Below are 139,303 nucleotides of genomic sequence, written 5' to 3' on the forward strand. Positions count from 1 at the left end.
AGTTTGCCCTTTATTTATAAAAGGAATAAGACCGGACCGAGAATAGTTCCCTGTGGGACTCCCGACTTCACCATTTCACAGGATGACATTACCTGGTCTATAGATCTATAGATACAGTTGATATCTATCATGCAGGTAAGATTCAAACCATAGCAGTGTATGATATGAGAAATGGTATCTACTTAATTTCTTTAACAAGATATCAAAATCAACCATATCAAAGGCTTACTGAAATCAATAAATAAAACCCTTACGTGATTACCGGAGTCTATAGACGTGATTACCGGAGTCTACAGCAAATATCCACCGATTAATCAACACGGTTAAAGCTGTCTGACAGGAATGTTTTTGTCTAAATCCGGATTGAAATTCGAACAGATTATTATATTTAATGATATATTTATTGGGTGTATACGGATGCTTTTCTAACATCTTTAACAGGATTTAGTAAGATATTAGTGGACGCAGGCATTGCTGCCTCTATATTAGTCCGAATTATTCTGACGTTTTATCGACTTTTTTCATATTGGTCTGTCGATAATCGACGACAGACCGATATGAAAAAAGTCGATAAAACGTCAGAATATTTCGGACTACCTCTATATCCACATCAATATATAATTTGAAATACATTGTGGTAAACATAAAATAAGCCTATACATAAGACGCTGTATGCTTATACATCAACCTAAGATCTTTCCATAAGTTTTTCTCAGAGTCAAATACTTTACAAGATGAAATAACATCTTGTGGGAGACTATTCCAGCTATCAATTATTCTTTGAGTAAAGTAGTGTTTTCTAATATTTTAATGTCAATGTTGTTTGTGTATTTTTTTACGGTGTCCACGAGTTTTCCTTGAGAAATATACAACACCATTTTACTTCGTAGTGATCAGTCCATAGTTTTACTAACAACGCTTGTCAGACTTACTGGTATATAGTTTCCCAAGTCTGATCAATCACCTTTTTTAAAAACAATAGAGCGGCTATATTTATCATTTTCCATAATTGAGGGACAGTTCCTTGTTGAACGGCGGTATTGAAAATAGTTGTCAACGGTTTACATATTGAATTAGCTAATTCTCTTAACAATCTATGATGCACCATATCGGGACCCTGAGATTTACTTGGATTTAACTTTAATAGTTCCTTTCGTTCACTTTGTTCTGTTATATCATTATCTTGAAATTCCATATTAAGACGCCTTGGTTCGAGTATAGGTACCTGTCGGATAGGTTCTGCTGTAAATACACTTCAAAACGTCAGCCAGGACCTCCGCTTTATCCTGATCTGTAAAGGATCTTTCTTTAGGGTTTTGTTTAGCATCATTGGAAATGCCTTTGTCGATAGTTTGCCTTGACCTCCTCAACATGATTTTCACTTGATTGCGACATTTAGTATAAGTTCTGTACGTTTCTTCATTTCTGGTTTCCGTAAATCTTTACCAAAATCTGTGTTTTTGTTTGATCTTACCCACTATAGTTATTTTTCCAAGGGGAATACATGTATTTGCCTTGCCACGTTTCGATATTGGAACGTGTTTAATTATACCAGAAACGTGTATATTACAATTTATTGTAATATATTCGTCTCTGGTTATACAAGCCGATAGAATTTCAAGGAATTGCTCATACGTGTGATTAGAATCACCGTTTGGTAAGATGTCGCCCATATCCTTCATCATATTTTTGAAGTCCACCTTTTCATAATTAGGCTTGATTTATTAACGTGACTAATGTTTCCATAGCAGACAAAGCTGTACTCGAGTACCAAGTGATCACTATGACCCAGGGGACTCTTATATCTAATATCCGTGACAATTTCTTCTATGTTAGTTATAATAAGATCTAAAATACTAGGTCCGCTCCCGATCCTCGATCTTGTATTCTTAACTACATGCTGAGATAAAAAAAAAATCTCTTAAATTCTCTTTAAAATTATCACTCTTCTGGTCCGATGTTTTATTCCAAGACTGCCAGGTTATTTTTGGAAAATTAAAGTCTCCCATTATCATGATATGCAAGTAGCCATTGTCTTTAGAGATAACATTATTTAAAAGATTTAGAAGTATTTCATACTTGTCTTTATCACTATTTGGACTCCGGTATACGCACCCGATTAATAGCGAATCTTAGATATTAGGGGAAAGTCGGATAACTTCGATCACGCGGTAAATTCGAGCACTTTATATCTTGCACGCCTTTGTCATTCGCTCATGCCGCTCATGTGAAACACCGAGATTGGTGAATAAATAAAATAGAATTCCCTTTTCTGAAAATATCTTAGTTGCGTTTTAATGTGTGCGGTTAAAAACTGAAGTTGATTATTTGATTTGCTGCGTTGACGTGACACACCCATCTAGAGCGAATTTACCCTCCGTCTTTATTAATGTCGGAGGGTAAATTCGACCGAAAAATCCTTATATACATACAAAAGCTATCAATGTGGAAAATAAGTCCAATAATAATGTGGATCTACAATGAACGTTGAGAAATATAGGGTGCCGTTTAAAAGAGAGAGACATTGGGAGGGAACTAGGAGGACAGAGATTGTCGATTGTCGGAAGGGGCGCCGGGGCCCCCCGGTAAGGGGTTTTCTGAGAGTTCACATTTTACATAAGGCTAAGAGCACAATATCGGCACATCGGAATCTCCAAGATGTAACCACATATTTCGGTTACGAAAATAGAAGTAGAAGAAAAAGACCTAAATATATTCTTTGAATTTTGACTAAATTTCGTAAATGGAAAAAAAAGGAAAACGTTGAAGTGAGAAATAACTTATTAATGTGTAAACCCAATTTTGCACGAAAATATTTAAATGATAGAAAAGACAAAACACTTCGTGGCTTAAAGGTTCTTGTCCAACAATGATCAACACCTTCTTTCTTTCAATATCATTTATTCCCTGGTCGTAAGACCCTCTTCAAATGGAAGAGAGTCTTTGATCCAAGGGAGACAACCCTGTACAGCGTATGTGGAATTTAGGGCTATTCAAATAAATTATTGTGTTCTGTAGTCAAAAAGATCAAAACAGTGCAAGTTTAGAATTCCGTCCACACAGGCTAACAACTTGTACAGGTGTAAATACAACTTAACACAAGCGCGACTCGCTGCGCAGCCGCGCACTGACCACTATATAAATACGATAACCCCTGACACCTGTCGAACAGGTGTACGTCTAAACTAAAAATAGATCACTGTCATATATATATATAAATATGACAAGTGCTCGTATACAAGTTGCACCTATTAAGTTTTGATAAAAACAACTAAATAATATGAACAATACATTGTCAATAATGACACCGTTACACAATAACCGACGCAAACCCCTTTCCCTGTGATTCCTGTACCAACGACCGGTCTACCTGACATGAAATAGAACAGCAATACTCTCTGTATACATGTACATATAGGCTTCTCGGGGACGAGCAACATGTAATGATTTGATTATGGTTCATGTTTAAACTCCGTTAAATTGGGTCGGCTTAATTAAAAGTGGATAGTATTACACAGAACTCGTGACGTCTGTACATGCGCACAAACAATAGTCGACCGTGTTTCGGCTATAAATGATAAAATGAACCTGTAGCCAGACGTAGGAAATATCCTTGACATAGTCGTTTACTTTTTACATATTTTATTGGATATAATAAAAAAAAATGGACACAACTTGTAACATCTTCTTACTTTTAACACGGAAATACATTATTTAACATAAAGTGTTGTTATAATGTCAGCAGATACATAGAGGTCGGTATTTCAAAATTAAATCAGAAACAATCATCTGATTATGTAGCAGTACTCAGAAGTTGAATGAATTATGTCAGTTAACAAAATATAACATTCTTGAGCAATGAGGCAGATATATGCGTTATCATTTTTGACTCAGTATATCAGTATCAAACGAGAATGGTCACAATCCATACAAAATGTCATTGGATAGAAAGAGGTGGCTGTTTTTTATGTTTATCTCACTAGAGTTAGTTTTAAGTTTCCAATGGTATAAAGACACGAGTTTTACTGGCATGTCAGTGTACACGTGTGTCTGAAGTGTTTAACAATATTCTCGACATTGGACATTTCGCTTGTGATGTCGCTGAATAATAGAATCTATCACTCCTGTGTGATGTAGACAGAGATATTTAGTAGCCGAGTGCTAAACCTAGAAAATAGGTGCTATATATGCTAAACCTCATCCCGAGGGTTGAGATATCTCTGTCGTGATTGATTATTTTTCACCCACATTTTCATACCGTAAAAAATACCTTCACTGCGAAGTTGTATTTTTGACCCCAATGCACCGAACTATCATCAATTAAATTCATCAACAATTCTTCTCTTTTCACCATTTTTTCCTTCGGCAACACATTTGCCTATTTTGAACTATCGGAATGCTGAGCTTGCCATTTTTTGTTAATATGTGTATTATACATGTGTGAAAAAAGTGATGATGTAATCGGTTTTGCTAAAAGTGCACAGGGTCACATGTCATGTTGAAAGATGTGCGTTGTCTGTGACGTAATAGCGCGTGTCAGCTGTCTTGATCGAGGTAGATGAAGATAGATTTTTCCCCTACACTTCACAGGTACATTCCCGTTTTTGGTAGGGAAAAGATAAAACTGTCTTGATCTACACACATGTATAATACACATGTTAACAAAACATGTGTTCAGAGATAGTGTTAATGAAGGCACTAGAGATCCAGGAGGAACTGGGGGAAAGACTAGAAGACCTACAGTGTAGATCTATGAAACGGAACTTAATTTTGCATGGCCTAGCAGAGTCATATAGAGGAGACACAGAGGACAAACTGAGAGATTTTCTTCATAACGTTTTGAAAATAAGCAAGTTTGTGGACCTGGCTAATGTACACAGAGTTGGAAAAAGGTTCACAGGAAAACCTAGGCCAATCGTGGTAGTGTTTGTGTACTATAAGGACCTAGAACTGGTCAGAGATAAGGCGGGGTTGCTGCGAGGGTCACATTTTGGAATAAATGAACAATTTCCAAATTAGGTTCAGGTTAGGAGGAAACGCCTGTACCCAGTGGCCAAACATTACAGGAGGGGCAGACATAAACTGAAGTTGGTCAGAGACCGACTTTTCATAGATGGAGAATTGTACATCGAGCCAGCTGGACATAATACGAAAAAGCGAATGTCATTCAGTGAGGTGGTCCAGACTCCTACCTAGTAAACTTGGCTGGAAAAGGACACGTAACCCGTCCACACCCTCGGGCCACATCTCTACTCCATCAGCAACCAGGTAGCGTCGAGGTGATTCATACGGTAACCATGTATACAGTGCCTATCCCAGTACTCCTGGCCATCCAGTTGTGGAACGGGGGCGGTAGGTGGTGCCGTCTGTTGGAGAGGACAGCAAGGTTGTGAGTATTCACTCCCTAACAATTGTGCTGTGACAGAAGGAAGGAACAGTGGCTATTCATGTGTGCCTCCTAGTACTCCTGGCAGTGGTGGTCAGCTATCAGTCGAGGAACGGAGGCCTGTTGATATGGTTCCACTGAGGATTGGCAGTGGCCAGTTAGATAAATGGCTAAATGTGTCTCCTACTACTCCTGGCAGTGGTGGTCAGCTGTCGGTCGAGGAACGGAGTCCCGTCAATATGGTTCCACGGGGGATGGTCAGTGGCCAGTTTGAGAAATGGTTAAGTGTGTCTCCTAGTACTCCTGGCAGTTGTGGTCAGCTGTCAATCGAGGAAAGGAGGCCCACTGGTGCTGTCGCTAAGCAACCACATATAGGTGAGGGGTTAGCTACTTTTTTGGGTAGGGAAAGCGAGCAAGCACCACAGAAGTGCCATTCATTGAGTCAGTTAGCAGCGGAAGCGCACCCTGTAGTACTTCCGTCTGTGATGGGCAGTTGTCGGTCAAGGAACCACAGCCTGTTGAGGTTTCCTCTGGAAAACCTCCATTCAGTAAAGGTAAACCGGGTGAGAGCGGTCAATGTACATAGGACAGGCAGGAGAGTGTGACAATTATGGTAAGGAATATTTGTAGGTCAGTATGTGACAAACTTTAAGATCCGAAATGTGTTGAAAGTGTAAATATCTATGATATAATTTGTCTATATGAGTGCTAGGTTAAACCGGACGAAGATATATCACTGCCTGGTTATTTTATATATTCATTTCCTCGTATCAATGCAAAAGGGGTGGGATTATAATTTGTGTTAAAGATGGATTGAGTGAAAGTTGTACATTTGTTGAAAATGTTTTAGATTGCATTGTAATTTTGAAGTTGAAATGCATTGGCGAAATTGAGACTAAACATGATACTTATATATTTGCATGTTACTTCCCACATAAAAAATGATATAGATCCATTCATATGTCTAGAAGAATGTGTATCTAAATACCATACACATGGTGATATCGTTGTCATGGGTGATTTTAATAGAAGAACTGGTGAGGCTGATGATTTTATTAGATTTGATCGCATAGGAGAATTTTCTGCTGATATGTTATCAAATATTTTTAATTATATATACCAGATGTAAAGATGCCCAAACGGTTTAACGTAGATAAACATGTAAATCAGTCTGGTAGACAGTTATTAGATGTTTGTAAAACAACCTGTCTTAGAATTGTTAATGGTAGACCTCCTGGTATCCTAAGGGAGATATGACAGTCTATAATAGAAACGGAACTAGTCTTATTGATTATGTTTAAGTTCAAGACAATAAGGGTAGATTTTATCAAAACATTGAAGACAGGTGAGTTTAGTCCCTTTTCTGATCACGCACCGGTTACTTTTTCATTGTGTAATAATTGTAAAGGAGTTGAAAATGAAAAACAAAGTCATAATTTAAATGACAAGAGACAAACAAGTATAAGATGGAATGAAGACCGGTTACTTTTTCATTGTGTAATAATTGTAAAGGAGTTGAAAATGAAAAACTAAGTAACAATTCAAATGACAAGAGACAAACAAGTATAAGATGGAATGAAGAAAATAATAATACAATTTGTGAGTTATTGCTAGAAAACATTGATAGGCTAATACAGTCATGTGATACTACTGAATGTGACCAAGAAGGAATTGATGCATGTGTTAACAATTTTACAAGTATTTTAAATCAGTTAATTGTTCCTTATTGTACCCAAACAACCATACATAAAGGCACAGGTAAGCAGACTAATGCTATCAAGGGAGATAAGCCATGGTTTACGGATTCCTGTAAACAACGATATAGAGATTATAAATATGCATTGTATACTTTTAATGTTTGTAAATCTAATGTGAATAGAGAATCACTAGTAAATAAAAAAATGTATAAGAAACTTGAATATAAGTTAAAAAGAGAGTATAAATGTCAGCAATGAGACATGTTAAATTATTTAAGAAAGTACAACCCGCGAACTTTTTACAAAACGTTAAGGAAACGTAAACAAAATTTAAATGTGGATTTAAATGTAGAAGATTTTTACCATCACTTTTATTCATTGGGATCTGGTGAGCACGCGATAGACAGGGATATATCCGACTTTTATAATGATTATGACGTGAAGTCGGAGGATCTACTTCCTCATGAACTAGATATAGAAATAACTGAGATGGAGATTCTGGCTGCTATTAAAAAACTTAAAGCTAACAAAGCTTGTGGACAAGATGGAATTTCTAATGAATATTTTATTATTTGCAAAGATATTTTAATGCCATGTTTATTGTTATTTGGTAATATAGTTCCTGTTTTTAAAAAAGGTGACATTAATATCGGACAACTATAGAGGTATCACCTTGTTAAGTTGTGCTGGTAAACTTTTTACTGCTATCGTTTGAAATGAGATATAATAAAGTAACAGACGCCCAGTTTGGATTAAGAAAAAACGCTTCTACTATAGACGCCATTTTCGCTTTACAATCTTTAATTAATCGTACTTTAAAAAAGAAAAAACGTCTCTAATGTTGTTTTATAGATTATACAAAAGCGTTTGATTTTATTAACAGACAGAATTTATGGTATAAAATGATCAAAGAAGGTGTAGAAGGTAAACTTCTTAAAGTGATCAGATCATTATATAAAAGCGTGAAATGTTGTGTTAAATATAATGGTACTCTCTCCGAATTTTTTATATTGAAAACGGATTATTTCAGGGGGAAATATTATCACCCCTTTTGTTTGCTATATATGTAAATGATTGTGAAAAGCAGTTTTTATCAGATAATTCTCCATCTATTGAAATACAGGATATCAATATGTTTTTACTTATGTATGCAGATGATATGGCGATTATATCTGAAACACCAGAGGGTTTGCAAACAATGTTAGACTCTCTTGCAAATTATACCAAAAAATGGGATTTGACCGTAAATACTGGGAAAACAAAAATTGTCGTGTTAAGAAATGGAGGGATATTAAGGGGAAATGCAATATGGTTTTACGAAGGAAATAAATTGGATGGTGTCGATCAATTCAATAACCTTGGTGTACTATTGAATTTTAACGGAAAATTTAGACAAACTCAAAAGCATGTTGCTGACCAGGGGAGAAAAGCTTTGTTTGCATTTTTAAATGTTTGTAAGGAAAATTATTTTAATATAGAAACTCAATTGTCTGTATTTGATACTTATGTAAATAGTGTTTTCAGTTATGGAGCAGAAGTATGGGATTCCATGCCGCACCAGATGTCGAAAAATTGCATGTGAGATTCTGCAAACAAATATTAGGATTACATAAAAAAAACTAGTAATGTTATGGTGTATTATGAACTTGGAAGATATCCCATGAAAATAGTTAGAAAATTACGAATATTCAAATATTGGATAAAACTATCCAAAAATGTAGGAAATTGTATTCTAAGGTCATGCTATGATGATATGCTTTGTAATAATGACATTTGGTTATTGAGTGTAAAACAAGAATTATACAGGATTGGTCTTGGAAATGTATGGGAATCCTCCAGTTTAAATAATAACACGTTTCATATTATAAAAGAACGTCTTTGTGACATATTCAGACAAGAATGTTTTGAAAAAAATCTATCTTCTTCTAAAGGAGCATTGTATCAATATGTGTGTAATTTTGGTCACCAGTATTATTTTTCAAACCCTGTAAATATAAATCATTTAAAACAAATATGTAAAATTCGAATTTCTGCACATAAGTTAAATATTGAGTGTGGCAGATATAATAGAGCTGAAAGACAAAACGGATTGTGTACAGTATGTGACCCGAATAATGTCGAGGATGAGTTCCATTTCATTTTAAAATGTCCTTGCTATATTGATATAAGGTTGAAACTTATTAAGAAATATTATGTAAGACATACAAGCATGTATAAATCAATTCAACTGTTACTTGTGAGAATTTATCCGACATTTGAAATCTTGGCAAATTTTTAATACAAGCAAACAAAAGGAGATCTGAGCTGATTGCTGGTTAGTGTTCACTCTCCACGGTGTGTGTGTATGTGCGTGTGTATCATATTGTATGTTGTCTCTGTATTGTTTTGTATATATATGTTATATTTGATAAGTCAACCGACTTAAAGCAATAAAGAACTTGAACTTGAACCCTACAGATGTCGTTGGCATCGACAAAAATATTAGCACAAATGAAATGTTTGCTTTTTTAAATAGTTATTTGAAAAATCTGGTAGATTACCAGTAAAAAAAATGTTTAGCTTCGGTACTCTAAGAGTCGGATGTTTCGATTAAAAATAAATCAAGTGGATTTTTTTGGTGTAGGTAAATCTTGTACGCCGCTCCCGGACTAAAACTCTTTACCAGGAATATTAAGATACTTCAATATCTCGTTAACGCGATCGTTTATTTATATTTTTTTATAAAATTATACAATAATTTCAAACATTATTTTCTAAATGTGTAATTTTTATTTTTATTTTTTATTATCTCATTATTTAGAAATTGACGATGATGTGTATTTCAAGGGGGTAAAACTTGTACGCCGCAGTCAACCGTGAAAATCACGGTTTTTCATATATAATTAGATATTTAGAGAAAAATAACTTGTTGTTTTCAGGTAGAACAAAATACCCTACTGTTTATAATTATGTAAGTTTGGTTGCAATAAACGACATATTTCACATGGAATTACAATTTTTTTCTAATGATAACCAATGCAATCATAATGATGTTCATGAATTCTTATTTTGTGTACTATTATTAATCTTATATATACATGTATATAGTTTTTAAAAAATGGGCTCTTATGTAGCGTCGCAGAGCGCTAGCCTGGTAACATTCCAATAGAATGGCTAAGAGTGACATAGCTTGACAGAGTGATGTCCCCTTAGCACGGGTCGGGAGTGAACAAAACACCCGCGATCACAACAAAGTCAGAATTTCATGTGAAATAGGTCGTTTATTTCAACGAAACTTACATAATTATAAACAGTAAGGTATTTCATTCTATATATATGAAAATGACATGTAAATTTTCGCTCAATATCTAATTATATATGAAAAACCGTGATTTTCACGGTTGACTGCGGCGTACAAGTTTTACCCCCTTGAACTACATATTATCGTCAATTTCAAAATTACTAGATAATAAATAGACATTTTTGTAACTGTCACATTTAGAAAATAATGTTTAAAATTATTGTATAATTTTATATAAAAAAATATAAATGATCGCGTAAATGAGATATTAAAATATCTCTATATGCTTGGTACGGGGTTTTGGGACGTGAGCGGGAGCGGCGTACAAGATTTACCTACCACATTTTTTTTCTATGTGGGCTCTCGTGCGTTTGGCGAGAGGCGTAAATTAGTAAGGTCGTCCAAGGAAAAACCCAGTACACATGCGTAAACAAATCCAGGCTTTAAACTTCCTGGTGCTTTACATCCTGCTAGACAGGTGTAACTACAGGTAAATGTTCTCTATTTATCACAACTTGTATGTTTGTTCAGTAAATGTATATGCATTTAAGGTAGGTTAATCATGCTTAGATAGAAATACTGTGTCGAAGACCCGAGACAAAATCTGTGAATTGCAGATATATGAAACGTTCAACAATGTTTTGGTCAGTTGGTTTCAGTTTGATTTGACGCAGTCGCATAAACCATTTTTCATTAGACATGCTAAAATGCCAATTAAACTGTCTGTTTGTAATTATATCCTGATGTTTTACTTATTTGAGAAAGCATTGCCTCTACCTACATTGCTATCTTTATGATTGTTGACACGAGGAAGAAGATTGCCCAGTAGCGCAGGTATACGTATCTGACAAAGTATGTAAATTATTTACAACATGTCTTGAATAAAAAAATGGTTTATTGTAATTTCTCGTGCTGTACATATTAACTATGATATCATAGATTCCCTTGCCTTTGACAACAATATATATAACGGTAAATGTGCATGCCTACCTGTAGTACCAGGGACCAGAATACTGATATCGACACATGATTTCATGTCGTTCAACGACACAGTTGTTGGGTTTTCCATTTTCATTACCTACCCACTGTAGGTTTTGGACATGAGTGCTACCCCACAGACGTATATACTGGCTTTATATGTCTCTGGCTACTCTGACCTCCCCCCCCNTGCAAAGATTTGTTTCCTTGGAGTAAATAACTGAACAATTTTAGGAGAAGGAGGATTGATGGTTCTAGCATGTATCTATTTTATTTAGTCCAGTTTAAACATGATATGAAAAAAATTTATACCAATGGTATGGTATGTGCATTGTAAATTGCAGACGTTCATAATAATGAAATGGGCTACGGAGATGGTGGACGTGACCTCGTCGGTTGATTCGTAGCTTACCCACCTTGTCACAATGCAGCAGGAGGAGGTAATACCCAGCAAGCCTTACTACTTTGCTAACTTCAGGAACACCACTGAGGTAAGGTTAACTCATTCACCACTTAAAGTTCATAATGAACTATTCCAACCATTGTATTGGAAGGGTTCAAATGTGTCTTCAGGGGTAAATGAGTGTTATAGGAAAAAATCATTTGTAAAAGATGCGTCAGCTGTAGGGAATTTCCCTTTAGCTTAGCTGTAGCTGGAGAGCCAAGGGTTGCAGGTTCGAGCCCCAGCGACGGCACTATCTTTATCACTATTACTTGTCCTATTACACATTTATCATGTAAGAAATCAAGTAAATTCCTGATAATTGATTTCCAGAGTAAAACTGCTATTGTAACATGCGAGGTATTTAATACTTTTAGGAAATTTATCCCTTTAAAGTGTGAATGACATACTGGCTATCCAATAAAGTCTGCTGGATAACCAAACTACTCGGTAGTGAAGCGGATGTAAAACCAATCAATCAATCATGATTTACCTTTATTTGAGGTGCACATGTCAGGCAGATGTGAATATCAAGGCTTCTGTAGCTGGTTAAAACATACATGTGCAGCTCTATTTTTGTTTCTATAGGTAGTGTTTGCACTGTCGATGCAACCAACCTCAAGTACTCGACTGAATTTATCGAATATGTAGGTATATTGCATAGGGGTCACAGTTGAGTTTACTCTGTGTAAAAAAAGGAATGGACAAAACATGTTAAACAGCATAATTTTCACCAGGGGTCTGTTCATTTATGCAGAACAACCGGTTTGACAGTAATAAATGTAACAATTTCGGGTATAAATCCTGGCGGACCTGCAAATATTTAGGCAGGCCTTGCAAGGCTTTGTCAAGGCTCGCCTGAAAGCAGCATCAGATTACTAGGTCCGGTCGTAATTAATAAACGAACAACTGTGGTCCGACCGGTTTAACCGTTTAAACAAAAACGGCCCAGTTGACGTAATGAGTGGCAAGGGAGATTACTCTCAGTCACACAAAGGCTGACATAGTCACGATTTTCAAAGTAAGCACGGAGATCCAGTCATTATGAAATATTGACCAGAAGATGGTTAACAATGAACAAAGAGGGAATTCGGGGTGTCACAATACTCCAAGAGTGTATCACAATATATTGCAATACAAAATTAATACCGGTATTCCGTCTTTGCGTATTGCAGAGTTATCCTTTCTTGAGAGCAGGAATTGATTGTAACGTCATTTGTTTGTGAGAGTAACGTCATCAATTTTTGAGAAAACGACGTAATTTTCTCACACAAACCAATGACTTAACAATCAATACCTGCTCCCAAGAGAAGATAACTCTGTACTACGGAAAGACAGAATATTGCGATACGTATCCCGATATATTGTCATAGGAAGGATGTGCACAATTTTATAATAAATTGTTATAATATAGATTACATAGATTTAAGATTTTTGTTAAACTAACCATCGATTACACAATTTGAACTATTAAAAGCCTGTTTTATGCTTATTGGCATATCTTTTAGAATTTGTAGCAAGTTGTAAAGTTAAACCATCAAGCAGATACATAAAAATATGCTTTTGAAAAATATTGCGATACAGCAATATTTCATCTCTGTATTGTGGTACGATATGATATACCCATGTATTGCGATATACCTGTTTTCCAATATATTGTGACAGCCCTACGGGGGAATACACATGTAAAATAAATCATAACTTTACTTAACTGTATAGGAATCACACATGTATAACAATTACATATATATTACGAATGAACTGTATAGGAAGCTGGGTAATTTTTCAATAAATTGTGTAACGTTAATATTTTAATTCAGGTTTTTAGGTTCGGTAGCAATATATTTGAACAGATTGAGTAATGTCACCATATGTTCCATTGTTCTAGGTTGCAGAGTTTCTGAAGCTGAAGTCGAAGGGTATAGCAGGGATGTATCTGGTGCGACCAAGCTTTAAGAACCCTCAGAACCTCACAGTGTCTGTAGTGTAAGCATTTTATTTTCTTATGTCAGTACTGTAAGTCCCAGAACCTCATTGTGTTTTTTTGCTGAACTGTCAGTACTTGTAAATATATTCAGTGATAAATTATTGTAGAATACTTTCAGCCCCAGAACGCCACGGTGTAGTGCTAGACTGCTATCAAGCCTCAACCTCGATGTCTAGGGGTTGCGCTCATTTTCACTCTCTACACCCCTGGAATATGTGGTAGCAAGCTGAGCAAGGTTGATGAGACAAGGTGACTAGTTTGATCCTTTGATGTACATCAAAAGAATCTCATGGTCACGTAATGGTATAAATTGAGAGGCTTTGAAGTCAGGTGCCTCTCCTTTGTTATCTTCAAAGGACAGGTATCAGCCTAGCGATTGGTCAGTTTTTTTGGAACTCGGACCAATCAAACAGCTATCTTCATACCTTCAATTTTGCTATGACATATTCCAGGCATGCAGAGAGCGTAAGTGAACGTAACCCCTGGATATCGAGGACGGTCAAGCTTATGTTAACATATTTATGTATCAACTAGTCACATGAGAGTGAAGGGAATAATAAAGATGTGGTTGTTTGTATTGCAGTGTCAAGGATAGGACAATTCGACATACTAATATTATAGTGGACAAAAGTGGCAGCTGTCGTACCTACTACCTTGTGAAGGAAAAGCAGTTTTGCAATTTGCAAGATCTGCTGGACTATTACAGAACAAACGATGTTAAGAATCTGGAGAAGGTCAATCATGTACGGTTCCTGAACCCTGTGTTGCGTTCCACCAGAGGGAGCATTCCTGACGACAGTTCCTCCAACTCAAGCTGTACATTTCATCCTCCGTTTACTGTTGCACCTCCCCCTCCTGACAGGCCCCCACTCCCAGAACGCCCAACAACTCTTCAACGTCGCCATGGTAGTGGCAGCAGCCAGTCCTCTTTGTTGAGTGCAACTTCCTCAATGCAAGCAATGTCCCCGATAGGATACCATGCAGGCTTTTCACAGGATTCTCCGAAAGGGTTCTTCCCCGACACAGTTTTTCCTTCCTCCCCAGGTACGGCTGATGACCGCCCGCCAGCCCCTCTTCCTGGAGGTCACAGGACAGGGGGTCTGTATTACTCTACACCCAGGAATGTTGAGGAGGATATCAGTGAGAGATTGAAAGAAGTGTTAAAGCAGAATGACCGCTGTGACTGTGGAATTCCTCGCGAAATGGCTGACATGCCTTTAGGTTGGACTGTACACAAAAGTAAAGATCCAGGTACTTATGGTAGACTGTTTTATCAAAATGTCCAAGGTGTCACAACTTGGAAGATCCCTGCTGAGGTTCAGGAAAATATGACAGTGCAGCAAAATTACAATATCAGAACTCTTACTGAAATGTTTTCAAACCAGCGGTCTCGGCCTGGTTTTCAGTCGTACCTTGAGTCGCCTTCCAACTCCACAGCAAGTGACATGAGCGACTTCAGGCCAGACGCAAGTCGCAGAAGCAACATTGCTGTGTTTAATGGTCAGAATCCAAACACAAACTCAACAAAATTCTAATGATACTCCATGTATTTATTTTATGTTTGAAACTTAAGATACGTTAAAAGTGTCCTTAATGTGATGTTTAACCACTTTTGTTTGCCCTTGTTGCCCCTGTACAGAGAATAATGTTACCTTGATAGTGAACAGTAGTACACAGGTTGCTACGTAAGTATTTTTACTGTGACCGATGGTTTAAACACTAGAGGAATAGACTTAACTGGTGAAGGGAAAATATTTTGTGGTGCCAAAATTCCCCGTTATACAATTAAACCAGTAATACTTTAGCATGTTATGTCCTAGAGCTTGTGTTACACGGAAGATAAACCAGTTGTACACAGTCTAGTATTATGAGTTCTGACAAAATGTTCAAGGATATTCATAATCAACTTCTCATTTCTCATTCTCTTTGTCAAGTTGATGATAAGAATTCACGTGAACATCCATCTGTTGGCTGGTTTCTGCTATCTGTTTATAATCGGTTAACAGTCCATTGCAGTATCTATCAGGTATAGACACTGTACATGTAAGTGTATGTCTGATGTCTTCTTGTGTGTCTGATGTCTTTTGGACATCGTAGCAGTGTCATCGTTACCACTACACTTTGATTATATACAGTGTGAGTGTTTGTTAGGCATTTGCTAGAATGTTTTTCAAGCCAATTTTTGGAGACAAATCAAAGATGTTGTTATCAGCCTTGTTGTACTGCCAGCCTATTTTCAGTATCTATAGGAAAATTATGAAGAAAAAGAAGAAAACTGGTACCTTGATAACTGTTGTTGATAAGGGAGGTGGCAAATAAAATGAAGGACAAAGTCAAGGTTTACTTTCTGCCAGTGGATTATATCATACTGATGCAAGTACATATTCAGCGGGTTTTTCGGCCAACCAAAACCTTTAGAAATTTCGTCATAATGTTGATGTAGAAAAAAAATAGCAATTCAAATTTGGGGGTCTACTAGATGCTAGAAATCTTTTTATTTAAGCAGACATATACTTATTATTCTAGCAATATCTAAATACCCACAATTTCACTAGTTCAATCCATAAAGGTTTGTGTTTTATTTAATTATTATTAATGCTTATCATAGCTGCAGTGATCTAGGCCCACCATATCCCTGCCGTTTGCTCATTAGCTCAAATTGTGAATATTAAACATGTATAAAAATAACTCGCTATATGGTAATTTCTTTTGCCAACAAGTGCATTAATGCCAATTAATGTCTCCACAATGAAATATTAAACTCGCCCCTGTAAGTAGGCAGGATAATGTTGTCTCAACTGTATTTGTATTGATTTGTTTTTGTGTGAGGCTTATGACTTTAGAATTCAAGCTGTGTTTTCTTTTAGAAAATAGGAAAGATCATATCAAAGAAAATACATTGCAGGTAGACTCTGGTTCAGATTCTTTATAAGCTGATAGTCATATGAGTCGAAGGTGAAGAACAATTTAGATAAGTCTACCGAGAACATGAAAAAGAACTACAGCAGCAGGGCCAATGTAACTAGAAGCAAGTAGGAGCACACATATCTTGTTTCTTTTGACTCTTATCAAACACAAAAATTGCGTTCTAAACAAAAATTACATTGATTGTAAGGACAATCGTAAGTAAAATACTGATTTTTTGCATACCATGTATTTTTATGTATGTTGAAAAACATATATTTATCATAAATTGTCGCAAAGTACTTATCTCCCACCATACTGACCTATATATGTGTGAACTTGAATATGTATGTGATTGAAGACAATTACAGTTTTTTTTATATATTCTATTGCATTGATTTGCTTGAACTTTTATAAACTTGGCTCAAGTATTTGCTTGGTAGGACCTAATATTCATACATCACAGATTCACAACTATTGGTGAAGAGATGAAATGCATTGCCAGTACTCATAGAACATATGTGCCAATGTGACAGTGATAGTGTCAGATGTGTATATATAATTATCCAACATGCAATGCTTCACATGCAAGTACTAATTATATAAAGTGACATGGTTTGGAGAACCTAGAGATACTAATACATGTATATATAGATGTTTACTGAATCATTTGTAAAGCTGTTTTTCTTACCCTGGACATGGTATCCATGTGTTTTTCCGGTGTGGCCTTTCCTTTTTCAACCCTAGAGACATCCTGCATGTTTTTTATGATGGCATAAGATAAACATTTGAACGACGTCGCGTTTGACAATCACATGACGTCATTTTATAGCTTGGCGCTTGGTGTAAGGCATTACTTTTACTGATTCAAAGGCTTTTTAGTTTTATTAATTCCCCACCTTTGGGTTAGAGAAATAGAATAATTTACTTGATGGGGAGTTAGATGGGCAAACCTCAATCCTCTGTGAAAGATTCTCATCTCATTCACCCCTGAAGACACATTTGAACTCCTCCAATTCAAAGGTTGGAATTGTTCGTTATGAAATTTCAGGGGTGAATCAGTTAAATCATCCAACCTTAGACAATCCTCAGGTTTGACAGTTTAAGAATATAAACCTCCATGTTTAGACTTGCACATCTCATCCTTAGAGACCTGTCTGTTATTTGTGTCCGACATGTCAATGCATCCAGGTGGGGTTATATAACTCACACCTGGATGTACTACTGTCATAAACTTGTTGCTACATGTATAAGGATTTTCATTACATACCTTTTGCACCCTGTTAGTGAGGTGGCATGCAACATGTCAGACAGGAAAAACATTCAGTGTCGTATTTTACTAAACATTTATAATCCCCCTTGAAAAAAGAGAATTATACTCGGAGCTTAACTCTCAGATACAAGATTCAAAGGAACAGTGTTTGCTATGCATACAATGAACTTTTTTTTAAAGCTGGTCTGATATGTCTTGTGATTTTTTACAGTATAAAGTATTAATTGAAAAATATATCCAATCATTTTGTTATCAAGTCTTTAGCTTGGTTAGTTGTCTGTTTCAAAATCAGACTACAGTTTGGGTAAACACATGTATAACCCGGATGCAGTTTACTGTTATACTTTCATTCCTAGTAGTGAATAATCCTGTTTTACATATTTAATTTATCATAAGTGAACCTTGTACATAGACTTATTGTTTTTTTTGCATATTATATATATATATATTATTGACATATACATTAAAGGAAACTGTTCATGTGTGGCTAATAACATGGTCAGTCTACTCTCTGTGATATATAAATATGAGCTGGAAAATATACGTAACCAAATACGATTTCGGGGACATGGGAAATATGTTGTGAAATGATGGTTGTTATATAGCTTGTCACTTACAAGGAACCGTGAGTTTATACGTCAGTGTCAACAGCCCACCATAAATCTTTCGTTTTTTTTGTGGGGAAGATTATGAAATGCTTCCAGACTCGATATGAATGCATCCCACACACTGTCTGTTTTGAAAATGTGTTCATTTGGGGTTTAGTGTAATAAAAAGACAATAATACATGGTAACTTTTGTGAATTGTATCACAAAAGATTTTTGGGAAATCTTTAAAATTCTTCCAGCTACACACTTCCTCTTTGATCTTCCATCTTTTTGGTGTCTAGGTAAGATATGTCAATAAAATGGTGTAATTTTTTGTTTAGAATTTTTTCCAAATTTAATATGTTTTGGACATTTTTGTGCATCCTAACTGACTTTTGAGATTTTTTGATATATTTTAATTGATTCAAACTCGACATTCACCGGAGCATTTTTGTATACGCATTATTATTTTTATTAATAATTCCTATCATGCCGATACATTTATTTTCACAAGAATCATTCCATTTTTTATGCACAGTGAACTAGTATTTTATTTGCTCTGCTTATTTTACTTGCAATTTATATATAGGTTTACTTGTACATTGACTTGACACTACATGTACTTAATATGCAACCTACATTATAATAACAATAATAATGATTTCAGGTTCTTATATACCACTTTATCACAACCTAGTTCGTAGATTGCTGCCCCAACCACTTACTCATTACTTACAGCTGAGTAGACTGGAACAAGCGGAGTAAAGTATCTTGCTCAAAGCGACTTTAGAGTGACTTATGTTAGCTAGATAGGGGGCAATATCAAATGTTGTATATTATTATTTATTTTATTAAGATACAACACAGTGCCGTGCCGTGACTCGAACAAGCAACCCTTCGGTCACGAGCCTGGCATCCTACCACTAGACTGCAGTGCCTCCTCAAAAATGGTTTTGAAACAACGTTTAGCTATGGCCAGTGAGCCATTCAATATTTTATTACCAGTTTGCCAGACAATAAACTGCAAAAAAGAGTTTTATCGTAGACTCACATTTTGCTGTACACTTAGTTGTGTTAAAGGCAAGTTTACAATGGTTGTAAAGATGTATTTGTTTACACATTTATCACATGCCATCCCTGTTATCAATGTCAGAACACCCATCACATAGGTTGTGTTATTTAGACATGTTTGATTTAGAACAACTTGTTAATCTTTATGTGGCAAGAAATTACCATTGTCTTAATTGTGACATCATGACTAGGTCATGACTAGGTCATGACTTTATCTCGACTGAGTTAGAATTGCTTCTAAATGTTTATATATTTAAATTGTAGGTTTTAAGTCAGCTTGAGAAAATGTAGCATTCATGCATATAAAATATAGAGCAATGAACCTTTTTTTATTTGTAATAAACAGAATTAACATACAAATGTAAGTTTCCAATTCCATGTGAGATTTATAAATCTCGTCACGAGTTTTGGTTTTAGCTCGCTAGAGGCTAGCTAAATAAAAAAAACTCTCAAAATCGTTTAATTATTCTCATATGATCCTCTATATATGTGTTTTATCAATTTTCATTGTATGGAATTGTTATTGTATACTGATTATAATACATAAACATATAAATAATTTTAATAAAAAAGTACTCATTGTTTTTTGTGTTAAATTCTGGCCGAACATTTGATCACTGCTAATTTGTTAATAATTATGTTGATTTTATGAACTGTAATTGTGTAATGACATTTAAACAGTGATCTTAAATACATATGGGCTATCCTCATAATTAGTTGTTAATTCATATATGTTTCAATGTCACTGTTATGTTATGAGAATCCATTAGGGCAGGATGGAGAATACTGGAATCGGGTTGTCTGTCTATCCGTCCGTCCGTCTGTCTGTACACACAATGTTGTTTGCCCTATTTCCCCTAAAGGATATCACTGATTTCAATGATACTTGGTACACAGAACCCTTACATAGGGGGATGTGAATAAAGTATTTCCAAAGTAGTAACCTCCCCTATTTATTAAGTTATTTCCCTTTGTTGAAAAACATTGTTTGCACTCCTCCTCCTTAAGTGCTTCACCGATTTGAATGATACTTTGTAAACATAATGCTATTATTAAAGGGCTGTGAATAAATCATAAAGAATAGAGCTATCTCCCCTAATTATGGAGTTATGTCCTTTTGTTATTGTGGTGGTACTACGCCTTCTTAACTACTGATGCAATTTGAATAGTACTTGTAGTAATGCCCCTTTACTTATAGATACTCTGGAAAGAAATTTTGTTAAGTTCTTGGCAAGTTATTATTGTTCTCCTGCCTTAAAATTTGTCCGACACATTTCTCGAAAACTATTGGACAGAAATTAATGAAACTTAACACAAGTGTTCATCATGGTACGGGTGTGTGCAAATGACCTTTCAATTTTCGATCGGTCAACAAAAACTAGTTCTAGACTCTTCAAAAATGTTAAGTTCCTATGAGGATATTAATGTTTCTCATTTCATCGTCGGAGATTAACCATCCTACCTACAAATAAGAAAAAGGGATTGTGATTCAAGGATTTCAACTTAATAATTATGTGGTTTACTTCTGTGTGAAGTGTGCTGTGACCTAACGGTGTTATGTATGTGGCTTGCTATTGACATAGACTTATTAATTAGTGACTAAAGCTACATATATATTCAACACTGCTTACCTGTATATACTCCATTCTACCCAGCACTGCTTTCCTTTATGTCCCACCCTGTAGATATATATGGCATAAGAGTATACCCAGTCTCTACTAATACTGTACAGCTGATCCACTCACACCAACATGCAATATAAGGATAACCTACGTACCCTGGCATTCCAGCTAGGGGTGCTCCTACGTATACTATAGGAGGAAACTTTAAATACAAGACAAGATGGCCGCCACGGTCTCTGTTTGATCGAAAATAGATATTGGTCGATTTTCCTCAAATTTGGAATTTAGGTGTATTTTTTCACTGCAAACATAGCTGCGGGGGTTTGGGAGACTTCTGTTATGGTCCCCCATTACAGTTAGTACTTGTTATCATTATTCTTCCTCTTCTTCTCCCGCCTTGACATTTTCCCGACACACTTCGAAAACTATTGGAACGGAAATTAATGAAACTTTACACAAGTGTTCATCATGGTAAGGGGGTTTGCAATTGACGTTTCATTTTTCCGATCGGTCAACAAAGATGTCCACCACGGCCTCTGCTTGGTCGAAATTAGATATTGGTCGATTTTTGAAAATTTTGAATGTAGGTGTTTTTGTGCACTGTGAATATAGCTGCGCATCTTCGATATCCAGGGATTGCGCTCACTTTCGCTCTCTACACCCATGGAATATGTCATAGCAAAATCAAAGGCTCAGTGTGCAGAACCTTGAAGATGAGACGAGAAGACTACTTCAGTCAAGTTTGTCATTTGACAATAAAAAATATCTTTTTTTCAGACATTTAAAAACGATCCATGAACACTGATCAATGGTCCGTTGTTATCTTCAAGTTGTGTTTTTTGTGTTTTACTTCGTTTTAATCCTTTACGAAAGCCGATCTAAATATTTTAATAGATTGCTTTGTTTCATTCGCGGCTCATTACGAACACTATCGCTAATTGTTTTAATCGCCTATTTTGTATAGCGTTCAATTTGTAAAGCTTAATGATTGAATGTTTCGGAAGGATATAGGTATTGTAGCAGGTGCAGATAGTGTAGGAAGGTTTAGGTGGTATAGGAGGATAAAGTTGTGTATGAGGGGATATTGGTGGTGTATGAGGGTATAGCTGGTGTAAGCTGGGTATAGGTGATGTAAAAGTGTAGATGTGGTAGGAATATGTACAAACTATAAATACACTGTATCTTCCGCAATTCACTGATGTGGTCAACATATATCTACGGATAGAATGAAAGATATGTCTAGCCCTTGTAAGAATGGTGATTGTACAGTTTATCAAATGTAGGTTTGCACCCAAGGAAGATATGTCTAGCCCTTGTGAAATGGGTGACTATATAGTTTATTAAATGTCTAGCCCTTATAAGATTGCTGATTTAACAGTTTATCAAATGTAGGTTTGCACCCAAGGATGGTATGTCTAGCCCTTGTAAGATTGGTGATTTTATAGTTTATCAAATGAAGGTTGCGCCCTAGGAGGATATGTCTAGTCCTTGTAAAATTGGTGTTTTTTACAGTTTGTCAAATGTAGGTTTGCACCCAAGGAAGACATGTCTAGCCCTTGTAAGATTGGTGATTTTACAGTTTATCAAATGTAGGTTTGCACCCAAGGAAGACATGTCTTGCCCTTGTAAGATTGGTGATTTAACAGTTTATCAAATGTAGGTTTGCACCCAAGGAAGACATGTCTAGCTCCATTATTATGATAAACTTGCTAAGCATATTCATGCACATTACTTTTTGATGGGGTATCAATACCGTTTGATCTTTTATTTGAATTAAACAAGTTTGCAAAAAACATCATGTATTAACTCATTGACGTACAAAGATACATCCGTATTAAGAGTTAGTAGAGGGAGAGACTGATTTTGAGAAATCGGACAGCAACTGTCCTGGATGTTTCTAAATGAGAACAGCTAGTTTTAACATTACATGTTTTTAAAGACAATTGTAAGTCTTGTTGGGTTATTAATCTCCATGGAACCGCAATTCGCTATGTCCTTTGCCCATAGCTATGCCAAGATGTCATTCATATAGTGTTGATGTTCTTGCAAAAGTATACGCCTTATGATTGATATTTGCTTCTGAAATCTTGATCGAAATTACTGGTCATGTTTATAGCTTCTAAACAATTGATGATGTCCTTATGAAACAGCTAACTCTTTCACATGTTCAGTTTCGATAGACAGTGGATAAATTTGTTTTTAGAGTTGAAATTGTTTCGAGTGGTACCTTTATGTTTAGTTGTTTATATATTTGTTCTATAAAGGTTTCCTTATATAAACTTGTGTCAGAGACAGAAAGTTCGATATACATAAATATAATCGAAAAAAGTAAAGAATAAGCACACTAATTTATCCAGATGATTGTTTGGGTTTATCAACCGTGTAAAAACGATGATTTCCGGAATTTAAAACTGTTGTGAAAATTGAAGTTTTCATTGTTGATGTTGAAGTTTCCTCTCCTCTCTGATGTGTTTCCCCAAGAAGTTATTCAAACGCGGTTGTTGTAACTTGTAGCTCTTTTTAGGTATTGTTGTTTGACAAAAGGAATTAAAATCATCATACGCAACGATTTTGCCAAAACATTGATGCTTCGCATCAAATATATCTTAAATATATGTGTGATGCAATGCTACATACAAAGGCGATCTCGCTCGCGACATTGAGCGGCTAGCGTATGTACGCTATAGTGGTGTGTGTTTGTTGATATACCGACAACACAAGTGGTCTTCATGTGATAATTGGGCTACTGTTTTATCTGTTGGTTGTGCTTAACAAGGAAATAAAAGGGTTTATGTAAATTATAAAACTGAAGGAGTCGAGTGACACTTATGCTCAGTAGCTGCGCGCACTTAATTAATTTTCTCGTTCCAGACGTTTTGTTCTCCATTAGTTGTGATATGTTTTATAACAACTATACAACAGCAAATTTATTAAAAAATACTTTAATGGAAAACCAATATTAAGTTTGTATTGTTTGCTTGAATGATGGACAGCAATGCCCTCATACTCCACACTAGTCTGCAGCGCAGAATCGGTATTATAAAGGGGATCAATGTTATATTTACATTACCAATTGCAAGCCATGATTTGGTTAAGTTAGAGACATGTCGATAATGATAAAATATTGCTGAGAATACAAATATAATAAAACAAAAAAATCGAGTCAAATAAAAAATAAGTAAATAAATAAAGATAGAAAGATTGTCAAATAGGTTTTTAGATAAAGAGAGACCCAGTTTGATGCATGATGAAATGACTGTAGAGTGTAGGAAGTAAATGTGACTCATCGCCTATTGCATATCATTGGCGGTCTTTTTATTAAGATTTAAGTGTCATATAATGGTTTTTGTTGTATAAAATAGTATTTTAAGTGACTGAAGTCCTCGGTTTTGTGTAAACAATTGATAATGACGAAGACACCGACATTCTCATCCAAAATGTACCATGGTATTTTATATGCTTTAATAGGGGACGCCAAAAAATCCACAAGTAAACTGTTACATTATTTTTGTTGAAAGCTATATATATCATTTTCTAGCAAAAAGAATATGGATAGAGATGTATAAGAAGAGTTTAGAAGGACTGTTACTAACAGTGAACAATAAAAGGGATCGCCTGTGATAGGTTAGCTAACCGACTGATTCAACAAGTTGACATATTCCAAATATTACAAGGTTATCATTCCACATTCAAATAGGCACGAGGAATAGCTAGACAAATATCTGAGGTTTCATTTCAAATAAAGTAATGTTAACGGTAAAACAGATATACCTAATATTAATTGAAAAATAGTGCTACGAGCAACACTGCCATTAGACCACGTAATACTTAATTGATTAGAACAAAAAGATAAGAATGTTTTGGAAATACCAAAACAAAAGAAAATATGGTATTGCATGCAGAGAATATCTGGCGCAAGATCAGCTGATTTCGCTCAAAATTCATTCGGACAACTGTATGAGTGTATTTCCAAGACGATTACCATTATCGCTATAGGTAACGAGATGATCAGTGGTGTGTTAGCTTCCTATAAACGATCAGCCATCTATTTTAAAAGATTCAAACTCAAAACGGTCTGTTGATACATTTTTCATACTGCATAATTGCAGTGATGTGAATTGTTTGTGTGGTGGTTTTTTTGCAGAGACTGGGGAATGGAATCGAAATGAAAGTAACAAAAGCGTTTATCTAGTCATTCAAGGAATATACATCAACATTGAATTACAGAATGGATGGAGAGATATTATAAGCATGCCACTTTTCCAGGTCTTGACTGTAGATGAAATATTTCACCCATAGCCTCTTCAAATGTTTCTAATCTCACAAATGACATCTATTTCACGAACTAGGACGACATTTTCAGACATTGTACAATTACTTTATTTTACACTTCAATTTGGTCATTACATTTTGTCCGTAAAACTAGCTGTTTATCAGAAGCGAAAGACATTTAATCCTAACCACGAATGAGTGTAATTAAGGTTATAAGTGTTACGCTCTGTTAAATTCTATGTGCAACTGGAAAGCATACTGTTTTAGCCAATTACTTCCCAACGTCGTATTCTCGTTTGACTTTACACTGGTTACTGTATTATATCCTACATTTTGCTATCAGTTCACCTATTAGACCTTCAGGTCTGTTTAATTGAAATGATAATAGGAAGTTCAGCATATTTAAAAAATACTTAATATATTGTTTTCTTCAGAAGAAACTATTTAAAGGAATCAATGAATTAGACTGATTATTAGTACCCAGTCAACCATTACCTTACGTGTGTATGGCAGTTACATACTACTTGTTTGAAAGGCAAACACATTTATATCAATCAGAATGGGACGTTATAAGTGTGGCTATCTGCTGGTTGTTCTGATGCTCCTGCTTGTCACAGGTAAGGTTTAGATACACGACTTCTTATTTATCTAACATACATGTATACTACCAACGGTATGTCAAGCACCAATTAAGGAATCCGATCACCGTTTTGTCAAGTCAGAAAAACAACACAACACATTAAACACAATGGCAGATATACTACAGGTATTATATCAGAATCACAACATGCTGCAGCTTGAAACTGAAAACACATCACTTATTATACAAGTCAATAAAACAGGCTACGAAGGAGGAAGTATGACGGAGTGGTCTACCATAAAAAGGCAAAGAGGAAAAAAACGCCACATAGAATTATTCAAAAGAAGGTAAAAGGTAACGCATTAGGGGATTCTGAAGCCTTGACCAAATACATATTGAGTAGGTTTCAGGAGAAAATACACATAGAAGACGGAAAGAACATGTTCGAATAAAGTCACACACAAAGAGTGTTACTGAATATATTGCGCACACCTGCAAGGCTCACTTGTAAAGGGCTTTTCTTTACCTCTGATAAACTCTGACGTTACGGTTGATTACACCGGAGCTATAACTAACTGAACCTGTATTAGTATGGTTTGTGTCACCATGCGGTTGAGATACATAACTTTGGCTGAACAGATATGTGATATTTGTGTAGGAGTATTTAACGTGCACGAAAACGACATAGATATGCCATATCCCAAAAAGTAGTAAATTTTCTTTTAAAAGCCTCGCGCGTTGTGTTCACATTTTCCTTATATACCCCAGGGTTCCCATTCACCCGGTATTGTTACGAATGTATGTTAATATTTCCCCAATATTTCACACTGAAATTTATGTTACACTGATTCCTCCTCTAAATGTATATATTTCCCTGATATCCCCTCCAGAGGTTCTCGACATCCCCTCAAACGCTTAAATTTCTGAATACCCTCATCAGAGGTAACATTCTCCTTATACCCCTCCTTGAGTATCATAGTTCCCACCCCTCCTAGGGCTCACATTTATTGAATCCCCTTCGCAGGGTTTATATCCGTCTGATATTCCTTCCAAGGGTTCACATTCCCCTGATCACATTTTTAGGGTTCATATTCTCTTGATAACTCTATAAGGATTCCAATTATTCTCACCTTTTATTCTTAATTATTCTTAACCCTTATTATTGCCATACGTGTTATAACGACTTTGGATAGGTATGTAGGATAGTGCTCGTAGCGATTTGAGCACTCGAATATTCCATTACTTTTAAGGAACGTTTAAAAAAAATCGAAAAAAACCCACATTTCAATTGTTTGCTAAATATATGAGAAAAGAAAGCAAATTTTCAGGATTTGTTTGTCGATGCACAGTGCCGAAGTAATCCTAGTACTGTACCATATGACCATTCCGTTCATTTACTTTCAAAAGATCAAAAGAATGAAAATGTGTATCTGAAGTTATGCTGAACCTATGAAGAAACACAAGAGGAGGAGGTAATTATCAATATAACCCTTTATAACGTTACAAATATAATTTGAGAATAGTATCTATATATCTGTCGACTTGCTTGGATCGTTGTATATCATATACGGAAAAGTTTCGAAGTTGAATGACATCTCAACTGTCCAGGTCAAGAAAGTCCTGATATATTTAGTAGCCCGAGTTACCTCTGGCCCTGACACCTGACTTAGACATTTTGAAAGATGGATGTCTGGTGTGGCAATGTCTAAGTCCGGTGTCAGGGCCAGAGGAAATTCGGGCTATCCTGATAGTAGTACTCTTTCACAGTATTAATAATGCTTTACCCCATTGACCTCAAAACGAGAACAACAATTATGTGAGCTAATTATGGCGACTAATAAAAGAAAAAAATTCTTTCATGCCCAGACGAACAAGACAAAGATAACAAAATAGAACTACATGGTGTATGTACCTTTCAACCATATCATCCTCTGCTCCATTTATCTGCTGTAGACAAAGCGTTTGTAGCATATACCCGCCAGGATAGGAAACATTTGATTTAACATTTTGGTTGGTCATTTAGTAAGCGATTTACTCGTTTGAGGAGGAAGAAAAGTATAGCGTCTGTTGCACATACCCGCCAGAATAGGGAACATTTGCTTTAACATTTTGCTTGGTCATTTAGTAAGCGATTTACTCGTTTGATGAAGAATACAAATATTTCCCAATCGTCCTAAGTTATTAGTAATAAGCAATAAAATGCTACATCTACGTCACGGAAATTCGAGTACACAACCTACCTATACCTTACTTGTCGATGACGTAATCACGGACACTACCTGTTCAAAGAATTTTAATATCACTCAGGATGGGACGTAGTAAGGTTGGTTACCTGCTGGTTGGTATCATGCTCCTGCTTATCACAGGTATGTTTTAGACACACGAGATCTTCTATATTTAACTTAACATACCATCAATTATTATATAGCGTCAAGTGTAACAGACAACCAGAACACGATTATTTGGATTTTCGATTCTTACCATAGAAACACAATACGTTCAACACAATTGTGGATATCCTACATATGAAAGATCAATAACAAAGTGTCCTTAAGCTTGTTATATACGTAATGAATACAGCGGAGTGGAGAGGATGTCTACAGAACTCTTTATAAGGTTACAAATTGAATTGTTTTGGCGTTAGCAGTGAATTGCTGTTTTAAAAAAGTGTTACGTGCATGCTGAAACGGTTGCATATACAGTTTGTTTTAGAAAAAAGGGATATTTGAATTTCTGTCGGCTCAACTGAACCGTTGAATTCAGTGTCGATTTGAAACTCTCCTATGCGTTACAGATACGTACAGAATGGAGTGTATGATTGAGAGAAATCATATATCTCATTGCAGTTTTGTATATGACTGTCCAGTGCAACAAAAGGGTGTACGAAATTCCTATCATTCACGGGAGTGAAATCACTATGGAGCTTTGGAAATAGTTATTGTTTCCCAGGAAAACAAGATAAAGAAAGAATTGCATAGCAAAATGGGTATTAAACCGTTAAAACAACAAATTGCTCTACTCCTTGTATATTCAGTAAACATATAGCTTTGGTTTAAAAAAACTGATTGATCAAGCTCAAAAATCATTATTTGCACTTTACAAAAAAAAATCGGAATCATGCGCTTCCGATGGACATACAAATTAAGCTTTTTGATTCTGTTGTAGAGCTAATATTACTACACGGCTCAGAAGTGTGGGGTTTTGAAAATTTGAAAACGCTAGAGCAGACGCATCTGAAATTCAGTAAGAGAATTTTAAAAATCAGATCTAGCACTCCTAATAAATATTAAACTTAGAATGGCACGTTTCTGGAATAATTTAATCGATACGCGTAATGAAAGTAAACTCAGCAGTATATTGTTGAGATTGGCACTTAATTTACACGACACTGAATCATATTTTTTTAAATGGGTTAGTAAAGTTAAAGGGTTTTTTGATGAACCTGGTTTTTTTTATACATTTTTGAAAATAAGATATGTATGAATAATATGTTCTTGAAAAATCACCTTAAACAAAGACTTCGAGATCAATTTATACAAAATTGGTTTTCCGAAGTTCATAATTCGTCGAGAGGAGAGTTCTACTCAATGTTCAAATGTGAATTCGGTTTTGAAAAATATTTGATAAAATTGTCAGAAAATAAAATAAAATAAGACTACCTATTACCAAACTACGTACGAGTAATTGGAAATTTCCCATTGAGACTGGGAGGTGGCAGAATATTCCAAAAGTAGATAGGATATGTAACTTTTGCCTTGAAAACATTGGAAATGAATTTCATTATCTTTTTACTTGTAGTAATGTGGAAGTGAAAAATTTACAAAGAAAATACGTTCCAAATTACTATCGTACAAATCCAAATGAAAATAAAATGAAAGGTCTTTTGTCAATATGTCACGAACAAATTCTGAAAGGATTATCAATTTTTCTAAAGAAATGTATTCCTTTACTTTAAGCTAAAGCATAATACTATTACTTGTTGCTTCTATAGGTCCATAATATTGAAATACATTATGGGTCCATATCAATGATATGTACAAATCAATGTGTAAAATAGTTGACTATGTGAGTATTTTGGATACGGAAATGCATGCATATGTGCGTGTGTGTGTATGTATCTGGGATGTAGTCATATGTTTGTGAATATATGTGTGTATGCGCGTATATATGTAGGCGTCTGTTTGTTGGTATGCATTGTATGCGTATGGATGTGCATATATATGTATATGCAAAGGTCTGGTTATATGCGTGGCTATCTAAATATATGTATGCATTGCTGTGTCTAATTACGAAAAAGTTATTTTTACAACATGTTATCATGCATATATATATATATATATCAATATCTTCATATACATGCATGCACCTGTCCATCCTGTCATAATTTAGTATATGAATTCATGTACATATACCTCATGTTACACATTTTCAAGTGTCTGAGTGTTGGAAATAAAATCTGAAAATCTGGATGCCTATACTGTACCTGCCACGACAGGAATAATTAATATCGCATTGTTCAGTTAATTGGAGTAAGCGATTAACTCGTTTTAAGACGGGTATAGACACATGTATTTATCTGAAGTATCAATAATGATGAATAAGCGTAAAATATATAAGTCATATTTAGTTACTTCTTCTGCTTCAAAACCTTTCACTTAAATTCCTTTATCCATTTACAGGGGTTCTTTACAAATGTCTGAATTACACATGCTATACTGATATTGGTCACAGCACACATACACATCTCTGTGTTCTGTGACCCATATTAGCATAGCATGTGTGTATTTCAGACATTTGTAACCTGTAACCCAGCCAACCATTACCTTACGTGTGGGTTATTACGTACAGTAACCACTGAAGCGATTGTACACAACGTAACAACTGAAAACCTATAGATAGGTAGGAGTTCGTTCTACTCTAATCATCCTACTGTGGAAAATCAGGATGGGACGTTATAACGCTGGTTATCTGCTGGTTCTGCTTATGCTTCTGCTTGTTACAGGTATGTCTAACATCATACACCTTATAGTATGATATCACACCAAGTATTACGGACACCAGGGAACTAAATCACTGTTTTGCCAATCCTTGTCCCAGAAACACAATGCGTTAAATACAACTGCAGATATCCCGCATGTATTTTATATGATTCAAAACTTGTTTCAGCTTGAAACTAAAACAATAATGTAACTATTATATATATAAGAAAAAACGGGGCTACAAAAGAGGAAGTGTGAAATATAAGTTGAACAGAGTTATCTACCATGATACAACAACATGACCAACAAACCAGCACATTACATGTAATTCAAAATAGCTAAGTTTAAACGTAGAAACTGAAGTGATCTTGAACCGTTACCTCAATACTTATTAAGTAGATTATTGGAGAAAATGTACAAAGACGACAAAAGGAATATACATGAGAATATAGTGTTGCATAGTGAGTGTCACTGAATATATAAAGCACACCCTCAAATGTTATTTACTTAGGGTTTCAATATAGTTCTGACGATACTGGCGATTAAAATGTTGCTACTACTTATTGAAGTTGTGTTCGTATGATTTATGTCACTTTCCGGTTACGCTTCATAACTTTGTCTGATATGTTGATATTTGTTTTGAAGTACTTCATGGAGCCTATTTGACACATATATTACATTACACACCATTACAGGATGTATTATAATATGCCTGGTAGTTTCAAAGATGGAAGACAGCCGAGTCTACTACATATAGTCTATCCTAGGCGTTACCAATACATAATTATGTTATCTATTGTGATGATGTGTTCCTAAGCTTGTACAGACATTATTTTAAGTAACTATATGGTACGTGCAGAAATAGTATTATTGACATTTTGATATACTTAATCGACATTTATCATTATCTTTATTTTATCATCGATTCTTTGTTGTGGAGTTTGACGATGACAACGTTAACACTACCGTGTGTCTCCCATGTATAACTAGTGTTTATATTTTGTACAATAATGAGGCGAAATGAAGTCATTATAATTATTATAATATTTGTGCTTTTTGTAAACCTACGTTAAAAGGGAGATAACTGACACATAATTTCAAAACAAATTATTGAAATTCACATTGCTTTATGTCCACAACTGAGTCAATTTGCACCAAACATACAGTATAACTACATACAATGTATAATAGCACACATATTGAAGAGCATACTAAGCCATACAGCGGTAAGGTAGGTCAATAGTTAATAAAAACGTCTCGCTGCACTATTTCCTTCTGTTAATCTCGTTTGGACAGTAATTAAAGCTGGATTTAAATTGATCACAACTAATTTTGCCACTTGTCTATATTCAAGACATAAATATGTATAGAATCACGTGGATATATATGTAATGATATTGTAAATGTTCAAACACATCGTGCGTCGATAGATCAGAAGACACTTTATAGGAATAATATAATTTTATTCCACAACAACTCGTTTGATTGGCAGATTTGTTTATCGGTCAGTTTCATACACTGGATAGTCTGTGTGTGGTGGCTCTGAATTCTAACTGTTCTGTTCTGGTTTGCAGATGTTGATGGACGCCGTAGTGGAGGACGTTCAGTCAGATACTACCGCTCTGGCTACTACTATGGCGGTGGCAGTACCGGGGGAGCGTCAACGGGCGGCTTGTAAGTTGCTAGACTCTTCGAACTCGGAAACAATTCAGTGCATTGCTCATTGAAAGAAAATCCTGGTTCGATTGATGTCACATACATATTGAAGGACCCCATTGGAAATGCCCTGCCTTCCATAGCATCGAAGTTAAAAGGTCAAATTTGAAAAACAGTGCACCAGGTTATGTTTATGTAAAACCAAATCTTGATGCAATCCTATCTAGTAAAGTATCTCAGTATTCAAATGTAGTAGTGGTAGCGACCGACACACAAATTACCTCAATTGTATGCATCAGAAATTAGATTTCCTTTCTGCTGATATCAACTATCCACTTAGTCCTTACTCAAAAAGGTTTCATAGGGCAATAGGTGACCACCTGTATTCTTGGAGCCAGTTTTGCCTGCTGTCTCATCCTTTTGGTTGCTTTAAATTAAATGTGGTGAAATGAAATATCGAGCATAGACTTATTCGATAACATTACTTGTTTATTGTAGAAACAGTGGGGCTATCATCGGTATTGTCACAGGAGTCATCGGGATAGGCATTTGTATGCGTTATTTTCCGCTTTGGGGACAAATGTAGCACGTAGGAAACACAAAATGTAAGTTCAGTGTTTTCATATCTTGGAGATCTGGTGCTTTGAAAACGAAATTAAAGTTAATACATTGATATTTCGCGAACAAATTCAAACCACAAGGAAAATATAGAACAGATACAGGCCTATACTTTCTTTTATCACGAATTCGAGCCCAATTTATTTTATTACCGTAACGCGTCATTGCAATGTTTTAATATAATGCTTATGTTTATGTATAACGGCTATTATTGAGCGTTAGTTTTCAACGTAGAATACAAATCATCAACGTCATAAATATTTAGGATTAGGCAATCAAACCATGATAAATGTAGAATTAAAGATAAAACATAGATTTATTGAAAATATTTCATCTTTTTATACGAAAACGACGCAACATGAAAGATCCAGCAATGCGAATAAAAATTGATCCTTTGCAAGTATAACAGTATCACTAGAATTGTTACGCCTATTTTGAATATAAAAGATACGAAACACAAACATATTTTAATAACTCTAAAGAAAACATACATTTCAAATAAAAGTTTACAGTTGATGATGCAAAATCGTATTAACAAAGTATGAAGTTTAGGAAAAGATTTATATTTGTATTTTGGCAGACATCAGGAATATCTTCAGGTTTCAGATGCTAATTTATTGTTATAATTCATCACCTTTTTTCCATTTCAGGGGCAGCACGTATCAGCATAGTTAATGATCCATATCTCGCTTGGATACACATCTTACGTTGTAATATCACACAAAAAAAAGTGATTTCTTAACTTCTTGATAATGTTAACGAGAGATGCATTATTTTGATAACTTTATTGTACTTAATTTAAACACAGATACAAACGGTGATAAATGAATGCATGTACTTTTTATAATGTTGTATTTTTTCTTTGTAATGTAACTATGAATTGGTATTATTCATTTGAATTAAAAGGTTTACTATAAACATACTTTATGCACCTTCAACTCAAAGATAACCCAACAGCAAATTGAAGTTGAAAATGGCCACCGAAGGTGACATTTAATGACAAATTATTACATGACATACATTTTATCACAAGTTAATTTACATAATCTAGATTACAAAATGTACATCAATACACACTGTTTTGCTAATTATCTAATTATGACCTTTAGCCATAGTGGGGTTGTAAAAATCCGCCCAAAATGAAGAAATGAAATTTTTTAGAAGGGTGGAAAGAGGGTGGGTTTAAATTTGATCCCGTAAACTGCTGTATAAGATACTGTTTAACTATTTATAAGATAAATAAAGTTCTCTCGTGGAGGCTGAACGCAAACTTTTTTCTGCTTAAGCTGGAAGTGACGCTACAAAGTGCGCATGCGTGTTAAGATTGTTCCCTAATATGGCTTGACCAATCAAATTAGAGGAAAAGTTTCTAATCCGATTATATAAAATAATTTGAATTTGAAATGCCTACTTTTTAATATAAAATCATACTAACATAATTTAAAAATTAATTCCCTAATGATTTGGGAGTATAATCATGAACTGAGATCAATAGGTTTCTTTGAGTTTTTCAAGGCATAAATTAAGCTAATAAATTAGCTGCCTTTTATGCTCCTTCAACTCAAAGATAACCCAACAGCAAATTGAAGTTGAAAATGGCCACCGAAGGTGACATTTAATGACAAATTATTACATGACATACATTTGATCACAAGTTAATTTACATAATCTAGATTACAAAATGTACATCAATACACACTGTTTTGCTAATTATCTAATTATGACCTTTAGCCATAGTGGGGTTGTAAAAATCCGCCACAAAGGTGTATATATCTCATCCAGAGGTGCAAATGTACTGACCATAGGGAGAAAGGAAAAGGACATGGTATATGATTTCTCAACTCTGAATGTTTTATGTTTTATGGTTTTTTTTATAACGAATCAAGGCAGTTTGTTCATATATCGGCTATACAATTAATGTATAAATCTATTAACTTTTATTGTATATAACGATAGCAAATGTGAACCCTATTTTTCTTCAGCATTATACATGTTATTTTCTATAAAAACAGAACGAATTTGTATACATGTCACTTGTGTCTCCAGCTTTATTGATATGTTGTCAGAATACAGAGAGAAGTAACAAAAGTTTAGCCATATACTTTACTTCAGCTTTAACGGGATTGTTCAGATGTATATCAAGCTTCAAAATACGAATGTCGACTTGATTAGTATTACAATATAAAATCGATATGTTTTCCTCAATATTTATCTCGTATGATTCCGCAGTAATACTCCAGCTATTATTACGGATTGTGTTCAATAAGATTCGTCGATTATTTGGAAGTACTTTCTTTCTTACTTTATTTTCTGTTACTTGACTTTAAATAATAAAGGTGCATTTTGTACTAGAGGCATTACTATTATTTTATTTTTTCAAACTTCTACCACATGACCGGTTTACACATTTTCTTCAGTTCCAGGACTGTTCATAGCTTCATTGACAAAAAGAGAAACACTATGTTTTCTTTAAATTAAGCAAAATTTATTTTTCAGCCAACGTTTCCTATTTGTGTGTATATTCTAGTAGTCACACGTTAGCTGATATCAATGATATATGTATGATATAAGTAAACTGTATAGGTAAATGTAATACACATTGGCAGGATTTGTGCACGTCGAGCCATTTCAACCGGTGGAAGGTGGCATATCAAACCATGGTATATTCTAAGACAAAAAGTAAGTTATTAGAAATATTATATGATGTATATACATTTGTACTTTATCAATTCTTATTCTTAAGCAATTAAGCTAGCGTCGTTAATACAACAGAATATTGACAATGCCGATTACTGAATAGTTTGTTTTTCTGCTCCACATTCATGTGATTTGCTTTTTGCTCTTATCATATATTTCAATTTTCTGTAACGTACAAACACGTAAACACCTCTTTCACTTTAGATGAATCTACCCTGATCTCATTGCATCACTTCTATTTCTCAAATACATTCTTTCTGATAGAATGTTTACTCGTTTATGTGCACATGTCAGTGTGTAACAAGAAAGCACATATACACAAAAAAAACAAAAATGTATTAGTTTACATCAAACACACACTAACTTACAATCCACTCTGTATTTGGCGACAAGTGAAATACTCCCGATACTATTTTAACTTTAATTACTTAAGTCCATCTTAAACAAGCACGTGTAAAAAGGTAGGAACATTATTTCCCGAGGCATTGTTAGTTTGCATAATTAAAAGGTTACAATGGACGTGTTTAAGATACCGACTGGTAATTATATACATGCATAATGTACGGACAGGTAATACAAAGACGTATACAACGTACCGGATAACATACAGACATAATTAAGTTACTGATTGGTATTTATGGACATGTATACTGTTGATAACTACAAAAAAGCGTACAGCATGGATGGCTAATTAAAAACACACATAATGTCTATTAGTACAACTATACGGCTCGGAGGGGTTATTATATACAGGGATAGATTATTATAATCGGGTGTAAAGTTGATAGCTATAGCCAGGTATACGACAAGGAGGGGTTATTACAGAGAGGTAAAGGACACGGATAGGTAATTATTGACATGTTTAATGTTAATAACTACAAAAAAAGTGTACGGCAAGGGTAGTTAATTAAAAACAGACATAATGGTGTTAGCTTTAGTCAGGTATACGACAAGGAGAGGTTATTATAAAGAGGTAAAGGACACGGATTGGTACTTAAAAACAGGTATAATGTTACTATAGAAGAAGTGCTCGGCACGGAGTGGTTATTATAGACAGGTAAATGATAAATATTGATAATTATATACAGGTATCAGGTAGATATATAATCTCAATATATTATAACGTTATGTCCCAATACAGAACCCAATTTCGTTTAGGTAGGTTTTCATATTAGGTTTAATTAAGGTACCACGATATGAGTAAATTAAGTGTCGCGTGAGTTCAAACTTAAAGGATATAGCACCAAGATATTTGTGAGTATCACAAATATAATTACATGTATGATACATACGGATTTTCGTATCACTACGTCAGTGAATCACAATTTTGTTGCACTTCATGTTTTAATTCCCCTACATTTGTACTTACATATGAACACATTTACAAACCTTAAATCTACGGGAATAATGTTGCACATCATTACTATATCATTATTTTAATTTTGTGTTCAAAGCTATCAAAACTTACATGAACGTGTTTTGAAAGATCATTATTGACTACTATCGTGGTTGCGTTTGTTTATGTTCTTGGTACTGAACAGAAAATAGAATGAACGAAAATCTTAATGATGTGACGTCATTGTATGTATAATATTATTACCAAGAAGGCCGTTATTTTAGATTGGCAGAATTTCCAGCTATATGTTTTTTATCTTCTACGGTATTGTCTATATCAACGTATAGGCTAATCAAATTACGTAAAAAAATAGCCAAACCTAAAACTAACTGCAACAAATTAGTTTTATGTATTTTTGGCAATATTGGGGTGTCCTTTATGTCCCCAAAAAAAATCGGACACTGGCAAAATTCGGGAAACTTTTTTCTGGGGGGTCAAAGGTCACTACGGTCTTTCCACTTGTTTGGTTTTCCTAAATTTGGGATTGTGGACAAAATAAGTGACCGATTTTCAAAATTCTAACATCATTTTGTTACACCTGCCGAGACGTAACAGAATATTGCAAAACATTTGTAATGCAAGAAATAACAAAAATATTTTTCTCTTTAAGACTACTAAAAAACACGTCCAAATTTCATTTTCCCGCCACGTTATTATCAATGACGGCGTGCATAGATTTTTGCTAGTCTTAAATAAAATAATGTTTTTAGATGTAAATTATATTAGACATCTTTATACTTTTCTGTTACAACTCCGCAAATGCTACAAAGTGTGTTGGATTTTTTTAATAAGTTAAATATTTCTTCTACAATCTTGTAACCACATCACATTGTTGTGGGATAATTAAAGCAAAAACGGCAAAACGCATAGTACCACAATATATGTATCATTGTTTAATAATTTAATCGTCGAATTAACAAATATAATTTTTAAGAAACATCAAAGAAGTACCGGGACTAGAATGTTTGTTCTCAATAATATGCTAAATTTCACCAACAGGTATGAATGATGTTTGCTATTAAAAAGCACCACTAAGTATCATTTAACAATTCAAGATTGATTAGTATTTATGATTACACATGTAGCTGCACGATTGTTTCTGCTAACCTCGAACAGAATGTGATATGGACGAGTTAACTCAATAAATACTATTTAAATACGTCCATGCAAATTATGATAAGAAGCTAAAACACTTGATAATTCGTATGCCAATCGCGTTACGTCCATGAACTAAAATATGTATTGATACTCAGTACTTTCAACATTATCCACTTTAGTTCAATAGAAGTCGCAAAGTTACGTAATTAGTCAAGGACGTCACAGTTACGTGAATTGGTGCAACTGTTCCCCTTACAGTCACCGCACACTACGGAGCATTCTAAGCCATGTTTCCGGCACGTGCACCTTCGGGTATCGCAATTTGTCTTGCACTTGCAACGGATAATAAGCATGAGTCTTTCAGGAGCCGGAGCTTTATTAGTTGTAATAGGCATAAGTCTACCATTTGAAAGACTCCAACCCCATGCGCATGCGTCAAGTTTCTCAGAATCATCCGCTGCCGTCCATGCTTGAACTTGGAGGTAGGTTCGCATGCTATGAAACGCGGCAGCAGCTGATGTTGGAGGCAAAGTGTGAATTTGAAGAAACGTTTTGTTGGTTAATACGCGACTTGTGAACTTTCTGTATCTTAATGTGTCAAGTCCTTCGAGTTCAGTGCCACCATACAAAGTTGAAATGATATGTTCTCCCGCCGTTGTTACATCTTCAGTCGTGCTGTTTTTGCTAAGGAAGACCATTGCCACCGATACGAGGTGCTCACTACCTGAGATTCTTTTCATTGCCACTCCTTTCCCTAATCCAAACAAACGTGATGTCGTGTCGCAGCCACTTATGGCATGGATAACTGGTAAAACCTTGCACGTGTCCATTCCCAATACACGCCTGGTTTTTTCAATGTCCCACACTTTGACCTTACTGTTTCCCTTGATATCAGACATGAAAAAGATGTTGTTGTTTAGTGGTTCAGCTGACTGCAAAAGAAGCACTAACAGGTCAGTATCTTCTCCGAGCAAGACGGTAGTTTTTGTTCTGGATGAGGCAATAGCGGTGCGTCCAATTAAAACGTCGGCGTCCGCGGCTGCATGTTTTGTTGCTATTCCATGTTCGTTAAGCTTTGAGCTGAGCATATTTAGAAAGTTTTGCTTGTTTTCGTTATTGGCTAGAAACGCATCTTTCTTGGAACGGAAGGGAGTGTTCATGTTGAATGATACTTTTGTACCTACGATGCCTTTGGTTCGTCGAAGATGGATGGCGTCCTTAGTGTCAGGTCCTGCATTATATCCATCGAAGACAACCACAGCATCCTTATAGCGGTATCCAATGTAGTCGACGTACCGTTGGCATATCCCGTCAAATGTTTGCCCAGATACCCAGTGGATACGATGCAGGAGAGACCCTCCGTCAATGACATGCCTGACATTGTCCGTCTCCAACTCAATACCTACGCAATCGCCGAGATTCCAGATGTAATCCCCAAGTGAAGACTTCTGTGACATGCGCATCAGCCACGACGAATCAAACAATGAGCTGGGATAACTGCACAGTTCGTATGTAAATAGATCGCGCTGGTCATCGTACTCGCCATTGGCAGCTGCTATGAACCTCTGAAACAGCAATTGTGGATCAACGGTTATAGAATCACCTTCAATTTTGAGTGAGGACTTCTCGTTAAGTGTGACGGCTTGTTGTTTCTTCTTGAATGAATACTCATCAGCTTTCTGGTTATCCATCGTTTTCAGAATCTTTTGTCCTAACTCTTTCGCCCTGTCTACGTTTACTGTTGTTTCCGCCGTAACTCCTGTTTCAATGTTTCTTAAACTGTTGTCCCCGATAAATGGATTCCTCTCGGACAGAAACTTTGACAGGATCTTGGCATCTTTGGAATCACGTTGTCGTCTTGCCTCGCCGTCTTCTTTGTGTTGTCCACTTGTGTTGAAGTTGACTCCTGTGAGATCCTGCATTGCGTCATTCATTTGCGCACAATCTGGCATGGACAAGATCCATTGGGCGCGCTGCATTTCTGCCATTCCCCTTCCTCTCGTAAGTCCACCGGTTGACTTTATGCTCCTCATCAACACTTGTTCTATAGCAAGATCAGATGATATACCGGACCAGTACTTGTCGCTCCGTCGTATTACGCCGTAACCAGACCGAAGAAAACCATACACTTCTGGGTTTTCTGATTCTAACTGATCCATTTGCTTGAGATAAATCCGGGCCGACTTTACGTACAAATTATGCCCTGAAGCGGCCAAATATGGAAGCATAGCTCTAACAGTTTGCAGATGAAGCAACCAGTCTCCTGTGCGCTCTGCTTTGATGAACTTCTGCAATACGCTGACCATATCATGATACATAAACCACAACTGTGCAGTCCTATGATTTGCATGCTGTTCTCTGAACTCGTCGAGCTTGGCCTGTATTTGATCCAGAACATCGTCGTTGCAGACATCTATAGCGGTAGTAGTTCCTTCTAAAAGTCCATCGAGTAAGTTTGCAGCGTGTTGTATGTCCCTGTTGTGTGATCCATGCAGGTTTTCGAGAGTAGCAGAATGTTCCGATTCCAACGGAAGTTCGTCGATAACTGCTGAAGCTGGAATTGGAACACCATGGACATGCTCAATGACAACCGAGGTAAGTGCCCGATCAACAAGAAGATGTCCTCTTACTGCTCTGGAAATCGCTTTCCCGCTAAGCATGTGAATAACTGAGTTTGCAGCATATATAGTCTCCAACAGCTCCGTTAGTCCCGAACCAGCCATCAGATGACCTATGCTTCCTGTATAACTCATTTCTGTGTGAAATCCGCCAAGTTTCAGTACCAAAGACTTCAACGGACTGCCCTGTGGTTCATTGGCGATTATAGTGGCCGATTTCCAATACAGTGGTTGATCGAACGTAATGATGGGTGTACATTTATGGGATTTGGCTTCCTTGCACACAAAGTGAAGAGTCGAATTGATACATGTCAAGTCACTTGGGTTCATATCTATGATAGGGAGAAACTGTATAGAAGACTTTCCTGGATATGTACCTTCCGTAGCCTTGTGCATCATCGCCGACCAGCTTGGACTAAGACTTCTGAGAGGCCAACTTACAGATGAGAGCAAGTCCATTTTCCATGTTGGATCTTCAATTGCCATTTCCTTTAGAATATCAAAGACGAGGGAACCAGGAAGTTTAGCATAATCAACTATATTGATTCTGGCGATATTGGCTATTTCCTGCAGGGAAGGATTCTGCCGGGGAACGATCCTCTTTCTGATGATACCAGGAGTGATCGCCGCTATGATACCCATACCATGGAAAGTTCCGTGGCCGTCGATGGTACCAACATTGTGATCGACGTTATCAGCAACATATTGGATAAATGTTCCTTCAGGGAGGGTTGTGACATTCTCCTCGACTGTAGCTGCGTTTAGCTCATATTTTTGCACCTCCGAGTAGGATACAGCAAACCCCAAGTTGTTTAGGACATCCAGAAGAAAGCGGGAACCAAAGTGGTGGTGCATCTGGACACCAAGAGCTAACTGAAGGGGAGCTATTACTGTTCTGGGACGCGCTGCCTGGACAATAGCTTGCCCGATTGCCGCAATCTTGTTGTTGGCATCTGTAAGGTTGAAAATTTCTTTCAGTAACATCTTCAAGGTTGTTGGGGGGTAATCTAAGTTTTTGTCTGATGCGGAAATGTCCTCTGGAATAGGATAATGGGTCTTTGTTGTGTCCATTGATCGTATGTCAGCTTTAATGAGCTTTGCCGCCATTTGTACTATCGAATGCTTTTCCTGATCAGGGTCCTGTTGCGGTCGTTCGTAAAAGGTTTGAAGAAGCGTGGACACATTTCTTGTAAAGGTAAGCACGTTGTTCTTGCCGTTGATGTCCGTGACGGTAATATTTGATCCAAAGTTATTTAAAACTCTGTTTTTCATGTGGGCTGTACCGAATGCATCCTCACCACAGAGTTCTTTCATGTTTTTCACCAGATCGGATATAGCAATCTGCTCCACTTCGCTGTCTTCCAGTTGTCTAATCACTTGTAGAAACGCATCTTCAGACCTTGAACTTTTTGGTCTCCCAGTATCGCATGGTACTTTTTTCTTCGGTCGGCCGGGTGTTGCTTTCCCGTCGGATTCCATGTAGACGTCATTTGGCATTTGTCTTCCCGTACGAAAATTGACGCTGCACGTTTGATGATAAACTGCATCCGCTGCGTGTAGATCTGATAATGCAGTTTCCAGTCTGTTTAAGATTTGTTTCGACCATTCATCGTTCCTTTTCTCACAAGCCATTGTCATGGATTTCTTAAATCCCGTTGTTCGTACCCGGATAACATCGTAACCCCTTTTGCGGTCATTAATTTTTGCGATTCGTCCACAAAACAGACAGTTATTTTTGAAATTGAAAGTGTGCGTCCTTGATCTTAATGTTTGTACGTTTGGTTGTGGACATTTGCTTGCTGTTATCGCTTTCGCATTGACATAGTCCCGTCGGCAGCATTGATGCAGTTTCTGACCAGGAGAAGTGATTACATTGTCTCGTTTTAGCAAACTAACTCTGTTTATGGTGTCACTGCCCTTTCCCCTAAGAAGCGTAATGGGCCTGCCATCATCTAGAGAATCCCCACATATTCCGCAGGTTTCCATTGACACCTGCAAAAAATGTAAAAACAAAAGTTGTTTTAAGAAAATTATCTTATAGTCCGGAACACAGTTAAGTTATATCATGTGTACATGGTTATGACGGTTTAATTGCTATTGGAAATTGAAAAGAAAATGACTTAAGAAAGAAATAATACTTAATAGGAAATAAGCAAATTAAAGCAAACAAAACACACTTTAGAAAATAGGTCAAAACACAAGATGTATATATACTCACCACACATGTCTTCACAAATAATCTCCGTGGTAAATCAAGGTCAAAATCATTAAAATGAAGATTCTATAACAAAATTAAATATATAAAATTAAAAATAAATTAACAAAAGATAAATATTTAGGGTAACACACGCATTTTTAAACGTCATATAACAAAAGAAAAATTGCAAAATGTGTACGCAAAATGCCATACTTTGCTATTATTGGCTGTGCTGGGCTTCCATACTTTTAATTTTTTGATAATCTGAATATTAGGATTTACATAAAAAAAATATGGCTAAAAACTCTAATCGTGTAACATAATGTACGAAAACAAACGTATTAACTACTATTTATGTCATTTAGTTAATCTACTTGGGGGTCTTGATAAGTTTTCAACGTCTGAGAAAATGTAAACAAACTGAACAAGACCGGTCTGTTTCCATCACGTAGTTTCAACAAATAACATATCAATTTATGTTGATTCATGTTGAAAACATCAACATATAATCTGTATGTGTCAAACATGTATTACAAGTCATAACAACAGTTACATATACTCACCAATATTAAAATTATCCCAGCGAGAAAATTCGTCTGCATATCGGCATTATCGTCTGCATATCGGCATTATCTCCCTTTGGTAACTCTTCAGTCTACGGCGGCCCGTACATGCCATACAATTTACGATCAAAATTGCAATATTAAATCGGCGAAATAAACAACTTCCCGATTTTTTTCGTCGTCCGATTTTTTGTGGAGGGTTAATAGATGTATATAATTTGTGATTCAAGTGGTTTTGTCTTTGTTGCAGTTAATTATAGGTTAAACCGTAGTTTGATTAGTCTAGTAGTGGGGATCTCTCGTATTACTACGACTGTAACATTCATATCCATATAATGCTGATTGAAATCCGCTAATTCTTAATTTGTAATGCGTCCTGCGTTTTAATGAAAATCTGTCTTGTCCGTTTTGTATTGTGGAAAACATTGACTAAGAATTTTTACGTTCAGACAGGTAGCTGTAGACATATAAAATACAGACAGGCAACTATAGACATATATCAGATGCAGAAAGGAACTATTGACATATTTCAGGTACAGACAGGTAACTATAGACATATAAACTACAGACAGGTAGCTATAGACATATAAAGTACATACAGGTAACTATAGACATATAAAGTACAGACAGGTAACTATAGACATATAAACTACAGACAGGTAACTATAGACATATAAAGTACAGACAAGTAACTATAGACATATAAAGTACAGACAGGTAACTATAGACATATAAAGTACAGACAGTATAAAGTAAAGTACAGACAGGTAACTATAGACATATAAAGTACAGACAGGTAACTATAGACATATAAAGTACAGAAGGTAACTATTGACATATATCAGGTACAGAAAGGAACTATTGACATACAACGTACAGACAGGTAACTATAGACATATAAAGTACAGACAGGTAACTATTGACATATATCAGATACAGAAAGGAACTATCGACATACAACGTACAGACAGGTAACTATAGACATATAAAGTACAGACAGGTAACTATAGACATATAAAGGACAGACCGGTAACTATAGACATATAAAGTACAGACAGGTAACTATAGACATATATTAGATACAGAAAGGAACTATTGACATATATCAGGTACAGACAGGTAACTATAGACATATATTAGATACAGAAAGGAACTATTGACATATATCAGGTACAGACAGGTAACTATAGACATATATTAGATACAGAAAGGAACTATTGACATATATCAGGTACAGACAGGTAACTATAGACATATAACGGACAGACCGGTAACTATAGACATATACAGTAGAGACAGGGAAATATTGACATATAAAGTACAGACATGTAACTATAGACATATAAAGTACAGGCAGGTAACTATAGACATATAAAGTACAGACAAGTAACTATAAACATATAAAGTACAGACCGGTAACTATAGACATATACAGTAGAGACAGGTAAATATAGACATATAAAGTACAGACATGTAACTATAGACATATAAAGTACAGACAGGTAACTATAGACATATAAAGTACAGACAGGTAACTATAGACATATAAAGTACAGACAGGTAACTATAGACATATAAAGTACAGACAGGTAACTATAGACATATAACGTACAGACAGGTAACTATAGACATATAAAGTACAGACAGGTAACTATAGACATATAAAGTACAGACAGGTAACTATAGACATATAAAGTACAGACAGGTAACTATAGACATATAAAGTACAGACAGGTAACTATAGACATATAAAGTACAGACAGGTAACTATAGACATATAAAGTACAGACAGGTAACTATAGACATATAAAGTACAGACAGGTAACTATAGACATATAAAGTACAGACAGGTAACTATAGACATATAAAGTACAGACAGGTAACTATAGACATATAAAGTACAGACAGGTAACTATAGACATATAAAGTACAGACAGGTAACTATAGACATATCAAGTACAGACAGGTAACTATAGACATATAAAGTACAGACAGGTAACTATAGACATATACAGTACAGACAGGTAACTATGTATATATAAAGTACAGACAGGTAACTATAGACATATATTAGATACAGAAAGGAACTATTGACATATATCAGGTACAGACAGGTAACTATAGACATATAAAGTACAGACAGGTAACTAAAGACATATATCAGATACAGACAGGTAACTATTGACATATATACGGTACAGACAGGTAAATATCGTCATATATTCGGTACAGACAGGTACATGTAACTATAGACATACATAAGGTACAGATACCTTACTTTAGACATGTATAAGGTAAAGACACTTAATTATAGACATATCTCAGATACAGACAGGTTATTATTATTCTATTATGGCCCTTTCCCGAGGGAACTGTTCTCTTATAGTGTTGTCTTGGGAGGTATAGTGCCCGAGCCGTTAGGCGAGGGCACTATACATCCCCAGACAACACTATAAGAGAACTGTTCCCGAGGGAAAGGGTCATAATAGATTTAGTACATCACATGACTGTCATTTGACAATAATAAGACAAACATGAGGAACTTCATTGATAACCTATGTAATAATTAACAACAGCTGGACATTTGAACATGGGTTGTTGGTACAATTACTAAAACTGAAAGAAGTAAGGTGCACAAACAATGGAATGTCGAAATCTCTGCCACATGATGGTTCTGTAAAGAAGTAAGGTGCACAAACAATGGAATGTCGAAATCTCTGCCACATGATGGTTCTGTAAAGAAGTAAGGTGCACAAACAATGGAATGTCGAAATCTCTGCCACATGATGGTTCTGTAAAGAAGTAAGGTGCACAAACAATGGAATGTCGAAATCTCTGCCACATGATGGTTCTGTAAAGAAGTAAGGTGCACAAACAATGGAATGTCGAAATCTCTGCCACATGATGGTTCTGTAAAGAAGTAAGGTGCACAAACAATGGAATGTCGAAATCTCTGCCACATGATGGTTCTGTAAAGAAGTAAGGTGCACAAACAATGGAATGTCGAAATCTCTGCCACATGATGGTTCTGTAAAGAAGTAAGGTGCACAAACAATGGAATGTCGAAATCTCTGCCACATGATGGTTCTGTAAAGAAGTAAGGTGCACAAACAATGGAATGTCGAAATCTCTGCCACATGATGGTTCTGTAAAGGCCGCCGCAAACCTTGCCTGATGGCAATAAGAGAAGTTTTTGAGTCGATCTCTCCTTTTTTGTTGCGAACACATTTATATTGGCATAGAAATCTGCCAAAACACCGTTCAATTTACTGGATTGAATCACCGCTAGGTCACATACGGTTCCTCTGTCCAGTGGGAAGTCTTTAAGGACTGCGACGTCAAATTGTGTCGCCTGTATTGTCTTTATGCATTGCTGAGCCTCTGCGAAGCAATCGGCATTCTTGTTCCCGAAATTCGAAGCCATTTTGGCAAACGACAACAATGAAGTGAAAGTAGAATATTAAAACGAAATTTGTCTGTCGTCTCCATTTGAGGGTTACACCCAAGCCTACTGTATGTCGTGGGAAGTGCTGATCACAGATCGTCGTATTAGCCAAGATTGTCAAAGATAACTCAACGCCTCAAATCAAGTGCAATACATATATTCTGATAATATCATAAGATTATTTATTACAGAGGTACAATATGGTATTTTAACTCTCACTCTGTCTACTCTAGTTACAATAAATGATTACAACCAAGAGGATGTCCCAGTATTTGTATTAATTGTCTAAATGATAGCGTCTAAAAGTATCAAAGTACACTGGCCGAATAGAGTATTATTGTATTGCAATGATTAAAAATAGTTTTTATGATAAATATTCAAATAACAATAACACTAAATTATGGCAACTCTGTGCCGAAAGTATTATCTAATAATACCCTCTCTAATGCAGACTAATCTAACACTCACACATTAAATAATCACTTAAATAACTGTCACAGTGAAATCTATAGAAAGTTTCTCATATAATACCTTCTCTAGTACATAAAAACATTAAACTCTGAGATTCTTTAATGTAATTATTTATGTTATGGAAATTGATGAAAGATTACAAACCAAATATCTTGTAATAAATATAAGAGAACATTAGACTTTTATAATTAAGAACAATAATTGTTACAATAACTTGATAATTATGGAAATTGATCAAAGCATCAATTTCTCTATTACAAGATTCCAACCAAAGATCTTGTGTTAAAAGTAAGAGCACAATAGACTCTTATATATATAGTAAATTACTATAATTACTAACAATGAATTGAATAGATTTTAACACTAAAAGTTATGGAAATTGATGAAAGCATCAATTTCTCTATTACAAGATTCCAACTAAAGATCTTGTAATAAATGTAAGAGTACAGTATACTCTTAGTTGAACACTAATGACTAACCTTATACGTTATGCTTATAAGAACAAGGGAGATAACTCCTGATGTCACTAGTTAGAAAGGCGCAAGAATATAATCTGATGCCGGGATGAATGAGCTACTGTGCAGAAGTTTGCACCGCTTTTTATACAATTTAGTGCTTCCCCATTTCCAAATAAGGAATTGTGGAGGCAAGATGGCGGCGTTACTAAGTAAAACAACCGATTTACTTACACAGATGTGTTCCGTCGCCGGAACGACAACATAGTGCCGAGAAGGAAAAATGTACAAATAATTGACCAACATGTCATCGTAACTACTAAATATTGCAGATTTGCTAAATAATGTCGCATTCACTTGTCAGAATAATCAAAACTCGTTTCTAGGCCGTATTTAAGAAATACAAAGAGACCGGCCGAAACGTCAATGTCAACAGTACAAACCATGGAAGCAGCACGATTGAGCAGAGTGAAAATGTATCTAAAGCAGCTGTAAAAAAGTTGTGAGTACTCACTTAATGTATTACTTAAGAAAACTAGAGGTGTAATATACCAATTGGATTATAAATTATGAAACACAATGAGCTAGAACACTTACATCAATGATTTAGTGAATTCAAATCTGCCCGCTCCGCTACGACGTGAAAACAAGAGGGCGGCAATCACGGATAGTGATGCACTGCATTGAAACTATGAAAATTCACATAAAATCAGGAATATGGTTAAATGACTAATTGATGGCATATAATTAAAGAATAATGTCTTATTTAACAATCTGTACTGCTCCCGGACGATGATTCACACAAAGTTCGCTTAAATTAATCTCTCAATCCATAGGGGGTTCGGATGTAAACAAACAACAGTTGATCGAACGACACGCTCTCAGTACAAGCACACTCGACATTGCACATTCATTACAATATATACAGCGCCCCCTAGGAGAAGGGGCGCAACTCTTAACGTCACGCTAATTTTCCATCAGTCTCAACAGTCCAAAAAAAAGGTATAGTGCCCGTCTCCAGGTATAGTTTCCGTCGTCAAGGGCGGATGCTAACTATAACAAGTAGAACAAGGGTAGTTATCCAATAGCTATCCTAGAAATTATCATGTCATGTACTAAATACATATATAGGATACAGACACCTAACTATAGACATATATATATGATACAGACACATAACTATAGACATATATATGATACAGACACCTAACTAAAGACATATATCAGATACAGACACCTAACTATAGACATGTATATGATACAGACACCTAACTATAGACATATATATGATACAGACACCTAACTATAAACATGTATATGATACAGACACCTAACTATAGACATATATATGATACAGACACCTAACTAAAGACATATATCAGATACAGACACCTAACTGTAGACATATATATGATACAGACACCTAACTAAAGACATATATCAGATACAGACACCTAACTAAAGACATATATCAGATACAGACACCTAACTATAGACATATATATGATAAAAACACCTAACTAAAGACATATATCAGATTCAGACACCTAACTATAGACATATATGATACCGACACCTAACTATAGACATATATATGATACAGACACCCAACTATAGACATATATATGATACAGACACCTAACTAAAGACATGTATATAGTACAGACAGATTACTATAGACATGTATCAGAAACAGACACCTAACTAAAGACATGTATATAGTACAGACACCTAACTATAGACACATATATGATACAGACACCCAACTATAGACATATATATGATACAGTCACCTAACTATAGACATATATCAGATACAGACCCCTAACTATAGACATGTATCAGATACAGACACCTAACTATAGTCATTTATTAGATACAGACACCTAACTATATACATATATATGATACAGACCCCCAACTATAGACATATATATGATGCAGACACCTAACTATAGACTAATATATGAGACAGACACCTAACTATAGACTAATATATGAGACAGACACCTAACTATAGACTAATATATGAGACAGACACCTAACTATAGATATATATATGATACAGACACCTAACAATAGACATATATATGATACAGAAACCTAACTAAAGACATATATCAGATTCAGACACCTAACTATAGACATTTATTAGATACAGACACCTAACTATAGCCATATATATGATACAGACACTTAACTATAGACATATATATGATACAGACACCTAACTATAGACATATATATGATACAGACACCTAACTAAAGACTAATATATGATACAGACACCTAACTATAGACATATATATGATACAGACACCTAACTATAGACATGTATAAGATACAGACACCTAACTATAGACATGTATATGATACAGACACCTAACTATAGACATATATATGATACAGACACCTAACTATAGACATATATATGATACAGACACCTAACTATAGACATATATATGATACAGACACCTAACTATAGACATATATATGATACAGACACCTAACTATAGACATATATATGATACAGACACCTAACTATAGACATATATATGATACAGACACCTAACTATAGACATATATATGATACAGACACCTAACTATAGACATATATATGATACAGACACCTAACTATAGACATATATATGATACAGACACCTAACTATAGACATATATATGATACAGACACCTAACTATAGACATATATATGATACAGACACCTAACTATAGACATATATATGATACAGACACCTAACTATAGACATATATATGATACAGACACCTAACTATAGACATATATATGATACAGACACCTAACTATAGACATATATATGATACAGACACCTAACTATAGACATATATATGATACAGACACCTAACTATAGACATATATATGATACAGACACCTAACTATAGACATATATATGATACAGACACCTAACTATAGACATATATATGATACAGACACCTAACTATAGACATATATATGATACAGACACCTAACTATAGACATATATATGATACAGACACCTAACTATAGACATATATATGATACAGACACTTAACTATAGACATATATATGATACAGACACCTAACTATAGACATATATAAGATACAGACACCTAACTATAGACATATATCAGATACAGACACCTAACTATAGACATATATATGATACAGACACCTAACTATAGACATGTATATGATACAGACACCTAACTATCGACACATATATGATACAGACACCTAATTATAGACATGTATAAGGTACAGACAGGTAAATATATACATGTATCAGATACAGACACCTAACTATAAACATGTATATGATACAGACAGATAACTATGGACATATATCAGATACAGACAGGTAAATATATACATGTATCAGATACAGACACCTAACTATAGACATGTATAAAGTACAGACACAGATAACTATAGACATATATAAGGTACAGACAGATAGTTATATATATGTATAAGGTACAGACAGATAACTATATACATGTATTAGGTAGACAGGTAACTATAGACATGTATAAGGTATAGACAGGCAACTATATACACGTAACAGGTACAGACAGATTACTATATACATGTATAAGGTACAGATAGGTAAATATAGACATGGATTACGTACAGACAGGTAACTATAGACATGTTTAGGTACAGACAGATAATTGTATACATGTAAAAGGTAACGACAGGTAAATATATACATGTATAAGGTACAGACAGCTAGCTATAGACATGTTAAGGGTACAGAGAGATAACTATATACATGTATAAGGTACAGACAGGTAAATATATACATGTATAAGGTACAGACAGATAACTGTATACATGTAAAAGATAAAGACAGGTAACTATAGACATGTTTAGGGTACAGACAGATAACTATAGACATGTTTAGGGTACAGACAGGTAAATATATACATGTATAAGGTACAGACAGGTAAATATATACATGTGTAAGGTACAGACAGGTAACTATATACATGGTTAATGTACAGACAGGTAACTATATACATGGTTTATTTGTTGCAAGACTTGTATAAGGTACAGATAGGTTGCTATATACATATTCTTGTAGAAGGTACAGGCAAGTATATGAATATCAAGGAAGCGTAAAGACTGGTAAGTATTGATCGGCATCAGAAGCTTATCATATACACGAAAAATGTTTATACAGGCTACTATAGTCATGTACAGACGAGTATTTACAGACAAGTATAAGATACATATTAGGTGTAAATATATGGTCACGTTAGGTCAAAAAAAATACTCTAATACATGTAAATTTATATAGGCCTAATTAGGGTATCACGCCATGCTTTAATGGGTTATTTCATTAGATTCCTCAAAACTAAGAAAGGCTACATCGCAAATAGATTTGTGATTACCACCAACATGTATATACGTTTATAAACATAGATTAAGTAGCATTATGTCAATGCATTGCAAGGTTATCGTTTTTAGCGTTATAATAAACATTTGCATTTATATTTCAATAATTATATAAATTGCGAATCCACGAGAATATTGTTATGCAGTAACTGTAGTTAATTATGTTTGGAAAAAAGCTTTGAAAACCTATATGCATGCGTTATATATACACATTGGTAATTATCATTCGGTGAACTGTGTATATTTTCTTGAACACGTAATACAGTGGTTCCATGAATCGATTCTCAAATAAACAGAAATCTAAATGACGTCGATGCCTTGATGATAATTACCAAGAACTCTATGTACATGAATAAGTAGAATAGGCAGTCGTGTGTATTTCTCTTCTACTAAGAGTTGTCGTTTGGTTAAGGTACTTGGTAATGTAGACACTTACCGGGACAATAACCAATCAGGATGATAAAAAGAAATATCGCAAAGTTATTTAAAAGACCAACTGGAAATTTCCGATAGACTGATAACCGAAAGAGGGAAAATCTCAACAAAAATGAAACAAATTAATGAAAGAACACTTCATTATAAACGTTTATCAAGTACAGACAGGCAATAACAGTCACGTGTATGGTACCTATTGATAACTAAAGCCATGACGATAAAAACAAAAGCTGCAGCACCCTCTGTACATTTGTGAAAAATCAGTTAATATCAGTCATAATCTAATGTTCAAAAATGGTCTGTCCCGCTAAACAAATTACTATGTGTTTCATCTTTGATTGTTCATCAACATCCTTATCTATAACTAACGTCTTGACTAATGCAACATATTTCCAAGTGAAAAGATTAATCACATACAAAACATGACGAAAACAAATCTACATCTAAAATACTTCAATAGTCAACTTTACTGTCTATTTTCGGTGCTAAATTGGCGTTTATGCTTATCTCGATATTTTTGTATCCTTTTTCCTTTGTTGTACATTTATTCAATTTTTTCCCTGGTATGATCTTTCCAAATTGCCAAGCAATGTTTAAACAATATTGTGTGAAGTTGACGTAATATTATATGCGAATGTAATGCCAATATATAATCATTAGTTGCCTTATATGGTTAGTGGTATGTCCACTATTCTGATTGGATAATGATCTTGGAAACCAGGAAGTTTTAAACATATATATATAGATATATGCTGGCAGTGTTTGCTATAAAAAAGGGTGTTCAACGACAAAATACAACAGTCTAAAGATGGAACGGAATAACATAAGAATGCTCTGCCTTCTAGCTGCATTGATGTTCGTGTTAATCACGGGTACGTACCACTGCTTATTCATCTCTGTTTAATCGATCAAGTGCTTAACAGAAACATTTTTTTACTAAAACTTTATCTATTTTGTGACATTATCTTTGTATATTTACTTGTAGCATTTCCAAATTCAAAATTGTTTTTTTCCTTTGTGCTATGTGTTGTCGAAAGTCCAGAAAAACCTTCAATTACGTTATCTGCAAGTAACCTATGTTATTTCGAAGATTGAAGTTCTGAACAACTTGGATTATGTACATGAAAGGTTTAAATTATATGCGTTTCTTCTCCTTTTCTCTGCTATAGTCATATCCGTAGTTGCTGTTTGTTGTAATAATGCATTGTTCAATCATTAAAGTAGGTCGCGACAGGAAACAGTCGTTCAAGCAAAACTATAATAAATATATGTTGATTTGCAAGAAAAACTGAAGTGTGCTGGTGTTTGAATTGTATAAAAAATAGACATAAAATTAAAAAAAAAAAAGACACATAAATATCTATGTCGCTGGCTTACAATATTATCTGGCCTACAATACAGGAGTCCTGGCTAAGCCGTAGGGATCCAGGGCGTTTGCTACTGGCTATATAACCTAAAAATATATTATTTGAAACACAACAGAAATGTACAGCTTCCCATTTTTGATCTCGAGGCTGATTTAAAGTACATGTATGCCAAGATTAAAAAAGAAATCTGCCTTGCTTAGTTCGGCGATGAACATAGTATAACCCTCACCTCCTGAATGAAATAGATTAATCTGTAGTATCAAATGATAACAGAGTGTCACAGAAAAAAAAGGATAAACGTTATCAAAAACAATTAGGCATGCTGGATATATAAGCATAGACTTATGATACCCCAGCGAACAGACAGTGCTTTATTAAACACTTTCCGAACAGGAGGAACGCCACCAGATACCCTTCAAAACTCACCTCTATTCTGCGCATCCCTCCTCGGCAGAAAGATGACAACCCAGACTCCCCACCTCCATTCCCCTTCCCTACTCTTCCCTACCCTACCTTCACCCCTTCCCCTATTCCTATCTTTAAAAAAACTTTTGGCATTTTTCGTAGCAAACAAAACCGTCTTATATCAAGAATCAGTTCCAAACGTAACGATAGTGGAAAATGTGCTGTGAATCATTTCAGTTTGGCATGCACTTTTTGCAAACTTCTATACCACAATTGAGAAGACGTTATTACAATATTGACAATAATTACCTAAGGATTATCGTATTCGTGGAATATTTTCATTTACGAACAAATAATTAGTCTCTCGCAAAATAAAAGTGATGTACAGTATAATCGATATGTCAATTGTCAAAAAAAGTACTTACTTGCACTGTACATAACATTCAAAATAAAGTCAAACAGTAATTAAAACTAATTTTGAGTCTATACAAGTGATATCGTGAATGTGGATCTTTGTCAATATCAATTTCATAGGAATTGATAATATAAATAAGATACTATAAAAGGCACCTGCTTTTAAACGTGGGGTATAGATATTGTTAGTTGTCTGACGTGCATGCATTATATTAAAATTCATGTATTAAAAGCTCATTTTATTGTATTCCGGTTGTACAGACGTTGAGGGTGGTCAATCGAACAATGGCCCTCCCAAAGGCCACCACAACGGGGGAGCCTCATTGGGAAGTTTGTAAGTAAGACTCTTCTAATTTAGAACAATCGATTAATTTTTCGCTCACATACTGGTGTTCATGGCCGAAAAGTCTCGGTACGACATATGGCAGAGATGATAGAGTATGTGCACATTTAAAGTACTATAGCAATCGGTAGATACGTACGTGATAATCTGACGTAAATATATTTGTTATTGGTATACTAAATGTGTGGTATCAACGTTACGCTTATAGCAATTGGTGTTAAAATGCCTTCGACACGAATTTTAGTTGCGTTATACTTTCTTTTACTTAAAATTGTGTAATAAATTGTCGATTAGTGGATTTGAGAGATTTGTCAGAAATCAGAAAATATTTTTTTTTCAGAATTTCTGATTTAATCGACATAACAGCTCGTGATGGTGATGACATCTTATGTGTAGATATTGGTTGCATTGTAGATTGTCGCACTTTTTTAATTTACATTATTTTAGGAAACAGATGATATTGAGTTTTTGTGGTACAGCAAATCACATATTTCTTGCGCGAAAAGTGGCGGTCTTAAATGATTTTATTTTATGAATACATACTTAAACGATGGATAATTTCGATTAATTAAGTAGGGTACAATATATTTCGTAAATATTGATGCCTCAAATCTACAAACTAATTATAATATGTTCTTCTGATACAAACAGACACACCTTATTGTTTATAATGCAACGCATTGTATACGATAAGCATCGTTCTCACTGTAAATAAAACTGACAAATAGAAAACATATATAACTACACTTAATACCACATTTCGTTCTCTTTGAGTTGTGTGAATATTAAATAACTTTTGATGTTACAATTAAATAGGAATTAACACCCCATTATCTTATGGGTTGCTGCTTTTCTTGACACATTAAAAAACGTCTTTAATAAATGCCGGATTAAAATATAAATCACATGTTACTGTACTTTTCATTAAATATCTACATGTATATAAATGCGTGTACTAAACGTATTATAGGAATATATATCGGCTTTGCCAGTTATTTCATTATTTTGACCAGCATATGTACAATATTACTTGCTGAATTGAAATATACAATATAATAATTACTTTAATTTGCTTATTGTAGACACTTCGGGAGTGTATTCGGGATTGCGATCGGCATTGGAATTTTCATGCGGTATTTTCCGCTTGGAGATAAAATACATCACACCTAAAGATGTCGAGAGGTAAATAGATAAACTCTGTCGAAACTTTGACACACGCCTTGATGATGTTATGCATAGATTATTGTGCGAGTGAGAAATAGGTCCACTGCATTTTCTCTTTCTGTAATCATACTTCAAATCGTAAAAAAAATTGAATTAAAATACATTTACCTACGAGGAACAGAACTCACCGGTGATATGTGCTCTTAAAATGTGTATATTCTGTGTCTCTAGCGTAACTTTCAAATGAAAACCTTAATTTTTTACTATTCTGGTATAATGAAATTCGGAGCCCATTCATGAAAAACATCCTCGTCATCATCCGAAGTATAAATTTATAACGTATATTTACAAGATTTTTAACGGTTCATACGCATATATTCACTCAATATACGTAAACCTAGTGGATTGATAATTTAATGTTTTACCTTAAATCATTGCCGTGGTATCTGTGCAATAACGGGACAGTCAGTCAGTTTGTAATTTGTGTACAAATAGCTCAACTTTTCATAAATAACTGTTGCAAACTTCTCGGAGAGCAACAGGAAAAGTCCGCCCCTTGGAGTTCAAGTTAAGTGATAGTACCTCCGGTTAACGAGTAAAATGATTATAGTTATAAAAAATGTGTAACCAATGAATATTAAATACATGTACGTCATTTTTTCACTTTCAGATACAACACATCATTACAGAGCTCAGAAGATATTCATCGTCTCCCGAATATCAGACTTGTTTGTTTACCATAAAACATACAGAAACGCAGGTCGTTTCTAAACTGACACTAATGCATATGCATTTTCCCAACTTTTTTGGTGTGTTTGTGATTTGGCAAAATATAACTTCTAGTTGATGTCTTTGATAGACTTTATATATAATTTGCTACTGAATATAATGAATTTAATTTAATAATAAGAGGTTGCACCTAATGTTAAATCAACCTGTGTATATTCCGTCTTTTCGTATTGGAGAGTTATCCGCTCTTGTGAGCAGGTATTGATTGTTACATCATTAGTTTGTGTGAGAAAATTCCGTCGTTTTCTATAAAAAAAAATGATGACGTTACTCTCACAAACAAATGACGTAACAATCAATAACGCTATCAAGAGCAGATAACTCTGCAATACGAAAAGACGGAATACTTTACAAGATATTATAGACAATAGCTATTTCCAGGTTCCAAAGCGGAAATATTTAATACTTAGAATGCTGCATTAATTTATATTTAGAAATAATGTCACTTCATTGAGGCTTAAAAAAGCTGATATCGAAACCAAATGAAGCTCTCTCTTCATTATACATTATAGATTGATTATTTATCGAAAATGTCAGGCACGATGAAGTACAATTTCAAAACAATATTTACACAATTTGATTGCAATTATGATATAATATACATGGGAAGGTAGAAAACCCTATACCGATTTAAGACTGACGTTTCCTTAAAACTATACGTAATAGCATAGCATCACATAGACAAAAGTGATATTGGTTAGGAGATATCCTTAACAGAAGTGTAACAAAATGTCTCTCATTTGACGGAAAGGCTAATCACCATATTGTTTCACGACGACGTAAGCATTATGAGTTTTAATGGATTTATCTCTGAAAACAATTTGTGAAAATTTGATATAAATCAATTGCATTGGATATAATTACAGTTTAATCGAAGGGTTATGTAAATATGGAAAGGAAAAAGAATCGAATAATTAACAATTAATTGAAGGAAGTACTTTATCATATTGATACAGCGTTATAACGCCGTTACAAAGATTACAGAAAAGGTCAGGTATTGATACACTTTAGACTAAAGTTATTTATGTTGCCATTGGGACAGACAGAAAACGAGAAAAAAGAACAATCAAACGGCGACTTTGAATAATTATGTTGTTTTCAAATATTGTTTTGTTATACGGAGAAGGAGTATTTGAGAATTTAAGGTCTACAACATATATTCCTAGAAAAATTCATCTAAAAAAATACCTTTTCTGCCGAACAATTGATAAGTTCATGACACAGCAATACTCAACAGACTGCGATGTATTATAGTTTTATTATATATTCACTCATTTGAACCAAGGTGTTTGCGTTGGTCTTTCTGCATTAATCTGCATTCACAATTGACTTTAGTCAGTTAAGATCAAGGGCCCTGTTGGCCTACAACTGGATAAAATACATTATCAAAAATTTGATAATATAAAACAACTGAATGGGTTTTGGATACATGAATGCAACTTTAAACATTTTTGAAAACAAACACATCTTAAATTTCAAAAGGATCTTTTTGCGGTTTTAAATGTCACAAGGTGATATGCAATACTCATTTAAAATGACTGATACAAATTACAAAACCCATCGGGAACCGTAACAAATATTTGCAAAGAAAACAGTAATGTTGGGTCTTATGTCACTTTTAGTACGCATCGGAAACAAAAGTGTACCTTTTATAACTTTTCCTGTTAAAAGGCAATTTAAAATATGTTTCTGTATGTTATCAAACTAATGGTACCATACTATCAGGTAAACTTTACGCTTATATATCTTTTTAAACGGTGATGATTAATTATTTTTCTGTACTGTAGCATGAATGCTGTCATTATATTTTATATTAAACGACATTGTATAACTTGTGTCGCCAGCTTTATAGATGTGTTTCATAAATAAAGAGTAATACGATGAAGCATAACCAAACGTTTTATATCTTCTTTCATTTACTGTTTGAATGAAGCGCAGTTCAGGACGCTTCAAAACACGCATGTTAACATGATTGACGTCCCAACTCAGTCTTTGTATCGCTCCTATTCTTTAAGTACAACATTTCATTATTGTATTGGCCAGTTATACGCATGTTAGTGTGTAACAATATGGCACATATACACAAAGACAAATACAGATATCAGCTTCCATCTGTTAATTTGCATGACCATGCATCGCCTGTCAAAGTACAATATGTTGCGACAAACGTAAACTATATCGATAATATTTCGACGCATTGAATACGCTGTATGTATGGTGTTCCGTTTAGATAATCGCTACATATTTAAGCTCACTTGTCGACAAAATAAAACCTACAGAAGAAACCATGTTTTGCTTCGCACACCTCTATAAGTGCAAATATATTATAACATCGGAAATCATGGATTCTTTCAATAGAACAAAGCATATTTAAGGGCATCAGGGGAAGAGTAAAGACAATAAAATGTTTTCATTAGTTTTTACAGAATGAACCCTGAAGGTTCTAAACATAAAGGAGGCCGGAAAATGGCATGATAGTTCGAATTATCTGGCGCTTTATAAGATAATGACAATAGGATCAGCCTAATAACTGAGGTCATAAAAAGTATTTGCAGTTGTGTTAAATTTATTCATCACCATCATCCGATAGTAATGTCAATATATAGTCAGATCTACTCAAAACAAACGAAGATAACTATTTTTGTTAAAGATGTTAGATTTACTAAATAACCCATAAAGATGAGATTGTTGATGTCAGCTAACGATGATTAAGTTGAGAGTTTACTGAATCAACTATTGCTATATAAACTGCAATCAAAATTTCCTTGTCTATGGTACATAAGTGTAAAAATAATATTCCTCCTGAATTAGGTAAAAATACAACTCATAATAGTGTGAAAATGTATATTTCAAATATGCTAGCTCTGGACATCTTCTACGTAATTGGGACGGAGAGAAAACAATTGTTATCTGAAATTCAACGCTGTATGTGCGATTAAACAATGTATAGATGCCACACCTACAGATTCGTGACAAGCTTACAATTACGCATTATATTGATGTTTTTCACTGCTTAGCAAAATGTTATTTAGCCACCCTGGAGATATAACACAATAAAACGAAGTGTCCTCTAAATAAATCCGTTTTTTACGCCAATGAAAATGCTAGCGCATTATGATTTGTTTGTTTGAAAAGCTGTGTCATTCAAATAGATCATAAATACCATACAAAAACAGTTCAATACTTATATTTACGTTTTCTCTGCCTCTTATGTTCTTTTTTAACTTATAATTTATATTTAAAATTAAAAATGCCCGCCTTATCGACAGTCCACACAATTTCGTTCAATAGTTTGAACAGCGTATTGTCGCGTGCTGATTGGCAAACAAAGTATTCCTTTGAAATTTTAGCAAACGCTTCAATTTTATTCCACAATTCAGTATCAATACAATTGCGTATGATATGTATATAGGGTGTTTTAAGTTTATCAATAGAACTCTGAGCTGAAAGTTGGATTTGAAATTGTTTCGATTTTTCCCCGGAACAAATTTCGCGCATGGACAAATACAGTGAACACCGTAAATCCGACCTTGCCCTCCACGAGGGAGTTATTTTTGGAAGTTAATTCGAAGAATCCAGCCAACCAACTTATTTGTTGATTGTATGGGAACATGCCAACAGTCGGTAGATTATATAACAGCCTCGTTATTTTACATGTCGTCAGAAACTGAGGAACCGTGGATGCGAGACGCGTGAAACTGATAGCGTTTGAAGTGAGTGATCTTGCGACGGAGCACAGGTTCGTTACAAATGTCTGAAATGGTTATGTGTGCTGTGACTCATATCGGTAGGTCTGTAACATATATGTCCGTAGGTCTATAGAATATGTGTATTTCAGACATTTGTAACGAACCCCTGTTGATCAGTGCAGTGTAACAGACGATATTTCTGATAAACTGCATGAGCGTTAAAATTGTTTCCATTGCCGGTATTGGTGATTTCAACCGATGTGCATTTTGTACGATATTGCAGACCTTGGTCTTGTTGTCGTTCTAATAAAAGTGGTTTTTTATTTTATTTTTTATTTTCCACATAAACTTACAATGACATTGTCAAATCTCACAATGCCCAGCGATATTTCATCAGCCGTCATATTTATTTATATTGGATATTGTAGTTCCGGTCAGTGTTGTATTAATACGCTAAGGATTGTGTCTCGTGATGCATGGTAATTAAAGATTAATTTTGTGCAGGGTTCAGAGACCAACTACTGGATCAGGGGCAAAGTTGTCAAATAAACACTAGAATAACGAATTAAGAAACACGAAAAAACACCTACTTGTATTTCTGAAATACGTCAGTAATCACCATATATAGTGAGCATTTAAATATCGGTAACAACTTAAAATCTCCTAAGAGCAAGTCTTTAACACTATTCCATTGCCATTTAATATATCTTTATATGCGTATTCGTTGTAATCTACATATAGCAATTGGTTTGAAGTATCGGATATCAAATCAACAGCAATCTAACTAAAAAATCTTCTAATGACGTCAATGCTTTAAATGTTCTAAATATAGCTTTAGTAACGGTTTTGGTATTATCAACATTATCAAACTTGTCAAAGTCACCAACAGTACACGTAATGATATATACCCAACCATATCACCTTGCTGCTCACGTCACGCATGAATAACTTACATTAAGGATAATAACAACACATCACAATGACCTACACCATTCATACCATTTAAACCACGTAATATATTTTAAGTATCAGCTGTGATATATTTTAAATATCAACTGGTAACTCAAAATAGACGGAGAGTTGTACAGGCATAGAAACACTGTCGATGAAATACATTGAGCTAACCCGAAAGAGAGTTCTTCATATATCATTGAACTGCGGTCTCCTTATCATGTATAACAATTGTCTCCTCATTAACATGTGCATACAAAATGCACAGAAGCAAAAGCTCATATTAAGTATGGCTTTGAGTATAAAAAAGTAATCAAACCTACAGTAATAACAATAAAAGATTACGATGTTACCAGCACAATGTCATAAAAATTAATTCCGATTGAATGTTTTAAATATTGTAGATTTTACTGAAATTTTCTAGAAAGGCTTAGCATTTCTTCAAACCTTTTCATTAAATGGATGATTCACTCAGGAAAGCCGGAGTTCCCGAAGAAAAGCCACCGACCTGCGACCAGTACTTGGCGATTTTCAAATAACATCATCAGGGCGACAATAAAACAATATTACAGCACAGGAATTCTAGAGATGAAGGTTGATACATATTATGGGCGAGCGTTATGGTCGCAATCATTAGGAAATATATATGCTGTTTCTGAGTGTGATATGGAGGCCGATGATTTCAGCTAAGCTCATTGGAGTGCCTGACTGTTTCTTTGTATGATAAAATGGCCGATGATTTTACTTTTGCTCATTGGAGTGCCTGACTGTTTCTTTGTGTGATATGAAGGCCGATGATCTCACTAATGCTCATTGGAGTGTCTGATTGTTTCGTTGTGTGATATAAAGGCCGATGATTTTACTTTTGCTCATTAGAGTGCCTGATTGTTTCTTTGTGTCATATGAAGGCCGATAATTTCACTTATGCTCATTGGAGTGCCTGATTGCTTCTTTGTATGATATAAAGGCCGATGATTTCACTTATACTCACTAGAGTGCCTGATTGTTTCGTTGTGTGATATATAGGCCGATGATTTTTCTTTTGCTCATTAGAGTGCCTGACTGTTTCGTTGTGTGATATAAAGGCCGATGATTTCACTTATACTCACTAGAGTGCCTGATTGTTTCGTTGTGTGATATATAGGCCGATGATTTTTCTTTTGCTCATTAGAGTGCCTGACTGTTTCGTTGTGTGATATAAAGGCCGATGATTTCACTAATTCTCATTGGAGTGCCTGATTGTTTCGTTGTGAGATATAAAGGCCGATGATTTCACTAATGCTCATTGGAGTGCCAGATTGTTTCGTTGTGTGATATAAAGGCCGATGATTTTGCTTTTGCTCATTGGAGTGCCTGACTGTTTCGTTGTGTGATATGAAGGCCGATGATTTTACTAATGCTCATTGGAGTGCCTGATTGTTTCGTTGTGAGATATAAAGGCCGATGATTTCACTAATGCTCATTGGAGTGCCTGATTGTTTCGTTGTGTGATATATAGGCCGATGATTTTACTTTTGCTCATTAGAGTGCCTGATTGTTTCTTTGTGTCATATGAAGGCCGATGATTTCCCTTATGCTCATTGGAGTGCCTGATTGTTTCGTCGTGTGATATAAAGGCCGATGATTTCACTTATACTCAATGGAGTGCCTGACTTGTTTCTTTGTGTCATAGGAAGGCCGATGATTTCACTTATGCTCATTGGAGTGCCTGATTGTTTCGTTGTGTGATATAAAGGCCGATGATTTCACTTATACTCAATGGAGTGCCTGACTTGTTTCTTTGTGTCATATGAAGGCCGATGATTTCACTTATGCTCATTGGAGTGCCTGATTGTTTCTTTGTATGATATAAAGGCCGATGATTTCACTTATACTCATTAGAGTGCCTGATTGTTTCGTTGTGTGATATAAAGGCCGATGATTTTACTTTTGCTCATTAGAGTGCCTGATTGTTTCTTTGTGTCATATGAAGGCCGAATTCACTTATGCTCATTGGAGTGCCTGATTGTTTCTTTGTATGATATGAAGGCCGATGATTTCACTTATACTCATTAGAGTGCCTGACTGTTTCTTTGTGTCATATGAAGGCCGATGATTTCACTTATGCTCATTGGAGTGCCTTATTGTTTCTTTGTATGATATAAAGGCCGATGATTTCACTTATGCTCATTGGAGCGCCTGACTGTTTCTTTGTTACTGTCCATGTTCTCATCCAAATAAGGAGGCATATTTCTTAGTAATGTTAATATTTTGCCTTAAATTTATCGATCTTTTATTTTTAAATGACGTTTTCGTTGACACGAAGGTATTTGTTATGTTGTTAAGTACTGTTTACTTGTAGAGATCCTTACATGGTTGCTGTTGTGACTATTGCGAAATACATGTCTCGTATATGAAAGCGAGCCAAAGCTAAGATTTTAATCAGTCTTAGAGCCTTTAACCTGTGTGCACTGATGCATATACTTAAGAGTATTACGATATATCGGCCTTGATAATAGACCTCAGGAGGACGTTAACATGTATATTCTGGTGCCGGTGGCTACAGTGTAAACACGTTATTTACTGATCAAATACCACCATTGTGAAGGCCGCTTTGCTGGTCTCTGAACCAGGCCTGTATTGCAATCCAAATCTGAGACGCAACAATGCGACCATCGCGTGACCTGCAGGCTAACATCAATCATGTACGATATTTTAATTGTTGTAATTAAAAAAAGAGCAGTTAATGAACCAGTAATATTAGTTTTGTTTACGACTAAAATGTAACAATTGCCTTTGAGAATTCAAAACACTTTGGAAGGCTGCCGATTATTCCTGTACTTGAACAGTATTCCCCCCAGTGTTTAGGTTTTGAATCGATGTTTTTATTTCATATGTATTTACAGCATGCCTGGAAGGAATTTAGACATTTATAATTACTTTCAATAATATTTTTAGCAGATACCAAATATCCACAAGCAGTACAGATTTTGGTAGAGCTTGGTAATAGTAGTTATTAGATTTAAGGTTTTACTTAAATAATTGATGAAATATAATGCATAGACCCTGGTTCCGGTGTAGTTAAGATCATCACACTACGTGAGTCTGCCCGTGCTCTTCATCTGATTTTGCATAATTATCACGATAATTTACTCGTTCATATTTCAAGATGGTATACCAGTCATGCTAGGAATAATGAAGCTTAATTGATCTGCATTATTGTTAATTATAATGCTTTAAATACGATTATAAAACATTCGAATAGTATAGAATAACGAAGAAATCCCAATGTGTATTGAAATGCTTACTGGCGAGAAATTTTAGGACGAGTCCATATTGAAAATAAGGGTTCTTGGACTTGATATTATCTCGACGGTTATGATCTATTATTTAAATTTGCTCTGCATTGCCACTATATACCACTTCCAATGTCAGTTCCGTGTTATGAGACCATAACACAGGCGTAGTGATATCTCAATGGGACCGACTAACTACCGGATAGCTATTCCCCTCCGCACTAGCAAGCGAATAAGCAAAACACCGCACTATGATTTAATAATGATCACCGTTTTATGTAAGACTATAATAAAATGTGAATTGAATATATTGACTAATTAAATTATAGAAACGATATCGATATTTTTGATTTCATATTTCCACGATCTATTTTTTACGGGAAAGTCACGAGACAACATTCCGTGAGGCATTCCATGGGCTGTTCTACCTCTTGAAATTCGAATTTAAAATTGCGTGTTACTTAGAAATGACAATTTAAAAATGAAAAATGTAAATATAAGCATAAAACAGCATTTTGATCCGTGTTATGGTCCTATAACACGGAACAGAATGTTGTTTAATGCTTAAATATATCTATAACCATAGTGGTTGTTTTTTATCTTTTGTTTGTTTGTCAATTGATGACCGGCATAAATAGCATGGAAGTTGATAGTAGGTCGATTTAATAGCATAACATATGGTCCGATAATAAAAAGGGAAAAAAAGAAAGAAAACAACCCGATCGGGCTAAGAAGCTACAATTCTTGCAGCTAGATTTAATACGCCAACTGATTATAGTCACAAAAGAGGTCTGAGACTACTTTTTTTATTCTCGTGTGTCCTTGAAAAGATAATTGTGTAAGTCGAATTGTTTCATCAATCCATACATGATACAGAAAAACAGTACACTAACGTCGCTGACAAATTCTTAAAAAGAAAAAAATTAAGGAGAGAGTCAGGGACAGTAGATAGACCCTGAGAGAGTGTACAACTTTTCAAATATTAAAAAAATACGCTTACATTTTGCGATATGAAGCTTTCCTTATTATTTTCCAAACAACAACAAACAAACAAAACACAAACCACTGCTTACCTATTATTTCACTTACTGGTAAAGGTAATTAATTCTAAGTAACTTTTTATCGACGGGCGACGAATTTGTGATGTTTGTACTTTAATTTTCTGACCACAGATTAACCGAAAATTAACTTCAATGCGAAATATACTTCTGATATTGTCTAGATCACTTCGGGTTCGTGATGTTTCGGGTAGTTGGATATATTAGGTCGGAATTATGCAGTGCATTGGACGATTCCGAGAGTAAACGAAATTCGGAATCGTGGAATACATCGGGTGAATAGGAGGGTTGGGTAGATTGAGGCAAAAATTGTGAAATCCAACTGATAATTCGGAGAGCTAATTATGTGGTAGATATTGTGAAGTACACGAAGTGTTTTGGCACGTTGGGTGCATTCAGATAGAAAGTGAAAAATGCTTGGGATGATTCGTCTAGTTGGCTATATTTAGGTACATGTAGCTACATGTATATGGGGAGGTTCATAAGATGATTCAAGAAGAGTAGGAATTGTGAAAAACATTGGATGATGTGGCGAGCTGAGAATATTGAGGTAGTAAAGCATATTGAACGAGTCGGCGAGTTGAGTATATTGAGACAGGGACGGTGAAGAATAATAGAATCTTTCACTCCCTTGGGGTGAGATAGGAGAATCTCAACCCGAGGGGAGGATTCTTAAGTTGCCAAACACGAGGCTCTGCCGAGTGTTTGGCAACTTAAGAATCTTTCCCCGAGGGTTGAGATTCCCCTATCTCACCCACAAGGGGGTGAATGATTCTATTTCTCTTATCCTGGTCTCCCATTGTGTATCATATACACAATGTAATGATAACGTCACATATGCTAAATTCAGGGTTGACATGACGTTGATGGATTGTTGACGTGACGTCATTTTTTGTTTAAGTGACGTCATGCCATTGTTATGAATAGGGAAATCCCCCCGTCTCAACCCTAGGAAATCTCACATCGGATACACCTGTCCAGGGTAAGAGAACATTGAATCAATCGCCGAGTTGGCCATTTTGAGGCAGGGATAGTAAAGAATTTTGAGTCGGCGAGTTGGGCACATTGTATCCCGAGTTTCCGCTGGCCCTAACACCAGACTTACACATTTTGACATATATATGTCCCACACCAGACATCTATATATCAAAATGTCTAAGTCTGATGTAAGGGCCAGCGGAAACTCGGGCTAGGCATATTGAGACAAGAATGATCAAGGATATCTGCACAATAAAAATCGCAGACGGAAATGAATTAGTGCTATCCGTTCGTGTGTATCTCTCGTCGATATAACGACTTGATGTAATCAAATTTTCTATTTGAAGCTATGTTAATTTTGTTCATGTTAATGTAAATTAGAAATATAAGCAATCACTTTGCGACTTTTCTACATGTACATGTCTATGTATGTATTTCACTGTGTTTTTCTGTTTTGCATTCAAAATGCTTTGTAGTTACAAATGTGCAAATACAATTTTGAATTTGAATTTGAATTTGAATTTGTATAGAACGTTTATCAATACATAGTATGACTCCATACCATATGATGTATTTCTATCGCCAGAAATGTTAAACAAAGCAAGGTACAGGTGGGTACATAGATAACGACTGATACTGCTCGAGTTATCATCGCGTCCTACATTTCTGGTCAACTTCATCATCCTGCATTATAAATTGATAGATTTCACATTTCCATAAATACACGTACAGGTTAAAACTGAATTTTTTATAAGGATTTCTGACAAATGCATATCACAGTGGACTAACTCAAAACATGATTTTGAAACGATGCAATATACTTATACAATAGAAAAATGACGACCAATAGTTCGTGTTAAGCTGTTGTCCCTTATCATGGGGTAGATATAAATATAGATAATGCCCATCCTGATCTATATCTCCTTCATTTGTACACAACCCACATAGAACCAGAATGGCGATCATAACCTATCTACTCCTCTTTGTAAGCGTGCTTGTTGGTAAGTTCTGTCTTATTGGACGAATATTTGTATTAAACAGGCCCCCTGTTACTAGGTCTGAAACCTTATGTAAATATTGTACGTGATATTATTGTACCTGGCACGCTTACTGTCCTGACAGGTGCCCAGGCCGAGGTTTGCTGGTACTGGGATGATATCCTAGATGAAGAGGACAGTATCATATGTTACTCCGGTTGCTGTGGAGATGATTGTTGCGATGACTACTGGTAAGTCTAATTGCAACACTAACGTTAACTGTTCAATTATACAATATTAACGTCAAAGTGATCATATTACGTTCAGTATACGGACATGTCATTAAATTGGATCAACCCCGAAATTACCGTTGCTTAACCATGTCCATAGTTAATGTTTCAGACAGGGTTGATACAATTTCGAATGATACTACATGTACATGTACTATAATAACTTCAGTTCTATAAACAGTCATATATATATAAAATGTATTGTGGTTGTCAGGTCTGTACTCATTCCTATGGCAAAATCCATCCAATGAAAATCAACATCTGCTTCAAACTGTATCTTGTCCTTAAAATGATGCCATTTTGATGTTAGGTCCGACGGCAGTATCGCTGGAGCAACCGTCGGCAGTATCATTGGTTCAATCATCCTCCTCTCTATTTTCATCGCAATTTTAAGAATATGTTGCGCTGCGTCCCGAAGAAGTTCTGGCGGAGTTATCGGTCGCCGTGTACCAGGCGCTACCCAAGTGGTCACTGTGTCCAGTACCAGTAAGTATGATTCATGTCTTGTGGTCACTGTTGTTGGTATTGGTAAGTTGGTCACGTGGGCAGCTGTTGACACCATGTGTTAGTAGACCAGGTTTAGTTGACATTGTGACTGGTTTTATCAGCAAATGTATATGTGCGGTCTTCTCCAAGATGGCCACCGTGAACATAGACTCTGATAGTATAAGATATTTCAGCTGCGATAACGTAGCTTCTGACGACGAGACATTTTTTTTCATATTGCGCCGGTTATTAATATTAGTACTAAAGATATGTGTGTCTTTATGTAATTGTTTTTTTCTTTTTTTCTCAGTCATTTTCAGAGGCAGGGTATCTCAGGCTTAAAAGGTCCACTTAAAGGTACCAATTACGTCCCCAAAAGGGGAACCAAATTGAAATGATGAAAGATATGTCTACTGAAAATATATCTTTAGTACCACGATGTAATGAGGCACGTGAGTTTGACATTTTAAGATTAATAATAAATCATTAAGATTTGTTTTCTCTCCGACAGACACAGCGAATAACCTGGTTGCCACTCCCTACGTAAGGTACCTTCAGGCTACACAGATGACAAATCCAGTGGCACCCCCGGCCTACGAACAGGTCGTTCAGGACGGAGCGCGGAGCGGAGTAGTCAACCCAAACTATGCCTACGGTCCTCCAAAATACTGAGGGAATAAAGGCATTGGCTGTATCACTAGAAAGCTCTACTTTGAAACTGTATTTTATACAAAATCATGCGAACAAATTAACAAACTGTATCCCATTAACAGTGTCGTTGAAACTGACCTTGTCATTATTCTGAGTTTCTTAGAAACCTTATTATATAGATGTTCAGAGGAAATAACAAATGTGGACATAAATCATTTACCTTCTAATTTATTGAGAAATGAGAACTCTTTAATTATATGAAGTTGAAATATACATATTGCAGTAGCTTTGTACGTCATAAATAATCTTGTAAAATCTACCCTCTTGTCTACTTCATTAAATGTTACTAAGATATTTTAAATTGTCGTCTTTCTTCTATCCCCGATACTCCAGGGATTACGGTCACATTCGCTCTCTGCACCCCTGGAATATGTCATAGCAAAACCGTAGGCTAAGTGTGCACCGCCTTGTGGATGAGACGAGAAGGCTAGTTTGATCCTTTGATGCACATCAAAAGAATCTCGCTGTCGCGTGATGGTAAACTTATTAGGTTTGAAGTCGGGCGTCGCTCCTATGTAATCATCAAAGGACAAGTATCAGCCTAGTGATTGATCAGGGTTTTTTTTAATTTTGCTAGGACATATTCCAGGGGTGCAGAGGGCGAAAGTGAGCGTTACCTCGGCCCTGGATATCCAGGATGTCTTTCTTCACGCAAAGGATTAACTGGCCACAGGTACTAGCCTCGTCTGTCAATACACCTATGATAATTTATTTTAGTATAGGTGTATTGACAGACGTGGCTAGTACCTTTACCTATGCACTTTTTCATAGACAGTTGACTACGTACGTGTATGCTTATGCTCTATTCAAAGTTTGGGAATCAGATGGAGCATTTTTGAAGTCATTTGTTCTCCCTATATGGATATAAACTGTGATTAAGCTGTTTCTACTTGAAATACTTAATGAACATGATTCATTGATTATGCTGCCGTATTTTGCATGGATGGAATGGTTTCACACGCGTTATTGGCATAAGATTTTTTTTTATTTTTTTTTAAACGGTGTAACAAACGGACATTACGTTGACTGTAGTAAGTCTGAGGTTATACATTTTTGTCCTCCTAGCCAACATTTGACAAGCCACTTTTGCCATCTTGATAACCAGGAAAGTAATGTTGTGAAAAAATGGAAAAGCATTCCCGTTTGCTTTGATCATACAGCCTCCTATTTTTAAAACAGCGATTTAAGAGTTTATCGAAAACGGCAACCCGTTCACTTACAAGTATATCAACTAAGCTGTATGGTCTATACATGTAATTGATTATAATGCTATCAAATCTTTGACAAGCCTATTCTTTAATAATTAAAAGGCAATGCGATTTGAAGTCAGAAAGAACAAAAAATCGCTAATAACATTAAAACTGTGCAATGAATATGTGTAAGACGAGGTGAAAGGGAAAGGTTGAGTCAGTCTGTTTAAAAATTGTGGTATTAACAGAGACGTATATAACACAATAAGAATGGCTTTATACGTCTCTGGTATAATTACCTATGTCGACGAGAAAAAATATGGAATGCTGAAAACCCACAAAAGCTGATAACCTTAACATTACCACGGAATTAGATTAGAGGGAAAGGCAACTGCCTCTTCGGCATAGGAAATATGTGCCATGCACTTTGATATTGCGAGAAACTGCGAGAAAGCGTGAGAATGTACGTGATTTGGGGAAAAAACGCCGCTTCAATCATCGAAGAAATTGATTGCCGTTCAGAAGTGATACATTTTGGGCTATCTGTACCGTTACATTGTCCCGATTTCAAAGTAAGTGAATTTTGCTATACTTCTGTTTAAATTTAATAATGTTTGTTGTGTCGAATACCAGAGAAATGTCGCAGAATGCGAAAGTTTATAGTAAACATACAGCGTTGCCAACTTGAATTATTTTATGGCTTCACATCCGCCATCGAGATCTACTTATCTTGCTAATAAATAGATTATTTTGACATACGGACTAAACCAAATTGTTCATTTATATGTTTTCTATTGCAACCTGTGATTATAAGTGAACCCATATCTCTGATTTTGTAGTAATTGTGTTCTGAAAACGGTTGTTAATCCGTGTGTTTTTAATAATGGCCACCATTTTGCCTTAGATTACCGATCGCGGGTGGGTTCATGAATGCATGTAATTCTCGGTAATTGATCAAAAAGTTGTAATGATTTGTTTACATTATTACAATCTGGTTTATTATCATGTACACAAAACGGTTTCAATCGCACTGACGATCTAGAAAGTGTATTTTTAAGGCTCTGAATATAGACCAAAATTCATCGTGATGCAATAGCGTGTGATTTCACTTCCTTCGTCGTCTTGCATTTATTTACCCGCCATCGAGATCTACTTATCTTGCTAATAAATAGATTATTTTGACATACGGACTAAACCAAATTGTTCATTTATATGTTTTCTATTGCAACCTGTGGTTATTAGTGAACCCATACCTCTGATTTTGTAGTAATTGTGTTCTGAAAACGGTTGTAAATCAGTGTGTTTTTAATAATGGCCGCCATAATATATATTATGCATATATGCAGGAATGCCTTAAATCAAAGGCCTATCTGCTTGTTGACAAATCCCTATTATTCTCAACGATTAATTGTATATTTTGAATTATTTTTTTCAAATTGTTGAATAACAAGGCCAGTGTTAAATTGTTTTCATAGTTTCCTACGTACTGATACATAGAAAATCAGTTTATTTAGTCTTGTCTGATCTATCATTTTAAATCATGTTGATTCGTTCACTCTCCTCAAGCTTTCTTGGTTTTACACATGTACCATTTTGCCGATCCTTCATCTGTAAGAACGTTTAGTAATGTCACGGACTTAGATAACGCCTATCGTGCAACTGACCAGTGGGGTCATTGCTGGATTTGGGTCAGTCGTGTGATTTAATCAGTGTCGATTTCTTGTGTAAAAAGACCACCTTCAGTACAAATAACAAGGTGATACGGTTCACAGTCTAAGGTGATACGGGTCAAATAAGCTGATACGGCAGGAAGGATTTCAAACTGAAGCTGATACGGAGCCGGATCAGCTAAATGGCCTTGAGAATAATAGGGATTTGTCAACAAGCAGATAGGCCTTTGATTTTAGGCATTCCCGCATATATGCATATGACGGCCATTATTAAAAACACACGGATTTACAACCGTTTTCAGAACACAATTACTACAAAATCAGGGATATGGATTCACTTATAACCACAGGTTGCAATAGAAAACATATAAATGAACAATTCGGTTTAGTCCGTATGTCAAAATAATCTATTTATTATCAAGATAAGTAGATCTCGATGGCGGGTGTGAAGCCATAAAATAATTCAAGTTGGCAACGCTGTATGTTTACTATAAACTTTCGCATTCTGCAACATTTCTCTGGTATTCGACACAACAAACATTATTAAATTTAAACAGAAGTATAGCAAAATTCACTTACTTTGAAATCCGGACAATGTAACGGTACAGATAGCCCAAAATGTATCACTTCTGAACGGCAATCAATTTCTTCGATGATTGAAGCGGCGTTTTTTTCCCCAAATCACGTACATTCTCACGCTTTCTCGCAGTTTCTCGCAACATCAAAGTGCACGGCACATATTTCCTATGCCGAAGAGGCAGTTGCCTTTCAATACTATATTGAAACATGACATGTGGTGTGTACAAGCTCGACAGGTTGGTTTGTTACGAACTTTTTACACAAATTCCCTCTAATCTAGTTCCGTGGTTAAAGGATAAAAATCGGTACATGGGAAAAGAATTAAGATAAGCGACATTATCAATAATAATAATAATTAATTAATAATTGGAGGTTCTTATATACCGCTTTATCACAACCTAGGTCGACATCATAATAAGTAGGTTCCACTCTAGAACAAACATATCCTATAATATAGCAAAGATATATTTTCACAAAATAAAACAGTAAACAGGAACACTGCGTTTTTAAATTGAATAAATGTGTAACAAGTTTGTAACAAACACAAGATAAAACGGTGTGCATAACACTTCGTTATTAATTGGATAAACGTGTAAAAAGTTCGTAACCAACCTGTCGAGCTTGTACACACCACATATCATGTTTCAATATAGTATTGATAAAATAACTCTTGTGATGTACACGTTTGATAGCGAAAACATCGCACTCCATCTTTTGCCGGTCAGAAAACGGTGCGATTCCCTATGACTCACAAATATGGTTCAACCCCACAAATAGACTGACTTCATCGAAATCCGGGTGATCGGGCTAAACCAATGTTCCACTAAGGGAGATAAGGTTTTGCGGAAATTACAGGTAAACCGCGGCGGTGACCTTTGGCCTCACCCAGCCAGCGTTTGACGGGTTGCTAACGTTATCAAAGCTTGGTTAGCTTTACACTTCTTTTCTTTTGTTAATATATTGGTCCTTTTGATATATTTTGTGTTTACAATAGACTCTACTGGAATGGATAAAATGTCAAAACAAGATTTTTATCCTGACGGAAAGAATTAAGAGGTCAGAAGTAAAATGTCAGGCTTTTTTGCAGTGGTAAACAGTGTGACGGGAACTGAACTGTAGTTAGGTAGGAACACTACAGTAAGTAAGTCAGAGGAAACCATCTGCTTCGGGGAAGAGTGCGGGAAGCACAATTTCAGCAAGCACAGCATCGTCAGAAAATTAATCAGAATATTTTTATTAATTGTATACTCATAAAATACATGCATTGTTGTATTTTTCACGTACATATGACTAGTTAAGAAAGTATCGAAGTGAATTTTTATCTTCAAATTGTTGAAGTTGGTCAGTACTATTTAGAATGCTTTCTCTGCCTATAAGTTGGCGAACAACAAAATGGCGTCACTACGGCATGAATGAAAATGCTAGGAGTCGCTGTCAAAAACATTTGCATATGAATGAAATGTGAATGAATGAAATCCATGTAAGGAGAGATCAACTACCATATAAGGACAGAAAGACCATATATAGTCATAGATGGTGTGTGTGTAGAAAATGCAGTTCCACGTTAAGCAAATTTCGTAGTATGCGCGATCCCCTAGCGTTACCTAACGCATATGTGTCAAAAACGGTGATATATCTCATTCATGAACCAGTCATTTTTGTAGTCTGACAAACGTACGAAAATGTCGTATGCAAATGAGGCCACAACTCCTCGCCGATTTTTTTTCCACTTCTGAAGAGCTAATGAGACATTCTTATATCGATAAACACTCAAACAGACCCTTGAAACATTGAATACAGAACATTTGTACTTGTTCATTGAGAAAGGACCAGTATTGGATTACAGAAACAATAATGTAAAAAGTGTTTTCAAGTAAAATTCCAAATTGTTGCCTTTTTGGACTTTGCGCATCCCATCCAAAATGACAAGCCAAAGAAATATGATAAAGTAAAAGTAAAACCTGTATTCAGAACTAAAGGTCTGATCTAAAGCATATACTTTATTACAGGATAAATATAGACTTTTTTTCAGTGTTATATTAAACACTTCAAAATGGAAGTATGTCTATGATCTTGCTTAAATTTTCCTCCCACTGGCAAGCCTTCCAGATTTTAGATCACTGGTTCTATGAGGCATTATTTAGCACCCCCACCCCCACCCCCTTTACATTCTTGCAAAATATATGACTCTCCAGGGGCTTATGTTAACAAAATGTTATTTAAATAAAAAGATTGATGAATGATAGATGCCACAACATATAGGGTCACAGGCACTTCCTAACAGATGATCTAAAAAAAAGGTTGAATACTGATGGAGGACGAATGCTGTCCCGTACTGTATGTTTGAAGTTGAAAATCTTCGAAATTAGGTTAATTAGCCTCCAGGATATCAAAACTTCTAGTCACCAGTGGAGTAAGAGGTGATACCTGGGTATTGTTATTTTTATTAAAATTTAAATTAAAAAAATAAATACTGACTGGAAATTTTTAAGTAAGAAAACGAACATTCTCAAATATTTAGAGTTCACACCTACAAAGCATTGATATGCTGAGGACTGATCCAATGATTGATTTACCAAACATCCCTGACCTGGAGAGGAACACTTCTGAAAATGTGCTCTTGGTAAGAAATGTTTTATATAATACCATTCAAAGTTTGTTCATTGATAGCGGGTAAGTTATAATTAGTATGAGACATTAACACTATTATTACAATGAACAGTGCACTCTTTTTTTCAGCTGGAATTTTTGTTCATCATACATTTTAGACAGCTGTCTGTTAAGTAAATTGTACTATGATTTTATATTAAAGTGAAAATAATAAAAGAAAAATTACACAATGTTTTTGCTGTAATTGTAAAAATAACACTGAATATCAAGTCAGTCTCAGACTTTGTTCATTATGCAATCACTATAACTTGCTTACATTTTCTAACCAAGTTGGGGTTGTTAAAAACCAAGGCAGTAACGAAGCATGGTCCAAGGTTAAATGTCCTATCAATTCCTAAAATTGCGCCGTTTTTGGTACAAGCGGTTTTCATATCCGTCAGCTGGTTGTCAGTATAAAGGATAACTGAAGGGGGTTTCCCTTTTGTAACCATCACTTCTTGTATGAAATTGCTGTCATGGATTTCATTGAGAACACTTAAAAGTCCGTCCGCCGTATTCTGACTATAACTGCTTGGTTGGTTGTTGTCACGTTTTTTCTTATGCAAAAGATACTTGGCATTCTGAATTTGCTTAAGGTCTCTGGGTTCATTCATAGAATCGTCCAGTGACTTAATGTCGTCTAGAATGGCTTTCGAAGTCTGTTTGTTAACTAACCTATCGTGGATTGCCTCCTTTGTAGCGAGGGTTGCGCGCTGATGCTCTTGTTTTGTACGTTTAGAACGGCCGTGGATAGAGGGTTCTGAAGGAAACAATCCTAAATACTCTGCAATAGCAATGTTCATCGCTTCATCGCCAAACCCTGGCATTCTGTCGAACCAAGTTATACGTTCTGTAAATCGTATGAATTAAATTCACGATAACTCAATCATTTTTCAACAAATCAAATTAAAATTTGGTATATAGTTGTATCATAGTCATAAGAATAACATATCTCATGATGTCGCTTACTTTATCAATTATTTTAAGAGGTAAAGTCTGAAGACGCTTCTTGATCTGTACAGTTTTATTAACACACGTGTGCCAAGCCGACGATAGTAAAATAATAAATTCACGATAACTCGGTAATTTATTCAAATATCTTCCTGCAGTTTGGTATAAGGGTGTATCATAGTTATATGAATAACATATCTTCTGATGTCGCTTACTTAATCGATGAATTTTAGAGATATGTTCTGAAGACGCTTCTTCATATGTTGAGTTCTATTCACACACGTGTGCCACGCCGCCGATCGTAATAATAAATCAATTATAACTCGGTCATTTTTTCAAATATCGAGCTGAAATTTGGAATGTATATCAGTAAAAGTCTAACTAATAACATATCTTCTGATGTCGCTTACTTTAGCGAGTAATTGTAACGATATTATCTGGCGACGCTTTCTTCACTTTACATGCGAATACACACATGTGCCACGCCGCGATCGTAAAAATTCAATTCATCATAACTCGGTCATTTTATCGAATAATGAGCTGAAATTTGGTACAGAGGTGTATCATAGTCATATTAACAACATATCTTCTGATGTCGCTTACTTTATTCGGTATTTTAAAAGATTTTGTCTGGCGACGCTTGTTGTCACTTGAAGACGCTTGTTGTCGGTTGAAGACGCTTTTAAGGAGCACCGATTATAACTATGATCACAAAACATACTTACCTATTATAAATAAAGGTAAGCTGTACATTTCTAACACGAGTAGTAACAAATGAAATATGCAGACCACATTTTCAAAATAGACACACGGAAACATATGACGGCTACTTCCGACGGGAGAAATTTGTAAAAATTGTTTGTTCTGATTTTTTTTAATAGTTTTATGTTTCTATTAGTAGACTGTGTACATGTGTATGGCAGTCTTCCGTAATTTCAACAGTTTTCTGCCGATATGAGTACGAAATGAAACCGGAAACCCGAGGATACTATTAAAATCACAGGGACCTTCGATGATTTGTTACAGCTATATTTGGACCTAAACTAAGGTGTTCAAAGTAATTTTACATGTTTTAGGGGTTTAGATCGACTTTTGGTAAAAATGACATCCCCAATATGATCATATACTGAAGGAGAACTCTCGATGTCAACCCCGTCTAACTTTCTTGTAAGTAACATGCGTTGAATTTAATTAAGTGTGTTTCAAGTGAATCCATAGCTCTGAAGATGTAAGTATTTGTATTCTGAAAACGGTTGTTAATGGCCGCCATTAAGCCTTAGATAACCGATCGCAAACCTTGATCCACTACCACGGACTAAGATAATCTATTCTAATGCCGTGCCACTACTTATAAAAACAACATATATTCATATGAAGAGAATTGAGTTACCTCCCATATGTACTTCCTGCTCATACAAACTTCCTGTTGAAAGGTAAACAACACGGTAAAAAATACGGTTAAATACAACTTAAACTGTCATTTCCATCCAGCTTAGAGGCCTTTAACTCTGTGGATCCATTCATAGAGAAGTAATATTTCTGGAAAAGTGTTGATTCGCATACAAACAAGGAATTGGAAAATAAATTAATGTTTCAGGGTTTCAGGGTCATGACCATGATGATGATGATTTCCTGGTTTCAGAACGAAAGTAGAAATTTAAAGTAATCAGTTTGTCTGTTATTTCAGGGCTCAATTAAATATTTTGATAACATTTCATACTGCAGTTTATTTGACAATTTACTCACTGCGTTCATGGGGTTGTATCAAATGTCTGATATACACGCTTATAGCTATACTGTGTGTTGTGACCCATATCTATGTGTATTTCAGACATTTGTAACGAACCACTGTGCCTCGTTTGGACTAATGTCCCATTTGTTTGAACTTAAATGTATAAATGGCCACGCTTGTTTTAATTTTTATTGTGATCATGGTCTTATAATGACAAGGCTAGATGATATGCTGTGATCAGTTTGAATCATGGTTCAATTTTTCATGTCTCTGTTTATATATATGTAGCAGGAAGCAGAATAGGGTGCTTCTACTGGGGACCGAACCCTCGATCTCCAGGTTCCTATTCAGACGTTCTACCACTGAGCTAAAGGGAAATTCCCTCTAGCTCGAAACTAGAAGGCAGCCATAAGCCTACATGTACAATTAAAACCTGCCACATATATATAGTCTCCCATGCATCTATATGGTATGGTCTAGTGGTCAAACACCTTTCTTTCTCAGCTCTGATCTTTTACTTACAAGCATGGAATTAGTTATGCCGAGGTTAGGGCCTCTTGAGGGTCTCTCTGTCAACACTATATATTATACAATAGATATTTTACTCTCACTCTGTCTCACCAATTCATTCATTCATTGGTTCATAACTATTTTCAACTTCTATTCAAACGATTCTTCCACACATCAAACTATCAAAATATACGACACGATGATATTGTGATTACGAAATGTATAAGTATAATAATGTTTATTTAATTAACTTCATTTGGACATATTCAACTGTACATGTGTTTCAATGTGATTACATAGAGTATTGGCATGGATACCAAGTGTGAAAACTAACTTTTAAGTTTCTCCAAAAATTTTGCAAGTGATCTAAATTTTTGCTCTATATCTTATCCTGGTAATTATTTGCTTCAAGTTTGTATTAAGTTGAACTTCATCAAATATTATTATAATATGAATGAACATCAATAAATGAAACTGAGAATGAAAACTTATTAAAGACAATCAATGATGTTTACCGGGTATTTATAGAACTATAAGGATATCTTTCAGACAACATCTTGGCGATTATAACTATTGTATTCTCTTCAAAGAAGGTAAGTTAGGGATATTTTAACTAGCATATTCTTAAAATTAACATGCATTTTGCTAGCAGATGTATGATAGTTTTGGTAAGTTAGGGATATTTTAACTAGCATATTCTTAAAATTAACATGCATTTTGCTAGCAGATGTATGATAGTTTTGAACCATATGATCTCTCATGTCCCTGTTTGTATTGTATGTTTCATTCTGTCGTGCCAGGGACAGTACCTCACTATATGTCCCTGGTCGTGCCTCCTATTAAGGTCGTGCCTCCTATTAATTGCACAATACTAATTTTGCTACATGTTACATTTCAGAAGTGTATATAGTGTCTTAGCTGAAACAAACAGACTCACATGTTAGCTGAAAGTCATGTGGACCTCCTCTATACACCGGGCCCGTGTTGGACCAAACCTGTGGGACATTGTCTCATTTGTCCTCATTCCACTGGCCTGGGCCGGTGAGAGTACTACAGGTGAGATTCTGAATTATCTTCCTCACATCATTGTGACGAACAATGGAAAATCAAATAAAAGAATACAGTATTTGACCTTATATTCATGAATAGGCACCTTGGCAATCGGGCAAAAGCCATTAAAGGAAAATTAATGACTGAAGCGCTAGCACTTTCTAAAATATTATAAATAAAAAATGCCTTGAAGTTGGATGGGACACTGATCACATGACCACAATAAGGATAGAGGGTCCCTATAATGAAGACTTGTTCTGATTTCATGTGGATTGATCATGGTACATGTATCTCAAAATCTGTTTGCTAATTACACACATGTATGTTTCACACAGACAACTTACCTGAGAGGTAACCTCATAAAATCCATTCATGGCAGAAACAAATGTCATAATAAGGGGGGCCCCACCTTTGACCATATCATAATAAAAGATTTTTGTTTGCTTAGTTAAAGAAGGAAAATCGGTACATGGGAAACATTTCATAATAAGCGATATATCATAATAAGTGGGTATCACTGTATATAGATATATATAATATTGATAATTAGAAAAAATAAACAGAAGAAATGATATTCAACAACGCAAGAACAGTTTGATGTTCTTTCAATTAAATTTTATTAATTAAATGATTGTGCTGCTTTTAGTTTAGGAATCTTATACTTATCAATAGCCTGTTGTTAAGGGATATTAAAATAAAACTTTTTGATTATTATATTGGAGACTACATAATGTTTTAATAATCAAATGAAGTGGAAGTATGAACAAATTTTACAAAGGAAAGTACTGCATTTGGCAGAGGACATTGTGATGTTACGATTGAAATGACATCATCAAGTGAATATTGATCTTCTGTTTCTAAAATTAGTAACACTGAGTTCATAACACAAATTACTGACCTCCACATGATTATAATCCAACTAAAAAGGAATAGAAAAGACGTGTCATCGAATATAATGAAATCATTCAACATGTATTTTTTTGCAGTAACAACAGACAGCTGTGGCACATACATCAAGTTAGTGACAGGAAGTCATGCCATACACTGGCAAGGGGACGTCCTTAGAACCGACTGTACCGTCTACATACAAAATGAGCCGACCTATGAAAACACCTTATGCGCCGAGGCCATGAAGTATGATGTGAAGGATAAACGCTTCATTCTCACCTTCCTGTCGGGAACTTCATACAATGAAGACACAAAGGTAGATGACTTAAACTTGACAAGCTATATACATGTAATCATACAAAATCGTTTATAGAAAATGTCTATTAACCTACAAAAGAATATATAATATATGAATCTAAGAACATATATATATATGTATAGCGATAAATAGTTTTAAATGTCCATGTGACGGTAAAAATATAAATAAAGCAAAACACGAAGACTGGTATAATCAGCTAGCGCTTTACCCATCTACATCAGTTTTCAAGATATTATGATTTCACTAGTTTGTACACTTCCATGGAGATCATATATTCACCTCGTTTTCATATATTAAAGTATCGCACAAGATGTAACATACTACATGTATATGACTGTCATTACAATAATGCCATTCAGTGAGGATTGTATTGTGTTAAAAACTTTGCATATGTAAGATTGTTTGATCTTTTGTCTTTCAAGTGATCTTGTAAGGCATAGACAAGATTTGTTCTGGTATACCATATATATTACTTCAACTTTTCTGTATATTCTGCATAAATTTGTAAGCAAAGTAGATTGATGGGTTTTATTTGTTAAGTTTCTTTAAGGTAATCGCTACATATGCCCAGTCTTTCATTTGTTAGAATGTACTAATTGAAATGTCCATTTACTTTGTTAACAGTACTTTACAGCTTTTGAAAACAGGGACAACATATCCTACTGTGCTAGAAAACAGTTTACCCTAGCACTGAATTTCTCTACCGGTACTAACAAGTCAGACTCACATGTATATCTCAAGATAACACGGACACCGGTACCATTTAACGCAGGTGAAAGTGAGTACTTTTTTGTCTGCACTGTTAACTTTAATAAGTGAGTTTAAAAGCCACAGATAACAATATTTCATGTGTACATGTGCATGGGTAAGTATGAGTTCATAGAATGTAAGCGTATTTTCTTGACCACCAGATTAATCACAAGTGTGGCTAATATTTATAGGAGGATATTCTCGATACTCATGTAAGCATCAGTGATGGCATATTGGTTGAATGTTGATGCAAGTGTTGAAATTCATTTTCAATTATTTGAAAGAAGAAAAAAATGAGGAAATGCACCTACAAATGTTCCCTTTGCCCTGGATCCACATGTCAGAATATTGATCCCTCTAATATGACTAAAGGTGATATTACATGTATATGTATAAATGTACATGTAGCAAAAATGTATGTAACTTAAGTAAAGATGTACGATAAGTCAAAACAACCACTTATTCTTACAGTTCCATTGTTTCATCTCTATTTTTAACAGAAAATTTGCAGCTTTGCATATAAATAGAAAGGGCTGTTTTGATTGGTCACTAATAAGGTATTTTTGAAACTGTGACAAATATCTTCTTTATCACAATTTTATCAAGTTGATAGGATTTCACTAGCAAAAGTGTTATAAACAATATTACCACACTGTATAACAGCTCCCATATGTGATAATATATGTTTTCCTTGCTTTAAGATGAAGGATTATTACCTAGGGAGCGGTTACCACAGGTAATGTACAGGCTGATGGGAGGCATTGGGTCCGCCATCATGGTCGCACTCCTGGCTTCGGTTCTCGTAAAACGGCGACGTACAGCTAGGAATTTAAACTTTGGTAGAGGTGGTATCGTCATCAGAAGAGCTAGTGAGACCAATGATGAACAACGGGGTGAAGAAATGGTTGCTCTCAACCAATCCTCACAGAACAATCCTGGCACCTTCCCTGAGGCAGGTGTACCAAATGGATATAGTGGACCATATCCTATGTACCCCACACAGCAACCGATAAGGCCCCCTGCTTACTCAGAAATTCAAAGTAGGTGACAGAGAAGTTTAACTGATGAGTAATTATAAAATAAAGAAGACATGATGAAAAATGCATGTTTTAATATCAAATGTATGTTTTGATATTACCTATATTATTATGTAAGTCTGCCTTAGAAATTGACAGAAAATTAGAAAGTTGACAGTGTTTACTGAAAATTGTTTACAATTTGTGCTTGTAATGACAATAAATGTGTATTCCATATTTGTTTAACACAGCTTTGGATTCCTCCTAATATATTCTAATTAACTGGTTGACGGTTATGCAATTTTCAGTGTTAAAGCAACATGTAGAAATGTTGATTTAAATGAAGAGGAAATGTACTTCTTACACTTGTTAGAATGATGTATAACTTTGTATTTCTTCAGAAATAGTTAATCATATAAGTTATCAACATAGTTGTGAGGATGCCCCTCTCGTGGTACAATATTTTATGGGAACGTTACGAAGTGCTAAAAATCTTAGTACAATGTACTTAAATATTTTACAGGTGATCCAGCAAATTTCAAGCAATATCCAGATTCAGCTCCACCAAGCTATGAAGATGTTGCTGACAGCAGAACAGATTACACAAAAACTGAGCCAAACACTTCTAATAAATAAATTTGTTCTCTCTGACATTTTACTTCTACATTGTATAAATTACGTTTTTACTTTTGATGGTGTTTTCAAGGTTATTGCTTAAATTTTATATTTTTTTTAACCCTTGGATTGTTGTTAAAACGCACATTTTTTAATATACTGAACATACAAATGTAAAACTGCAGGGACAGATCTGGAGTGTTTGCAAAGTAAACAAATATGAAATCAAAATGTTAACATTCACTCATAATATTTGTATGGACTGATATGTGTTTAAAAAGTTTATATGATCTCTCCTTGAATCAGTACGTAATTTATCTGTTTGCAATTGAAATCATTCACATGAATGATTGACTCCACCACTGTATCTTCCCATTCAGTCTCCCAGAATGCATTTAGGTTGCAAGGAACCCTAGTGCTTGGAGACACTGTTTATCTTCTTGAAGTACTAAATTACACAGTTCTGATATAACACATTATACATCAGATTACCTGTATTAAACAATACTCAACATTGACAATAAGAGACGGGAGCTTTGCATAGACACAGAAGCTGGTTTAACATATGGTAATATTTACTATGTAAAAGAATAAATATTAACTTGACAAAATTTGTTATCTTTTGAAAACAGTGTAGATTTTTATTAATTGAACCTGGATGATAAACTTCAAATTTATCAGAAATTGATGTTAACACTTACCTGATGTGTAAAGGTACATTTCTTGTGTTTGTTTTAATATGAAATTGTTGGATGCCCATTTTTTGGGCCGGACTTCAGAGTCTCCGTATACACTAATTTGATATTGGGATTGGCTTAGTAAATAAAGCTTGACTGATTTTGAAAAAGTAAGCAAGAACTGGTGTCATAATTTTCATATTTATCAGATTACTTGTCTCATTGTATGTTATCCCTGTTGTCTTTAAAAAAATGCTCAGGTATTAAAGAGGTGAAGGATGAAAGTACATCGCATAATCATGTAAACTATAAATGCCAGTAAGGATTGTAAGTCATTGGAGCGGGACACAATTTATGTCTGGTGGAGTAATTAGATTAATTCTATTAATCTTCGACTAAAGCATTTAATGTATCATACACTGTATGAGAAGAGTATAACGGAAACTGTAACGGGAAAGAGAGTAGTACTGTGCTTCCACCGGGGATCAAACCCGTAATCACCAACTTCCTAGTCAACGCTCTACCACTGAGCTAAAGGGAAAATCTAACATGAAGCTAGAAGGTGACCAAAATCCTATGTACAATTATAATCTGCCACACTACTCCCCCTTTCTCAAAACCCAAGATATAACTTCCTTTCACCACAGGAAGAACCACAGACCCCAATTGTAATAGGCAAGAGAGTATTGTGCTTCCACCGGGAATTGAACCCGCAATCACTGACTTCCTAGTCGGACGCTCTACCACTGAACTTAAGGGAAATTCTCTCTAGCGGGAAGCTAGAAGGCAACCATAACCCTATGTACAATTAAAATCTGCCACACTTACCATAAATCTTGTCTTGCATATACATGTATTATATATTTAAAGTGTGATTACATCTACTGTCAATAAACATGTATGTCTCCTTAAATGGAGTTCAATCATGAAGTATGTTATCACAAGATTGTGATTGTTATTATTGTTTTCATGTGTTCTGTGACAGAATCATTAATCTAATAATTATGTAGATGTGATATCAATCTAATGATATCAAACTGTCAGTGTATGTGATGTATGTGACCATGTCTTACGCTGGTGACACCTGAGCTATGCTGTGACTGGAACCCCTCTTCTTCTATTTACATGTTCCATACCAATGGCCCTGCATTCCCTTCGGTATCCACACTCGGAGCAGAACACTCCAATGATTTGCTAACCTATAACTCGTACAACATTGGTTCTACTACTGAATTTCATCGCCTCTTAAACTTGTATATTGGTGTTTTCTGTCATCAGAAGACAAATTCATTGATTTTTGACACATGCGTAGGGTAACGCTGGGGTCTAGTTTAAAGTGTATATGGATTTGTGCTTTTTTTCAAAGTTTTTGCTAAGGCTGCAGTGATTTTGATTCCCTTTTTTACTTCATGACTTTTACATGCATCCTAATTACCTTCAACATAATTGGTAATTTGTGTTATAGTTAATTACTCCCTTACACATTATACATGTGGTTTGTGTAAGAATGTTTTTCTTTACACTTTTTACCTTTGATTTTTACATGTGTTTTCTCCCTTACATGTTACATGTATATCTGATAAGTCGCAAGACTTAAAGTTAATAAAGAACTTGATATCTAATTACCTGTTGTTTGGGTAAGAATGATCTACCTTACATAATATACATATGTTCTGTGTGAGTCACTTTCTTAACACAATTTTCCTGTGGTATTTGAAAGAATTTTCTTCCTTTCACTTTAAACCTGTGGTTTCTGCATGTATTTTCTCCTTTAAACAATATACATTTCCTGTGGTTTGTGTAAGAATTATCTTCCTTTCTTTTTATACATATATATCTTTTGCATAGCTGTCAATCCTCCCTCATTGGGAGGAAAACACCCTCATTTTGACCAAAATGTACCAATCTCCCTTGAAACTGTCTCATTCAAGTCCAAACTCACACAAACTTTAAATCTATATCCTGTGATCAAGTTATCTAGTTACTGTAGTGTGTGTGTAATGATCATAACAGGTGCATCTGAATCAAATAGATGCTTTTTGGAGATATTTTGATAGATAAAAAGGGGAAAATAAATTGTGTAAAGCAGTTTCAGTTGTAATTTATGCTCTTTCTCCCTGATTAGTATAAGTTGAAATAACTTGTTTCATAATTGTTGTAAAATAAACATAGTTTCTTTATTTCCTGATCCTACTCATTTTACTTGTAGTAATATGAGTTTTAGAGTTATCTTCCTTACAAAAATAATAGTATTGCTCCGTCTAGGTAGCATTTGCTCTTAATTGAACCAAATAATATAAATGACCTCTTAATAATGTGTACACAATTAATATGTGTTTTTAATCAGCATATCACATGAAACACAGTACACTTATTTTACATAATATTGTTAATGAAATATTGTTGATGACAATTTTGTCATTTGTTATAATATCAGCTATTCTTATATTGTCCAATCAAATGTTATAACATTGTTATCGATTTTCATTATAATCTATTAGAAATTATTCTACTTTTCAGAAAACAATCCCATTAATCTTGTAATGCTTTGGTTAAGTTTTTGATTTTAATATTTTGCAGTTCTCTACTGTTGTTTTCACTCCTATGTATATGTCATTAATTTGTTGGATGCTTTAAGAAGATATGTGTGCCAAAAGTTATATCTATCACCGAAAAGTCTGGCATATGTTAGGTGATGAAGAAAAGTCAGAACAGCGAGAAAAAGTTCAGTTCAAGATAAGTGCTGTTTATATTATTCATCATGACCGTTATTTCCCCTTAACTACTAAATACCCTACATGGTTACATTACGAATCTAAACTACAAATGTATTATATAAGTAAAGTTTATTTTAATTGTTTATTGATTTGCTGAAAACTTGAGTTTTAAGGATTATTTTTTAACGAGACACTCGTGCACGTAATAAACCTAACCTGAAAGAAAATTGAATAACATGTTTGGTGAATTCTATCTTAAATACTCCTACTGTTCTCGGAATTACAATTTGTTAAACATTTTATCATTATTTTATTTATGAATATTTTATCATTATTTTATTTATGACTTTCAATTTTAGGTGAATTCTATCGTAAATACTCATACGGTTCTCGAAATTACAATTTGTTTAATATTTAATCATTATTTTATTAATGACTTTCATTGTCTTGTATATGCCCAAAAAATCATTTTTAATTATCTTTTTAGTTTTTAGATGACATAGTTGATTACCTTTTTAAAATTTAAATGAAAATACAGAATAACTATTAAAACAATAAAGTTTTAAGATTCACTTGAATTACTAAATTAAGCATAAATCCATGTCATTTATCCCTCAAAGAGATATTTCTTGTTCTTTTTCAATTTTGATGATTTAGTCTATCCAGATCTTTTATGTATATCTGTTTGTTATATTTTGTCTCCTAGTTTTGTTGATAGCTATAAATAAGTCCAGAGATATTATTGTTTTACTTACATTTCACCCAGATATCATGTTGTCATGACGACATGTTATGGACATATAATGTTCATCACCGCCATCAAGGATTCATTTTTATTTATTTAACTGATGCCTACATATGTGTGACGTTTTTTAATATTTATCTACAAAATGATTTATGTGAATAATAAAAAAAATATCAATAAACCAATCAGCATTCACTTATATAATTCAGTGTAAGTCTACATACTGACAATACCTGTACACAATAAAGAATGCAAAATCACTAGTGATAGTGCGATAGTGACCTGTGCTCAGAGCTCGAGGTACTTGGAGTACAGGGGCACGCAACTGCTATTTATATTCATCTTGTTTGACTATCAGTTGCTCTGGGTACGTTATATCCCAATACAAGGGAAGACACTCGCCAAATAAAAAGTTTATTTCAATAAAGATTTCTCACATTATTCTCCAAAGATTTGTATACGGTTTTAACCCAGGTGTACAAACATTTTTCAAATTAATAAATGCACACCTGAGTAAATTGGGACATAACGTAACTAGCGACTGAGAGTCTAACAAGATCACCTTGATATTAAAAGTAGTTGCGTGGTCCAGTTGTTCAAAAGTTGGTTAGCTTAATCGCTGGTTAACGAAATGTCAACCTGTAATAATTTGGTCAATATACAAGGTAAAATTCAGAGTAAAATCCGGTAACTTTTCTCTGCTGAATATTTTCTAACTTTAAAGTTTTAATTTATCTAATAGTTGACGCATGGTTACATGAAAAACAACAACATTGTTTCCGCAAAAATATTGCTGTGTCTCCATGGATGTGAAATAATAAATTAGAGACAGATAAAATAATATTTTCTTTGCCTGCTTTTAACACAAATCTGTGATATTCTTAACATTTACGATGATATGAAAGGTACCCTGCTGCGTAGCACTTCACAAACACTTAGTTAACTTTTACATTCATTCCTGAAGTACCACGCGTGTAGCGACTATTAAAGCACCCTCATCAATGCTAATTGTGTTTAGATGTAAATGTATGTAACATGTTTTACATATTTAAACTTAGAATATAGATCTACATCCTGGGCAGCTAGTGCATCTTATTCCAAGCATCATGGCCCACTTGTATAAACCTTTTTATCTCTTGAGATTTCCTCAAGTCTAAGATTTCCCATAGACAATACATTGCTTGAGATTTTCCTTAACTTTGAGATGTGTTATACAAGTGGGCCCAGATACTGTGCTGTTCCTATCTACTATCACGGATTTCTAAGACCGTGCTACTGTGTACGTCCAGTAACTTTGTCGGTTTCTTCATAAAAATAACTTTGTCTACTGTGTCTTAACTCCTTTTCTCTAAAAGTATGAGTACAGGGGGACCTACTAAACTTGGACCATTATTAAGTCATTAGTATAGTCTATAACTGGTTGCTTGTTTCCAACGCTGAGTGAGATCACAGAAACCTGAGAATGTGTTACAGCTATATTTGGACCTAAACTAAGTTGTTCAGATTTATTTTACATGTTTTTGGGATTTAGATCGACTTTCGGTAAAAATGACACCCCCGATGATCATATATATATACGACTACACCCCTAAAGCATGTAAAATTGATCTGAACATCTTTGTTTAAGTGCAAATATAACTGTAACAAATTATCAGGTCCCTGTGTTCACAGCGGGTACCGTGAAGTTTCGTCTGTCAATACACCCATGTACTTAATCATGGGTGTATGTGATGTGTTCTTGATTTCATGTCCAGTTACTTTTTCATCAGCCTCATCTGTAATGTTTTACAATATATTTTCCAAAAGTGTCTCTGCTACACTTAACACACTATATTAAGAACAACTGAAATGTACGTATCGTATATGCTCTAGCTCTAGTTAAACGTTGTACATCTCAAACCCTGCTTCGGATGCTGTCCAGAGATATTCACTTTTCATTATTTTCCAAAAACACCTAATATGGAGCGGGGACAGTGAGTTCAATTAAATCTTAAATGTCATTTCAATATTGGTTTTTGACACATACGTTAGGTAACGCAAGTGTCTAGGGAATCGCGCATACTACGAAATTTGCTTAACGTGGAACTGCACTATCGATACATACGCCATCTATGACTGTATATAGTCTTTCTGTCCTTATATGGCAGCTGTTATCTCCTTATATGGATGTCATTCATTCACATTTCATTCATATGCAAATGTTTTTGGCAGCGACCCCTAGCATTTTCATTCATACCGTAGTGACGCCATTTTGTTGTTCGCCAACTTATAGGCAGGGAAAGCATTCACTTCGATATTCTTAACTAGCCACATGTATGTGAAAAATACAACAATGTATGTATTTTGTGAGTATACAATTAATAAAAAATATTCTGGTTAATTTTCTGACGATGCTCTGCTTGCTGAAATTGTGCTTCCCGCACTCTTCCCCGAAGCGGTTGGTTTCCTCTGACCTACTTACTGTAGTGTTCCAACCCAACTACAGTACACAGTTCCCGTCACACTATTTGAGTCACTAACGTTTTGCTTTATATCACAAAAATTACCACTGCAATTAAGCCTGAAAATATACCACTAACTACTTGAATATGACTTATTTCCAGCAGAATTTAGAAAATCTCTCCCACATAGTCAATCCATTTCAGTATAGTCACAGAAAAGATCGACAGGACCAATACATTAACAAAGAAAAGAACTGTAAAGCTAACCATGCTTTGATAACTTTAGCTACTCGTCAAACAGCAAACAGCCGAGCATGCTGGATGTAGCCGAAGGTCAACTAGTCAGATTTAAGATGATTTTGTGCCGCTTTTGTAACACAAGTAAAAAGTAAAAGAAGTACTAGCAGAGACGTATATATTGTAATATTTGATCATATCCATGAATTGTTTACAGATAATGAACGGCAAAAGATGGAGTGCAATATTTTCTCTATCAAACATGCATGTACATCACAAGATATTTTTTCAGTACTTATGAAACATGATGTGGTGTTTAAGACAGGGATTGAAATATATATTTGTTACACATTTATTCAATTTAAAAACGCAGTGTTTCTGTTTATTGTTTTATGTTGTGAAAATATATCTTTGCTATATTCAGAGACGTATAATAATAATGCTATATTATAGGAGTTTTTGTACAGGATGAAACCTACTTATTATGATGTCGCTTATTATAATTCTTTTCCCATGTACTGATTTTATCCTTCAACTAAGCAAAACAAATCGTTTATTATGATATGGTAAAAGGTTGGACCCCGCTTATTATAATATTTTTATCTGCCGTGAATTGAATTTATAAGGTAAAAACTCAGGTAAGTTGTCCGTGTTTGACACCAGGACAATTGAACCTTAGTCGGGCCAGGGATGTGTCCACTACACATCCCTGGTCGGGCTAACTGTACATCGCCCTGAGGTGATCAACTGTTCACTCCAGGTACAATTTTCACACCTCGCATCATCCCCGTCAGTGGAAAACAATAGACCGACCATCGCTTTCTAGCCATAACAAAACATGTTCGGTAGTCAATTGCTATCTAAAATACACTGTGTGTGAAATGGAAATGATTAGGCCAATCTGATTAAAATCATCTCTTACATGGCTCCTATCGACATTTTCTGACACAAATTCTGATGAGAAAACGAGCATGCCTTCCATTAATATTAACGGTTGTCGTGACACGTCATGTGAGAAAATCATGCCGATTCAATGAAAATATCACTCCAGACGGAAGACTTGTGTTTATATTCATTTAAGCAATGGTTTCCCTATTCTCTATTGCATTACAAGTTGATTTCCCCGTGTCTACTTTGAAAAGTGTCAAAATCGGGGCATGCTGTCCTGACAGCATAGTGCCCGAAATCGATCCAAGTAAACGTTGTTGTCGTAATCAACTGACGACGACTTTTTTTATTTACACTATACACTATTTTCGTTGAAAAGAATATTTGATTATTGTTAAAAAAGAAACATTTTGTATTTTTAGTTGTTATTGTTTCTATGCAATTTGATTTCACCGCACGACTTGCGAGGCATGTGACTGTCACGTGATCGTAATTTACATAGCGCGGCAAAATAATATGACGCTTATGGGTCAAAATTTGTTAATTGTCATTAATATCGGCTTGTTTAAAAAATTCGATAAGATTTCATTTTGTCGTCGTATACGTACAAATGATCAGTATGTAAATTCTACTTTTACTTTCAAATAACTTCGAGCAAGAACTAAGAACTCCCATTATTATACTTCATCCTAGCTAACGATATCGTAATATAACAGTTAATAAGATTAAAGAAGTCATATAAATAGTCATGAAATACATGAAGTATAATAATGGGAGTTCTTTGTTCTTGCTCGAAGTTATTTGAAAGTAAAAGTAGAATTTACATACTGATCATTACGTATACGACGACAAAATGAAATCTTCTCGAATTTTTTAAACAAGCCGATATTAATGACAATTAACAAATGATTTCAATTACTACTTCATCAATTTGTATTATTACTCAGGTTTTCATATTAATCTATTTCTGATGATTATAGGGCATCTCAATTCCGGTTCAGACAACCTAAAAACGATCGAAAACAGCTTGATCGTTTTTTGGTAATATATCGTCTATTATATTATTTTTCTCTGGTAAATAAAATATAATAAGCGGTTTCCACTGTTTCCATTATTTATTTCTGACACAATTGCGGACTCCTGTGATGCGATGCATGACATTGCACTTGCCAAATACATTTCAAATGTTGCATGTGGTCAGGTAATCATATGTTCTTAACAGAGAAATATTTTGGGCAAAAGATTATTGAATTGTCGGGGGCTTGAAATCCCTGAGCACTCATGCGGGGGCTTGAAATCCCTGAGCACTCATCCCTGCGATTGTCGATTGGCACACATATTACGGTACTATGCCGACTGCATCGTCGAGTATCTTGCCGTGTGAACTGAATGCTTTTGTAAAGATTGCGTGGCAATGTACGTACTCTGAATCAGTGAATAACATTTTAATTTGTTCCGAAATAGACAGTGTGCAATATAAATGAAACTCCAGAATGATATCACCCCAAGCTTGTCTAAAGCCAATACATAGTCTACGTCTCTGACGCACTGTCACCTTGATGTTGAAGTCAATATATTATGTTTTGAGTTCATTGCGAGCGTAGCAAGCTTATTTGATTTTAATATTTTCATTTCTTGAGTAATGATTCTGTTTTTTATCGGAGAATCTTTTTCTTGCATGGTGGATAAACAGGTTTTTTTCTGGTAAAAATTGAAATACATGTAAATATTCATGAATCATTCCACTCTGGCATTTTACTTAAAAAAATGCAAGTTGGGAAAGTACAAGGTGGCTAGCCAAGACAGGTATCTAACTTAATTTTGTGCAGCACTATATGGTTCAGATTACATGCGTAGCAAAATGAACTGGACCTGTCCGAAAAAAAATCTGGATGCGCCCCTGGTCATTTCTAAAGAAAACATAATAAAGACTGTTAAACATGGAAAAAGCATGACTAATAAAAATGACCGTTAAATATTATATAAAATAATAAACTTACAACAAAAACAATAAATGATGTATCCTTTCTTGTATTTCAGGCAGCACAGGAAGCTTTGGAAGATGTGAATCAAACCAATCTGCAATAAAGTTTTAACTTTAAATGGACTGCATGATTGCCAGACATAGTATACATGCTGTGCAGTTGTGGACCAATATGGATTCAAAAGTGTCCATCAAAGCCATTTTATCACATATACATTTTTTACATACACTGGTAATACATGATCTCCCATCAAAAACTCAAAATTTTCCTTGATAGAGACCTCCCTTCTAGTTGAGGCCATAGCTCCCTCACATATCCTCCCCACCTAGTCACTTTCCTTATTGGTTGGTGCATTTTGCAACAGTTCATTGGCCCCCTTTATGGGTATCGAGCCTCGTATTGGTATGTCCTGAAATCAGAACTTAATTTTAGGTTACAACCAATATTAAAATCCAAATATGTTAAAGTTGAAAATTGCGTCCTATTTGAAGAAACATATCTAAATGAGAAAGTTATGAAGGATGGGGGACTTTCTGATAAAAAATTCTTTGAGATGTATTTGCTGAGGAGAACTCCCACCCCCAAACCTGGTCTTAACTGTCCAAGACCACTGTCATAACTGTTTGTGTATCAAATACTTGTATAAATACACATACATACAAATACTTGTATAAATACACATACATGAAATACGCCATGAACATACTTCTGTAACTTACAGAGCAATATTAAACCACAAGAGGCTTGAAAATCTGTATATAATATACTATTAGTAATAACACAGCATGTAACTGTCCATGGAAATTTACCTGGCAAGTCTAGTACCTTTCACATGATGTGAAATTAGCAAGCAACGGTTAAGCTTAATTGACCCTAAATTTGGAAAAATTTGGGGACTGTGATTAACTGTTGCCTCAGCACATTTCATGATAACACACAATACACTTTACTGACTTATTGTGGAATGGATTCCATGCTATACCCCTTATTACGAATGTAAGAAAATGATATTTTGAACATCAGAAAAATATGAACTCAAAATCACTTTCACAAGCCTACCTTATTGTTTGCATAAAAATTGATAACTGAAGTTTAATGTGATTCATGTATTACAATATTTATTTGCAGTGAGATTGTTGTTTAATGACACAATGTTAATTAGTCCCCCACCGGGATATAGAAATTGATTTAAGTTTCATACTGTTACTATTAACATGATCATACGAGGAGGTGTATATATACTGACATATGACCCATGGCAACATCCTTGTTGACCTAAAGATATTTGTGACACACGTGCACTGTTGCTGGTCTGTAGGAAATATATGTTTCACCCTCTACCAATAGGTACTATGAAGATATTGCAACAGTCATATAACTATTCATTCGGAAGTTAACTCTTTATTTACGGCAGAAGCAGAGCCCAAAGCTTCTTGGAGTAGTACTTGTTGGTCCTTTGAGGGAAAATACAATTCAGACTATTGCCAACACAGACATAAGATAAGAAGAACTATTTGTTCACATCATTTTGAGCAACTTTAAATGGCGTTTAACTTGCATCTCAACTGACTGTATTGTGTTCGTTTTTCCTAAAATGTTAAAATCAAGAAAGCATGTGTCGGGAGTCCTTTCAGCACTTTGATTCATATTTGCCGCCTTTTAATTCCGCAACACGCGTTAAAAAAATCCCCAAACTTCTGGATTGTTTTCCCTTGATATAGTCCAATGTACCGAGTTACTTTAAAACAGATTATGTTGGCATTTATATTAATGTATTCGAAGCCCTCCAGAAACTGGAGAAATACAAAGAAATATAAAATCATATATTTTCTATTTATTATGAACAAGCGGAATTCCATGAATTTGAAAATATTCTTTTTAAGATGTGTCTGAAGGAAGGCCTGTGTGCGAGCGCTGAACGTGTCCCCCTTTCGGAAAAAAATTAAATCATCTAGAAGCGCTCTGGTGCATTTTTACTAATTATAGCATGTAACTTGGCTAATAATTTAATCGATTTGATGTATTTCTTTCTCTCATAAGAATGAACGAGCTTTTTAGAGAGAGAGAGAGAGAGAGAGAGAGAGAGAGAGAGAGAGAGGGGGGGGAGGGGTATTAAATATAGGCCTAGTCGTTTAGTAGTCTGCTACCTACGAAGTATAGCCGACCAATGCCACTGGCAGGTTAGAGTTATCTCCCTTCTTAGTTTCACATCCTGTAAATCTGTAAACAAACAGGCTTGGACCCAGGTAATTGTTCTTTAATATTTAAGAGATAATCCATTTATTATACAATCAATGTTAATGGGATCGCTTTATATAACAAGCAGGCTAATTTTTGATATAATGGTTAATTATTTTGAGTACTTACTTACGACTAAGATAAAGTAAACAAATTTTCAGACGCAGGAAATAATATCTTAATCATTAGAATTCCCTAAATACTGCTGTTGTCATTGTCTATTTTTATCTCAAAGCTGCAGGTAGCTCAGCTATCGGTTAACGGGAAAGCACTGTAGCCGTATCTATGCAAACAGATCGTGCATACCCACAAGAGCATGAACAGATGAAGTTCTGTCAAAAATTAATAATAACACTAACAGTAATACAAAAAATACCTATAATATGTTTTTTGTATTACTGTTATTATTAAGTTTTTGCTGAACTTAAGGCTCCTGTGGCGACCAGGTTGCTCAATGGGTTGGGGCGTCTGTCTTGAGTTCGGATGATCCTGTTTTCGAATCTTAGTCTTGCAGTGCATTTTCCCTCTCCTGTTACACATGTAATACAAAAATACACAAAGGTGTAGATACCATGCTGTTTCGCCCTAAATCCCGATCGCGCTGAGGGTTGTTTCGCCCTTAATCCCATACGCCCTAGTTTGTTTCACCCTTATTTTTTTTAAATCGATAAGTTAATATAATAATTAATATTTAAATATATCAACTAAACTTATTGAACTAGGGCGAACAGGATTTGGGCCGAAACAACCCTGAACCTAGGTATATGGCTGCACATGCCAACATCCATATTTGAGAGGTAGTCTCAAAACTTTCCAGGCTTATATTGCATTGTTAGAAATCCATTTTGCCCATAAGGCAGTATTTTCCCCTCATATTCATTGGTTGCACCACATACATTTTCTATGATGTTAAAGTTAAAAGATACACATAATTTAGACATAAACATATTGATGATGTTTACAATACACCCATATATGTGTATCATTTATGTAAATATATTAACCCGAATTATGTTGGGTATATTTATGTAATATTTTATTAATTTTAAATCTTGCTGAACAGACCATTTTGTTGCATTTTCAGACCTGAATGTGGTTACCACTGTAAGACAACCAGTTGTGTATGTGTTAGCTGTCCACCATGAGGACCTCCTCTATACATTGGACCTATGTTCAACATTACCTGTGGGCCCTTGTGTCACTTATCATCATTCCACTAGCCAGGACTGGAGATAGCACACGTAAGAGTCATAGAAACACTAGAAAATTTCTGTTGATTGATGTTTATAATGTCATAACTTAAGAATTAATCAAAATGTATCTGTTCAAAGAAATGTTTGCTGGTGACTTTTCATTAGTGTCAATCTTACAGCTTTTCCATTTTTATTTTTATTTCATGACCAAAAATCCAGACATGTGATAAATTTAATTACCAATTGAAGCCCTGAGACAATTCTGTAAAATTAACGTTTTTTAGACCAAGTCTAAAGGCTTGACAAATATTGTCGCAATCCAGTGCTGTTGATTAAGCCAGCACATACCAGCTTACAATGGGTTGAGATGCTGTGAAACACCCCAGGCTTTGCAGTCACAGGGGCTGGTAATTATATAATTGAACACAATGAGATTTGACTTGGTTGGTTGTTTAAAATTAATTGTTTATATACTTCTTGTAAATGAATACCTTCGTCTTCTATATCCTAAAAAAGTTACAATTTAAGTTCTTGAATCATTCAGATTCCTTCACCGTAAATGGGGGTAACTGTGGCTCCTTCATCAGCTTCATGACTAAAACAATGGACATACATTGGAAGGGTGCAGCTCTGGAAGATGACTGTTCTGTCTACATAGCTATAAACTCAATCACACCGTACACAGTTAACAACACCCTGTGTGCTAGAGCGGAGGCGTGGGACGTGACAGATAAACACTTCACTCTCAGCTTTGGATCAGGATTTGGCTACACAAGGAGAACGGTACATAAAGTCAAAGTTTGCATATGTTAAAATGACAGAACAGTGCTAGGAGAGTCTCACTCTCATTTGTTAGGTACTTCATCACAAAAGAAGCTTAATTACCACAACTGTTAAGTATTGGAAAGATATTTGTATGTTTGAAACAGGACTATCAGTACCAGCCCACATGATGTAACATATTGGACAAAGTTGGTCTCACTGTACTGTTATTGAATAACATTAATCTTTTCTTAAATTGTTTTGCTCTTTTGTCTGATACAGTTATCAATGGGTATGCGTATAGCCAGGCATCTAATATACATGGATGTTACAGTTTTCGAAGTGGTTATTATTCAATTTCTTCCTTATTTCACTACTTTAGGAAGCATATACTAAAATAAAAGGGTGACCATATCAAATCTACTAAAGATGACGGAAATTAAGTAGAGATGACTTAATATGGGGTGTACATCGTTTATTTTACAACTTCTAGTCTTACTTGTACACTGGCAGATTAACAAGGGCCCTGTAATATTGTGTTATTTACATAGGCTATGCGCCAGATACCATTCATCTATAAAATTAACACAGATGGGTTACAAAGGGCAATTCATTGTATTTTTACAATATATCCTACATTTTGATTATGATAACAATGATCATGACCTTAAGAATTGTTCAATCCCCCCATTACACAGTACATGTATATATATGTAAATATGTGTTTAATTATGATAAGTTAAATAGTGAAATAAGGATGCCATGGATTCTTATCCATTTTGGTAGTTAGCATCTCTCATGGCTGTAGTACATGTGTTTATTACGGTCACCAGGCTATACGTGGGTAATTATATTCAGGTGACCTCTAGGTCATGGTAATTAGAACACTTCATATCTGTATTAATTTATAAGATGTCTATACTTTTAATGTCTCATGGCTATAGTACATGTGTTTATTACGGTCACCAGGCTATACACGGGCAATTATATTCAGGTGACCTCTAGGTCATGGTACTTAAAACACCTAATATCTGTATTAATTATAAAATGTCTATACTTGACTAACTCTTCCTTTATTACAGTACTTCAAAGCCAATGAAACAAAGAACAATGTTACGTACTGTGCTAGAGAAAATAGCGGACTTCGCCTACGATTCTTCACATACAGAAAGTCAAAGTCACATGTACACCTGAAGATTACACAGACATACATACCAGGTATAAACAATCCTGATGTGCTAAAAGTGCAGTCCTCTATTTTCTCAGAGTTTTAAAACTCAAGATCACATCCTAGTTTAACAATGCTCTGTAAATAGCAAAAACATACAAGGATGGAAAGTACTTTTTTTATAATCGGCAGGTTTTGTTTAGTTAATTTGGCATGGAACATTTTTGTCTCATTTTGTGAAATACATATATACCAATTGGGAAGGAAATTATCAGTAGTAAATTGGAAATTTTGGGAAATAGGCATAAATATGAAATAGTGTTCCAATTGGGAATGATTCCCATTATAACCCCCAAAAAGTCCACAGAAATAACAATGTTAGGAATGATTAAGTTGGAAATGATTGTTCAAATATTTTTGTAGTGAGGATAGGGGAAAATGAATAATTGTATATTATATAACATTATATTAATTCTTTACAACTTAAAATATTCTCCTGTTATCCTCCTGTCAAGATATATTTCTGGAATATCTCTTGTTTTAACTTACCTGTACCTAGATGTTTGGTTTATTAGGTAGATATTAAACTATCAACAATAAAGTATTATCTGTGTCCTATATTAGATGACAGCCGAGGAGATCCACTACCTACAGCAGTGTATAGACTCCTGGGAGGGGCCGGCGCCATCATCATGGTCGGACTGCTAGCGTCAGTCATCCTTAAACGAAGACGCAGAGCGAGACAAGGTTACATTGGTAGAGGCGGTGTGGTCCTTAGACGAACAGATGAGGCTGGCAACAGAGATGAGGCTATGGTGGCTCTGTACCGACCAGCACAGAACAACCCGTGTACATTTACGACGACAAGCACTTCCAACAATGGAATTAACGGGTACAATGGCCCTGCCGCTCAATCCTTTACAGAGTACCCATCTTCACAACCAACAAAGCCGCCAGAGTACTCTGAAATCCAAGGTTGGTAATATTGAATTGAATTTGGATGTGAAGCTTAACTCATTCACCCCTGAAGACTCATTTTAACTCTTCCAATTTAAAGGTTGGAATAGTTCATTATGAAACTTCAGGGGTGAATGAGTTAATTCTAAGTGATACGGTAGAACTGAAGGTTAGTAAAAAAAAGTCAGTCTAGCAAATGTATAACCATAACTTATAATATATAGGTAAAATGTCAGCAGTATCAAGAAATAAATGCTTCACTGGTGTAACAATGAAGAATAGCTTCTCGCTGGGACTGAAGGGCACGGATCACAAGCAGAAATGGAAATAAATTTTCGGAAGACTACTCCTCAAGTATAATAGAAAGAATTCAAACCTAATTTGTCATGAAACATCCATTGGCAAGGGAATTCAATAGTATGTAAATGTGGCCCTCTTGAGGACAATAGTTACAGCCCAACAGGAGAAAGGGGAATAATTATTTGTTCAAGTAATTTTCCAGTTTCTGTAGGATAGTGCTAACCAAACTTGGTGTAAATGATCATCTTGGACTGATTTAGAATCTGAGTAGACTTCTTGACCTCTTATTGGCTGTGACATTTTTGATTCACAGCTTTCAAATAAGTATTTTTTATTTTGGTTCTTCAGTCTCCTAAAATTATATTATAAACTTTAAATATGCAGTGGATCAGCAGTTGGTTTACTACTTCTGATCGCCAATTGATTTTAAACTGATTGTCTATATCAATACTGTTTAGTTTGTTAAAATGATTGACCTTCACCCGTCTTTCTAGATCATGGGGTCATGATATTTGGCCTTGACCTTCACCCGCCTTTCTAGATCATGGGGTCATGATATTTGGCCTTGAACATGTTTGTTCAAATAGATGAACTTGACAGGCTTTCAAGGTCATCAGTGTAAATTGTTTAAAACTCTTCATTAAAAAAAAATCAAAGCAACACTTTCCTCTGTATTTGGGATCAACCTGGTGAACTATTCTTGAAGCTGAAGGATGACGGAAAGAGTAACACAACTGAAACACTTCGAAGAGTGCAGTTTTCACTGTTTTAAATGAAGTACCTGTATATTTTAAAAACCAGAATAAACAGACATGGCATCAAAGTATTGTAATGGTCTATTGAAACTATCGTTAGATGTCATTACAGCAAGGTTTTAACTGGATGGTGAGAGAATGAAATACTTTTTTTTGCAAATATTAGAATGTTATGAAAAATCAATACTGTCATATGTACTGTGTACAATCAATATTAGGATCGACTGATTTCTGTATTTCTATTAATTATGTTATATTGACCAGCAATTAATTTTATCATCTGATTGAAACCAGATTTTGTATTCCACTCCTATACACAGAGGATCGGAGTGGAATAAAAGATCCGGTTTTAATAGACTGGCCCCCGTCTCTAGAATATTGAATTATCTATAAAAATTGAACTCTTATAATTTTGATCACTTGGATGCCCAAGTTCCACACAAAGGGGAGATAACCTAGTAGTAAAATGCAGTTGAGCAATTCTTCATAAAAGCTTAGGGGCTGGTAGCCAGTCTGTGGTTTTAATAGTATTGTTTATTATATTACCGTTTTACCCACCTAGGAAAATTGTTTCTCTCATGTTAATAAATCATTGTATCAATATTATAACTTAATTAACCCTTTCATCACTGTAGACCATAATGGACTCATCTAGATCAATGAATGGTAGAGTCTACCTAAGTTACATAGGGGTGAAAAGGATAAAGATTGCATGTGGGTTCATGTGTCTTATTGCTAGTTTGAATAACAGATATATACAATTACTTCATGCTTTTCACGTAATTCATGCCCACCAGCATTGGTCAGTAATATACTGATCTAAGCTTAAACCTGGTAGGTCAACTGTCCTCCTACAGTGTACATATGATGTCCATAATTGGCCGAAGCTCTACACATACAAAACATGTAAATTTTGTCTTTTGCAGGCAACCAAAATGGATTCCCACAATACCCAGATTCAGCTCCACCATGTTATGAGGATGTTGCCGGGGGCAGATCTGAAAACACCAAGATCTAATTAAACATGTCCACTAATTCTGCTGTAGATTTTAAACAAATATTCCGTTATAGTTTTACAGTTTTTTTAGAAAAATTACCAAGAGTATTATGAAATTTGGCTTAGAGGATCATGACCTGTTTAGCCTTACAATGTGCCTTAGTGTAAATTAATCAATGAAGAAAATAAAACATAATTACTGTAATAGATTTTTTCAGTTCAGTACCGGGCACCTCTCAGCATAGTTATCCCAGAAACATTATAATGTCTTCCACATAAATTGAAGTGTTATGTCTATAAAAAGGATAATTAAGTTTCAGTAATTCATAGTTGATTTCCAACCATTTTTATGTTGATGTGTATATTGCATGACGATAGTACAATGTACTATTGTTTGTCGGTTTGTTTCCTTGCCTACACAATAGTATAGGTATAGCCAGCATTGTTATATTGCTTGTATACTGCAATTGCTACATTTAACTGATTATTATAATACATATTGCAATATATTATGAAAAATAAAACAAATGGATATATAGAATGCAATTTTTTAAAGTGAGACTTAAGATATAAATTCTAATCTGAGATATAGTATTGCTGAAAATTCCTTTTGAAACAATTAAAACTACTTATACAAAACTGTTAATTGATCAGACATCACTGATTTATTCTATATTAAAAAGAAGTGAATGTAAGCATTATTTATGCTGAATGGTTAAAGAAACTTGTGTCAATACTAAACAAAATGTAAAATTTTGACAAATATTGCATAATGATTTTTCAAAAAACCTATTATAATACAGTACAACTATATAATATTGTCAGGCAAAAAAAATCCATAATTTGCTTTCATTCAATCCTGTCCTCAGGCCATTCAGGCAGCGCTGCACACAATCATTTCTGATCAACTATATCTTTTCACTGCAATAGCCGATCAACTTCATTTTACAATCATATTGTTGATACCTTTCTTGCCTTAGAAAGTGCCTTTTGTCTTTCACGTCTTAGTGTACACATGATTTCTGATTAATGTGAACATAAACCTAAGTTAGACCTTATTGAAACATTTATGTAAAATGTGATTAGATTTTAATGTTATACTTACTTGATTGTTACTTTTTTGTTATATTCCTGAGCTTGCTCACCCTCAAGAATCCTTGAGCATGTCTTCCCATTGGCAGTATGTAACGATGCTTTTATAATCATACTATTATACATTATCGATTTCAACCAAGTTGTAAAGATTTGCTTTAATTATTTAACTTTGTTTTTACACTTATACTCTGAGTGTTGTAATAGGACCTATGTCAAAGTTCTTGGTACAATGGCAAGGCGTCATCTTGTAATAAAACGGTTGAATGCATTCAACATTGAAATATATTTTTTGCTGTGCAGATGTGTAAACAATTATAAGCACTATCCTAATTTTGGTAATTGCAAAGTTCTACATTTTTTTTACAATACATTTGAGAAAATTATTTTGATTCCCAAAAAACATTAAAATCATCCTTGCTAGTGTGTTTGAATAGAACAGCACAATGTCATTTTTATTCTTACTGGACCTATGACACAATTCTCTTTTGATTTAATATACTTCAAGCAACAAAGTGTGTGCTGGGGGGGGGGGGGGGGGNTTTACACATAACGCTGTTTGCACAATTGCTCGGTCCTTAAGTCATTGCTCCAATTTGAATACTTTAGTTACAGAATCCTTTCATTAAATAAAATAAGTAAATAAAAGAGTTACCTCCCCTATTTATGGAGAGTCATATCCCTTTGTTCAAAATCATTTGTTTGCATTTCTCAGAACCAATTTAAATGATACAAATGTACTTGATACACAGAACCCATACTAGTGGTTGTGAAAAATGCATCTGCATGCATGTTAATTGGAGTACCCCCCCCCCGCCCCACCCCACCCCCCCTGTCTTCATTTTTGAATTACAATTACAATAATGCATTTATGTTTAAAAACCTTGTTAAAAGAACCATTCATACAGGTCTTGGCACAGACTGGGAGTACATACTCTGCCATTGTTTTGAGTTATAATTTGATGTGGAATTTTGCATTGTGTATAACAAGTTTCTATAGGTAATGGGAGAACATATTGTGTGTCTGAATTACACAGTATTATAGTGTTGTGGTCTGCTTTAAACGTTTTTAATGTTATCATAAAATACTTAAAAAGTCCCTTATGTACTTAAATTGGTATTCCTGTCAGCACGAAGAGTGTTAAGCCCTAAAATAAGATTGCTTGTGTGACAAATATCTAAATCAGTTTCTTTTTATTGTTCTGCATTTCCTGGAGAAATTGCCCCATGTGGCCTTATTCATATTTTATATATATTTTTATTTGAAGTTCAAGATGAGATTTTGATAAATAGTAATAATTTGATTTTAGGGCAATCGTTTAAGGTAGTTCTGTATTTTTTATCTTAAATGTCATATATTGTACAGTTTGTTAAGTTCATGTGAATTTTAATTTTAATTTGATTAAGAGTAATTGTTCTTTGTTTTATATAATCCCCGTCATTAGTAAAACTGTAGCATATGTACATTATGTATATATCCTGACAGCGATACAATTTTATAGTGACAATCTGTACTTAAGTCAGTATAATGATATCTCTGTCTCCATTGCTCTCCTTACCAAAACACAACTGACCATGCATTTATGCCATGAGCAGTGTCCATCGGTCAATGTTTCATTTAATCCAAGACTAGCTACCAGACCAGAGTGGCTGAACATAATGTGACAAAATTTGATGTGATTGAATATCCCTACATGGGACAAGGGGATTCGGTAGTGTTTAAATTAAAACCAGAAAAGGCATGCAATCATATATAGAGATTATTTTAAAATGGATGAAGCTATTTTTATTTGCTTTCTTGGTAAGAAGGACCCGTGGACCAGGGAACCTGAATTATATACATCTTTGTACCATTATGACATTCTTTATGACTGAATATGGAGCAGAATATAGACTAGCAGCCGACAACAAATACATGTCTTTCTAGGCCTATTGGATCATGTCAATCGTAGAGAACCTACAGAATTTAGCAAGTGTTTGAGCTGCATATTTCAATGAATAAATAAACAACAATCATTTCACTGTTAATAAAGAAAAAGCAGTGTCAGTTACAGTATTTTTTACTAAACAATCTTGTTTGTAAAACTAAATCACTTGGACTTTTGAATATGGTCATTTTGTGGGTTTTGACATCTGAAATGGTCAGAAAACATGTTTTTCTCTTAATGTCATGCTCCTGTTAATATCATGTTTTCCACAAATGAAAAGTGACATTAAGCGAAATGTACTGTATTAATGAAGGGTGTGTCCCCCTCCCAGGTGTATAGGGGTGTCGTATTGGTACATACATATTTTAAAAGACCACTCCTTTGAAATATAGTTAAAGGGTTTTTGATCTAATTTGGAATCAGATTCTGTGGGCTGAGGAATATGCAACATTAGAATGAAAATTTGGTATAAAAAACTGTCCTTGTTCAAGAGCATTAGTGGGTGGAGGGTACAGGACTCATTGTGAAAATATCACGATGGAAAATATTTGATTTGAGGGGTTTGAAATATACATATAGGAAATGGGTTCCAGGTAATATTTGAAGATTTTCTTTGCCAACTTTTGCCTTTTCTGAGCTTGTACTTATTTTGCTATTTTGATGTATACAACATACAATTATCAACATAATTTGTCATACAAATAAAGATCAGGTGTGCTTTTTAATTCAGGCCTGGACCTCTTGTATGAAAAAAATATTTCGTTATTGATATAACCTACCCATGCATATAGTATCCTTAAGTAACATTCTCTAGATTTTAATCAAAATTGTAAGTTTTAAATCAAACACAATGTGCATCAATCTGTTTATGCAGATATAGCACAAATTTTAATTTTTGCTTCTTTCAAGGAATATTTTAGGGCCATTTTGAATGCAGTGAGCACAATTGATTTGATTTTAAATGTTCATTGAGTATCAAAATAATGTTCAATACACACACTGTTATACATATATACTTATCATAACGAAAAATGAATTTATCTTAAAATTAATAAAATTGAGATGAGGAAATAAGTTGTTATGCAAGTTTTGAAAAATTCCTCTGCCATCTTAAAATGGTGGCCACCACCATTCTTTTAAAGGCAATATATATAAGCTTTGTTTACATGATTGTCTGCTCATACATAAACAAAATAATAAGTATTGTGTAAAAAATGTAAGAAACTATTAACAAATAAGTATACAAATGTACATATGGGATTGTTAAATTTAACATATATTTGGCAGCCATCTTGGAATTGGTTGCCATCTTGAAAGAAAAAGATTGGCCCCATAGCCTAAATTGATCAGTATATAATTCTCAACCAGTATGACAAGTTTTATGCTTCTATCCTAAAATCTATGATTTTCCTGGTTTTTTCACCATTCTCGGCAAATATTTTGCGGCCATCTTGATTATTTTTTTATTGGCCCCATATCCAAAATTGATCGGTATATCATTCCCTATATGCATGCCAATTGTTATGCTTCTACTATAAAACCCACAATTCTTCCGATTTCTGCACCAATCTGCCGGACTATATCTTGCACCTATAGATATCTACAATTTATATTAAAGCGATTTTGTTTTAATGGAATTTTGAATTTCTTTTAATTATTCTTTTTTCTTCATAATTTTTTTTTTAATTTTTTTAATTTTAATGAACACATATGTCACATCTACTTTGTATTAGCTTGAACTATTAGGTATACATACAATTTTTCAAAATGTAATTTAAATTTTGTTATCTCTATTAAATGTGTGTGAAATGTCATAGGCATTTTAACAATCAAGTAATATGTATAATTTTATATTCCTGAGAATTTTAGAAATTGAGATGTTATATCAATAATTGAAATACACACCAGGTAAAGACTAAATTATGATTGAAAGAAAAATAAATGATTTATACAAATTTACCAAAAAAAGCAGTTATTATTGTATTTACAGTGTATTGAATAAAGGTGTCCCATTACTATGCGGAGGCTGACAATTTGCCATAGGTCCCTGAGGGAGTAAGCAACGTTTGGAGTGGTGATATAGATATACCCGTTCTACAATAAGTATGACCTTTGCGTCATTAATACACAATTGATTTGTTCAGCTCTCATGTTTTCTCCTAAAGATAAAGCTTCATCTGTAGCTTGCTAGCATAGAGTGTAGCCCCAGTTTCCTCTGACCCGGCACCAGACTAAGAGATTTTGACAGATATATATAGATTTGTCAAAATGTCCAAGTCTGGTGTCAGGGCCAGAGGAAACTTTTAACCACTGCAGTGTGCACTCAAACTACATCTGAAGAACCAAACTGCTTAGCGTCAAGATATTTGCCCAGAATACTTCCATAGTTGCTGTCATATAGTGCTACAAATTTGCAAAAGGAAATGACCTTGACCCATATTCAAGATCACAGGGTCAAAGTTTTTAAAATACTCTCAACAACTTCTTTTGAAGACTTTCGTGATATTCTGGTCTCGGTAAGTAGCTGGTATTACACAGAAATGAGGTGCTATGAAGTTTGTGGAAAGAATGACCACTGAAATCAGGTAATAGCATCTAGAACAGCCCCAAGAGACATTGTTTTTCAAACGTCTTAATAGACTGTCTTCTTAGATACATGTATACTAAGGTTCATAATAACCATATATGCAGCAGGTCAAGAATAATGATAGGATGAAGGATATAAAGTTTGTTCAAATGAATGACCTTGACAGTTTTAAGTGTGACACAGGGATCAATATGTTAAACTTTCAAAGAACTTTTCTGAATAATCAAGAGGCTTATGGCCACATTTGGCCTGTATGGAGGACTCATTAAGCATTGAACTGCTTTCAGTTGGCATATGAACAGCCATTGCCAGGGGAGGGTCAGTGGTATCAAACGTAACAATTATGACCTCATAATAATGATGACGTCAACAATCGGTCCATGGCATTCATAGCTATATGAATGCCAACTGAATTTGGTAGAGTTATATAGTGGCAATGCCATACGATGGTAAATATTATGCAGTGATAAAGGGATAGAAGATTTTTTCAAATGAATGACCTGGACATAATAGTTACAATATTGATGTTTGAATTGCAACTTAACACAAACAGGTGTAGGTGTCAAGTGTATTAAAACATTTAAATAGCTAACTGCTATCCTATTGTAAGATTGTATGCTTAGAAAAAGTTTTATAAAGTTTGATAAACTAAAAAACCTTGGCCATCTTTTAAAGTCACCGGCATCAAATAACCATAAGGGCTAGAGTTTTTGGCCATAAGCATACCTGGATCAAAAGTTTTCAAGTTTGTTTCGAAGTAAATGACCTTGATCATGATTTACTTTCAAAATTACAGGTGCCGAATGGTTTAAATCTTTAAATGAATTCTGCTAAATCAATACATGAGGTCAAGAGTACCGTAATGATATGGTGCTTATAAATACAAATGTACCTTGCTCATGGGAAAGTGGAAATATTGTACCAAAAAATGAATTGTTTTGGTCAAGATCAGATGTGTAAAATAGACAAGACTTAATTAAAAGTCTTGTAAATTGTGGAGTTTTAACTATTGACAATTTGTTCACTCCATCAAGTTCATCGACATAAATCTTGCATTTAACCGCTTTGAAAGTCACCTACCTACGTATGCAAGATGTTTAATATGCCAACAGATCGCATTGATATGTGAACAATACCAACTCATGACCTTTATTTTCAAATACATTAAATAATAGTTTACAAATTTATCCCCCATCCCATAGCTTTTACTAGTATGTAGCTCAAAATGGTGATATATGCCTGCAAGATTAATAAATGGCACATAATAATTGCATATGGGGTACATGTACATATTTTTCTATGAACATGGACTTCTTCAGAGCCTTTTTTTCAATTGAAATAAACTTAAATTGAATAAGCTTTTTTGTTACCACCTCAGACAGGATTACCGCTCCCAAGGTGGGCTACAAAGAAAAGTACCAAGACTATCCGAGCACCAGACCTTCGCATTCGCCTTAAAATCATCACAGGTGGTCCCCCCCTCCCATCATCGCAGTTGACACACCATGACCTCCCCAAGCTGTTCGGATTGAAAACTATATGTTATCATAGGGTACTGTTTTATCTTGGACGTTCCAAGACTTTTACCAAAACAGCACGACTCAATCGCGCCGTTGTTTCCTCATTACAGCTTCAACTGAGGAGGTCAGTGATGATTCACTACGGAATAGATATAACCAAATGAACACACGTGGTAAATTTTAAAAACAATTCCCATTAAATTTGCCGAAACTAGCGAAAGAATATCCCCTCTGCAGTAAAATGCAGTTACACACGTGTGTGGAAATTTTGGAAAGTAGTGCGCAAGCGCAGATGGGAACTGTTTATAAAATATGTCGTTATAGATATTTTGTCATTGTATTGATAAGGTCTCAGTTTAGGTACGTGAATATGCAAAACATAATATAAATGTTGGAAAAATCAAAAGGTTTTTATTTGTAATGGTGTTAAGGAGTTGTCGTAATATCAATAATATTGATAACGTTACATTCTTCAGGTTATGTGATTACGCCTTTATTCACCAAGGTTTTCCCATCGGAACCCCTTGGACAGTTTCTTATGAAACCACCATTGTTTCGTAAGAGTTGTTTCATAAGCAAGGGGAAATTATTGGTGTGACAGTAATTTAAACTGAAAATGGCTTCTGTATCTATCACCAACATTTTGAAATATTCTTCACTCAACAGGCTGATATTATCACCAGGACGTGTGTTTGGAGCACGAACTCTGCCCGCATTGACGTCGTCAAGGGCCACACAACGACGACAGTTCTCGAGTTCTGTCGAAGCCCATCACAAGGTATCGATATTTCCCCCTCTGTAATACACAGACACATTGTACGCTTATCTTCCTTAACAATAACTTAAACAAAATTTACACAATATATTATGTATATGGATCACACTTGCCTGACACGCTTGATGAAGTTACATATTTATTAGTCCGAATTATTCTGACGTTTTATCGACTTTTTATATATATTGTATATTTTTTTTTTGTGTTATATTAAGATCGATGCTTTTTTATTATGTTAATTAGAATGCCTTATGGTTTGTTGTCACTACCAGGATTCTCGATGTGAGGTCGTGATATTACTTGGGTCATACTTTAAAGCAGAAGACGCTTACCCTTCCGGAGCATCTGGTTCTTATTCTCCTTGTTCATTTTCAACGGTCTCTATGTAAACTATTCCGTCTTTGCGTATTGCAGAGTTATCTGCTATTGTGAGCTGGTATTGATGGTTACGTCATTTGTTTGTGAGTGTAACGTCATCAATTTTTGAGAAAACGACGTAATTTTCTCACACAAACCAATGACGTAACAATCAATACCTGCTCACAAGAGAAGATAACTCTGCAATACACAAAGACGGAATACACATGTTTCTTTTATCGATTTTGAGTTTGAAGTATTGTTATGTTGACAATTCGGTAATCTCCTGTTGTTGTTTTCCTGGCGTGTGTTAATTGTTGGGGTGGATATTTGGATTGCCTTACTCATTGCGTCTAGAGCTTCATTATGATCTCTGAAGACGACTATTTCTTAAATGTTATACATGACTTATACATTTATTGGAGATACATATTTAAAAGAATAAAAAAGATATACATTTTAAAACCCACCCGCAGTTATACTTCTATTTCCTACATAATTTTCGATTAAACTATCGTTTCCGTAAACTTATCTTATATGCAAGACATCGCCCTTTCCATCACCTCGTATTGTAAGTTTTCAAATATCATAGTAACAATTATTCATGTGTAGTTGCACTACAATGTAATGTATAAACGGGTACCACTGTATCGGGTATAATCGCGAAATAGAGTTCTACTGGTTTTTTTTTCACTTGAGGAATCCTTTCTTTTTATAGAGAAGATGATGCAACCGAAAGGAGATTTGTCCTGGCTCATATAGTAACTTCGCCTGTCAAGTGGCATGTCATTGTTTTCCATAGGCTTTGTTGTAAATAAATTGGACACTCATTTTATTATTCCAGGATGGCGACATTGGCTACATGGGTTTTCACCGGGTACTCCGGTTTCCTCCCACATTAAGTCGCCCCCGCGCTTATGTCCGGGCCAACAACAATGATTAATATAAGTTGAAATAACTTTTTTCATAATTGTGAATCAACTGTAATTGTAAATCAACTTTATATTTAGTGACTCTCATCTCAACCATTGCGTAGGTACTGTTTGATGGCAAGTGTCCACTGTGCGTAAAAGATGACTTACTGAGGAAGTTTAACCGTGGTTCCGTGGACTTTGTTGATATCACCGATGGCACCTACACTCCCGCCGACCACCAAGGAGCTGCATGTCATATCACCAGACAAACGGGTATGTTACAGTACCTACTACAGAATATAATAGATCCTTTGGGTTTACCTAAACGCCTGATCAATCTACACATCGAAATATCTACTAAAGGTATTAAAAAGGCAGTTTATAGTGCTCTTTTTAGAACGTAAACATTATTATTTGATATATTTTTTTCAAATCACGCATGACTGATTTCGTTTCAACTGATGTAGAGTTTCATCAAGAATGCCTTCCAATGGAAACAAACATCAATGAGTGAATTTTCTTCAGTTTTGGACGCTTGTGAAAATAGGGGCTTAAAGCATTTAATGGTTTTCCGTTTCATACGATGCAGGTTACGGTATAACTGTCAATTATATGTTTTTGTGCAGGTGTTTGTTGGGATGGAGGGAACTCGTGAGCTATACCGTGCAACAGGCCTTGGATGGGTGATGGCCTGGACTGATCTGCCAGGTGTGAAGTGGGTTACAGACTCCGCCTACCGTTGGTTCGCTCTCAACAGGCATTGGTTGACTGGTCGATTAGCAGAGAGCAAGCTGCAGGATGACTGTGACTCCGGCCGGTGTAAGATCACCAAAGATGGGCAACAGAAACGATGATGACGTGGACAACTAAGCAACAGTCGTTTAAATAATTCACCCCTGACATTTCATAATGAACTATTACAACCTTTGAACTGGAAGAGTTCAAATGTGTCTTCAGGGGTGATTGCGTTAATCACAATAAACTGTGAATAAAGTTGCAGTGTGACAGTGAAGTGTTACAGGACATACATGGAAGTCCAGAAGAATGGTGACAATATTTAATTCGTTTGACCATCCAGGCCTTTGCTCATGTTTTGCCCTAGGATATTTCTGATATGATACGTATTTTGCCTTTGTGAAATGTGTCATTGATGACCGAAACGATACGCTGGTACTGCCACCAGATAATGCATTTTAGCGGTAGTCATTAAACGTTCATGCATCATTGCGTGTATGTAGCCTCGATGCCAAAACAGGCTGTTCACATGCATTGTATTTTGTTTCTACTCTGGAGAACACGATATGCTGTGTCTCAATTGTCGTGATTGATATAATCACATCCAGGTTTATATGGAAGCTAAAAGCAAGTTTCTATTTCATTTTAGATTTATTTATACTACATTAAGATACATGCGTTACTAATATAAAATCTAATACAGGTCCCATTCCATATCAGATGTTTGGAGAACCTCTTGTTTGTAAAAGGAAACATTCATGACAGGTTTCTTATAACTATAATGAACTAAAAGTCATTGTTTTGGCATAATTTTATTATAAGATTTTTTTCGAATATTGCGAATAAGTCCGTTTCTACGACATTATATCGAAAAAGACTGTGATATTATTCCATATGTGATAATGTCGTATTTGGTCATATTATATGAGCTTTACATATTTTTATGACAAACATGTAGTCATGTACTTGGTGAATCAAAACATCGTGATACAAACAGTTTTCAGGCCAAGAAAATGAAGAAATACAATGTTCAATACATGTATATGTATCACACTGTGAAAGTTGACCTGAAACAAAAAATCCAAAAAGGTACCAATTCGTTGTTAATTAATGATCAAACCAAGGATGGGTTTCAAATCTGTAAACGTCATTTTGCGCTGTGGTAAGATGACGTCATGCCGTCCTCGACGTTACATTTTGTCCATTTTGGTTGTGAGATTGATGTTTTCCAGGAGCAAATTGAATATCAATACGGGAAAACCAGGGATACGATTTTGCACGAAAATGCACATATTTAGAACATGTGTAGGTACATATATATATATATTGAACTCATTACCACACATATGTATCTGGTGTCGCATAAGGCACTTGTTTATTATGCGGATGTACACACCCATTTGTTCATTACTCGCTCTCCTGTATGTATTCTTCCGCACAATACGTCATATGAAAGGATATGTAGTATTGGGAATAGGTCAACGAATAGCGAGATAACCGTCATCAGTCATACTTGTGTATCAGTAAAGTTGGAAATGTATATTGACATATATGCGATTTATTTTTTCGTACATTTATTTTTGTCATTGTGAATTGTAATATATATATATGTGTATATTTGTTATGTTTTTTGTTGTTTTTTTTATAAAAAAAAGATGTTTGAAGTCTATGTCTCTCGTTCTTATTTGTTGGAACAGATTATGAAATCACATAATACATGTAATAATTATTAAGTGCACACACCATACAAAAGTTAAACCTCCCTCAGATACTGGTGTGTGGTGAGCAGAATTAGGACGTGTGGAGAGGAGAGTGACATTTTTGTCTCGGACTTAGGTAAGACCGACAGCAGAAGTGAAGATAACTTCGAAAACTAAGCTGTAGATCACAAGATTTACTGTTTATCATCGTCAAGATTCAAGATTTTATTAAACGGTCCGTCACACCGAAGTGTGAAACAAGGGGTCAGAGTAATATACAGGTATGCCGTGGTGATTCAAGTGTAAACCTAACGTGGAAACCATAACAGAGTAAGTTTTATATTCAAACTACAAAATGAGGCCTTACAATAACATCTCCCGTTTTTAACCGTTTCAATTTTGATTTATAGTGACATATTCATTTTCATTACTTGACTCAGTCTTAGGGGATTAGATCAACTTAAATTTCGGTAAAAATAACATCCATATGATGATATGTACGTGTTGTCCTAAACCCCAAGCACGTGTTAAGTTACTCGGAACACCTTCGTTTATGTCCAGATAAAGCTGTGACCAATTATTAGGTCCTTGTGATGGAAACCTGACTTGATGTTCGTTAAGAATACCTGCGTTACAAAGACATCTGTCATCCACTTAAGTACCTGTTTCGCAAATTAATTAACACAATTCTTTTCTTTTTATCACGCTTTGAGCTTGATTTTACGAAGATGCATGTTAACAAATTTTAGCATGATACAAAAAAAACCTATTTTACATAGCATATTATTGAAAACCTCCTGTTCACCATGCACTATTGACAAGGCAAAATCTTATCTAGAATTTTAGATATACAGTGTAAAAACTTTCTCTATAATGCTAATATCATCGAAGACCCATACCAATATAAACCAGCGAAACAGCAATATCGGAGAAAAAAAAAGATTCTATGAATTTTAATCCACGTACTAAATTGTTAATGCAGCGTCTTTGTTTGCCAAAGGAGTGTTAAGAGAGGAATATGGTCCATGCATAACCATTCGTTAGTTAAGATGGACTACAGGAACACGGATGCAGTCATCAAAGACAACTGTTACAGATTCAGAAGTACAGTTGGAGCTACTATGGAAAAAAGGGTACACACTGACATACACAGGCGTGTGTTCTCCGCTAGGACTGCTTTTTAGTCACTTTTCGTCCAAGTACAATACAAGTAACACACTAAAAGCATTTAACTCAAACATGGTGACAAGTTGACAACTCTGCTGGACACATTCAATTACAAATGCCTGCAGCCTCCATATTCACTGATTGAAGAAAATATATCAAACCAACCAATATACCATAAAATTAGCATTCCTGTTCCCACAACGCAACACTGATTCTGGTGTCCACGAATATACATTACCTGTTTAAGAGACTATGGCATATAATAAAAAAAAAAATGCAAAATCAAATCAACTTATAAAATGTTGAGCTAAGCCACTAAAATGATGCGTGTTGAAGAGGCTGAAGTGTATGATCTAACCTATTGGGTACTTTATAGAAAGAAAAAACCCAGAATAAGATCAGGTGTTCCGGAAGGCTAAGCGTCTTTATAGTAAGTCTTTATCGGCGACATCCGAAATGTAAAAATTTGTCAAATCCCAGTCCATCGTGTCCTCTAAGCGAAAACCAAGTTAGTTACAACGAAACAAATACGTACACTGAGCATAATTGTAAAATCAGTGTAAAACAACGTTATACATGTACGTATGTTACATTTCCATGTATAAGATTTAGCAATATACAATTATGACCTTCGTTATCGAAGCTATGCCTTTTAAAGTAATAAACGTAAGCTTGTAATTGAGTCACACAGAGCACGGAGATATTGCTAAGTCCGTGTCAATCAAGTTAGATTGCTATCTAAGGGTCCGTACCAAGAGTAATCAATCATTATGGGCATGTTTTATTCTTATGATAAAATAACATATATATACAAAATGGAATAAATTATATACCCTATATACATGTTCGACTAAAAATTATGAAGCAACATATTTGCATGCACCCGGGTGTACACAATGTTTCGATGTAGATTATAAATATAAAATGCTGTAAAAATTCTCGTAAATAAAATTTGCATACAAATCTTCAGAAAATCAATGGAAACGGCGTCTTGATTTGGTTTGCCAAAAATAATCGGTATTTAGTACGTTGAGCAACAATGGAATTTAATGATATTAATAAATTGGGCCTATCAATTATGATACATGACGCACGGATTTAAAAAAAAAAAGATTATGACGCAACTAGAGGTGTAAACATTCTACAGCTTTCATGATCCATGCTTCGTATATCTTTCATGTTATTTAGTTTCAGCTCTTTGTTTTTGGAGGTAAGAAACTTCGAATCAGCGCGAAGGAAGAATGGCTTCCAAGGCGGTCGCGTCAAGATGGACAGCGGCAGAAGTTGAGCAATTTTGCTCAATCACAGGTCTCAAATCAGATCAAAAGATGCATTTTCACATATGTTAATTGATCCTGTTAAATCGAACACCAAATGTCTTTCCCGTTGTCTCGCTTTCTCTTAAGATGACTGTGAAATAAACAACGGAAGCAATGACCACTTTCGAAATATGACCCAAATCATAGATCGTTTGCTAGTTATTATTATCTCATTCGATTTATGCATCGATTATGTCCTTTTGTTAATAATTCGATCGTGATTTTTTTAAGAAGTATATCTAGCCAGATATCGGGGGGAATCATCTGATCATTCTGCATTGCATTCCCGATTTCGTTTTTTCAGTTTGCAAGACACTTTAATATGATTTTTAGTAATAGAAACCACAGAGACTTCATAATTTGTGAGAGCTTTATTTGCACCTAAACTAGGGTGTTCACAGTAATTTTACCCGCTTTAGGGATTTAGATAAACTTTCGTAAACATGCCAGTTGGTGATTCTAAATAGGGACCTTTCAGTCAAAAATTAATTTTAAATAGGCCAGAACATGTACATTGTACAATAAGCAAATGCCATCAATCCCATTTTTATATTGCATTTTGAATGATGTATTGTTGAAAGGGACAATGAGACAATAGTCTCATCAAAGGATCTTTGAGTGATTAACAATGATCAACAACTTAATTACATAGCATTCTGTTATTTTTATCAGTTTGTGAAAAACAATCTGGTTTCTACTTTACCTTCTGTTTTATTAATCGTTAACAAGCTACGTGATATTTTGGTGAAGGTGCTGATGAAAATGTGGCAGAGCGAATGTTGGAGGCTTGCAATGGGAACATTCAGCTTGCCATTGAGATGCATATGGATGGAGGAGAGATGTGTCATAGTGGACCCCAGCCATCGGGATCCTCATCTGGAGCTCCTGGGCACTCCTCCTCAACGCCTGTTGCAGACCAGGCAGTCGAGGAAGAGTAAGTATTACAACAAAAAAGCAAAGCACCATTGACATTTTCAAAAACAATTAATGGTGGTGGTTTGTTTGTTTGTTTGTTTGATTTTGTTTAACGTCCTATTAACAGCTAAGGTCATTTAACGACGGCCTCCCCTGTGTGCACGATGCATGCGTGTAGTGTATGTGTGTGTATTTTGGGAGGCTGCGATATGTTCGTGTTTGTCTCCTTGTGATAGCATGGAACTGATACCGACTTTATAGTGCTACCTCACTGAGACATACTGCCGAAGACCCCCAGCAGGACGCCCCACCCGGTCACATTATACTGACAACGGGCGAACCAGTCGTCCCACTCCTAATTTGCTGAGCGTTAAGCAGGAGTAGAAACTACCATTTTTAAAGACTTTGGTATGTCTCGGCCAGGGGACAGAACCCAAAACCTTCCTTATAGGGGCGAACGCTCAACAAATGGCCAAAAGTGAGGCATTGTCAAGGGAGACATTAGGAAGAAGAAAGTTATTTAGAACGGAGAGAAGAGATAAGGTCCCAAATTTAGTCGCCTCTTACGATCATGCAATTGGGGGCAGCAGGTACAATTCTTACGCCCTACCAATGGTGGTGGATGAAAAAACGGAAAATAAAAAATTCAACATCGGTCTCTTGCTATCATTTTATTGATGACTTCCAGCTGATGATTACTCGAGTCTAACATTACCATTTGCCTTAATCATGAGTATATTACGGATGCAATTTGCCCCTGATATTTTTTATGAATTTTTAAAATTTAATATTGTGATATTAAATATAGCAGTGATTTTGTCCTGGTTAGATGTTAAAATAAAATGTCACATAAATAAATGATGACAGCTGGAGATAATTAGGATTCTGCCCAGTTTTGTGATATAAAGTTAACTGTTACCTGGAGTAAATAGGTTAGGAATGTGGTAGAAACACCAAATTACCAATATTTCCACAAATGTCTATTCAATTCACTGCAAAGTCAATGTACAAGCCTTTCTAGGTTTAAGACAAAACAATATCACAGACTGGAAAATCATTTACTGTTTTGTACCAGCAGTAGGAAAGTCATAGACTGGCCCCCATCTCTAGGATATTGAATTATTAAGAAAAATTTAACTCCAATTTTTATCACTTGGATGTTTGTTTCCAGACTAGGGAAAGATAAGCTAGTAATAAAATGCAGTCGAGAAATTCTTCATAAAAACTTAGGGGCTGGTAGCCAGTCTATTGGAGTCATGTTGCAAAATCATTGCCTTTCTTTCAATATTAAGTTTTATGTGTCTGTTAAGTCTATGCATACATGCAGACTACTTTCACAATGTTGAAAATAAACTAATATGAAATACACAAATGTAAAAGAGCAAGAAATATTTAAGAGTACACAATTACACAGATACATGTCATTTGTTTTGTTAATTTATGAAATTTATTGTATCAATTTTATTCACAGGGACGTGAGAGCCCCAATCCCGCAAAGAAATGAAACACTTGTGGAGGAAACACCAGCTGGTTTTGGTAAATTTAGCTTCATTCTCTTGTAAAGTACTATTTATATACACTGATAACATACTGTAAGCCATAAGAATTACTTCATTATTTATAATAAAATAAAACCAGCAACAACCTTTTCCTAAGTATAACTGTTGATTGTTGATGTATAGGTCCTAACATTTTGTGCCTGAGTATCTGTCGTATTACTACTCTACTCCAAGGTTACATCAGAACTGTAAAGTATATAAAGTATATTCGACTACCTAATCACCTGGTCAGGGCCCTTTACGCTTCTGGATTGATACATGCATTATCAGACATGTCACACCTTTTTCATCAGTTATTTTTACCAGAAGGTAAATAAATTCAACAGCTTGGATATGAAGCCATTAATCTGTCAGGTGTATTACAAGAATTACTTGAACTGTCTGTGGCAGCTTTTGATTTAATGTCCAGTGTATTGTGTGTTCAGTTTATATATATGATATGGTGTCTGTGGTATCATTGTATGTACAAAATCTGTGGTGTCTTTATTCTCAGTGTATCACCCGATACATTGTATGTACAGGATCTGTGGTGTCTTTATTCTCAGTGTTTCACCCGATTCATTGTATGTACAGAATCTGTGGTGTCTTTATTCTCACTGTATCACCCGATACATTGTATGTACAGAAACTGTGGTGTCTTTATTCTCAGTGTATCCCCCGATACATTGTACATACAGAATCTGTAGTGTCTTTATTCTCAGTGTATCACCCGATACATTGTATGTACAGAATCTGTGGTGTCTTTATTCTCAGTGTATCACCAAATACATTGTACATACAGAATCTGTGGTGTCTTTATTCTCAGTGTGTCACCCGATACATTGTACATACAGAATCTGTAGTGTCTTTATTCTCAGTGTATCACCCGATACATTGTATGTAGTTTCTCAAGTGATTTTATTCTCAGAACTGTGTACACATTGTACATTTAGAGTCTGATGTATATACATATATAGTCCATTCTCCCTTACATTAAATGTATATTCTACATTTTACTTATAAAGCCTGATGTAGATATATAATATACAGACATTGTCCCCTACATTAAATGTGTATTCTACATTTTACTTATAAAGCCTGATGTAGATATATAATATACAGACATTGTCCCCTATATTAAATGTATATTCTACATTTTACTTATAAAACCTGATGTATATACATATATAGTCCATTCTCCCCTACATTAAATGTATATTCTACATTTTACTTATAAAGCCTGATGTAGATATATAATATACAGACATTGTCCCCTACATTAAATGTGTATTCTACATTTTACTTATAAAGCCTGATGTAGATATATAATATACAGACATTGTCCCCTACATTAAATGTATATACTACATTTTACTTATACAACCTGATGCAGATATATAATATACAGACATTGTCCCCTACATTAAATGTGTATTCTACATTTTACTTATAAAGCCTGATGTAGATATATAATATACAGACATTGTCCCCTATATTAAATGTATATTCTACATTTTACTTATAAAGCCTGATGTAGATATATAATATACAGACATTGTCCCCTATATTAAATGTATATTCTACATTTTACTTATAAAGCCTGATGTAGATATATAATATACAGACATTGTCCCCTACATTAAATGTGTATTCTACATTTTACTTATAAAGCCTGATGTAGATATATAATATACAGACATTGTCCCCTACATTAAATGTATATACTACATTTTACTTATAAAACCTGATGTAGATATATAATATACAGACATTGTCCCCTACATTAAATGTATATACTACATTTTACTTATAAAACCTGATGCAGATATATAATATACAGACATTGTCCCCTACATTAAATGTATATTCTGCATTTTACTTATAAAACCTGATGTATATAGATATATATTCCATTCTCCCCTACATTAAATGTATACTCTACATTTTACTTATAAAACCTGATGTAGATATATAATATACAGACATTCTCCCCTACATTAAATGTATATTCTACATTGTACTTATAAAACCTGATGTATATAGATATATAGTCCATTCTCCCCTACATTAAATGGATATTCTACATTTTACTTATAAAACCTGTTGTAGATATATAATATACAGACATTGTCGCCTACATTAAATGTATATTCTACATTTTAATTATAAAACCTGATGTAGATATATAATATACAGACATTGTCGCCTACATTAAATGTATATTCTACATTTGACTTATAAAACCTGATGTATATAGATATATAGTCCATTCTCCCCTACATTAAATGTATACTCTACATTTTACTTATAAAACCTGATGCAGATATATAATATACAGACATTGTCCCCTACATTAAATGTATAGTCTACATTTTACTTATAAAACCTGATGTACATATATAATATACAGACATTCTCCCCTACATTAAATGTATATTCTACATTATACTTATAAAACCTGATGTATATAGATATATAGTCCATTCTCCCCTACATTAAATGGATATTCTACATTTTACTTATAAAACCTGATGCATATAGATATATAGTCCATTCTCCCCTACATTAAATGGATATTCTACATTTTACTTATAAAACCTGTTGTATATAGATATATAGTCCATTCTCCCCTACATTAAATGGATATTCTACATTTTACTTATAAAACCTGTTGTAGATATATAATATACAGACATTGTCGCCTACATTAAATGTATATTCTACATTTTAATTATAAAACCTGATGTAGATATATAATATACAGACATTGTCGCCTACATTAAATGTATATTCTACATTTTAATTATAAAACCTGATGTAGATATATAATATACAGACATTCTCCCCTACATTAAATGTATATTCTACATTGTACTTATAAAACCTGATGTATATAGATATATATTCCATTCTCCCCTACATTAAATGTATATTCTACATTATACTTATAAAACCTGATGTAGATATATAATATACAGACATTGTCGCCTACATTAAATGTATATTCTACATTTTACTTATAAAACCTGATGTAGATATATAATATACAGACAATCTCCCCTCAGTGTAATCTGTATATATTGCAGGGCTGGCACACTTCAGTGGCCAGATGTCGGACGACGACCTAGGTTGGTTTGTCCCTCATCATTCGCTTCAATGTACTATTGGTGGTGTTCTGTGTTTTTGAATTAATAGCTGACTGTGCTGTAGTGAGATGTTCCTATTAGATACTGCATCATATATACAGTCACAGCTTCAGTGTATGCCAACACACTGCTTTGATAAAAATATTGTTCACTTTGATCTGATGGTATATTTACATTAGTGTATTAAAAATAGATAGATTAAACTTGAAATAGTGAATACCATTTACATGTTCATTTATCATATATACGTTAATTATCAATAAATCAATCAGAGTTTCATATTTCAGATATTAAAGTGTATGCATGTACTTATTATTAACCTTTGAAATTGTTTGTGGCAAACTAGAATTAAAATATCTTTAAAAAGGTTTTACAGGGACCCTTAAATGGCAAAATACATGTTATAGCTTAGAAATCGTGGCTTGACCCTGAAAGGAATTGATTAAATTTAAGTTAAAATAATATTCTGCTGATTTTAAAAGTGAACCATGAGCAGAGGGTGAAAAAATCATTCAAATATAACTTTTTTTTATATAAGGACCTTGTGACTATGTATGCATTGGATGTTCCAAGTTTGTGTTTTTTCTCTCTAAAATACTCCCAGTATTTGATTTTAAATGATATTTCATTTTGCAATTGATTGAGGATAAACTTATACAGTGTCAAGTAGTAGGATTCAAATACATTCAACAATGATATCATTTGATTTATTGAATTGTTTACACATATATGGAAGTTGTTCCTTTTCAACAAGAAATACCTTGTTTTTACAAGTAGAAAAAAACAAAATTGAAACCCTATACAAATGGACACAAAATATTTTGGAAATTCTTTTGATTTTAATTGTGTATAACTATTATAATGATTAATTCCAAAAATAAAGGCAACTGTAATACATTTATGTATTATATTACCGTTCAATATCTTCAATATGCAACATCTTGCCTTGCTGGTATGCAGATTGATAAAAAAGTAGACTCTCTGTTGTTATGAACAAATAAAACTGAAGTTTTCGCATTGACACACATTTAAATGTCTAGTTTTGCTGAAACATATATCCAGAGTTGCTTTCACTTACCCTAAACGATAAAGCTGGTGTTCATGTCTGTAGTTTGGAGCTCTGTCTGCTTACCCTATACGCAGAGCGCTGTCTGCTTACCCTGTACAGTTTATAACCTCCTTTCTCTGTGTATAGAATTTATAGATACTGGTATAGTGACATAGCATGACCCGACAACCTGTTGTAGGTATATATATATTTGTGTCTGTCCTGCCTTTCAAGATTTGCATGTAATCATTGCAATTGGTGTTTCTTAAACATACAAAATGTATAGTGCATTAGCACTCTGTAGTGTCAGGGGTGTACACATACTATATTTAGAGTACTAGCCTGCAGGCAGGTTTTGAAAAATTCTACTAGCCCAACTTGTTTTTTCATTAGATTTTGAAAACATTTCACCAGCCCTGATACAAAACTTAACTAGCCCAGAGTATCGGGATAGTGGAACTGTACACTCCTGACCATAAATAATAATATAAACTATATATCCTACATGAAAGTTACTATTTTTCAATTATGTTTGCATTGAAACTTGGTGTCTGGTAAGTAAACAATTATTTCAATCATTTGTTTACTTTTTAAAGTCATCTATAAAAGTTTGAAGTAAAAGCAAACACATGGTGACGCTTTAAGCATGCTTAAGGTATATAATGTCATTAGTTCTATTTTCATACACACCTTCTGGTTACAGAACATTATAATAACTAATTTTGTATTATACTTCGTCTATGGGAAAAAATCTCTGCATAATATGATTTTGAGGATAGATAAAGTTTTATATAAAAAAAAAATATCTATTTATTATCAATTATCATTTGATGAAAATTTATCTCTGTTAAAAAACAAAAAGCATCAATCTAAAATAGATGGTCTTGGATTTTGTGTGGTTGTATAGTACTGTCTGCAGGATTACACCACCCTGTGTTGTTTCCTTAGTTTTCCAGTGATACAAGACCAAATGATGTTTAACATTTCCTGCTACTGTTCATATGTTATTTATTGTTAACCATTGTTATTATAAGGTCTCTGTTGCTTCACACATGTACTTGTAATTGAATGTTCTAAAACCATTCATCGAACCTGTCATTTTAGGGTTCCATGGAAGAAGGAGAAAGGCTAGATCTGTGTTTGATGGATTTCGAGACTTTCAGGCTGAAGCTAGTAAGTGATGGCTCATAGTAGAGTAATAATATCTTCATCGATTTTTAGAAAATACTATATTTGAATAACATGTCCATTTCTGTGTGTGTGATTACATGTATATATTTTAGGTATAATTTATCTAAAATAAAAATTGATTGATAAAATTCCCTTACCTGCGTGTGTTCCAGTATCACTGATCTATCTACCAGGTATGATTATAAGACTCTTTCATGCCCGAGAGGTTTTCAAATTGGGTAAAACCAAAGCTTGCCAAGGGTTTTGCACCCGTTTGAAAATCCCAGGGTTGGATTTCCCTATCTTACACTTCTGGACATGAAAGAGTATTTTTCTCTCATTCCAATCACCAGAATTAAATCAGAAACCACAAAAACATGTCTCAGTTTCTGCCTTTGTTGATATTACGTTATTGTCGTCCCATTGTGGCTTCCCACATGTGAAATGGGGTGTAAGATTAAATTTCTTAGTGAAATGGGGTGTAAGATTGAATTTCTTAGTGAAATGGGGTGTAAGATAGAACTTCTTATACTCCTTTCTTACCCTGGACAGTTCTGTCGTACACACGCAGGAGTGAGAGAAAAACTTTGTTGATAACATTTATCTTTTACCTTAATGTGTTTCATCTCCAGGGCAACAGGAGGAAATGATGTCAGCTGGGGCCTCTACATTCCAATCAAAGCGACAGACCCTAGAGGACTTGTTCCGTCCACCCATAGACGTGATGTACAAAGGAAGCTTTGCTAGTGTGAGTCTACCTAAGGAGATATTTTTCGTATTGCATAGAAGTCAGATTTTTCAAAAAAAAAATATAGGGCTATTGATATAACAGTAGTAAAACTTTTGTATGCTATACAAACTTTGACCAAAGGAACAGACCTACAGTTAAGAAGTGATTGTGAGACAGAGGAGACAGAGGATGTCTCCTTATTGTTTCAAGAAGACTTGCACCAAAGCTTTTCCAAGCCTGCAATTCTCTATGCAGTTCCTGTAAAATGTAGATTCCACCTTTGTTTAAATTGTAGGCCTACAGGAAGTTCGGAGTAGGAATGAAATGGATATTATATTTATTTTACACCAACTATCAATTGTACTTGTATACAAGAACTTTCTCACGGTCAATCATGATAATAATACAATATATTTCCAAATATACTGTATGTACATCTTTATTCATACAACGTTGGGGTAAATGTCATTAGTGTCCTGGGCCAACAGATTACTGCTGCTGTGTCTTTGTCTCCCTATCAGAGGAACACTGTACACATATCAGGAGTGTCCTGGACAGACAGACTGCTGATATAGTGTTATAATTTTCTCCCTATTAGTAGAGAACCATCATACTTCTGATACAATGTCTTTCTCCCTGTTGGAGTAGAACTGAACACTTGCCGGCATGTGCCATGCCAACAGACTCCTGGTGCAGTGTCTGTGTTACCCTTTTGAGAGGATTACTGTGTATATACTTGTAAATTGGTGTTTTACAGGCTCGAGAGCACGGTAAAACCTGCCAGAAATGGTTGATGGTGAATATACAGAATGTTCAGGAGTTCGCATGTCAGGCCCTCAATCGTGACGTGTGGAGCAACAACAGTGTGAAAAGTATCATCAAGTCAAAGTTCATCTTCTGGCAGGTAAGAGTAGACAACCTGGGGCACGGTAGTCTAGTGGTAGGATGCCGGGCTACAGGAGGCACGGTAGTCCAGTGGTAGGGCGCCGGGCTTGTGACCGAAGGGTTGTGAGGCACGGTAGTCTAGTGGTAGGGCGCCGGGCTACAGGAGGCACGGTAGTCTAGTGGTAGGATGCCGAGCTACAGGAGGCACGGTAGGCTAGTGGTAGGGCGCCGGGCTTGTGACCGAAGGGTTGCGAGGCACGGTGGTCTAGTGGTAGGGCGCCAGGCTTGTGACCAAAGGGTTGTAAGGCACGGTAGTCTAGTGGTAGGGCGCCGGGCTTGTGACCGAAGGGTTGTGAGGCACAGTAGTCTAGTGGTAGGGTGCCAGGCTTGTGACCGAAGGGTTGTGGGTACGAGTCACGCCACTGCACAGTGTTTTATCTTTGAGCAAGATGCTTTACTCCGCTTGTTTCAGTCTACCCAGCTGGTAAATGAGTACATGGTTGGGCAGTGCTAGATTTGTTGAATGCTAGCTGTGGGCGCCGAAATGGCAGCACCGGCTGTATGCTCCCCAGGGAGCTGAGAAAGATATTGGCTGGTTGCAAAGGCCCTATAACCACGTATAATAATTTGTGAACCGCTTTGAGACGACCTATGAACTAGGTTGTGATAAAGCGTTATATAAGAACCTCAAATTATTATTATTATTACAATAAAAATTTATTAATGCTATCTCATTTATCTTACCCAACTCACTCAATTAAAAATATGAAAAGAGCTGGTGAAATTTTGTTTGAGTATATAGGTATCACTTCAGGAAAGTTTATGAGAATCATCATTTTTAAAAGCAACGTTTTAGAATTATCACCTGAAATACAGCAATATCATTTCGAGCACAAAATAGCTTCATCATTGTGATGAAGTGTAATTAACAGAGAATCATATTGGTTGCATGTTGGGAAAGGACAAGGTTGTATGGGATGTGGTTTGCTCTTAGCACCAGGACTTCTCAAAATTCTGAAATAAAATGTTAAGCAAACAGTTTTTTCAATTGAAGACATAGACAACATTATTCATCAATAACAATGGTAATGATATGTTAAAGCAACTAGATTGGTGTCAAACAAGGTGGTGCCAAAAATATGGATTTGCTCAAATTTAAATTTTACATTATTGAATCATTATTGTATTGTTTTTCGGGAGTTATCTCCCTTCATCAACCTCATTTTGAATACATGAATCTTGTCATTTCTTTCCATAACGGTATAGATTTAATGTTGTACTACCTTTCAATGTAAATAATCACTATATACCCTCCTCTGTGATAACTGAAGAGTTTAATGTCATGTCTTCTCCAGGTTTACCACGACAGTGATGAAGGGGGCAAATACACTCAGTTCTACAAAGTGAAAAACTGGCCATATGTCTCCATCATTGATCCACGTACAGGTGCAGTGTAATTTATCATGATACACAATTACCGTAGAAGCTGTATGCCTGACAGAATCATTTACACTTCACAGGGGAACTTATTGGCATAATGTTTCCAGATGTTGTATAATCCTGCAAATTACAGACATCATAATCATATCAAGAGGTTGTTAAAAAGCTAAATATAAATTGTTCTTTGTAACATACTCTACTTTATAGTAGGTTATTTAAATGGGTATTAAAGTTTAACAAATGTACACTTAGAACTTATTTTTTAGGTTTTAATTCCTGAAATCACAGGTAGAAAGAATTGTTACACAACAAAGTGGGGTTTTTTTTTGGGGNGGGGGTGGGACGGAAGTTTTCTTCGAAACTTTTTGTGTAGTGGCCACAACATGCAGAGGTGCCAACCCTTACCCTTTTGGCCTAATCCCTAAGATTTTAACATATAAAATACGCTTTTCAATTTTGCCTGTATGATTTTGTCTTATTTCTGCCGATTCCAGAAATTTCTGCCTGTTTTTGCATCGTTTTATTTTAATATCCTGATTGCATTCCTCTCGGTGTTTTGTATAAGCCTAGAAACTGAAGCGTATATGTGACTGTGATCACATTTTCTCTTTCTTTAGCAAGAAATGGCAGGAAATTGTGCTCTTGAAGAGAGATAAAATTGATAGTTCAGGTAATCCACCCCAAAAAATCAAAAAGCAATGGGATCAAAAAATTGAATCCAGAATACAGAGAATGACATTTCCATTGTTATTATACAGTATACAGAGGTATACACGTATATTGTATAATACTTTATCCGTTTCTCATACTTTTGTTCCCAAATTGTAAGATATTTGTGAGGTACTTGAATTCACAAATTGTTACACATTTGTAAAACATGTGAATTTAAATCCCTCTCAGCTACTTGTATAAGAATTATACAGTGTACTTGGCTACTTCTGTTGCTATGTAACATAGAAAATGTATGTAGTACGATACACTGTTGACATGAAGCTTCAGTGATTTTTATTTTTTTGATAATACCTGTACCTTTATATATATACAACACTTAGGATCAGCTGCAGACAATGATTACATTACTTTTACTTGTTTTTATCAGGAGAAAATATGGTAACCTGGGATAAATTGGATCCCATGATATTTTGTGAACTAGGTAAGTGTATAATGTGTTGGTTCATCCTGCTGACATTCCACTGTTAACTCAGTCACCCCTGAAATTTTATAATGAACTATTCCAACCTTTGAATGGGAAGAGTCCAAATGTGTCTTCAGGGGTGAATAAGTTAACACACATACATTCTAAAACAAGTTTTCTGTTATTGTGTACTACCGATATGTCCTGTTCCACTCAATATTGTCATCAAAATCCACATTAATTCTATTCCAAGTACCATTGTCAGCCAATTCCAACTACAAAGTCAGTTAAACCTCGTTGTGTTGAGGATCATAATTTTTAAAGTACATTTTTTTATTGAATACATCTGAGTCAAAATACATAGCAAAACTGGTCACAAAACCAAAAAAGAGCTAAAATATCTGACTGAAGATTGGCTAGATTTAAAATATTTATTGTTCTCTAAGTAAAATCATTTTGTTTATCACAGCCAACGAGTTTCTGGCAGACAACCCATACTGTGGAAGTGACAGTGAAACCAGTCCGTCTCCTGCCAAAAGGCCCAGGGTAGGTAAAGGAACACGTCTATATAGTTAAAGTCATGATTTAGCTTTAAAAATGTCTAATCTACTGGCCCGTCTTTCCAGTCAGCATTTATGCAGTGTCAGTTGTCACACTTTAAATCAAGCAACCAGTAATTTAGGAGTCCCACTAACAAGCCACCGCTAATCTGGTGGTCCCACTTACATGCCACCGCTAATCTAGTGGTCCCACTTACATGCAACCGCTAATATGGTGGTCCCACTAACGAGCCACCACTAATCTGGTGGTCCCACTTACATGCCACCGCTAATCTGGTGGTCACATTTACATGCCACCGCTAATCTGGTGGTCCCACTAACGAGCCACCACTAATCTGGTGGTCCCACTACCGAGCCACCACTAATCTGGTGGTCCCACAAACATGCCACCACTAATCTGGTGGTCCCACTAACATGCCACCACTAATCTGGTGGTCCCGCTATCAAGCCACCACTAATTTGGTGGTCCCACTAACGAGCCACCTGACCACTAATCTAGTGGTCCCACTACCGAGCCACCACTAATCTAGTGGTCCCACTATCAAGCCCCCACTAATCTGGTGGTCCCTCTAACGAGGCAACACTAATCTGGTGATCCCACTATAAAGCCCCCACTAATCTGGTGGTTCCTCTAACGAGGCAACACTAATCTTGTGGTCCCACTATCAAGCCCCCACTAATCTGGTGGTCCCTCTAACGAGCCACCACTAATCTGGTGGTCCCTGGATCACACCGCATATCCAGCTACTACTAAGTCTTTATGCAATTGCTCCATTGGGTAAAGATTGGACCTTTTATGTACAAATTTGTTCCAATAGTTTAGCTGTCTCACAACCAGTCACTTTTGCTTGAAACAAAGCTTGCTAGATTATTGAGGCTTTAGTTTATTTACAGATACATTGTATAATATTTGAAATGAATAATGTATCAAGACACAATTAAATAACTAATATTGAACGATAACTTTTTTGATCAGGTGGCAAGTATTGTAGATGCTAGTGAAGATTCTCAACTACAAGCAGCTATCAAAGCCTCTTTGACCAAGTCTACCTCATCCAACCCGGTCATCATCGACTCCGAATCCGACCTGGACAGTGACAATGATCTCGAGACCTTCACAGACTCTGAAGATGAGGCTGAGTCATCTACAAACTACTCTCCAGTAAAATGTGAATCTAAACAAAACAATACAGACAGTGTTGTGAAATCATCAAATACTGATAATACTTCAGGGGAACAGATGTCGGAGGAAAAGGCCACAGATCTCTCAGATGATGCCTCTCAAGACAGTGACAGTAAAGAGGAAAACACCAAAAGTGCTGACACCGATCTCAACTCTGAAAAATACAAGTCTTTTCTCGGAAAGGATGACGGTACGAAAGCTTAGTTACTCTATACAGATATAAGTATACATATATCTAACTTCTAAATACCACATCATTTTCCTGTTTGTCTGATCTCACGGAATGGTCACAAGTATTGATACTTTTTTCACTGAACTTTCCATACTTACCATAAACTGAAATTTGCTTTTATCTTTTAGATCCACAAACGTCTCTGATGATCAGATTTCCTGATGGCAAACGACAACAGTGGCTCACTTCTTGTAATTCTAAACTCATGGTAAGTTGCCTTGATGTGTTCAGTAGGTAGTAGGAAAGAAATGTTTCCATTCCACACTAATATTATCATGGAACTGGATGTACAGATCAAACAAGGAAATAAAAAGTTTGTAATTTCGGTATATTAATATGAATTATAATTACTGGGTACATTTAACACTACTATATGAATTGAAACTTTCATTGTGGATTGCCTTTTCTCAATGACAGTGAAATAGCAAATATTATTTAAACAAACATGAAAACAGCTTGACTGTATCATGATTAGACATATTATTAGACAACGAAAGTTTGTATCATCAAATTGGATTGTAGATTTATGTAAAACTAATCAAGAAAGCTTTCATAAATGTTTCGTGTTATATGCTGTGATGTGATTTATTCTCTTTTCAGGTAAATTTTTATCAATTGACCCCAGATTTAAAATTTAAAAAAAATGTTCGGAACTTAAAAAAAAACTTTTTTTCTTCCTTCACTTTTATTTCCACCCTTTGTTTGAATCAACAGTCATATTCTATTTTCTGTTTACAGTATGCTGAAGATGAATATTTTTTTCTCTCCATTTTACAGGCATTAGTGTTGTATGTCGGATCTCAAGGTTATCCAAACGAACGCTTCGAGCTGGTCACAAACTTTCCTAAAAGGAAGCTATCATACATGGATTTTGACATCACTGTGAAAGACGCTGGTTTGCATCCTCAGGAATCTATATTTGTACAGGCTAGATGATGCAGCATTTTCTAAAACATAGTTGACTGGGCCAGATTATACAGTCGATACATTGGCGACAGGATGGAATCATTCCGCCTATTCTGATACACTGGTGGCCGGACCAGATCATTCAGCCGTTTCTGACACACTGGTGGCCGGACCAGATCATTCAATCTATCTGGATATACTAGTGACAGCTTCAGGCTAGGCAATACAAACTAGATCTACTGATGGAAATATTGTAGCATGCTGTGTGAATAGGGCAACCATTAGCTTGAATGACAAAGTGAAAATACTTTTGTTTTGTCACTGGAAAGTAAGAGTTCATATGTGTAACAGAAAGGCTGGACTTAGTTGTATTGGTCAAAAGAATGGATTCTCTGAATACATATTGGTCAAAGAAACAAAATAGGATTTAAGTGATAGTTATCAGAGGAAAAAATACTGCTCAACTGGAAACTTTTGCCCTCATGCAGGGACGTATAATATATTGTCCCTGTTTCATGTTTAATTTTTTTTGTTGTCCTTTAACAAGAGAGTGAAATTTAAATATGTAGAAGAAATGTAAGGTGCTACCAGAGTGTAAATTTGCAGTTGGAGGGCTAATTAACACAAGGTGATTCAACACAATTTGAAAGGTGAAATAAGAAACATTTTAGTTAAACACAATGTACATTAATTGAATGAAAGAGAAGTTGCAAGTGGACAGTATTTTGTTTGAAAGTGAACTACAACTTGATCCCATGTGAAAAATAAAGCTGAGCTACCTGTGGGTGTGTGTACACATGCTATTCCACGGGATAGAATGTCATAGACAAAATACAGGTGTAGTGAAACCAGGTAGCAACTAAAGTATTTGAATACAAAATGGAAACATCCCAATATACAATGTACTCGGTATTTAACTCGGAATAAAGTCCAGACAATTGAAGTACCGTTGTTTATCACATTAGTTCAGCAGATCAGGGCATAGTGTAAAGATAAATGCTAGGCTGTTTGCACAACAACAGATGTTTTTTGATAATTTAATAATTTGTATCGGAGAGTATTTTGAGGAACGAATCGGTATGAATCACCTGCCATTACAAAGGGATGAGTCGTAGATGTCATTGTTGCTGGTACTATTCTTTTTCCTTTTTGATGAGATTTTTTGGTTATTACTGTAAATTTCATTTCCTTACAAATATTGTTGTTAAGACAACATGGACTAGTGTATCCGTGTGAAACGTGCTGGTGTGTGTCCACTATCATGTATCTTTGAAATCCAAGGATTCTGCTCTCGATACTCACATCTATCTTCTCTGCATCCTTGGAATACGGCATGACATAATCAAAGTTTGGCTTCATACAATTTGCCTCGGGTATTAACTCATTCACTCCTAAAGACACATTTGAACTCTTCCAATTCAAAGGTTGGAATAGTTTATGAAATTTCAGGGGTGAATGAGTTGAAAAAACCCATGAAAAATTGCTAGACTGATACCTGTCTTTTTAAGATTACAGAGGAGGCAGGCTTGCACTGTATATGGAAATAGTTGTTTCCTTAATAATTCCAAATTTGCATGAAAACCTTGAAATTCTCAATTTATTTACGTCATGTCACGCATACATAAGGAATATCGAGTCTCTATGATACATGATTACTTCATTATTTTTGTTTGTACCTTTACCGTCGATAGCACACTCACAAAATGCCTTCATGATAAAAAGGACAACATCAGGATACTTGCACAATGATTGTTTTCGTTTCTTTATTTGCTCAAGATTTACAACTTATGACATTTATGTATATGTCCATTTAATAGCCAGTTACATCCAGTGATATCCAGGTGTTTGTAAAATCATATTTGAATCAAAAGATGAGTTACTTGTGTTGATTAGTATCGTAATTTAAGATTATATTTAGAACTTGTTTAAGCTTGTGGTTGCATTCTGAACAGTTTATTGAAGATCCAGTACGGCCAGGCAGGTTATTACTGTACCAGAAGTGCCTTACCTGGCCAGCTACAAGTACCAATGGTGGACAAGCACAGATCAGTCAGTGCCTTACCTGGCCAGCTAAGAGTACCAATGGTGGACAAGCACAGACCAGTCAGTGCCTTAACATCTTACATGGTTTCTTATTGCATCAGCACAAACATAATCGATGCATACATATCAATATCTACGATAAGATTTCTGATTTCGCCATACAGTATGCCAAATATTGAGAGATTATTGTAAATATTCTGTAACCTATGAAAGTACTGCTGTATTAGTATTTGTTGTCATAGAATGTTCCTTAAAATGACGATTTTGTTGGTTTTTAGTTTCGTCTCTCTCCAAATAATTAGTTTTACATCCCTTCAAAATTTGTTTATTTCTTGATTTGTAGAGTGAATTTTAATATTGGAAACATGCTGAGATTTTGGATCCACTTAGGAGAAAGTTTTGTTTCTCTTATACATTGTATATAAAATATTGGTTTAGGCCGTATGTGAAATTGTTGTAAATGAAAATTATGAGTGAGTAAAATTTTTCATTACAATATCTAAACAACTGCTCTCTGTTAAAATAACAACGATAACCATCACAATATCTAAAACACATGTTTACTGTGTAGAGAAAACTTTGAAAAGAAAAGTTACACTTTGCATCAGGTGCTTGTAGTTATATTACAACATATATACTTCAAGGATGAATTCATCGAAAAGTTAATTTATTTGCACAACTAATAGCTCAACTACCTAATATGCTAATGTTGCATTTTGTGAATTTAAATATTGGCAAGTCATTTGAAGCATAGTTTTGAAACAGTATTCAAAGCAATTCTGCATACAAATATTAACTGATTGACAGTTTAACATGTTAACATGTTACAGAAGAAAATATTATGTACAAAGATCGCTGTATTAGTTTTTGTATAACAGTTACTATAATATATTTAATTTGACTTGTCCGATTTTAAAGGGTTACTTTATGTGTTTCCTGCCTAAAAATTCAAGAAAGAAACTAAATTGTCTGCCACATGTTTTTTGTTTGTTATTCAGAACATTAACATTGTGATGAACTCAATATTATTTTCGTTTAATATGAGACTTGTAGAATTCGACCAGATCTATAGATAGTGGCAGTATTGGTCTTGTGTGATATGGAAAATTATATCTGCTCCTACATAGCACTATGCATTGCTTAACTTCGAAGCTTATGAGAAAAACAGTATCGTTTTTGTATACCTTAAGATTTTTAACATACAGTCTTTATATGGTAAACAATTCCAGCATCTGTGTAACCGTTTTATAATTAGTAGTATTTTTCTTTACTTTCTGGCATATTTGATATCAAAGATCAAGATTTAAGGTACAAGCATCTCTCAGGTTTCTAGTGTATGACCACCTAACCCTGACAACGTTTTACTTTCCACCTGTGTCAGCGTTGGTGTTAGGCTGCACTCTGAATCGATTCAGTTCTGCTGTATTTATTAGTTGCAGTGTTGGTATATTTTTACAGATAGTTTACATGAATCACCATTCATATGGAATGCCAAATTAACATATATTCAATTAACTCTTATCAATTAAAGATATGTTGTATTTGTACCTATGTTCAATTAATTTTTACCTTGGTTCAATTCAATTGGAGATAGGCACAAATAATTGTACTCATTTTAAATCATTTGAAGATAGGTACAATTAATTGAACATATGTTAATTTGGCATTCCATACATTCACAGCATTATTTGTCAAAATGTATAAATTCAATGGATACTGATCATGATTTTGCATTATTGTACATTAATTTGGTTTTAAACGAAACATACTAATCATGATTGCCAGAGACGTACTAGTCTAAGCAGTGTAATAAAAGCTCAACAGAAGCCATTAAAATGTTTAGTACGAGTACAGCTAAGGGAAACAACTGCGTCAGGCTCTGGGTAGAATGGCGACTTGAGTTACCATATGATGGATGTATTATTTTGTCATGTACATAGTACAAATAGTGTGATGAATTATGTCCTGAAAATTGGTATAGGTGATCTGAAAAAAATAATTACAGGAACATCGTTTATAATTACCTTAGTTAGACTTAGGTAACACGTAATTCCTCTAAATAATATTTGTGTGAAACAACTTCACATGTGGATGTTTCAAGAAAACTTTGGACTGAGTTCCCCCATTAGTATATTGTAATGGAAATGGCTAGATTAACTTTTGGTGTTACAGAAACAAATGGCAGACTGGCATACATGTAAGATGCATTGTCATGACAAGGACACGCTTGACCCATAATACACTTGGAGGGATAGCTGCCAGATCAGTATTACCTACCACAGTGTAAATACGATGTTGCCCAGATCATTCACAGATGTATATACTTGTACAGACGAGTTTATATGATTGATAATAAGTGCTATATATCCTATTGGATATTTATTTTGTAAAGCTATTCTGAAAAAAGAATTTTGCTCACGAGCTTACATTTTGGAATACAAACAAGATTTTTATTATTGATGTGTTTCTTATTTGTTTGTGATCTTACATATAATTACACGCCAAGCGACGGCGTTTTGTAAAAGCTTATGGTGTGTATGTGCTATTTCATGCAGTATTCATGAAATCGTTCTCATTCTTGAACTCAGATTGTGTGCCCAGTACTAATTTCGGTTCAATGAAAGATTGATAAAAGGCAAATTTTGACAATTATTCAGAAGAATCTTGGAGACGGACGGAATACGGTTTTTAATGATTACGCTTGACTTTTTGATAGTGTCACATGATTACGCTTGACTTTTTGATAGTGTCACATGATTTAAGCGTCTTAAAAGAGTATCGGTATGAGCACAGAATCCAAGATTAAGCATGCGAATAGTTTCATGAAGACTGACCCAGGTTCCACGGACAGTAACTCTGACTTAACGACATCTTGTTCTTTATATTTTTTTTCTCTCAGCTTACTTGATTCCTAGCGTCTTCCTGACACTTGGCAATACCTTACTTTGCACGTCCACTCCGTAGGCTTGGACATATCCAAGTCTGTGAAAGTATTAGATTCCCTGCTAAACGTGCAACATGTAGACTTAATTATCACAGCAACGCTTCAACCCGTTGTTGACCAGGTGGAATACTGTGCTGGGTGTTTGGTATTTCAGTGAGGTAGCACTCTTCAAGTCAGCGTCAGATTTACGGTATCACAAGGAGGCAAAAATACACAAACATATGCCACCTCCAGCACACATACACACGTACACACATTGACGCGTACACACATTGACGCACGTCGTGAAAATAACGAGCTGTTCATATAATGCCAAACCCAATAAAACTAAAGCGAACCACATGATCCTTTCCAACAAAGTCAGTTTTCAGTATGTTTTGTCCCTCTAACATGTAGTGATATGGCGGTATGGTGAAGTAAACACGGTTATTTAGGTTTCCCTATCGACAGCCTACATATTCAAACAGGCGAGTTGTTCTTCGTATCTCTGGTGACTATCTTACGTCACAAGTCGGTTTACGCTATTGGTAGACTATCGGACCCGAAGTTGACCGTTACCTTCTAATTGAATATTATGGTCCACTAAAAACTGTATTGTACCAAAAAGCTGTTAATCTGTAAATTTATAAAGGGGTTTATAAGCACCCTCTCCCGCAATGCTGTTTTAGACATAATTTTGGAGTGTATACGAAGCGAACACTTGGCTAGCGAAGATGGGAACGCTTTAGCTATTGAGTTTAATGCGTTTTCACCTGTAGAACCACTTAAGTGTCGTAAATAGATAAACTAGCCAGTTGGTGCAGTAAATATGTTTACTTTGTCCGGCTTTATAATCGCCGTACACACTTTTTAAGTGCTTCTTCCTTCGTATTTCAAGTGAATATGTTGATACAATGCTATGATGGAGGTTGGAAATAAACGTCTTGAAACTGTAATGATGTTTTCTGTACTCTCACCAACGACAGTCCCACGAACTTCAAGTTACTGCAAATAGCTTGAATTTTGCGTATACGTATGACGTATTGCTCTCCCAATGACATTACTTGCGAAGATATGAATTCACAAAAAGGACGAATATACGCTAAATGGTTTGATAGCGATCGTAGCCACATGAAAAAGGCATCTCGCTTATTTCACTTTATCAGTTGGAGTCCTGCATATTTATGGTAAATATTTCGGTAACTTGCATATTGTATCAAAATTTAGCACGTTTGCTACTTAATATTTCTGATTTATGGTAAATTATCTTATTGGGTTAAAAGTGTGTATTATCTCCTAATCGGACGCTTTCTACAAGGTGAACGTACATCCAAATTTGGTAATAGATACAGTATGAAAAAATTAAACGTTATGCCTTTAGGAGTGATCTGGCTAATGCAATCTTCCAGTGTCTCGCCAGTATACCAAGGGGAGACTACCGTGCACCAATGAATAGCGCGATTACAACTTCGAAGAATTGTAAAAGACAGATCACACTATATACATCGTATATGTGATTCCTGACAATAGTGACAGAATTTATTGAATGACCCTCGTATATAAAGACTAATTGCATCTGGCTCAGTATTGAGTTTCGATATACGATGGTACTCGAATGATTCAATGAGAATGTCATTGTGAGCATGGATGATTACGTATACAGCTGATTTTTAAAGACAAGTACAGCTTCCAATATTGAAATAAATAACGAATAAACACTGTCTGACATATATGTTGTCAGCACAACTCATAAAGGAAAAAAGTAAAATAATTACAAACGTGGATATTATCATTAACCATCAACCAAATATGTACGTCTTGTTCGATTTAGGTATCATAGAAAAGGATGTTTAAACAACTTTAAAGTTGAATAATTTAAAAGCGGTATCAGAAAGAAAGAAAAAATCATTACACTTTTTTAAGTTTTCAGTTCCCATTTCTTTTACATGTGCTGCTGTAATACTGGTCTACAGTATGAAAAGGTTACCTGTCGTCTGTCCTATCCAAGGATGAAAACGATAATACTCTTGAAACATAAAAACAGCCAGGAGTGCTGGTTTATAACATATATTAATTCAGTCAGAAATGTTACAAAGCGTTTTGATTATGATATTCAAAATCAATTTTGTCACAATATAGATCAATGAAATATAAGTAATTTGATATATAAAATGGCCATGCACAGGACACATTTGCTTCTAAAGCTTTTTACCTATTTAAAGTCTACTGGAGGTTCATTTTACTCAACGAATTGCACCAACTAAACACATGAGGATTCGGACAGTGTTTTCTACAATATTCATATTAGCCTGCATGATTCAGGGTATTACATATGTCTGTACGAATTCGCTAATCAGTCTTCCTTTCCAAGATATGTGATGTCCTCATTATGTAGGCGACAGTGTACCTGTGACCTGGTCAAGGAAGCTGGAAGAACACAATATTGTGGTTCCAATCAAGGGAAGACGATTATCACAACGCAAACAGATGTTGTCATATATACTATTTTAATGAATGAAGATTTCTCCAATGTTCACTGATAAAACATGATACAGCTATATATATATGGTAATGTTTACAAACATAATCTTCAATGTTAAGACATGGCGATCAATATATGGTCACATTGACATAAAAATCAACTATGTGAGGACACTGTAAAGCTATATATAGTTACGTCACAGACACTTTTTTTATCAATGTTAAAACGTGATAGCAATATATGGTAACATTCGCAAATACATCTCCAATGTTTGGTTCACAGATGTATCTCAAGGTGATAGGACATGATACAACAATATATGGTAACGTTCACAAAATACGACATCAATGTAAATACCTGATACATCAATATGTGGTAACGCTCCCCTTTACATCACCACTGTTACAATAATCCTCGAAATCCAAGGGTTAACGTACACTCCCTGCACCCCTGGACTATGTCATGTCAAATTGAAGGCTAGCGGTAAGCTTATATATTGGTTTCAGTTATAAAACCTTAACCAATCCCATGGCTGATATCTGTCCTTTGAAGATTACAGAGGAACGACATTCGACTTCAAAGATTGTCGATTTTACCGTAACGCTGCCGCGCGATTCTTTAGTGAATAGTGGTGTAATCGAAAGGATCAAACTGATCTACTTATTAGCAAGGTGGTGAATACAAAACCTTCAATTTCGTCTTGACATATTCCAAGGGTGAAGAGAAAGTAAGAGAGCGTGACCCCTGGAATTTGGAGGACTTGTTAAGGTATAATTCAGGAATATAATTATTAACGTTCACGAATACAACGCCTATCGTTCACAAGCGATATACAGGTAGCTGACAGGTCACAATACAATGACGGTAAAACTTTT

The 139,303-nt window shown here is 35.0% G+C and overlaps 5 protein-coding genes and 2 long non-coding RNA genes across 12 annotated transcripts; all 7 read left to right on the forward strand.

The window, feature by feature from the left end:
• Window positions 1-10,749: 10,749 nt before the first annotated feature.
• LOC110442600 lies at window positions 10,750-16,635 on the forward strand. The gene is made up of 4 exons (XM_021486283.1): window positions 10,750-10,853; window positions 11,686-11,832; window positions 13,672-13,769; window positions 14,354-16,635. Exons 2-4 carry the CDS (start codon window positions 11,767-11,769, stop codon window positions 15,303-15,305), a joined length of 1,116 nt encoding a protein of 371 aa, XP_021341958.1. The 5' UTR covers window positions 10,750-10,853; window positions 11,686-11,766; the 3' UTR covers window positions 15,306-16,635.
• Window positions 16,636-26,025: 9,390 nt separating this feature from the next.
• Window positions 26,026-35,686, forward strand: LOC110442609. Of its 3 annotated transcripts, none has more exons than XR_002462033.1 (4): window positions 26,026-26,117; window positions 32,634-32,733; window positions 33,214-33,320; window positions 33,984-35,686. It is a non-coding gene; the product is annotated as an uncharacterized LOC110442609 (long non-coding RNA). The 3 variants fall into 3 exon arrangements; XR_002462032.1 differs by lacking the exon at window positions 26,026-26,117 and adding an exon at window positions 28,365-28,446; XR_002462031.1 differs by lacking the exon at window positions 26,026-26,117 and adding an exon at window positions 30,872-31,082.
• An 18,211-nt stretch (window positions 35,687-53,897) lies between these two features.
• Window positions 53,898-57,822, forward strand: LOC110442593. The gene is made up of 4 exons (XR_002462030.1): window positions 53,898-53,994; window positions 55,570-55,642; window positions 56,734-56,833; window positions 57,486-57,822. It is a non-coding gene; the product is annotated as an uncharacterized LOC110442593 (long non-coding RNA).
• A 10,657-nt stretch (window positions 57,823-68,479) lies between these two features.
• On the forward strand, window positions 68,480-70,341 carry LOC110442607. The gene is made up of 4 exons (XM_021486290.1): window positions 68,480-68,556; window positions 68,678-68,783; window positions 69,133-69,308; window positions 69,820-70,341. The coding sequence occupies exons 1-4, from the start codon at window positions 68,511-68,513 to the stop codon at window positions 69,978-69,980; spliced, it is 489 nt and encodes a 162-aa protein (XP_021341965.1). The 5' UTR covers window positions 68,480-68,510; the 3' UTR covers window positions 69,981-70,341.
• An 8,122-nt stretch (window positions 70,342-78,463) lies between these two features.
• LOC110442610 lies at window positions 78,464-86,165 on the forward strand. Of its 3 annotated transcripts, none has more exons than XM_021486292.1 (6): window positions 78,464-78,491; window positions 80,199-80,356; window positions 81,337-81,554; window positions 82,182-82,335; window positions 83,009-83,347; window positions 83,847-86,165. In XM_021486292.1, the coding sequence occupies exons 2-6, from the start codon at window positions 80,254-80,256 to the stop codon at window positions 83,957-83,959; spliced, it is 927 nt and encodes a 308-aa protein (XP_021341967.1). In that variant the 5' UTR covers window positions 78,464-78,491; window positions 80,199-80,253; the 3' UTR covers window positions 83,960-86,165. The 3 variants fall into 3 exon arrangements, with proteins under 3 accessions (XP_021341967.1, XP_021341966.1, XP_021341969.1); XM_021486291.1 differs by having other exon boundaries at window positions 78,466-78,588; XM_021486294.1 differs by lacking the exon at window positions 78,464-78,491 and adding an exon at window positions 79,995-80,090 and having other exon boundaries at window positions 80,145-80,356.
• A 9,664-nt stretch (window positions 86,166-95,829) lies between these two features.
• Window positions 95,830-103,625, forward strand: LOC110442611. The gene is made up of 6 exons (XM_021486295.1): window positions 95,830-95,874; window positions 96,951-97,107; window positions 97,604-97,842; window positions 98,904-99,039; window positions 99,614-99,964; window positions 101,928-103,625. Exons 2-6 carry the CDS (start codon window positions 97,008-97,010, stop codon window positions 102,017-102,019), a joined length of 918 nt encoding a protein of 305 aa, XP_021341970.1. The 5' UTR covers window positions 95,830-95,874; window positions 96,951-97,007; the 3' UTR covers window positions 102,020-103,625.
• Window positions 103,626-115,973: 12,348 nt separating this feature from the next.
• Window positions 115,974-131,114, forward strand: LOC110442594 (UBX domain-containing protein 7-like). 2 transcript variants are annotated; one of them, XM_021486277.1, is made up of 13 exons: window positions 115,974-116,081; window positions 116,843-117,026; window positions 118,479-118,543; window positions 121,632-121,673; window positions 123,844-123,912; window positions 124,542-124,657; window positions 125,397-125,543; window positions 126,880-126,970; window positions 128,064-128,117; window positions 128,569-128,645; window positions 129,636-130,032; window positions 130,203-130,282; window positions 130,852-131,114. In XM_021486277.1, the coding sequence occupies exons 1-13, from the start codon at window positions 116,015-116,017 to the stop codon at window positions 131,008-131,010; spliced, it is 1,548 nt and encodes a 515-aa protein (XP_021341952.1). In that variant the 5' UTR covers window positions 115,974-116,014; the 3' UTR covers window positions 131,011-131,114. The 2 variants fall into 2 exon arrangements, with proteins under 2 accessions (XP_021341952.1, XP_021341953.1); XM_021486278.1 differs by lacking the exon at window positions 121,632-121,673.
• The last annotated feature ends 8,189 nt before the right edge of the window (window positions 131,115-139,303 follow it).

Source organism: Mizuhopecten yessoensis, unplaced genomic scaffold (assembly GCF_002113885.1).
Source record: "Mizuhopecten yessoensis strain PY_sf001 unplaced genomic scaffold, ASM211388v2 scaffold716283, whole genome shotgun sequence".
NCBI lineage: Eukaryota > Metazoa > Mollusca > Bivalvia > Pectinida > Pectinidae > Mizuhopecten > Mizuhopecten yessoensis.

Bases quoted from the DNA above. Each gene is read 5' to 3' on its own strand.
- LOC110442600 (XM_021486283.1), top strand. From the start codon at position 11,767: ATGCAGCAGGAGGAGGTAATACCCAGCAAGCCTTACTACTTTGCTAAC. The intron at 11,833-13,671 runs GTAAGGTTAACT...CCATTGTTCTAG, and splicing joins ACTTCAGGAACACCACTGAG to GTTGCAGAGTTTCTGAAGCT. The intron at 13,770-14,353 runs GTAAGCATTTTA...TTTGTATTGCAG, and splicing joins AACCTCACAGTGTCTGTAGT to TGTCAAGGATAGGACAATTC.
- LOC110442607 (XM_021486290.1), top strand. From the start codon at position 68,511: ATGGCGATCATAACCTATCTACTCCTCTTTGTAAGCGTGCTTGTTG. The intron at 68,557-68,677 runs GTAAGTTCTGTC...CTGTCCTGACAG, and splicing joins CTTTGTAAGCGTGCTTGTTG to GTGCCCAGGCCGAGGTTTGC. The intron at 69,309-69,819 runs GTAAGTATGATT...TCTCTCCGACAG, and splicing joins GGTCACTGTGTCCAGTACCA to ACACAGCGAATAACCTGGTT.
- LOC110442610 (XM_021486292.1), top strand. From the start codon at position 80,254: ATGTGGACCTCCTCTATACACCGGGCCCGTGTTGGACCAAACCTGTGG. The intron at 82,336-83,008 runs GTGAGTACTTTT...CCTTGCTTTAAG, and splicing joins ACCATTTAACGCAGGTGAAA to ATGAAGGATTATTACCTAGG. The intron at 83,348-83,846 runs GTAGGTGACAGA...AATATTTTACAG, and splicing joins TGCTTACTCAGAAATTCAAA to GTGATCCAGCAAATTTCAAG.
- LOC110442611 (XM_021486295.1), top strand. From the start codon at position 97,008: ATGAGGACCTCCTCTATACATTGGACCTATGTTCAACATTACCTGTGG. The intron at 97,108-97,603 runs GTAAGAGTCATA...TGAATCATTCAG, and splicing joins CAGGACTGGAGATAGCACAC to ATTCCTTCACCGTAAATGGG. The intron at 99,965-101,927 runs GTTGGTAATATT...TGTCTTTTGCAG, and splicing joins AGAGTACTCTGAAATCCAAG to GCAACCAAAATGGATTCCCA.
- LOC110442594 (XM_021486277.1), top strand. From the start codon at position 116,015: ATGGCTTCCAAGGCGGTCGCGTCAAGATGGACAGCGGCAGAAGTTGAG. The intron at 121,674-123,843 runs GTTGGTTTGTCC...CTGTCATTTTAG, and splicing joins GATGTCGGACGACGACCTAG to GGTTCCATGGAAGAAGGAGA. The intron at 125,544-126,879 runs GTAAGAGTAGAC...TGTCTTCTCCAG, and splicing joins CAAAGTTCATCTTCTGGCAG to GTTTACCACGACAGTGATGA.